Source organism: Myxocyprinus asiaticus, chromosome 5 (genome assembly GCF_019703515.2).
Source record: "Myxocyprinus asiaticus isolate MX2 ecotype Aquarium Trade chromosome 5, UBuf_Myxa_2, whole genome shotgun sequence".
NCBI lineage: Eukaryota > Metazoa > Chordata > Actinopteri > Cypriniformes > Catostomidae > Myxocyprinus > Myxocyprinus asiaticus.
In genome coordinates this window covers 38,729,810-38,854,060 of record NC_059348.1, presented here as the reverse complement: position 1 = coordinate 38,854,060, position 124,251 = coordinate 38,729,810, and the positions used below count along the sequence as shown (strand labels likewise).

The following is a 124,251-nucleotide window of genomic DNA, read 5'->3' as shown; positions in this document are numbered from 1 at the left end:
TTGGTTCACCCCAAAATTGTCACTATTTACTCACCTTTACAGTATATTGTTCCAAATCTATGAACACATAAAAACAAAATGTTATGTGTGAGGCAGAATGTAAGGGGCTGACAGCTTCAGTCACCACTTACTTTTTGTATGGAAAAAGGATGCAATGAGAGTGAATGTTGACCGAAGCTAACATTCTGCCTAACATCTCCTTTTGTGTTCCACGGAAGAAAAAAACACATATTGAAATGGAAAAAAATGAGGGTGAATAAATAATGGGTTTTTTTTGTTTAGTTTTTTTTGCGAATTGTAGGTGTTGCACCTACAAGTTGACATCTCGGTTAGTCGGTTAGTTTTGTCAATAGTCGACATTTTAGGTCTGTGCCAAGTACTCGTGGATCACATGATTACAGATGCTTTTGTTACAAATGGTGATATCAGGAGGAAAATTACTAAGTCTACAAACTGGGACGCATGCAAATGTATTTAAAATTATGCTAGTATAAATATTAATAAAGTATAAATAGGGGCCTGGGTAGCTCAGCGAGTACTGATGCTGACTACCACCCCTGGAGTCGCGAGTTCAAATCCAGGGCGTGCTGAGTGACTCCAACCAGGTCTCCTAAGCAACCACATTGGCCCAGTTGCACATGGGGTAACCTCCTCATGGTCGTGATTAGTGGTTCTCGCTCTCAATGGGGCACGTGGTAAGATGTGCTTGGATTGCGGAGAGTAGCATGAGCCTCCACATGCTGTGAGTTTCCACGGTGTCATGCACGACAAGCCACGTGATAAGATGTGCGGATTGACTGTCTCAGAAGCGGAGGCAACTGAGACTTGCCCTACGCCACCCGGGATTGAGGTGAGTAACTGCGCCACCACAAGGACCTACTAAGTAGTGGGAACTGGGCATTCCAAATTGGGAGAAAAGGGGATAAAAAAATAAAATTAAATAAAGTATAAATAAAGTGAACACAGCACTTTGCGTTTATGATGCATGTGTGAGGGAATCACACTGCGGACATTTAAAATGTTATTTTTCACATGGAAGCCATTAAATTCTTGTGACGCACCCTGAAATTAATCAAGAAACTATAGGGACATGACTGTTTTTGTACTGTGTATGACAGCTTGTGTAAGTTTGTAAGTTTATAAGTAACATACCTGTCAATGGAGATACTTGTTTCATGTTTTCGTTTCTCACCGTGATCTGCATCATTTCAGTTGCTTGGACATTCTCTTCACTCACTCACTCAGTGAAGCCATAAACATATCATGTACAGCACATACAGAAAGCTGGTTAAAATGAAAATTAACATGCTATGGTTTATGTGGCTTTCTAACATGTATTTTATCTGTCAAAAAGACGAGATGTTATTTGGAATTATCCATCAATCTTCTTAAAGGTGCACTCAGTAATTGTTTTCCCATTAAAAAAAGGTTTACTTCTAAAGGAATGAATTGCAATTTTGAAACATATGTATAAAATCATGACCACTCACCTTAGATGAGGACTCTATTTATATAAGTAACCTTATAAAAGCTGTTTTATTCTACACTGGGGAGGGGCGCCCCTATGGGTGCTGCCATTTTAGAATCACATGACTAGCTGAATACTACTCGCTTAATCTCAGTAACCATCTTGTTATTGGACATTTTCACTCTTGGATTAAATTAATCATGGCTGATTGTGAATAGTGAATTTCTACAATGGCATCTGTAACAGAAAACTATTGATTTTGAATGATGCTGCATCCACACCGGGTGTCACTGTAATTCCAAGACGACATGAACAAAAAGTTACTGAGTGCACCTTTAAAATGTGGAAATAAGTTAAACCACTTAGGTTAATGCAACCTCAGAGTCATGAGCTGTGTTCTAAATGACACACTACAGCCTACACTATGCACTTACAATCTAACCATGTAGTGTATGCATTTTAAAAGTGTAGTATTGTCCCAAATGGAACACTAAAACAGTTTTTAACTCTGCGGAATTCGCCGTTTAACAGCTGACAGAAGTGACATTTCAAACGCATGCGATGTGTTGCCGCTAGCTTTAGCGCATTAGCCAATCTCAGTACAACACCTGTATCTCAAACAACTTACATAGTCACACAATGTGGTGTGATGGTAAAGCGTTCAACTTACATTTGTAAGGTGCTGTCTTCACTGAAGTTTCTCACAAGTTTTTTGTTTGTTTGTTTGTTTTACATCTCTTAGAATAGTGGCATTATTTATAATTGTTTTGTAAGACCAGCAATGCAGCCAGGTAACTCCGCCCCTTCCACTACATACGGCAAGCCGTGAGTGCTGAGTGTATGAAGTGTCCAACATTCCACGCTCCGTTTTGACAGTTGAAGAAGTGCATCATCCAGGTATTCATAGTACACTTCTTTTTGCTGCATGTTTAGTGTAAGCATACTACTCGCACTAATTACACTACTGTAGAAGAGTACACTGAAGTAGAAGAGTGCAGAAGTGTGCGGTTTAGGACACACCTATTTACATAAGGTAAACATTGTGCTGCCGAGTAACCGAGAACTTGGCTAATTTTTAGGACGGTTACTTGACAAGTAAAAATGAGTAGCCATGCAAGTCCTGAAGAGCAATCCCTTTAAAATTCTGTGACAATTCAATTATACAGTATTTACCTCTTCACCACAGAAAATATGCTCTTTAGTAGATTCTATATAGTAGGTTGCTTCAGTTTTGTTCAGTTAGTGTTATAATCTCAAATTCTGATCAATCTGATTTTAAACCTTTAAAAAAAAATACTTTATTCAAATGCTACTGTCTTTTATCTTTGTCTTTTAGACATCACTATAACAATGAACATCTCCTATGATAGTGACATTTTTTTTTTTTTTTTCTTTACATCTTTTTGGATAGTGGCAATGCTTATCATTAAAACAGAAACATGCTGGCATGATCTTAAACATACTTGAGGAGGAGAAGAAATGCATGGCTAGACACATGCATCTGGTTTCAGAAGGTGGAGTTCTATGATGTTGTATGTTCTGTAGGTAGTGGAGGTGCACATATCTGATGACGGTCATTCAGATTTTCAACCATTATGTCACTTATCAGTTTGTGGATTTATTTGAGTGAGATGACTTAATGTTATAATAATCTATTTTGCAACATTGTGACATAAAGATTTAGGGCATTTTATGTTTTGATTATTACAAGTGTGAATACGTTTATTAACTAAGCATTTATATCATGTAACTTAATGCTCACTATTCTTCAAGAAAGTTGCCCTTTTTATGCATATCAAACTGAATATAAAATGACAAAGTTTTTATAATAAGGTTTGATCATTCAGTTCTGTTGTGACAAGTATCTGTGGCTAAGATGCCTATGCCTGCAGCCTGTTGCCACTAAAAATAATGAAGAATCAACAGAGGGTTCCTCAGGGTGGAGCTTTGTGTGAATGGATAGAGCTGAAGGAAGTTTATGTTAAATATTATGTTAAAAACCTTTTCACAAAAGAGACATTCAGCTCCTGTGTTTCTCCATATCTCATATTGAATATCATCTGCTTTCATAATGTTCGTTTGTTTCGCCATTTTGGCACTTCTTACAGGTATTTCAATTGTATATTTCCACATGTTAATATATTTATAGGTATAGTATTTTTAAGATTCTATTCTTATACCATATTTAGATTAATGAAGAGATTTAATTATTGAGGGTGCACTGATTGATTCTTTTTTCTTTTTTTTTTTTCCAGAAAGTGTTTTTGCAAATACAGTAACATCCCTCTCTGCAGAAAAGCATGCTTTGGAAGGAGAAAATGTCACTCTTTTGTGCAACTACAGTGGAAGTAATATATATAGCCTTCAGTGGTACAGACAGTATCTCAACACTGCCCCAGAATATCTCTTGCAAGTTTCAGAGAATATGGGTCCAGAGAAGAAGGACCGACATGTTGCAGCAGCTCATAAAGGCAAAAAACAACTGGACCTGGAGATCTCCAAAACTGTAGTGACAGACTCAGCGATATACTACTGTGCACTGGTGCCCACAGTAACAGGAAAGACTTCTACACTGTTCAAAAACCTGGAATGACTCTCGCATTACATTAGAAAATATGTGAACAACATACTGTATACACTCCTGCAACTTTCTGAAAACAATTTGGATATCATTTTCATTATTCGTAGGTAAGATAAGTTTCAATTGTCAGGGTATAATCATGATACAGATGAGATAAAGAATAAAAGCCAATCAATGTGATACATGACTAAAATGTTAATTTTTGAGCATCTGCTTAAATCGGTATTAAAGATGCATTTCTTTTTTTCAGGGAATTCCTTTGCAAACACAATTCTGTCATTTCCCACTGATTCTGAACAGCATATTTTCAGAGGTGAAAATGTGATTCTCTCCTGTAACTACAGCGGCGATGTAAAAAATCTGCAATGGTATCGTCAATATCAGGGATCTCGACCAGAGTTCCTCATTCTTATCACATAATTTTCTGATCCACCTGTTCCTTCACTTCATCTGTCAGCAAAAGCTAAAGTGTATTTGACCATTTAGGCACGTACCCTCATTAGCGCTCTCGGAACACACGCATGTAAAGCGTACAAATATTAACCACCTGTCAATCAAACAGCACGCAGCTACAGACGTCAGGAAATAAAAAGTCAATCTTTTATATTTCATCTAGATCAACCAACCAGTGGTTGTCTTGCTATTGCGATTGATGTAATGAACACCTCTGTTCCAGATGTATAACATTTTTCCGATAAACATCTAGATAATTTTATTGCCCAGCCCTATTGATAACAATCTCTCACAGCAGCCCAATAATCTCAGTGATTGATAGTTAAATTACAGGCTACGTTATAGACACACAGAATCTAGAAAACAGAAATATGAAATTTACCTCAATATGTTTCTTAAAATTAGAAGCAGGATTAATGCTGATATATGGCTTGAGCAAGTTAAACTCACATGACACGATCAAGCAATTGGCCTTTTTCGTTGCAAAAAGCCCTTTTCATGTGCGGCGGGTTATGCTCAGCTGTAAACTGTGCTTGAGGCATCCTCCACAGTTGGCGCCAGATCTGCAGCTGCCATTCAAGTTTTTTTATGTTTGATTTGATTGGATGGGAGTCATGAGACTCTCCCTAGCCAATCATGTTGATGGATAAAAATAAAATCAGGACAGGGAAGTAGCGAACACAGACGTAGAAAAAATAGTGCATTAAAAGTACAGTTACAGCACTTAAAATGTACTCAAGTAAAAGTAAAAGTATACAATTTAAAACTACTTAAAAAAGTACAATTCTTGGGAAAAAGTAGTTAATTACAGTAACGTGAGTATTTGTAATCGTTACTTTACACCCCTGATAATCAACTGTATAAATCAATGTTATTTTAGAGCTAGACCCATTACAGTAACAATTCATATCAAGTGCTGATTAACAGTAAAAGTTCTCTGTTACATGAGTAATAATAACATGTATGTAAAATGTTCCACTGCATGATGGCATATTGAGAATATATTGTTTAAATTGTTGCACTGCCCAATATTCAGTATATAAATCAATTATTAAATTATAAAACGGACACGCTGGGTGATATTACATACATTTGTCATCCTCTGTACATTGTTTAACAATGTATATATAAGAAAACTTATTAAATATATAATATTTTTAAAAAAGTAAAAAAAAATAACACTTGCTTTCTTGGGAAGGATAAAATACTAGACAAAAACTAGAACTCTGTGTATTAAGTATTAGATCTTTAAAAGCTAAAAGAAGTGCATGATTATGTTTAAGGAACACAAATAGAATTTTATTTTTGTCACATATTTACTATAGACTGTATATGTAAGCCTTCAGCATGTTACCTCGTTTCACTGCACAGAATCAACAGAGTTTGACCATTTTCTGGGTGGAACTTTGTGAGAATGGGTACAGCAAAAGGAGTAAAGAAACAGCACTCAGCTCTTGAGTTGCTCTAAATGTCAATGTATGTATGATCTCCCCCAGCCATAATGATTTTATTTTACCTTACAGTATCTGCACTTCTTACAGGTAACCAATATTGATTTTTAAAGTCATATGTTAATATATCTAGTATTGTATTTACTAAAGACTATTCCTAAAAGATTTTACAGATGTGACTAATGAATGCAGATTAAGGTGACTTTTGTTTTTGGTATTTTTTTACAGAAAGCATTTTTGCAAATTCAATGACATCCCGCTCGACTGAAAAGCATGTTTCAGAAGGAGAAAAGGTTGCTCTTTCCTGCAACTACAGTGGAAATAATGAAAATTTTCAGTGGTACAGACAGTATCCCAACACTGCCCCAGAAATTCTCCTAAAGACTTTTGAGAATGCGGATCCAGCACAGAAGGACCGACTTGCTGCTAAAGCTCATAAGGACAAGAAACAACTTGACTTGGAGATCTCTAAAACTGAAGTGGCAGACGCTGCAATATACTACTGTGCCCTGGTGCCCACAGTAAGAGGAAACCCTTCTACACTGTACAAAAACCTGTGATATAACACTTAACAACTTTACTGTTCTGTCTCAGATCCTGGTGCTACATGTTACCATGTGGAGATCCACCATCATGTTGGTTTTTCACTGCAATAAAAAAAGATCAGTTAAAGGATTTGCAGTATTTCAGATCTGGAGGAGAGTTTCTTCATTCTTATCACTGAAATGAAAGTCAATTTAGGGTCTACCAATAGCTTCACCATTCTTAGGGTGGAGTTTTGTGAGAATTGATACAGCAGAGAGGAGCTCAGAACATTTCCACAGAAGCAGCTCTTGTGTTACTCTATGTCATTGTGCAGTTCTTCTTCAGACACTATGATGTTCTTTTACATCACAGTTTTGGCACTTCTTACAGGTACTAAACTTTGCTTTTTAAAGTCAAATGTTAATATAACTAGTATAAGATTTACATTAGTGGACAGATACAGTTACAGAACATCAAAAATGGTGACTTTTCTCTTTTGATTTAAATGTTCTTTCCAGAAGGTGTTTTTGCAAATCCAATCACGTCAATCTCTACTGAAAAGCATGCTTTAGAAGGAGAAAAGGTTACTCTTACCTGCAAATAATATTAATAGTCTTCAATGGAACAGGCAGTATCCCAAAACTGCCCCAGAATTTCTTCTACAAGTTTTAGAAAATATGGGTCCAGAGAAGAAGGACCGTCATGTTGCTGAAGCTCATAAGGACAAGAAACCCTTCTACACTGTACAAAAATGTATGACACTCTTCTTACATTAGAAAATATATGAAGAACATCTATTCTCCTTTAAACTGTATTCTAAAGTTACTCTTGTACTGCATCTAAAATCCATCATAACTAAATCCATTTGAAGTTTGAGACAATCCTATTTATCAGAGTAAGAATACTCAGGGAGAGGGTGGAGCTTTCTCTAAAAGGGTATAAATGTACAGTACAAGGGGCTGATTTAGAGTCATCCTACTTTGACTTTGTCATCACTCCTCTGAAGATCATCCATCATGTTTCTCTTTTGTTGGATGTCATTTTCATTATTTATAGGTAAGAGATGTTCCAATATTCAGGGTATCATCATGATCAAAGATAAACAATTAAAGCCAGAGAATGTGACACATGGACAAAGTTAATTTTGATGAGTAAATCTGTCTTCTGCTTAAAAAATAAAAGATGCATTTCTTTTTTTACAGGGGATTCCTTTTCAAACACAATAACACCATTATCCTCGGAAAAACATATTTTCAGTGGTGAAAATGTGATTCTCTCCTGTAACTACAGCGGCGATGTAAAAAATCTGCAGTGGTATTGTCAATATCAGGGATCTCGACCAGAGTTCCTCTTTCTTGTCACAGAATTTTCTGATGCATCTGATCCTTCACTTCGTCTGTCAGCAAAAGCTATAAAAGACCTAAAACGTGTGGATCTTACCATCTCCTCTGCTGAAGAGAGAGACTCTGCTCTGTTTTACTGTGCCCTGGAGCCCACAGTGACAGGAAACCTGGGAACACTGTACAAAAACCTGAGGTGTATTACACCAGAGTTGAAAGACATTAGATAAACCCAGCAAAAATTATTAAATTAATCAGTGTAAAATACCTGTCCAAAACGTATTAATTCAAGAAAATTTGAATGTGTTAGATGCTAACAAGAGTAGTTCCTCATCCGTCACCCAGAAGAGGGCGCTGTGCTCAACTCTGTATGTCATAATGAGCTCAACACTCAAACAAATCACGAGATAATGTGAAAAGTGTAACTAATCAGCCAAAAAAAAAAAAAAAATTTTTTTAAAGTGGTTAACAATGACCAAATAAATCTAAAATTCGGATCTACTCATCACTGAATAATTTTATATTGAGAACAATATGTTGAGATTAATCAATCACTCTGTAATAAATATTGCATAAGATAGCTTTAAATGATTAATTCCACAATTGCCAAGTTAGTGCGTAGTAACAGCACTATGTAGAACAGTTAGAGGTTACTTAGTACAGACAGTGAAAACAGCTTGCAAAATAGAGCTTTTCCCTTCTCTCACCCTCAAACCTACACAGCTTAAATATTTAAATTACCACAGGGTGGCGTTCCATACTTAAATCATAGTGTTTCACCAGGGGCAAGGCACATATTGGTCTGTGCCATTTCATTCCATCATATTGTTGTGCACTTATAATATTTTCAATGCTTGCAGGTGGGATTTATTAACTCATTTTATTTATCATCAACTCTTCTCATTAATATTAAAAGAATATCAGCAATCCACCTAACTAATCACAATAATTAATTCACATTATTATAATTATTTATTGGGAATGTAATAACATCTCATAGATCTGAGAAAACTTCAAAGCAAGAGGTAACAGTGATACTTAATGCATATAAATACAGTTTATACATTATATAGGATAAAGTTAAAGTTAACGTTCAAGTTTGAGTTTTTGCAAACTCAAATACAATTTCATGTTGGCACAATTAGTTTATCTGCCACGTTCCAAAAAAGTGAGCATGAAAACAGACTGATTGGGTGAACTTAATTGGATATACAAATAAAGAAGAGCTCAAAGTGGGAATACTGACTACTATAATGCTCATAGGCCTACTGCTCTGTTTTTACAAAAGAATTGAGAGTGTGTTAAGTCATAGACACATGAAATATAATAAAACATCTTACATCTTATATTTATTTTCTTCCAAACAATAAACAACATATCTATGCCTTCATACAGCCTCATTAGTTGCTCAGAACAAATAGAGAATAAGCAGTCATTTACAGGGTGGAGCTTTCTGAGGAAAAGTGAAACAGAAAAACAGGAGGCTCTTACTGTAGGTCTGCTGTTGCTCTTTAAATATTCAGTCATAATGATGTTTCTTTACTTTACATTTATGACAGTTTTTACAGGTGATTAATTGACTATTATTCATTACAAAGTTATACATGTTGTTGAGCTATACAAGATGTACATTAATTTGCAGATGCTGCATTAATGTTTCGTTCCTATTTTGTTGTCTTTTTCCAGAGAATGTTCATGCAAATGCAATAACACCCCTCTCTACTAAAAAGGATGCTTTAGATGGAGAAAATGTTACTCTTTCCTGCAACTATAGTGGAAGTAATAATCAAAATTTTCAGTGGTACAGACAGTATCCCAACACTGCCCCAGAAATTCTCCTAAAGACTTTTGAGAATGCGGATCCAGCACAGAAGGACCGACTTGCTGCTAAAGCTCATAAGGACAAGAAACAACTTGACCTGGAGATCTCCAAAACTGAAGTGGCAGATGCTGCAATATACTACTGCGCCCTGGTGCCCACAGTCAGAGGAAACCCTTTTACACTGTACAAAAACCTGTGATATAACACTTACCAACTTTACTGTTCTGTCTCAGATCCTGGTGCTACATGTTACCATGTGGAGATCCACCGTCGTGTTGGTTTTTCACTGCAATAAAAAACATCAGTTAAAGGATTTGCAGTATTTCAGATCTGGAGGAGAGTTTCTTCATTCTTATCACTAAAATGAAAGGCAAATTAGGGTCTACCGACAGTTTCACAATTCTTAGGGTGGAGCTTTGTGAGAATGGATACAGCAGAGAGGAGTTCAGAATATTTCCACAGAAGCAGCTCTTGTGTTACTCTATGTCATTGTGCAGTTCTTCTTCATATACTATGATGTTCTTTTACATCACAGTTTTGACACTTCTTACAGGTACTAAACTTTGCTATTTAAAGTCATATGTTAATATAACTTGTATAAGATTTACATTAGTGGACAGATACAGTTACAGAACATCAAAAATGGTGACTTTTCTCTTTTGTTTTAAATGTTCTTTCCAGAAGGTGTTTTTGCAAATCCAATCACGTCAATCTCTACTGAAAATCTTGCTTTAGAAGGAGAAAAGGTTACTCTTTCCTGCAGCTACAGTGAAAGTAATATAAGGAGTCTTCAGTGGTACAGACAGTATCCCAAAACTGCCCCAGAATTTCTCCTACAAGTTTTGGAAAATATGGGTCCAGAGAAGAAGGACCGTCATGTTGCTGAAGCTCATAAGGACAAGAAACAACTGGACCTGGAAATCTCCAAAACTGAAGTGACAGATGCTGCAATATACTACTGTGCAGTGGTGCCCACAGTAACAGGAAACCCTTCTACACTGTACCAAAACGTATGACACTCTTCTTACATTAGAAAATATATGAAGAACATCTGTTCTCCTTTAAACTGTATTCTAAAGTTACTCTTGTACTGCATCTAAAATCCATCATAAATAAATCCATTTGAAGTTTGAGACAATCCTATTTATCAGAATAAGAATACTCAGAGAGAGGGTGGAGCTTTCTCTAAAAGGGTATAAATGTACAGTAGAAGGCGCTGATTTAGAGTCATCCTACTTTGACTTTGTCATCACTCCTCTGAAGATCATCCATCATGTTTCTCTTTCGTTGGATGTCATTTTCATTATTTATTGGTAAGAGATGTTCCAATAGTCAGGGTATCATCATGATCAAAGATAAACAATTAAAGCCAGAGAATGTGACACATGGACAATTTTGATCAGTAAATCTGTCTTCTGCTTAATAAATAAAAGATTCATTTCTTTTTTTTACAGGGGATTCCTTTTCAAACACAATAACACCATTATCCTCTGAAAAACATATTTTCAATGGTGAAAATGTGATTCTCTCCTGTAACTACAGCGGTGATGTAAACAATCTGCAATGGTATCGTCAATATCAGGGATCTCGACCACAGTTCCTCTTTCTTGTCACAGAATTTTCTGATCCACCTGATCCTTCACTTCGTCTGTCAGCAAAAGCTAAAAAAGACATCAAACGTGTGGATCTTACGATCTCCTCTGCTGAAGAAAGAGACTCTGCTCTGTATTACTGTGCCCTGGAGCCCACAGTGACAGGAAACCTGGGAACACTGTACAAAAACCTGAGGTGTATTACACCAGAGCTGAAAGACATTAGATAAACCCAGCAAAAATTATTAAATTAATCAGTGTAAAATACCTGTCCAAAACGTATTAATTCAAGAAAATTTGAATGTGTTAGATGTCTAACAAGAGAAGTTGCTCATCCGTCACCCAGAAGAGGGCGCTGTGCTCAACTCTGTATGTCATAATGAGCTCAACACTCAAACAAATCACGAGATAATGTGAAAAGTGTAACTAATCAGCCAAAAATTTGGTTAATTTTTAGAGTGGTTAACAATGACCAAATAAATCTAAAAATTCGGATCTACTAATCACTGAATAATTTTATATTGAGAACAATATGTTGAGATTAATTAATCACTCTGTAATAAATATTGCATAAGATAGCTTTAAATGATTAATTCCACAATTGCCAAGATAGTACGTAGTAACAGCACTATGTAGAACAGTTAGAGGTTACTTAGTACAGAACAGTGAAAACAGCTTGCAAAATAGAGCTTTTCCCTTCTCTCACCCTCAAACCTACACAGCTTAAATATTTAAATTACCACAGGGTGGCGTTCCATACTTAAATCATAGTGTTTCACCAGGGGCAAGGCACATATTGGTCTGTGCCATTTCATTCCATCATATTGTTGTGCACTTATGATGTTTTCAATGCTTGCAGGTGGGATTTATTAACTAATTTTATTTATCATCAACTCTTATCATTAATATTAAAAGAATATCAGCAATCCATCTAACTAATCACAATAATTAATTCACATTATTATAATTATTTATTGGGAATGTAATAACATCTCATAGATCTGAGAAAACTTCAAAGCAAGAGGTAACAGTGATACTTAATGCATATAAATACAGTTTACACATTATATAGGATTAAGTTAAAGTTAACGTTCAAGTTTGAGTTTTGCAAACTCAAATACAATTTCATTTTGGCACAATTAGTTTATCTGCCATGTTCAAATAAATTGAGCATGAAAACAGACTGATTGGGTTAACTTAATTGGATATACAAATAAAGAAGAGTTCAAAGTGGCAGTACTGACTACTATAATGCTCATAGGCCTACTGCTCTGTTTTTACAAAAGAATTGAGAGTGTGTTAAGTCATAGACACATGAAATATAATAAGAAATCTTACTTCTTATATCTATTTTCTCACAAACAATAAACAACATATATATGCCTTCATACAGCCTCCTTAGTTGCCCAGAACAAATAGAGAATAAGCAGACATTTACAGGGTGGAGCTTTCTGTGGAAAAGTGCAGCAGAAACACAGGAGGCTCTTACTGTAGGTCTGCTGTTGCTTTGTATATATTCAGTCATAATGATGTTTCTTTACTTTACATTTATGGCAGTTTTTACAGGTGATTAATTGACTATTATTAATTACAAAGTTATACATGTTGTTGTGCATTTACATGATTTACCTGAATTTACAATTGCTTCAGTAATATTGTTCTTGTTCATATTTTGTTGTCTTTTTCCAGATAATGTTATTGCAGTTGGAATAGCATCACTCTGCACTAAAAAGGATGTTTTAGATGGAGAAAATGTTTCTATTTCCTGCAACTATAGTGGAAGTAATAATAAAAATTTTCAGTGGTACAGACAGTATCCCAACACTGCCCCAGAATTTCTCCTAATGACTATTGAGAATGTGGCTCCACCACAGAAGGATCGACTTGCTGCTGAAGCTCATAAGCACAAGAAACAACTTGACCTGGAGATCTCCAAAACTGAATTGGCAGACGCTGCAATATACTACTGTGCCCTGGTGCCCACAGTAACTGGAAACCCTTTTTCACTGTACACAAACCTGTATGACACTCACCTAACCCTGTCACTGATCCTGTTGCTACTGTACATGACACTACATGGAGATCCAATTCATTATATCAATTATATGGATTAATAGTCATTTAGAGCTAGTCCCATTACAGTAACAATTCATATCAAGTTCTGATCATTAACAGTAAAATGTCTCTGTTACATGAGTAATTACAATGTATAAGCACAATATTCCACTACACGATGACAAATTAAGTGCATATTGTTCATATTTATACACTGAATATTGGGCAATGAAACAATAGGTAATTCAGTTGTAATACTGACACGCTGAATGATTTTATCTACATTGTACATCATGTACATCCTCTCTTTATTTTTTAACAATGTGTGATATATATATAAACTAAACATGTAATATTAAAAAGGGGGGAAATGATTACACTTGCTCACTTGGAAAGAAGAACAGACTAGACAAAGACTAGACAAGAACTCTGTGTAGCAAGTATGATTAGTTCTTTAAAAGCTCAAAGAAGAGCATAATTATATTTGAAGAACAATTACACATAATTTCTTCATATCTTTACTGTGGGCTGTACTTAAGGCAAACACAGGAAACAGAACATTCCTCTAATGTTATCATTTGGTTCCTGTTTGGTTATTTTTTTGGGAACCAATTCCTAACAGTCTAGGAACATTCTCTTTAGGTTCTATTTTTTGTAACCATAAACTAACATTCCCAGAACGTTCTGAGAACCAGAAATTGTTAGCTGGGAAGATGTCTTCAGCATGTTACCTCAATTTACTGCCCTGAATAAACAGAAAGTTTCATAGGGTGGAGCTTTGTGATAATTGGTACAGCAGAAAACAGTTCAGAATGAGTTACTGTAGCTCTTTGTGTTGCTCTAAACGTCATTGTGTGTATGATCTCCTTCAGTCACAAATATGTTATTTTACCTCACAGTTTTGGCACTTCTTACAGGTAAACGCATTTGATAATATATCTAGTGCTGTATTTACAAGAAACTATATATCAATAAAAGATGTACATTGACGGACAGATGCTACTCCTGAAAGTGATTTAAGGTGATGTTTCTTTTTTTCTTCTTCTTCTTCCTTTCCAGAAAGTGTCTTTGCAAATCAGATAATATCCCTCTCTACAGAAAATCTTGCTTTAGAAGGAGAAAAGGTTACTCTTTCCTGCAACTACAGTGGAAATAATATTAATAGTCTTCAGTGGTACAGGCAGCATCCTAAAACTGCCCCAGAATTTCTCCTACAAGTTTTGGAAAATATGGGTCCAGAGAAGAAGGACCGTCATGTTGCTGAAGCTCATAAGGACAAGAAACAACTGGACTTGGAGATCTCCAAAACTGAAGTGACGGATGCTGCAATATACTACTGTGCAGTGGTGCCCACAGTAACAGAAAACCCTTCTACACTGCACAAAAACGTATGACACTCTTCTTACATGAGAAAATATATGAAGAACATCTATTCTCCTTTAAACTGTATTCTAAAGTTACTCTTGTACTGCATCTAAAATACATCATGAATAAATCCATTTGAAGTTTGAGACAATCCTATTTATCAGAGTAAGAATACTCAGAAAGAGGGTGGAGCTTTCTCTAAAAGGGTATAAATGTACAAATCAATCAAATCAAATCAAATCACTTTATTGTCACACAGCCATATACACAAGCGCAATGGTGTGTGAAATTCTTGGGTGCAGTTCCGATCAACATAGCAGTCGTGACAGTGATGAGACAGTACCAATTTACACTAACATCAAATTAACACAACACAATTTAAACATCTGATATACACATAATTACACTCAACAATATACAAATAATAACATACACTGTACAGTATACAATACGCACTATATAGATACACATTATTCAATAAAAATTAAAAATAAAATATATAAAAAAGTATATATAGTATATATAGAATGTACAGTATTGTACTGTATTGACATTCAGCTGTCGGTTGATAGTCAGTTATTAAGAGAGAATATAATATTATAATAATATAATTTATGACAGTCCGGTGTGAGATATAAGAGTAAGAGTAATAAAGTGCAGTGCTGATGTATTTTGATCGTGGGAGATCAAGAGTTCAGAAGTCTGATTGCTTGGGGGAAGAAGCTATCATGAAGTCGGCTGGTGCGGGTCCTGATGCTGCGATAACGCCTACCTGATGGTAGCAGTGAGAACAGCCCATGGCTCGGATGGCTGGAGTCTCTGATGATCCTCCGAGCTTTTTTCACACACCGCCTTGTATATATTTCCTGGAGGGAGGGAAGCTCACCTCTGATGATGTGTCTGGCAGTTTGCACCACCCTTTGCAGTGCTTTGCGGTTGTGGGCAGTGCTATTGCCGTACAGGCAGAGATGCAGCCAGTCAGGATGCTTTCTACAGTGCAGGTGTAGAACCGTGTGAGGATGTGGCGGTTCATTCCAAACTTCCTCAGTCGTCTCAGGAAGAAGAGACGCTGATGAGCCTTCTTCACAACGACTTCAGTGTGGATGGACCATGTGAGTTCCTCAGTGATGTGGACACCCAGGAACTTGAAGCTGCTGACTCTCTCCACTGGTGCTCCATTGATGGTGATGGGACTGTGTTCTCTGTCTTTTCTCCTGAAGTCCACCACAAGCTCCTTTGTCTTACTGACGTTGAGGGAGAGGTTGTGCTCCTGGCACCAGTGTGTCAGAGTGTGCACCTCCTCTCTGTAGGCTGTTTCATCATTGTCAGTGATCAGACCTACCACCGTCGTGTCATCAGCAAACTTAATGATGGCATTGGAGCTATGTGTTGCCACACAGTCATGTGTGTACAGAGAATACAAGAGTGGGCTGAGAACACAGCCCTGCGGGGCTCCAGTGTTGAGGGTCAGTGATGAGGAGATGTTGCTGCCTATTCTAACCACCTGACGTCTGCTTGACTGGAAGTCCAGGATCCAGCTGCACAGCGAGCTGTTTAAGCCCAGAGCCCGGAGTTTCTCATCTAGCTTGGAGGGCACTATGGTGTTGAATGCTGAGCTGTAGTCTACAAACAGCATTCTCACATAAGTGTTCTTTTTTTCCAGGTGGGAGAGAGCAGTGTGTATTGTAGATGCAATGGCATCATCAGTGGAGCGGTTGTTGCGATAAGCAAACTGCAATGGGTCCTGTGATGGAGGCAGCACAGAGCAGATATAATCTCTGATTAGTCTCTCAAAGCATTTGCTGATGATGGGGGTCAGAGCAACAGGACGCCAGTCATTTAAACAAGTTATTTTTGATTGTTTTGGAACAGGCACAATGGTGGATGTTTTAAAGCATGTGGGGACTACAGACAAAGCGAGGGAAAGGTTGAAAATGTCCGTAAAAACACCAGCCAGTTGGTTTGCGCACGCTCTGATGACGTGGCCCGCAACGCCGTCTGGGCCCGCGGCTTTGCGGATATTCACCCATCGGAAGGATCGGGTTACATCCGCTACAGAGACGGAGAGTGAACTAACCTCTGTAGCTTCAGCCGCGAGAGCTCTCTCCGCGTAGGGCGGTGTTATTTCCCTCGAAACAAGCATAAAAAGTATTTAGCTCATCCGGGAGAGAGGCAGCGGTGTTCATGGCGGAGTTTTTATTCCCTTTAAAGTCCGTGATGATGTTAATTCCCTGCCACATGCTTCTTGAGTTGGTGGTGTTAAACTGTCCTACTGTACATGGGGCTGATTTAGAGTCATCACTCGTCTGAAGATCATCCATCATGTTTCTCTTTCGTTGGATGTCATTTTCATTATTTATAGGTAAGAGATGTTCCAATAGTCAGGGTATCACCATGATCAAAGATAAACAATTAAAGCCAGAGAATGTGACACATGGACAATTTTGATGAGTAAATCTGTCTTCAGCTTAATAAAAAAAAAAAAGATGTATTTCTTTTTTTACAGGGGATTCCTATGCAAACACAATAATACCATTATCCTCGGAAAAACATATTTTCAGAGGTGAAAATGTGATTCTCTCCTGTAACTACAGCGGTTATGTAAACAATCTGCAATGGTATCGTCAATATCAGGGATCTCGACCAGAGTTCCTCATTCTTGTCACAGAATTTTCTGATGCATCTGATCCTTCACTTCGTCTGTCAGCAAAAGCTAAAAAAAGACCTAAAACGTGTGGATCTTACGATCTCCTCTGCTGAAGAAAGAGACTCTGCTCTGTATTACTGTGCCCTGGAGCCCACAGTGACAGGAAACCTGGGAACACTGTACAAAAACCTGAGGTGTATTACACCAGAGCTGAAAGACATTAGATAAACCCAGTAAAAATTATTAAATTAATCAGTGTAAAATACCTGTCCAAAACGTATTAATTCAAGAAAATTTGAATGTATTAGATGTCTAACAAGAGAAGTTGCTCATCCGTCACCCAGAAGAGGGCGCTGTGCTCAACTCTATATGTCATAATGAGCTCAACACTCAAACAAATCACGTGATAATGTGAAAAGTGTAACTAATCAGCCAAAAATTTGGTTAATTTTTAGAGTGGTTAACAATGACCAAATAAATCTAAAAATTCGGATCTACTCATCACTGAATAATTTTATATTGAGAACAATATGTTGAGATTAATCAATCACTCTGTAATAAATATTGCATAAGATAGCTTTAAATGATTAATTCCACAATTGCCAAGTTAGTACGTAGTAACAGCACTATGTAGAACAGTTAGAGGTTAATAAGTATAGAACAGTGAAAACAGCTTGCAAAATAGAGCTTTTCCCTTCTCTCACCCTCAACCCTACACAGCTTAAATATTTAAATTACCACAGGGTGGCGTTCCATACTTAAATCATAGTGTTTCACCAGGGGCAAGGCACATATTGGTCTGTGCCATTTCATTCCATCATATTGTTGTGCACTTATAATATTTTCAATGCTTGCAGGTGGGATTTATTAACTCATTTTATTTATCATCAACTCTTCTCATTAATATTAAAAGAATATCAGCAATCCACCTAACTAATCACAATAATTAATTCACATTATTATAATTATTTATTGGGAATGTAATAACATCTCATAGATCTGAGAAAACTTCAAAGCAAGAGGTAACAGTGATACTTAATGCATGTAAATACAGTTTACACATTATATAGGATAAAGTTAAAGTTAACGTTCAAGTTTGAGTTTTTGCAAACTCATATACAATTTCATGTTGGCACAATTAGTTTATCTGCCATGTTCCAAAAAAGTGAGCATGAAAACAGACTGATTGGGTGAACTTAATTGGATATACAAATAAAGAAGAGCTCAAAGTGGGAATACTGACTACTATAATGCTCATAGGCCTACTGCTCTGTTTTTACAAAAGAATTGAGAGTGTGTTAAGTCATAGACACATGAAATATAATAAAACATCTTACATCTTATATTTATTTTCTTCCAAACAGTAAACAACATATCTATGCCTTCATACAGCCTCATTAGTTGCTCAGAACAAATAGAGAATAAGCAGTCATTTACAGGGTGGAGCTTTCTGAGGAAAAGTGAAACAGAAAAACAGGAGGCTCTTACTGTAGGTCTGCTGTTGCTCTTTAAATATTCAGTCATAATGATGTTTCTTTACTTTACATTTATGACAGTTTTTACAGGTGATTAATTGACTATTATTCATTACAAATTTATACATGTTGTTGAGCTATACAAGATGTACATTAATTTGCAGATGCTGCATTAATGTTTCGTTCCTGTTTTGTTGTCTTTTTCCAGAAAATGTTCATGCAAATGCAATAACACCCCTCTCTACTAAAAAGGATGCTTTGGAAGGAGAAAATGTTACTCTTTCCTGCAACTATAGTGGAAGTACTAATAACAATTTTCAGTGGTACAGACAGTATCCCAACACTGCCCCAGAAATTCTCCTAAAGACTTTTGAGAATGCGGATCCAGCACAGAAGAACCGTCTTGCTGCTGAAGCTCATAAGGACAAGAAACAACTTGACCTGGAGATCTCCAAAACTGAAGTGGCAGACGCTGCAATATACTACTGCGCCCTGGTGCCCACAGTAACAGGAAACCCTTCTACACTGTACAAAAACCTGTGATATAACACTTACCAACTTTACTGTTCTGTCTCAGATCCTGGTGCTACATGTTACCATGTGGAGATCCACCGTCGTGTTGGTTTTTCACTGCAATAAAAAAGATAAATGAAAGGATTTGCAGTATCTCAGATCTGGAGGAGAGTTTCTTCATTCTTATCACTAAAATGAAAGGCAAATTAGGGTCTACCGACAGTTTCACAATTCTTAGGGTGGAGCTTTGTGAGAATGGATACAGCAGAGAGGAGTTCAGAATATTTCCACAGAAGCAGCTCTTGTGTTACTCTATGTCATTGTGCAGTTCTTCTTCAGACACTATGATGTTCTTTTACATCACAGTTTTGACACTTCTTACAGGTACTAAACTTTGCTATTTAAAGTCATATGTTAATATAATGTGTATAAGATTTACATTAGTGGACAGATACAGTTACAGAACTTCGATAATGGTGACTTTTCTCTTTTGTTTTAAATGTTCTTTCCAGAAGTTGTTTTTGCAAATCCAATCACGTCAATCTCTACTGAAAAGCATGCTTTAGAAGGAAAAAAGTTTACTCTTTCCTGCAGCTACAGTGAAAGTAATATAAAGAGTCTTCAGTGGTACACACAGTATCCCAAAACTGCCCCAGAATTTCTCCTACAAGTTTTGGAAAATATGGGTCCAGAGAAGAAGGACTGTCATGTTGCTGAAGCTCATAAGGACAAGAAACAACTGGACTTGGAGATCTCCAAAACTGAAGTGACAGATGCTGCAATATACTACTGTGCTGTGGTGCCCACAGTAACAGGAAACCCTTCTACACTGTACAAAAACGTATGACACTCTTCTTACATAAGAAAATATATGAAGAACATTTATTCTCCTTTAAACTGTATTCTAAAGTTACTCTTGTACTGCATCTAAAATGCATCATGAATAAATCCATTTGAAGTTTGAGACAATCCTATTTATCAGAGTAAGAATACTCAGGGAGAGGGTGGAGCTTTCTCTAAAAGGGTATAAATGTACAGTACAAGGGGCTGATTTAGAGTCATCCTACTTTGACTTTGTCATCACTCCTCTGAAGATCATCCATCATGTTTCTCTTTTGTTGGATGTCATTTTCATTATTTATTGGTAAGAGATGTTCCAATATTCAGGGTATCATCATGATCAAAGATAAACAATTAAAGCCAGAGAATGTGACACATGGACAAAGTTAATTTTGATGAGTAAATCTGTCTTCTGCTTAATAAATAAAAGATGCATTTCTTTTTTTACAGGGGATTCCTTTGCAAACACAATAATACCATTATCCTCTGAAATATGATGAATTAATCACTCTGTAATAAATATTGCATAATATAGATTTAAATGATTAATTCCACAATTGCCAAGTTATTACATAGTAACAGCACTATGTAGAACAGTTAGAGGTTACTTAGTATAGAACAGTGAAAACAGCTTGCAAAATAGAGCTTTTCTCTTCTCTCACCCTCAACCCTACACAGCTTAAATATTTAAATTACCACAGGGTGGCGTTCCATACTTAAATCATAGTGTTTCACCAGGGGCAAGGCATATATTGGTCTGTGCCATTTCATTCCATCATATTGTTGTGCACTTGTAATATTTTCAATGCTTGCAGGTGGGATTTATTAACTAATTTTATTTATCATCAACTCTTCTCATTAATATTAAAAGAATATCAGCAATCCACCTAACTAATCACAATAATTAATTCACATTATTATTATTTTTTGGGGGGAATGTAATAACATCTCATAGATCTGAGAAAACTTCAAAGCAAGAGGTAACAGTGATACTTAATGCATATAAATACAGTTTATACATTATATAGGATAAAGTTAAAGTTAACGTTCAAGTTTGAGTTTTTGCAAACTCAAATACAATTTCATGTTGGCACAATTAGTTTATCTGCAATGTTCCAAAAAAGTGAGCATGAAAACAGACTGATTGGGTGAACTTAATTGGATATACAAATTAAAGAAGAGCTCAAAGTGGGAATACTGACTACTATAATGCTCATAGGCCTACTGCTCTGTTTTTACAAAAGAATTGAGAGTGCGTTAAGTCATAGACACATGAAATATAATAAAACATCTTACATCTTATATTTCTTTTCTCCCAAACAATAAACAACATATCTATGCCTTCATATAGCCTCATTAGTTGCTCAGAACAAATAGAGAATAAGCAGTCATTTACAGGGTGGAGCTTTCTGAGGAAAAGTGAAACAGAAAAACAGGAGGCTCTTACTGTAGGTCTGCTGTTGCTCTTTAAATATTCAGTCATAATGATGTTTCTTTACTTTACATTTATGACAGTTTTAACAGGTGATTAATTGACTATTATTCATTACAAAATTATACATGTTGTTAAGCTATACAAGATGTACATTAATTTGCAGATGCTGCATTAATGTTTCGTTCCTGTTTTGTTGTCTTTTTCCAGAGAATGTTCATGCAAATACAATAACACCCCTCTCTACTAAAAAGGATGCTTTAGAAGGAGAAAAGGTTACTATTTACTGTAACTATAGTGGAAGTAGTATTAACAGTTTTCAGTGGTACAGACAGTATGCCAACACTGCCCCAGAATTTCTCCTAATGTCTTTTGAGAATGCGGATCCAGCACAGAAGGACCGACTTGCTGCTAAAGCTCATAAGGACAAGAAACAACTTGACCTGGAGATCTCCAAAACTGAAGTGGCAGACGCTGCAATATACTACTGTGCCCTGGTGCCCACAGTAAGAGGAAACCCTTCTACACTGTACAAAAACCTGTGATATAACACTTACCAACTTTACTGTTCTGTCTCAGATCCTGGTGCTACATGTTACCATGTGGAGATCCACCGTCGTGTTGGTTTTTCACTGCAATAAAAAACATCAGTTAAAGGATTTGCAGTATTTCAGATCTGGAGGAGAGTTTCTTCATTCTTATCACTAAAATGAAAGGCAAATTAGGGTCTACCGACAGTTTCACAATTCTTAGGGTGGAGCTTTGTGAGAATGGATACAGCAGAGAGGAGCTCAGAACATTTCCACAGAAGCAGCTCTTGTGTTACTCTATGTCATTGTGCAGTTCTTCTTCAGACACTATGATGTTCTTTTACATCACAGTTTTGACACTTCTTACAGGTACTAAACTTTGCTATTTAAAGTCATATGTTAATATAACGTGTATAAGATTTACATTAGTGGACAGATACAGCTACAGAACTTTGATAAAGGTGACTTTTCTCTTTTGTTTTAAATGTTCTTTCCAGAAGTTGTTTTTGCAAATCCAATCACGTCAATCTCTACTGAAAAGCATGCTTTAGAAGGAGAAAAGGTTACTCTTTCCTGCAGCTACAGTGAAAGTAATATAAGGAGTCTTCTGTGGTACAGACAGTATCCCAAAACTGCCCCAGAATTTCTCCTACAAGTTTTGGAAAATATGGGTCCAGAGAAGAAGGGCCGTCATGTTGCTGAAACTCATAAGGACAAGAAACAACTTGACCTGGAGATCTCCAAAACTGAATTGGCAGATGCTGCAATATATTACTGTGCCCTGGTGCCCACAGTAACTGGAAACCTTCTTCACTGTACACAAACCTGTATGACACTCACCTAACCTTGTCACTGATCCAGTTGCTACTGTACATGACATTACATGGAGATCCAATTCATTATATCAATTATATGGATTAAAAGTCATTTAGAGCTAGTCCCATTACAGTAACAATTCATATCAAGTTCTGATCATTAACAGTAAAATGTCTCTGTTACATGAGTAATTACAATGTATAAGCACAATGTTCCACTACATGATGACAAATTAAGTGCGTATTGTTCATATTTATACACTGAATATTGGGCAATGAAACAATAGGTAATTCAGTTGTAATACTGACACGCTGAATGATTTTATCTACATTGTACATCATGTACATCCTCTCTTTATTTTTTAACAATGTGTGATATATATATAAACTAAACATGTAATATTAAAAAGGGGGGAAATGATTACACTTGCTCACTTGGAAAGAAGAACAGACTAGACAAAGACTAGACAAGAACTCTGTGTAGCAAGTATGATTAGTTCTTTAAAAGCTCAAAGAAGAGCATAATTATATTTGAAGAACAATTACACATAATTTCTTCATATCTTTACTGTGGGCTGTACTTAAGGCAAACACAGGAAACAGAACATTCCTCTAATGTTATCATTTGGTTCCCGTTTGGTTATTTTTTTGGGAACCAATTCCTAACATTCTAGGAACATTCTCTTTAGGTTCTATTTTTTGTAACCATAAACTAACATTCCCAGAACGTTCTGAGAACCAGAAATTGTTAGCTGGGAAGATGTCTTCAGCATGTTACCTCAATTTACTGCCCTGAATAAACAGAAAGTTTCATAGGGTGGAGCTTTGTGATAATTGGTACAGCAGAAAACAGTTCAGAATGAGTTACTGTAGCTCTTTGTGTTGCTCTAAACGTCATTGTGTGTATGATCTCCTTCAGTCACAAATATGTTATTTTACCTCACAGTTTTGGCACTTCTTACAGGTAAACGCATTTGATAATATATCTAGTGCTGTATTTACAAGAAACTATATATCAATAAAAGATGTACATTGACGGACAGATGCTACTCCTGAAAGTGATTTAAGGTGATGTTTCTTTTTTTCTTCTTCTTCCTTTCCAGAAAGTGTCTTTTGCAAATCAGATAATATCCCTCTCTACAGAAAATCTTGCTTTAGAAGGAGAAAAGGTTACTCTTTCCTGCAACTACAGTGGAAATAATATTAATAGTCTTCAGTGGTACAGGCAGCATCCTAAAACTGCCCCAGAATTTCTCCTACAAGTTTTGGAAAATATGGGTCCAGAGAAGAAGGACCGTCATGTTGCTGAAGCTCATAAGGACAAGAAACAACTGGACTTGGAGATCTCCAAAACTGAAGTGACGGATGCTGCAATATACTACTGTGCAGTGGTGCCCACAGTAACAGGAAACCCTTCTACACTGTACAAAAACGTATGACACTCTTCTTACATGAGAAAATATATGAAGAACATCTATTCTCCTTTAAACTGTATTCTAAAGTTACTCTTGTACTGCATCTAAAATACATCATGAATAAATCCATTTGAAGTTTGAGACAATCCTATTTATCAGAGTAAGAATACTCAGAAAGAGGGTGGAGCTTTCTCTAAAAGGGTATAAATGTACAAATCAATCAAATCAAATCAAATCACTTTATTGTCACACAGCCATATACACAAGTGCAATGGTGTGTGAAATTCTTGGGTGCAGTTCCGATCAACATAGCAGTCGTGACAGTGATGAGACAGTACCAATTTACACTAACATCAAATTAACACAACACAATTTAAACATCTGATATACACATAATTACACTCAACAATATACAAATAATAACATACACTGTACAGTATACAATACGCACTATATAGATACACATTATTCAATAAAAATAAAAAATAAAATATATAAAAAAGTATATATAGTATATATAGAATGTACAGTATTGTACTGTATTGACATTCAGCTGTCGGTTGATAGTCAGTTATTAAGAGAGAATATAATATTATAATAATATAATTTATGACAGTCCGGTATGAGATATAAGAGTAAGAGTAATAAAGTGCAGTGCTGATGTATTTTGATCGTGGGAGATCAAGAGTTCAGAAGTCTAATTGCTTGGGGGAAGAAGCTATCATGAAGTCGGCTGGTGCGGGTCCTGATGCTGCGATAACGCCTACCTGATGGTAGCAGTGAGAACAGCCCATGGCTCGGATGGCTGGAGTCTCTGATGATCCTCCGAGCTTTTTTCACACACCGCCTTGTATATATTTCCTGGAGGGAGGGAAGCTCACCTCTGATGATGTGTCTGGCAGTTTGCACCACCCTTTGCAGTGCTTTGCGGTTGTGGGCGGTGCTATTGCCGTACAGGCGGAGATGCAGCCAGTCAGGATGCTTTCTACAGTGCAGGTGTAGAACCGTGTGAGGATGTGGCGGTTCATTCCAAACTTCCTCAGTCGTCTCAGGAAGAAGAGGCGCTGATGAGCCTTCTTCACAACGACTTCAGTGTGGATGGACCATGTGAGTTCCTCAGTGATGTGGACACCCAGGAACTTGAAGCTGCTGACTCTCTCCACTGGTGCTCCATTGATGGTGATGGGACTGTGTTCTCTGTCTTTTCTCCTGAAGTCCACCACAAGCTCCTTTGTCTTACTGACATTGAGGGAGAGGTTGTGCTCCTGGCACCAGTGTGTCAGAGTGTGCACCTCCTCTCTGTAGGCTGTTTCATCATTGTCAGTGATCAGACCTACCACCGTCGTGTCATCAGCAAACTTAATGATGGCATTGGAGCTATGTGTTGCCACACAGTCATGTGTGTACAGAGAATACAAGAGTGGGCTGAGAACACAGCCCTGCGGGGCTCCAGTGTTGAGGGTCAGTGATGAGGAGATGTTGCTGCCTATTCTAACCACCTGACGTCTGCTTGACTGGAAGTCCAGGATCCAGCTGCACAGCGAGCTGTTTAAGCCCAGAGCCCGGAGTTTCTCATCTAGCTTGGAGGGCACTATGGTGTTGAATGCTGAGCTGTAGTCTACAAACAGCATTCTCACATAAGTGTTCTTTTTTTCCAGGTGGGAGAGAGCAGTGTGTATTGTAGATGCAATGGCATCATCAGTGGAGCGGTTGTTGCGGTAAGCAAACTGCAATGGGTCCTGTGATGGAGGCAGCACAGAGCAGATATAATCTCTGATTAGTCTCTCAAAGCATTTGCTGATGATGGGGGTCAGAGCAACAGGACGCCAGTCATTTAAACAAGTTATTTTTGATTGTTTTGGAACAGGCACAATGGTGGATGTTTTAAAGCATGTGGGGACTACAGATAAAGCGAGGGAAAGGTTGAAAATGTCCGTAAAAACACCAGCCAGTTGGTTCGCTCACGCTCTGATGACGCGGCCCGCAACGCCGTCTGGGCCCGCGGCTTTGCGGATATTCACCCGTCGGAAGGATCGGGTTACATCCGCTACAGAGACGGAGAGTGAACTAACCTCTGTAGCTTCAGCCGCGAGAGCTCTCTCCGCGTAGGGCGGTGTAATTTCCCTCGAAACAAGCATAAAAAGTATTTAGCTCATCCGGGAGAGAGGCAGCGGTGTTCATGGCGGAGTTTTTATTCCCTTTAAAGTCTGTGATGATGTTAATTCCCTGCCACATGCTTCTAGAGTTGGTGGTGTTAAACTGTCCTACTGTACGAGGGGCTGATTTAGAGTCATCACTCGTCTGAAGATCATCCATCATGTTTCTCTTTTGTTGGATGTCATTTTCATTATTTATAGGTAAGAGATGTTCCAATAGTCAGGGTATCATCATGATCAAAGATAAACAATTAAAGCCAGAGAATGTGACACATGGACAATTTTGATGAGTAAATCTGTCTTCAACTTAATAAAAAAAAAAGATGCATTTCTTTTTTTACAGGGAATTCCTTTGCAAACACAATAATGCCATTATCCTCTGAAAAACATATTTTCAGAGGTGAAAATGTGATTCTCTCCTGTAACTACAGCGGTTATGTAAACAGTCTGCAATGGTATCATCAATATCAGGGATCTCGACCAGAGTTCCTCATTCTTGTCACAGAATTTTCTGATGCATCTGATCCTTCACTTCGTCTGTCAGCAAAAGCTAAAAAAAGACCTAAAACGTGTGGATCTTAGGATCTCCTCTGCTGAAGAGAGAGACTCTGCTCTGTATTACTGTGCCCTGGAGCCCACAGTGACAGGAAACCTGGGAACACTGTACAAAAACCTGAGGTGTATTACACCAGAGTCGAAAGACATTAGATAAACCCAGCAAAAATTATTAAATTAATCAGTGTAAAATACCTGTCCAAAACGTATTAATTCAAGAAAATTTGAATGTGTTAGATGCTAACAAGAGTCGTTCCTCATCCGTCACCCAGAAGAGGGCGCTGTGCTCAACTCTGTATGTCATAATGAGCTCAACACTCAAACAAATCACGAGATAATGTGAAAAGTGTAACTAATCAGCCAAAAATTTGGTTAATTTTTATAGTTAACAATGACCAAATAAATCTAAAATTCGGATCTACTCATCACTGAATAATTTTATATTGAGAACAATATGTTGAGATTAATCAATCACTCTGTAATAAATATTGCATAAGATAGCTTTAAATGATTAATTCCACAATTGCCAAGTTAGTACGTAGTAACAGCACTATGTAGAACAGTTAGAGGTTAATAAGTATAGAACAGTGAAAACAGCTTGCAAAATAGAGCTTTTCCCTTCTCTCACCCTCAAACCTACACAGCTTAAATGTTTAAATTACCACAGGGTGGCGTTCCATACTTAAATCATAGTGTTTCACCAGGGGCAAGGCATATATTGGTCTGTGCCATTTCATTCCATCATATTGTTGTGCACTTATAATATTTTCAATGCTTGCAGGTGGGATTTATTAACTAATTTTATTTATCATCAACTCTTCTCATTAATATTAAAAGAATATCAGCAATCCACCTAACTAATCACAATAATTAATTCACATTATTATAATTATTTATTGGGAATGTAATAACATCTCATAGATCTGAGAAAACTTCAAAGCAAGAAGTAACAGTGATACTTAATGCATATAAATACAGTTTATACATTATATAGGATAAAGTTAAAGTAAACGTTCAAGTTTGAGTTTTCGCAAACTCAAATACAATTTCATGTTGGCACAATTAGTTTATCTGCCACGTTCCAAAAAAGTGAGCATGAAAACAGACTGATTGGGTGAACTTAATTGGATATACAAATAAAGAAGAGCTCAAAGTGGGAATACTGACTACTATAATGCTCATAGGCCTACTGCTCTGTTTTTACAAAAGAATTGAGAGTGTGTTAAGTCATAGACACATGAAATATAATAAAACATCTTACATCTTATATTTATTTTCTTCCAAACAATAAACAACATATCTATGCCTTCATACAGCCTCATTAGTTGCTCAGAACAAATAGAGAATAAGCAGTCATTTACAGTGTGGAGCTTTCTGAGGAAAAGTGAAACAGAAAAACAGGAGGCTCTTACTGTAGGTCTGCTGTTGCTCTTTAAATATTCAGTCATAATGATGTTTCTTTACTTTACATTTATGACAGTTTTTACAGGTGATTAATTGACTATTATTCATTACAAATTTATACATGTTGTTGAGCTATACAAGATGTATATTAATTTGCAGATGCTACATTAATGTTTCGTTCCTATTTTGTTGTCTTTTTCAAGAAAATGTTCATGCAAATGCAATAACACCCCTCTCTACTAAAAAGGATGCTTTAGATGGAGAAAATGTTACTCTTTCCTGCAACTATAGTGGAAGTAATAATAAAAATTTTCAGTGGTACAGACAGTATCCCAACACTGCCCCAGAAAATCTCCTAATGACTTTTTAAAATGCGGCTCCAGCACAGAAGGACCGACTTGCTGCTAAAGCTCATAAGGACAAGAAACAACTTGACCTGGAGATCTCCAAAACTGAAGTGGCAGACGCTGCAATATACTACTGCGCCCTGGTGCCCACAGTAACAGGAAACCCTTCTACACTGTACAAAAATGTATGACACTCTTCTTACATAAGAAAATATATGAAGAACATCTATTCTCCTTTAAACTGTATTCTAAAGTTACTCTTGTACTGCATCTAAAATACATCATGAATAAATCCATTTCAAGTTTGAGACAATCCTATTTATCAGAGTAAGAATACTCAGGGAGAGGGTGGAGCTTTCTCTAAAAGGGTATAAATGTACAGTACAAGGGACTGATTTAGAGTCATCCTACTTTGACTTTGTCATCACTCCTCTGAAGATCATCCATCATGTTTCTCTTTTGTTGGATGTCATTTTCATTATTTATTGGTAAGAGATGTTCCAATATTCAGGGTATCATCATGATCAAAGATAAACAATTAAAGCCAGAGAATGTGACACATGGACAAAGTTAATTTTGATGAGTAAATCTGTCTTCTGCTTAATAAATAAAAGATGCATTTCTTTTTTTACAGGGGATTCCTTTGCAAACACAATAATACCATTATCCTCTGAAATATGATGAATTAATCACTCTGTAATAAATATTGCATAATATAGATTTAAATGATTAATTCCACAATTGCCAAGTTATTACATAGTAACAGCACTATGTAGAACAGTTAGAGGTTACTTAGTATAGAACAGTGAAAACAGCTTGCAAAATAGAGCTTTTCTCTTCTCTCACCCTCAACCCTACACAGCTTAAATATTTAAATTACCACAGGGTGGCGTTCCATACTTAAATCATAGTGTTTCACCAGGGGCAAGGCATATATTGGTCTGTGCCATTTCATTCCATCATATTGTTGTGCACTTATAATATTTTCAATGCTTGCGGGTGGGATTTATTAACTCATTTTATTCATCATCAACTCTTCTCATTAATATTAAAAGAATATCAGAAATCCACCTAACTAATCACAGTAATTAATTCACATTATTATAATTTTTGGGGGGGAATGTAATAACATCTCATAGATCTGAGAAAACTTCAAAGCAAGAGGTAACAGTGATACTTAATGCATATAAATACAGTTTATACATTATATAGGATAAAGTTAAAGTTAACGTTCAAGTTTGAGTTTTTGCAAAGTCAGATATAATTTCATGTTGGCACAATTAGTTTATCTGCCATGTTCCAAAAAAGTGAGCATGAAAACAGACTGATTGGGTGAACTTAATTGGATATACAAATAAAGAAGAGCTCAAAGTGGGAATACTGACTACTATAATGCTCATAGGCCTACTGCTCTGTTTTTACAAAAGAATTGAGAGTGTGTTAAGTCATAGACACATGAAATATAATAAAACATCTTACTTCTTATATTTCTTTTCTCCCAAACAATAAACAACATATCTATGCTTTCATACAGCCTCATTAGGTGCTCAGAACAAATAGAGAATAAGCAGTCATTTACAGGGTGGAGCTTTCTGAGGAAAAGTGAAACAGAAAAGCAGGAGGCTCTTACTGTAGGTCTGCTGTTGCTCTTTAAATATTCAGTCATAATGATGTTTCTTTACTTTACATTTATGACAGTTTTTACAGGTGATTAATTGACTATTATTCATTACAAAGTTATACATGTTGTTGAGCTATACAAGATGTATATTAATTTGCAGATGCTGCATTAATGTTTCGTTCCTATTTTGTTGTCATTTTCCAGAGAATGTTCATGCAAATGCAATTACACCCCTCTCTACTAAAAAGGATGCTTTAGAAGGAGAAAAGGTTACTATTTACTGTAACTACAGTGGAAGTAGTATTGACAGTTTTCAGTGGTACAGACAGTATGCCAACACTGCCCCAGAATTTCTCCTAATGTCTTTTGAGAATGCGGATCCAGCACAGAAGGACCGACTTGCTGCTAAAGCTCATAAGGACAAGAAACAACTTGACCTGGAGATCTCCAAAACTGAAGTGGCAGACGCTGCAATATACTACTGCGCCCTGGTGCCCACAGTAAGAGGAAACCCTTCTACACTGTACAAAAACCTGTGATATAACACTTACCAACTTTACTGTTCTGTCTCAGATCCTGGTGCTACATGTTACCATGTGGAGATCCACCGTCGTGTTGGTTTTTCACTGCAATAAAAAAGATAAATGAAAGGATTTGCAGTATCTCAGATCTGGAGGAGAGTTTCTTCATTCTTATCACTAAAATGAAAGGCAAATTAGGGTCTACCGACAGTTTCACAATTCTTAGGGTGGAGCTTTGTGAGAATTGATATAGCAGAGAGGAGTTCAGAATATTTCCACAGAAGCAGCTCTTGTGTTACTCTATGTCATTGTGCAGTTCTTCTTCAGACACTATGATGTTCTTTTACATCACAGTTTTGACACTTCTTACAGGTACTAAACTTTGCTATTTAAAGTCATATGTTAATATAATGTGTATAAGATTTACATTAGTGGACAGATACAGCTACAGAACTTTGATAAAGGTGACTTTTCTCTTTTGTTTTAAATGTTCTTTCCAGAAGTTGTTTTTGCAAATCCAATCACGTCAATCTCTACTGAAAAGCATGCTTTAGAAGGAGAAAAGGTTACTCTTTCCTGCAGCTACAGTGAAAGTAATATAAGGAGTCTTCTGTGGTACAGACAGTATCCCAAAACTGCCCCAGAATTTCTCCTACAAGTTTTGGAAAATATGGGTCCAGAGAAGAAGGGCCGTCATGTTGCTGAAACTCATAAGGACAAGAAACAACTTGACCTGGAGATCTCCAAAACTGAATTGGCGGACGCTGCAATATACTACTGTGCCCTGGTGCCCACAGTAACTGGAAACCCTTCTTCACTGTACACAAACCTGTATGACACTCACCTAACCTTGTCACTGATCCAGTTGCTACTGTACATGACATTACATGGAGATCCAATTCATTATATCAATTATATGGATTAATAGTCATTTAGAGCTAGTCCCATTACAGTAACAATTCATATCAAGTTCTGATCATTAACAGTAAAATGTCTCTGTTACATGAGTAATTACAATGTATAAGCACAATGTTCCACTACATGATGACAAATTAAGTGCATATTGTTCATATTTATATACTGAATATTGGGCAATGAAACAATTAGTAATTCAGTTGTAATACTGACACGCTGAATGATTTTATCTACACTGTACATCATGTACATCCTCTCTTTATTTTTTAACAATGTGTGATATATATATAAACTAAACATGTAATATTGAAAAGGGGGGGAAATGATTACACTTGCTCACTTGGAAAGAAGAACAGACTAGACAGAGACTAGACAAGAACTCTGTGTAGCAAGTATGATTAGTTCTTTAAAAGCTCAAAGAAGAGCATAATTATATTTGAAGAACAATTACACATAATTTCTTCATATCTTTACTGTGGGCTGTACTTAAGGCAAACATAGGAAACAGAACATTCCTCTAATGTTATCATTTGGTTCCTGTTTGGTTATTTTTTGGGAACCAATTCCTAACATTCTAGGAACATTCTCTTTAGGCTCTATTTTTTGTAACCATAAACTAACATTCCCAGAACATTCTGAGAACCAGAAATTGTTAGCTGGGAAGATGTCTTCAGCATGTTACCTCAATTTACTGCCCTGAATAAACAGAAAGTTTCATAGGGTGGAGCTTTGTGATAATTGGTACAGCAGAAAACAGTTCAGAATGAGTTACTGTAGCTCTTTGTGTTGCTCTAAACGTCATTGTGTGTATGATCTCCTTCAGTCACAAATATGTTATTTTACCTCACAGTTTTGGCACTTCTTACAGGTAAATGCATTTGATAATATATCTAGTGCTGTATTTACAAGAAACTATATACCAATAAAAGATGTACATTGACGGACAGATGCTACTCCTGAAAGTGATTTAAGGTGATGTTTCTTTTTTTTCTTCTTCTTCTTCCTTTCCAGAAAGTGTCTTTGCAAATCAAATAATATCCCTGTCTACTGAAAGGCATGCTTTAGAAGGAGAAAAGGTTACTCTTTCCTGCAAATACAGTGCAGATAATATTAATAGTCTTCAGTGGTACAAGCAATATCCCAAAACTGCCCCAGAATTTCTCCTAATGACTTTTGAGAATGTGGATCCAGCACAGAAGGACCGTCATGTTGCTGAAGCTCATAAGGACAAGAAACAACTGGACCTGGAGATCTCCAAAACTGAACTGACAGATGCTGCAATATACTACTGTGCAGTGGTGCCCACAGTAACAGGAAATCCTTCTACACTGTACAAAAACCTGAATGGCAATCACCTTTGACTATTCTGTCTCTGATCCTGGAGCAATTACAACAGCTAAAATAAAACACAAACTCCTGATGTACAGTAATATAACGATGTAAGATGCAATATCATGCCCTATGTGTAAAATTCTGCTGCATTTTTCTTTAAAAGTCATAGCTGTGAAAACAGTATGATGGCACAAAGACTTTCAACTATAAAATCTATGAAAATGCACAATTTTATCAATATTATTGGATATGTGTTGCTGTCAATTTATCCAAAAATCTGTCCATTCTTCAACTCTGCCCTGTCACAGTCAGAGCTCAAAGAAAACAAGCTGAGACAGCTCAGCATCATGAGAGAAAAAAGATGCTCAGAAAGCCAGGGGGTGGTGCTCTTTCACAAGTTTTTGAATTAGAGAATCTAAGACCAGTTTATTCTTACAAATATTTTGCCATCATCTCATTATATTTTCCATCATGTTTGTTTTGATGTCAGCAATGACTATAGTCTTTGTAAGAGATTTCTTTTTTTTTATTATTATTAAAATAAAATCTTTGCAGTTGCAGACAAAGAAAAACTAAACTAGAGACATGCATTGGTATCAGAGGTGGAGTCTGTGATGTTCTGTAAAAGGACTGATTATGTAGTAGTGCAGATGCACATATCGAATCACACAGACACTCTGATTCTGACACTATGTAGATCATTTACAATATTATGTTTATCTACAACTCCAATTCTGAAAAAGTTTGGACAGTATGGAAAATGCTAATAAAAACAAAGGAGTCATTTGTAAATTGTATTCACCCAGTGCTATATAGAAAGCACTAAAACAACACATTATTTGATGTTTTACCCTGTGATTTTTTTTTAAATAATCACTCATTTTAAATCAGATGATTGCAACTTGCTCCAAAAAAAAATTGGAACAGTTAAATGTTTACCACTATGTAACATCACAATTTCTTCTAATAGCATTTATTAAGCTTTGGACGCTGAAGACAAAAGTTTGTTAAATATAATATGCATAATTTTCCCCATTCATCCATTATGCAGGTCTTCAGCTGCACAATCGTATGGGACCTTCGTTGCCACATTGTGCGGTTCATAATACACCACACATTCTAAGTTGGAGACAGGTCAGGACTGCAGGCAGGCCAATCTAGCACCCGCACTCTCTGCTTACACAGCCATGCGCTTGTAATCCGGGCAGAATGTGGTCTGGCGTTGTCCTGCTGGAAAATACAGGGATGTCCCAGGAAAGATTGCATCTGGATGGCAGTACAAGTTGCTCCAAAATTTTTACATATCTTTCTGCATTAATACCGTCCTCACAGATGTGCAAGTTACTCATGCCATGATCAATGCTACACACCCATACCATGACATACATTGGCTTTTGAACCTGATACTTATAACAGCTTGGATGGTCCTTTTCCTCTTTGGCCTGGAGAACACAACGGCTGTTTTTTTGTTTTTCTTTCCAAAAAACATTTGAAACCGGGACTCGTCGGACCACAAAACACGATTCGACTGTTCTACTTTACATCTCAGATGAAACCGAATCCAGAAAAGCCGGCGGTGCTTCTAGACAGTGTTAATGTATGGAGATTTGGAGATCTTTGATGCTCATGTCCTCTGAACATTGTTTAATGTAGAAAAATGCAATATGTAATATTCAAACGTAATTTTCAATATATATATATATATATATATATATATATATATATATATATATATATATATATATATATATATATATTATATAATTTCTTCGTATATTTACTGTGGGTTGTACCTGTGGCAAAAATATCCATGTATTCAGCCTGTTTCCTCTTTTTATGCCCAGAATCAACGGTTTCACTATTCATCGGGTGGAGCTTAGAAAAAGAGTTCAGAATGAGTTCAGAAACAGTTCTCAGCTCTTATGTTGCTCTATATGTCAATGTGTGTATGATCTCCTCCAGTCATAATGATGTTATTTTACCTTACAGTATCTGCAATTCTTTCAGGTATCTACTTTTTACATTTAAAGTCATATGTTAATATATCTTGCACTGTATATTCTGAAGACTACAATGCTATAAAATATTTTCATTAATGGACAGATGCAACTCCTGAACATGGATTAAATGACTTTTCTTCTTTTCTTTTGTTTTTGATCTTTTTCTCCTAGAAAGTGTTTTTGCAAATCCAATAACATCAATCTCTACTGAAAAGCATGTTTTAGAAGGAGAAAAAGTTACTCTTTCCTGCAGCTACAGTGAAAGTAATATAAGGAGTCTTCAGTGGTACAGACAGTATTCCAACACTGCCCCAGAATTTCTCCTAATGACTTTTGAGAATGCGGATCCAGCACAGAAGGACCGACTTGCTGCTGAAGCTCATAAGGACAAGAAACAACTTAACCTGGAGATCTCTAAAACTGAAGTGGCAGATACTGCAATATACTACTGTGCCCTGGTGCCCACAGTAACAGGAAACCCTTCTACACTGTACAAAAACTTGACACTCTTTACATTAGAAAAATATCTGAACAAGACCTTCTCTCCTGTAACCTTTCTAAAGGTTTGATTTGTGTTGTAATAGTATATCAATGGTATGTGTAATAGTATCAGTCACAATTTGAACTGTTGTGGCTCAAAAGCAGTACTGAATTAACCTATCTGTAAGCAAGAATCCTGTAAGCGTCCTTAGATTTGCAGGATTTTTTAAAAGAACGCTTTCTTTTCCATTTTGAATTTGGTGATCACTTTAGTAATGTGCACCTTTAAAAAAAATAAAAATAAACTGGTTTATATATTTTGTCACATCAGCACCACAGAGTGTAAACAACAACAATAAATATGAGTTTCAAATATCCTTTGAAACAAATAGATAAAAACATCTATTTCAGACATCATAGCTTGTCACAGAATTTTCTGATGCATCTGATCCTTCACTTCGTCTGTCAGCAAATGCTAAAAAAGACATAAAACGTGTGGATCTTACGATCTCCTCTGCTGAAGAAACAGACAATGCTCTGTACTACTGTGCCATGGAGCCCACAGTGACATGAAACCTGGGAAGACTGTAAAAAAACATGATATATGTTAAATACATTTGATAATCTCAGCTATTAAAGCTTGTTTTCAAAGTAAACCAAATAATACATTCAATTTCAATTTTACACCTTGTCCAATTTCTTTGAACAACAGCAACACATTGACTAATAAGTGTGACCAAATAAATTCAAGTACATAAACACGTAAAAAAAAAAAAAAAAACCATCTCTTGACAGACACGGATAAGATCACCAGAGAGAAACAATATGCAAACAGTAAAGCTGAGCTGGAATCTGTAATATCTCCAGTAACTTAAAAATTACCCACAGGAAGGCACTCTTCTGAGTTTGCCTCTAGTTAAGGCTGTTTCATTGTAGTAATTTGGGACTAACCTGTGTAATCCTGTAATTTATGGCAACTGTATTCTTTATAAATTTAGTCTATTTCTATGACACTATGACACCACTCCTTGTTTCTCTTCACTGGCTGCCGGTTGATGCACGTATCAAGTTCAAGGCTCTGATGCTGGCATACAGAACAGTCACTGGGTCTGCTCCAGCATACCTAAAATCATTTATGCAGAGCTATGCGCCCACTAGAAGCCTGCGGTCGGCTAAGGAATGTCGCCTTGTTGTACCAACACAAAGAGGCACCAAAACACTTTCCCGGACTTTCAGCTTCATCATACCACATTGGTGGAACGACCTTCCCAACTCCATCCGTGAAGCTGACTCACTCTCTGTCTTCAAAAAATGACTAAAAACACATCTTTTCCATGAGCACTTAACCAGTCATAAAAAATAAAATAAAAATTCCTGTTGCACTATATTCTGTTTTGAATACTATTATGATGCTAGTGAAACTTTGTTATACAGCACTTTTCATACCACTGTCTCCTTAAGATGATTCGATTATGTTTTCCTCTTTTGTAAGTCGCTTTGGATAAAAGCGTCTGCCAAATGAATAAATGTAAATGTAAATGTATGACTGTTCACCAGAGAAAACACATTCTGTATGAACATAGCCTCACAACACAAGAGAATTTCATTGTGGTCAACTTCCTTGCCACAGTGTGGAGCTCTGCAGCCTAATTTGTTTGAAAGCTCAAGCTAAATGTGACTGATTTAAGGTTGAGGGGGACACTTTCAGAATTCAATTGTTTACTGAACAATGACCATGTTTACTGTAGTCTAGAATTAATCATATTAATACTGCTTAAGGGTAAGTAATACTTTAATGCAGTGTTCCATCAACGTCAAAGCCAGTGGACTAAACATTTTTCAGTAACTCTGTTACACAATCTTTATTAAATATATTTGGCAGTTTAAATGGTAATGGGAGTTTAATATGTTCTCTCTTCTTCTTTCACAGAGACTGCACATGCATAAACAATATAAGCTCTCTCATCAGAAATGCATGCTTTAGTTGAAGAAAGTGCCATTATCTCTTGCAATTACTGTGACATTGCTCCCAGCTTCAAATGGTATCGGAAACATCCCAGATCCTTACCAGACAGAGTTCTTTATTTTCCACACAGAGAACGATGCTTCATTCGAACCCACTAAGGCTGGGTATCACCAACCACCTCACGATACAATAAGTATTGCGATACAAATGTCAGGATTTGATATATCGCAATACATCACAATATCATTGCTTGATTTCGAATTTAATTTTGATTAATTTGGGTATAGTTCATTTGTAATGTCCATTTTGCTTGCATACAGTATGACAGACATTCTCTCAACTAATGCCATTATTCATTATACAGGGGAACTTCTAACTTGTTAAATTATGCAATTTTTTTTTTAAATTATGTATTTTTACAAATTGTATTTTTATTATTAGTGACATCATTTTAGTGACATTTTAGCTTTTTTAAAATCAATAAATATGGTGTATTGAAATTGCATATATGCATATATACAATATATTTTTACAAGTTTATGATGTTTACATACCTAATTTGTACTATTTACAAGTATTTACTTAGATATGTAGAACAAGTGATAAAATGGTACTGTCTCTTTAAGACCTGTGGCAGGGACTTTGACAATAGTGTTTGTTTGGTCAAATGGCTTCTTTACAGCATCCATGCTATATGTGATTAGAATTAAATGTTTTGTTTGTTGTTTTTGATAAATAACTGACTGTATAACAGAAAGGATATTAAAAGAGATCTTATTAAACAACAGATGGTTTGCATGGATCTAGTCTTTGGTCTCACATTACATGGAAAGACTCAAAACTTTTACTCTCAGCACACAGTGAAAAGACTGCTAAGTGATTAACTATCTATGCCACTACACCACTCAAACACTGGTGAGTGAAATATAAACAATTACAAGCCAGTGGCTAATCACAGACATATTTTGTAGCTAATGAGAAGTATTTACACACATCTGATTGTTGGGGATTACAGACAGAAAGAAAGAGCAATCTTTGCATTTTAAGAATCGACATTGGGATCGTAAAAATTAAGATTAAGTAGAAAATCTATATTTTTGCCCGACCCTAGATCCAAACGCGTGACAGAGGCCTAGCATGTCCGTGAGAGAAACTGTGAATCCTGCAGGATCAGTTTGTCTCTTTCATGCCTCTGACTGCACTGAAAATATCATGATACATCACGATTCATGGATCTAAGTATCGATACAATATCATGAGAAAAATTATCTCTATATATGAATATTTGATTCTATCGAAACAGCCCTAGAACCCACTCTACTCCTCAAAGCGATGGTCAAAAAACTTGCATGTGGATCTGGAGATGTCCTCTACTGAAGTGACAGACCCTGTATTAATGTGCCCTGAAGTCCACAATGACAGGAAACCCATCTGCTCTGTACAAAAACTTAATACATTACTTGATAACACAAAAATGTTGACACCCCATCTTCCAATCAGCCACTAATTAATCCAACAGCTCATTTAGTTTCTCTACCAAAATGAAACACGTGGTCTTTTTTTCACACTGCGTGGCAACTCAGGAGACAACTCCGTATATATAAGACTCTGCCAGAGGGTGGAGCAAATTCATAAAGAGTTTGAATGTGTTAAAAGGCTGGTTCCATTGAAAAGGCACTCTGCTTTGGCAATTCTGCACTCTTTTTCAAGTACCATCATTATGTTTCCGTTTTGCTGGACAGCACTCTCATTATTCATTGGTAAGATAATTTATTATTCTCTTAGTCTTGTTTATTAAAAATATTACATTAATTACATCTTATTTTAGAACAATTAGTGCATAAGTTCCTTAAATTGACTTTCCATTGAATAAATACAGTTGCATTTCCTTTATACAGGCAATTCCTTTGCTGACACAATACAGCCATTGTCTTCTGAAAAGCATCTTTTCATAGGTGAGACTGTGATTCTTTCTTGTAACTACAGTGGGCTTGTATACAATCTGCAATGGTATCGGCAATATGTGGGATCTAGACCACAGTTCCTGCTACTTGTCAATGAAAATTCACAGTCATCTGAGCCCTCTCTTCGTTTGTCAGCAAAAGACACAAAAGACAAAAAACAAGTGGATCTTACAATCTCCTCTGCTGAGGTGGCAGACTCTGCTCTGTACTACTGCGCTCTGAGGTCCACAGTGACAGGAATCCTGACAACACTGTACAAAAACCTCATTCCAGTCATGATACATTGTACTCTTACTGAGTTTGACACCACCGAAAGCAATCCGAACCCCTTAGATCATTCCAAGTTGTTAAGCTTTATTTTGGGTGTATAGAAAGCTTATTCAGTGCTACATGAATCATACAAAACATCTTCACATTATCATTGTTCCAATATTTGCCGCATGTATAATACACATTTGTCAGTAAGCCCCTTTGGTAAGAAAGCTTCAGCTAACATAGATGTTAATATACATTTTCATTTTGTTTACCTGTGCTGTACAAACTATTATCCATGAAAGTATCTCAAGACCTGCACAAACAGGGATGCATGCAATTAAGGTCTCTCTGTCTTCACAGAAACCTTTACCCAGAAGAGGGCACTCTGCTCTATGTATTCTTCATGCACATTTAATGAGTTCAAGAATCATCATGAAAGGCTCAAGATAATGGGTCTGTTCCAAAACCTAGTGAGCGTCCTCCAGAGGCAGTATTTTAAGAGGCTCGGAAGACCGGGACGTGGCAGACACTGGACTCAAGGATCAGGCACTGATACTAAAGTGGAGTCAGGAAAGAGGAGGAGTTTAAGGTAATAATACATTTTTCTATACCTAATAGTGCAATAAACCCTCTGAAGCTTACAAAATCGCTTAAGAAAGCATTAGGGAATGTTGTCAGTGCAAAGTTGTTAACTGATTGTAAGGTCATGATTTTGTGCAAAGATGTGAAGTTTCTGCTCGGTCAAGCGGTGAACTGTGTAATCCTTGTACAAAAGACATGGGTAAGAGGAGTCATTACTGGCGTCCCTACGAGTATGGATGTGGATAAAATTAAAAATTGGAAATGTGCTTAATGCCAGACAATTGAAATATATCAGAAATAATGAAAGAGTGGATAGTTTGTCAGTAATGATTCATTTTGACGAAGAGAAATTGCCAGATAGGGTGTAACTGGGATACATCAGCTTTGAGGTAAGGTGAATATAGCGCTGGCTATGGGGGGTGCCAAGTACATACGGATGTGGTGCATGTCCAAACTGTGAGGGTATCCAAGGGGTTATCATATGCTGAGGCTCTAAGGAAAGTGAAGAGGCCGATGCACGGTGCTGAAATTCAGATTATTGTAGGCCAGAATCAGAGCAAAGAGAACAAGAATACACTTGTAATGGACAGAATAGCATTTGTTGCTTTCATGGCAGAAATAGTAAACTGCGCTGCACAAACAGAAAGCAGGACAGAAAGAATTAAAATCATAATAATCATTATGCATTAAGAATAGTTCATTTTTATAATCCATGCAGTAGGCTAAATAGGGAAGCACTTGAAACAATTGGGGGAGGCAGTAATTATAGAATGATGTGGTGTGGTGATTTTAATGTGCATAGCATGTTATGCGGAAGCACAAGCGATCATAATGGAAGCACAGTGTAGGAAGTAATGGATATTAAGGGATTAGTGTTCTTGAATGATGGCAGAGCCACAAGAATTTATAGTTTCAAGGGGTTGCTGTTTTGCCATTGATTTAACACTGGTTTAAGAAAATCTGGCAGGATTAAGTGAGTGGAATGTGTTGGAACAAACAATGGGAAGTGATCACTTCCCAATATGTTGTAAAAAAATAGTACAAGACATAACACAGATGTTAGAGAGTAGAAATCCTAGATGGAAATTTAACACAGCAGATTGGGAAAGGTTTAAAGAAATATGTGATGAGAGAATGAATGGTTTAAATGCTTCAATAGAAGAAATGGAGGTTGAAGAACACAATAGTAGATCGAGTGAAATCCTGTATAGAACAGAAGTATTAAGAAAATGTAAAGGTTTTGGGGAAAAGAAAGCTGTTCAATGGTGGACAGAAGAATGTAGCAAAGCAATAACAGAAACAAAGCATTTAGAAAAGTTAACAGGTCATTCGTTTTTACAGACTTAATTAGGTATAAGAAGACACAGAAAGGTAACTCAGACTGCAAAAAAGTATCCGCCGCTGATACAAGGTTGACATTTGGAGTACTTATTCAAAAGTTAATAACCAAATGCAAAAAAGGTATAAATGTATTAAGATGTCTGGCAAGTCTGGATTGGGGAGCAAGTCATCAGTCTCTTTATTATAGATACTGTGCAGTGATAAGGTCATCCTTGGATTATGGGAGTATAGCATATGGGTCTGCATCAACAACATTACTTAAGAAAGTGGAATCAATACAAGCACAGGCAATGAGAATATGTTGTGGTGCTTTCAGAACATCTCCAGTCCCGGCAATTCAAGTGGAGATGGGAGAAATGCCGCTGAACATCCGAAAACATAAATTGACTGGTCTATTGGGTTTCAATTAGAGGTCATGCAGATGATCATCTTGTGAACAATATATTAGAGGATTGCTGGGAACATGGAAACAACAAAGTCACAAGCTTTGGTTGGACTGCTGGTAGAATGGCGCAGGAAATGGGTCTGACAAGTATGGAGATTAACCCCACCATTGTTTGGTCTGCAACACCCCCATGGTTGTTTCCAATACCAAATGTAGATCTGCAGCTACAGGAAATAATCAATAATAAACCATGTGATATTTCAAAGGAGGTTGTGGCTAGACAATATATACATTAAACCAGAAATATTTTTCAGTATTACAGATTTATACTGATGGTTCAAAGGACCATATTTCTGGTCATAAAACATCAGCAATATCCATCCCACATTTTAAAATATATGTAAAGGAAAGGACAACAGACCATATATCAGTTTATACCACAGAGTTATTGGCAATTATATTAGCACTGCAATGGGTAGAAGTCCAACCAATGAATGCTCTAGTATGCACTGACTCATATTCAGAATTGGTAAGTCTGGCACGAGGGCAGCTATCATCCAGAAAGGATATAGTCTGTGAAATTCTACAAAGCATATTTAGAATTAACAGACTAAGAACTGTCATGTGCTTATTATGGGTACCTGCTCATCTAACCCTAGAAGGGAATGAAGAGGCCGATTATCTGGCAAAGCAAGCTTTAAAACATCAAGCAATAGACTTAGACATCACACTGGGTAAAGCAGAATTAAAGGGACGGTTAGGAGTGTTTGCTAACAAAAACTGGCAAGATAGATGGGTTAATGAAGTAAGAGAAATACATCTATATAATAACCCTTTCTGTGTTTAAACCCTCCAGAAATTGGCCCATTCACTTTCATTGGCCACATTCACTTTCATAGGGCCCATTCACTTTTTTTTTTTTTAAAGAAAAGGAGGGATGAGTCGAAATTAATTTTTGTGGTAATAAACATTATGCCACAAATGTTGTCGTTTGAGCCTAACTTGTATTGAACACAGAACATTCCTTTAAATAAGTTTAAATAAGCCAAGTATTGCCTCAGAGCATCGAGTGATTATAATAATGACTAGAGAAATGTAAATGTGGTTAAAAAATGGACAACATTAACACATAAATCATAATAACGGCTAGGATATTGCATTTAATCCATAGATATTTTATATATTTATTTACATTTAATTATCAATTGCATATTTGCTAAGTTTTTATAGTACCAACACTATGTAGCATAGTTTTAAGCTGTCAGCATAGAAGAACAGTGAGCAAGCTGATCCTAGAAAAAGACTAGTTACTTTTATCAAACTTATAGAATTCTACACAGCTCTAACGTCTTGTTTGCCACAGGGTGGAGCTCCAGGCTCACTGTAAATCTCAGTGTTTCACTCCAGTCAAGGGCACGCACCCATGCAAGTCTGACATTTCATTCAATCATGCTACTCTGTGCACTTCTAATATCTTCAACGCTTGCAAGTGAGATGAATTTATTTTATTTATCACCGACTCCTTTGGTATAAAAATTAATCTGATCATATTAGTTAAGTTACATTATGTTGTTTTTTAATTTTTATTTTAGAAGTCTCTCTTGGAGACATTATAACTTCTCATGGTTCTGAAAAATATGCTCAAGTGGGGAACAGTGTAACTCTATCTTGCAACTACAGTGGTACTGTATTCAACCTACTGTGGTATCGTCAGTATCAGAGATCCAAACCAGAACACCTTCTCTCCATCACTGAATCTGGAGATGCAGTTAAATCTGATCCATCAGCACAATGGTTATCTGCTAAAGTTGATAAACAGAGAAAGCTCATGGATCTGGAGATCTCCCCTGCTAAAGTGACAGACTCTGCTCAGTACTACTGTGCACTGCAGCCCACAGTGATAGGAAACCTCTTTCCTCTGTACAAAATCTTTTTTTGTATATTGGCACTATGGTGCAATCAGCCATGTTTTTTTTTATTATCATTCTTTAACATGCGCATTGATTCTGTGAGTTGTTTTTGTGATCGAATCAGCCATCAGTAACAGAAGAATTTCAGGATTAATCCTACAAGACCAATGCAAACACATATTTTATCCCACTATATTAGTGAGGACATCTCATTGGTTTTTATATGGAAGTACAGTCAGTTATATTTTCTATACCTTAACCCTACCCCTAAATCTAACCCTCACAGAAACCTATCAGTAGATCTGAAACAAAACACGATTTGAGCATTTTTAACAAGTGAGGACTGCAAGAAAGTCCTTTTTAGTTTTCAACATGTTTCACTATATGACGATATTTTTAATAACATGGCCCTTACACGTTTATAGTGAGCTAATAAACCTGACCCACAAACTCACACAAATGTCTGAGTGGGGGGAGCCTAATGTCCTATACAGCAGAAGAACTCAGAGGCAATACTTTACACACCTACTGATAGAACATTTATCTCAAACTTCTGACAACAATGAAACTCATCTTCTCTTTTTTAACATTTGTCTTGAGTTATGGTAAGCCACAATCTTTTGACACCTTATTTTACATACAACTAAAATATATTATGCATGTTAATGCAATATTTTGTGATTTCGATGACATTGTTGGATTCTTTGCAGGTGAAAATAATGGGAATCTTATCAGACCAGCTAGTACATCAGCATTTTTAAATGAAGGCAGCAATGCCACACTGTCCTGTATATATGATGAATCAGCTTACCGACTCCACTGGTATCGACAGAAGTCTGGATCAAGGATGGAGTTTCTAGTGCTGGTTGATAAATCAACCAAATTTGAAGTGCAAGCTACTCCACCTCAACTGCATATGTCTATCAGTCTCCATGATAACAATCGTGTGGATCTGGAGATCTCCTCTGCTGCAGTAACAGACTCTGCACTGTACTACTGTGCCCTGCAGCCCACAGTGACAGGACAACTTACAACACAATACAAAAACATGGCTAAGAATTGTTGTTTGCCAAGAAATGTTGTTTGGACATTATTTTAAAATAATTAAAAAAGATTTTATACATTGAATTAAAATGTTTTTTCTCATAGAATTCTCTGCCATACCTCTTGCCGAATTTAGAAAATACATAGTGAGAAAAAACTGCATGCATGCTTTAACAAAAAGACAGGAGAATATCATGAGCATCCTTAAATAGAGACATATACAATAGGACAGAATCATGAGCAGTCAGTGAGCTCTCCAATATTCAGATTCTTCTATCTTATACACCATTATGTTGTTTTTGCAAGTCAATCGTGCATGATTCGTGTTTCATGAAGCTAAAGTTTAGAAATTAACTAGTGCAACCTTTATGACTCTTCTTCCACGTTAACTTAGACTTTGAAGCTCAGTCACAATAACAGGTTCCACTATAGAGCCTATTACACAAAAGCAAGTCAAAGTAAAAAATGTTGCCAGAGAGTGGAGCTTAATATCAAGACATACAGTAGAAGCATTGTTAATTGAGAGGATATCAGAATTAAAATGCATCTAATCTAACTGAGACTTTCAGACTTCTTAAGAGATCATGATCATCTTCACTCTCCTCAGTTTTTTGTGGATTTTTATTGGTAAGATCAAATTGTATTTTTCTCTTCAATATAGCCTAAACATTTTATTTACTTCTTCTCTAATTTTTTACTATTTAGTTACAGTCTGGTTTTGATAATCTATAATTGTTTATCTAATTCAATGTATGATTCCTATATAGGACACACAGAGGCAGATGCAATAAAACCTGTCATTGGATGAAAAAGCCTAGTTGGTGACAGTGTTACCCTGTCCCGCAGTTTCAAAGTCTACAAGTATAATGTTCAGAATTAACAATGGTATAAACAATGTCCCAGATCTAAACCAGAGTTCCTCCTTTACATCATCCTGAATGGAATTATGAGTGGAGGTAGACCACCTAGAGTGTCTGCTGAAGTTCATGAAGACATAAAAAAAGTGGATCTGAAGATCTCTTCTGCTGTAGAGACAGATTCTGCCATGTACTTCTGTGCCCTGGTGCCCATAGCAACAGGAAATCAAGCAGAACCACACAAAAACCTACAGTTTACTACTTTTATTTATTTTTTAAAGATAATGCCCTCTCCATTAATGGAATGATCTCTTTAGCCAGGCATACACCTAATTTATCAACTTAAAATGTATAACCTTGTAGTTATGCTGTAGTCAGTTCTGCAGGAATCAAAACCTATTGCTTAGGCTTCTAATACTGCACTATAAAAATTTATATAAATTGAATATCATTTCATGTGTTTTTCTTGTTTCTACCCTACTAGGATACTCATCCCATGAATTATTAGATCAGCGACTACATCCAACTACATTTGTACACATATTGTAATGCAAGAGTAGGAGTCTCATTCCTCCCAAGGATTTTCTCCCTCCACTACTTGACATCTTGTGAAAATATTAACATCTTCTGGAGTTGTTTTTCCTTGCCACGGTCGCTCTTGGCTTGCTCACATGGGGGCTTTGAGTTGTTAAAGGAATATTCTGGGTTAAATACAAGTTAAGCTCAATCAACAGCATTTGTGACATAATGTTGATTACAACAAAAATGTATTTCGACTCGTCCCTCCTTTTCTTTAAAAAAAAGCAAAAATCTGGGTTATGGTGAGGCACTTACAATGGAAGTGAATTGGGGCCAATTTTTTAACGATAAAATACAGTTTCAAAAGTATAGTCACAAGACATAAACAATATTTGTGTTAACATGATTTTAGTGTGATGAAAATTGCTTACTGACCTTTTCTGTGTAAAGTTATTTCCATTTTTACAACTTTGTTGCCATACAACGCAGTGCTGTAAACCCTAAAATGACTGTTCAAGTAATACACAATTTCTATCAGAATAATTAATATAAGTGCTTTCATAAAGTTGTAAGCTTCACATTTCTGCCTTTAAACCCTCCAAAAATTGGCCCCATTCACTTCCATTGTAACCTCTCTAACCTCGATTTTTGCTTTTTTTTTAAAGGAGGGACGAGTTGAAATAAATTTTTGTGGTAATCAATATTATGCTAGAAAATGCTGTCAGTTGAGCTTAACTTGTATTGAACACAGAATATTCAAGGCATGCTTTTCTGTAAAGCTGCTTTGAAACTATGGATCGTGAACAGCACTATACAAATAAAGACTGTACCAAATGCTTGCATCATAATGTTTTGAAAGCCAATATATCACATTAAAGTGCCATATATTTTTTGGCTAATGTTCACATAAAGTATGCTCACATTATGGTTGATGGAGTTACAGTATGGTACTCAACATTATATTCTAATCATATGAAAATAGCTCCTGTCACTAGACATTTTACTGCCCTGAGCGTCAGCCTACTGATTCTTTGTCACAGATGAATACTGTACATCTCTAAGGGCTAGGGATGGGCATTTTGAGTAATTCTGTAGTCGAGGACTCCAACACATAATACAAATTAGTGACTGATTTCTTGAAATTTAGAATTTAAGTTCAACCTTTGAACCTGTTTTGCTTATGAAAAATATTAGCACTATGCATAAACAACAACATCCAGATTAAAAAATAAATAAATAAATAAAAATTGCATGCACACATAGAAACATTAATTCCATGTCTTCTGAAGCAATACACTTCCTTAATACTAAATAATTAATACTAGATAAACTAAATAATGATAGAATTGTCTTTTTTGGTTAACTATTCCAACGTCATACATCAACAGCACCAATCAATTAATTGAGTTGTAACGGCAAGATTTAGGTGAGCGAAGCAGTTTCATTGTTGCACATGCCAGGCAAAGGAACAAAGAAAAATCAAATTGCAATTTTCGAGTAGTGTTTTTACTAGTCGAAAATTTAAAGCTTGTGCACATTCCTACTTTGGGTAGCATCAGTAGCTGTTAGTTTACATTTTTAAATGCTGGAGGTTTACAAAAACTTATTGCAGTTCGGTTCTCAAACTTATAGTTACATGCACTCTTTACATTATTTACAGTAATTTACATTCGTTGTCCATCTACAACAATGTGTATCTCATAATCAGAAGTGGTTCCCTATCTGTCACTCACTTGACTTTGTGTCGATGTAGTGACACTAGGGGTCACTCTTGGGAGCCCGAGACACCTCTGGTCTTTGATAAAAGGCCAATGAAAATCGGCGAGTGGTATTTGCTTGCCACTCCCCCGGACATATGGGTATGAAAGGAGCTGGTATGCAACCACTCATTCAGATGTTCTCTTCGGAGCCAAACGGTCATGCTCACTGAGCTGAATTCCCACAACTGTTCATTCACCTCTGCTGGATCTGACGGCGCATTTCAGCGGCTTCTCCCTCCTCTGCACTGGTGCACTGCAGAGAATGCCCCTGGGCGCTTCGGCAGAAATAAGAGTATATTTCTCTAAAAGAGTATATTTCTCTAAAAGAGCGGTACACACAGAACGTCTTTTTAAAGACATGTCTTTTTAAAGACGCGTCTTTTTAAAGATGCCTTTCCTTTGTGTGTTATTCCTGGTTGCGCTTGTTATCTCTCGTCTTTCGTGTCTGGGCACTGCTCATGCAGAGGACCCCAGTGTTATCCCCCCACAGACCTCCCATTCCCCAGCACACTCATCTGCCCCGATCAGGCTTCTGCCGGCTCGTCTCACGGCGAGTTCGACCTCTTATTCGGAGCATGCGAAAGGGATGGGCTCTTGAGCGCAGCATCGGAGAGTGGACTCGTCCAGTCAGACGCGGAAGCCTCAGCTGGGCTCCTCCCTTTGGTGCGGTCGCCCGGTCAGAGGCTGTCGCGGAGATGACGACATGCTTTCCCTGGCAGCCGCGAGCATCGGGTTAGAGTGGAACCCTCCGCTCTCCCCTGAACCCTTGCGGCTCGATGATTGGTTCCTCGGCTCGTGGCACTGCTCAAAGCCACGCCCCGCCCACGTTCCTTTCTTCCCGGAAGTGCATAAAGAGCTGACAATGTCGTGGGAGGCACTTTTTACTGCCTGGTCCCGATCTTTCAGCTTCCCTGCCCTCACTACCCTCGATGGTGGGGCGGCCAAGGGCTATTCGGCAATCCCCCCGGTGGATAAAGGCGCTCGTGGTGCACCTATGCCCGCAGAGCGCCGCCACCTGGAGCGGGTGCCTAAAGCTCCCATCCAAGGCCTGTAGGTTTACGTCGTCTCTAATGGCCAAGTCCTATGGTGCCGCTGGACAAGCCGCCTCCGCCCTGCATGCCATGGCTCTCCTGCAAGTCCGCCAAGGCACTAAAGGAACTGCACGAGGGTAGTTCCACCCCGGGATGGATCCAGGAACTGCGCTCAGTGACCGACCTCGCTCTCCGAGCGACGAAGGTCACGGCGTGGTCTCTCGGGCGGACGATGTCCACATTAGTGGTCCAGGAGTGCCACCTTTGGCTCAACCTGGTCGAGGTGGGTGAGGCCGACAAGACACGGTTCCTTGCTGCCCCCATCTCCCAGGCTGGCCTATTCAGCAACACCGTCGAGGACTTTGCCCAGTGGTTCTCGACGGTGAAGCAGCAGACGGAGGCTATCCGGCATATCCTGCCCCGGCACGGCTCAAGATTCCACACCCCATCTGCTTGTCGCCAAGGGTGTCCCCCTGCAGTGACTGCACCGGCTCCACCGCAGCCCGCCCCTGTGGCCCGGCCCCGCCGTGGAGCCCACCGCAGGAAGCAGATGCCACCCGTCTCGCGGCCGCCAAGATCCCGTGAAAGGCTTCAAAGCGCCCCTGAGACGGGCGACCCAGGGACGATGAAACCCGCTGCTCTGGAGCTGGTAAGCAGACCACACCATCTCCCGGTCGAGGGCCGGGAGGATAATCTTTTTGTTACCTTTCAATTTAATTGCGCTGCATGCCCAAGTGGCTGCAGTACCCAAGAGTTCAGCAAGAGTAGTTTCCTTGTTCCCTGGGTCACATATCCGGTGTGCACGGCCGTCATCACGACCACCGTCCACCACTCTATTTGGCAGGTTTGGCGCTCCAGCGGCGGTCTTCCCGCCCCTGAGCACTCAGCTGTGGCACAAATCTGCCCTGATGTGACAGTCTCCACGGATCACGAGGACAGGCCTCTTCCTCCCCCGTCCCAGGCTGTTCCATGGGTGGTCACAAGGAGCCAGGTAAGTACTTCGATGTCCCTGAACTCAGCACGGCCACGACATGGTGTGGCACCTCGAGCTCCGCCCTGCCGCGAGGCCCCACCCACCGGTACGTCCGATGAGATTGTCCCTTTGGTCCCCCTAGCGCATAGCTTGGATGCGTGGTTTGCGCTTTTGGCGAGTGTCCGGCATCAAGACTGGTTCGCGGCGGTAGACCTGAAGGACGCATACTTCCACGTCTCGATTCTACCTCGACACAGACCCTTCCTGCGGTTTGCATTCGAGGGTCAGGCGTATCAGTACAAGGTCGTCCCTTTCGGCCTGTCCTTGTCGCCTCGCCTCTTCACGAAGGACACAGAGGCAGCCCTTGCCCCGTGAAGGGAAGTGGGCATTCGCATTCTCAACTATCTCGACGATTGGCTAATCCTAGCTCACTCTCAGGACATGTTGTGTGCACACAGGGACTTGGTGCTCTCACACCTCAGCCAATTAGGGCTTCGGGTCAACTGGGAAAAGAGCAAGCTCCGCCCGGTTCAGAGCATCTCTTTCCTCGGATTGGAGTTGGACTCAGTCTCTTTGACAGCACGCATCACAAATGAGTGCGCACAGTCAGTGCTGACCTGTTTGAAGGTGTTCAAACAGAAAAAAGCGGTTCCACTGAAACTCTTTCAGAGGCTCCTGGGGCGTATGGCATCCTCAGCGGTGGCCACCCCACTCGGGTTGATGCATATGAGACCGCTTCAGAACTGGCTTCAGACTCGAGTCCAGAGAGGGGCATGGCGCTGCAGGACACATCGCGTGGTCATCACGCAGGCCTGTCACTGTCTTTTCAGCCCTTGGACAGACCTCTCATTTCTACGGGCAGGTGTTCCTCTAGAGCAGGTCTCCAAGTGCGTCGTGGTCATGACAGATGCCTCCAAAACAGGCTGGGGCGCTGTTTGCAACAGGCACGCAGCTGCCTGCTTATGGACGGGCCCGCAACTGCATTGGCACATCAACTGCATCGAGTTGTTGGCAATTCTGCTCGTCCTGCAGAGGTTCCAGCCGTTGATCCAGAGCAAGTAGGTGTTAGTTCAGACAGACAACATGGCAACGGTAGCAAGTGTCAACCGCCAAGGTGGCCTGCGCTCTCGTTGTATGTCACAACTCGCCCGCCATCTCCTCCTCTGGAGTCAGCAGCACTTCAAGTCGCTGCGAGCCACTCACATCCCGGGCGACCTCAACACTACAGCGGACGCGCTGTCATGGCAGGTTACCCTCAGGGGAGAGTGGAGACTCCACCCTCAGGTGATCCAGCTGATTTGGAGTCGATTCGGACAGGCACAGGTAGACCTGTTCGCCTCCCAAGAATCCTCCCACTGCCCACTCTGGTACGCCCTGACCGAGGCACCCCTCGGCATAGACGCGATGGCACTATGCAAATATGCGTTTCCCCCAGTGAGCCTACTTGCACAGACTCTGTGCAAGGTCAGGTAGGATGAGGAGCAGGTCGTCCTGGTAGCACCCTACTGGCCCACCCAGACATGGTTCTCGGAATCTCACGCTCCTCGCGACAGCCCCCCCCCCCCCCCCCCCCGGCGAATTCCCCTGAGGAAGGACCTTCTTTCTCAGGGACGGGACACCATCTGGCACCTGTGACCAGACCTCTGGAATCTCCATGTCTGGCCCCTGGATGGGACGCGGAAGACCTAAGCGGTCTACCACCTGCAGTGGTAGACACGATCACTCAGGCTAGGGCCGCCTCTACGAGGCGCCTGTATGCCTTTAAGTGGTTGCTGTTCGCTAAGTGGTGTTCTTCTTGATGGGAAGACCCCCAGAAATGCACAGTTGGATCGGTGCTTTCCTTCCTGCAGGAGAGGTTGGAAGGGCGGCTGTCCCCTTCCACCTTGAAAGTGTATGTTGCTGCTATAGCAGCACACCACAACACAGTGGACGGTAAGTCCTTAGGGAGGCACAACCTGATCATCAGGTTCCTGAGAGCCACTAGGAGGCTGAATCCCTCCAGACCACGCCTCGTTCACTCATGGGAGCTCTCTGTAGTTCTTCAGGGTCTACAGAGAGCCCCCTTTGAGCCTTTGCAGTCAGCTGAGCTTAAGGCACTCTCTTTGAAGACTGCCCTCCTGACTGCGCTCATTTCCATCAAGAGGGTAGGAGACCTGCAAGTGTTCTCTGTCAGCAAAACGTGCCTGGAGTTCGGTCCGGGCTACTCTCACGTGATCCTGAGACCCCAACTGGGCTATGTGCCAAAGGTTCCCACGACCCCTTTTAGGGACCAGGTGGTGAACTTGCGAGTGCTGCCCCAGGAGGAGGCAGACCCAGCCCTGTCGTTGCTGTGTCCGGTGCGTACTTTACGCATCTAATTGGATCGCATGCAGAGCTTTAGGATCTCTGAGCAGCTCTTTGTCTGCTTTGGTGCACAGCAGAAAGGAAGCACTGTCTCCAAGCAGAGGATCACCCACTGGCTCACTGATGCCATAGCTATGGCATATCACGCCCAGGACGTGGGCCCTGGCCAGGGGTGCCTCTCTAACAGACATATGCAAGGTTCTACAACCTCCGGGTGGAATTGGTTTCATCCCAGGTAGTGGCATGCAATACAAGCGGATAAGCCCGGGATAGCCGGCCGGGTGTATCGCTTGCACATAGCGCCTTTCACCTCCTCTGAGCTGAAGACGTGAGCCATTAATTCCCAGTAGTGTTCACAAACTATGTTCCCTGGTTGACTTCCTCCGAGCCCTGTGGCAGTCAAATTTTCGGAGAGACTCGCTGCCGGCCCAGTACACATGCTAACTAAGAGCCCTGTTCTGGGGTAGGTGTTCCGCATTTGGCAGTTCCCTGTAAGGTAACCCCATGCGATGTATATCTTCCGCTAATTCGTTTCCCTGTTGGCAAATTGCATCTTTCTTGGGTAGATCCCCCTCTGCCACAGTCTCCATGTTTGTAGTAACTCCTCCCCCGTTGGGTAGGATCTACCATGAGACTCTCCACATGGTTGGCAAGACCATGTGACGTATTTTCCACTTAAATATCCCTCCCTCTCTTTGGGTGATGTGTGGTCTCCACGGTGTCCTCCCCTTGGGACGGACACCCCCCCGACTAGACCTGGTGGCCCAGTCGGATAATCCCCCTTGTTTTTTAGGGAGTGGAAAAAAAGAAGGGGAAAAGAGGCCACGACTGGGTTAGACTGTCTCTATCTTTTGGGTAGTCGACTTGTCCCCAAAGGCCGTTCGTGTCGGCCTGGTGCGTATCAGTAACACAGTTCAGCCAGTTGCGGCGTTTTGTATAGGGACCCCAAGTGTCACTACATCGACACAACGTCGAGTGAGTGACAGATAGGGAACGTCATGGTTACTTCGTAACCTCGGTTCCCTGATGGAGGGAACGAGACGTTGTGTCCCTCCTGCCACAACGCTGAACTACCCGCTGAAATGGCCGGACCTTGTCTCAGCTCCTCAGCATAAAACCTGAATGAGTGGTTGCATACCAGCTCCTTTTATACCCGTATGTCCGGGGGTGACATGCAAATACCACTCGCCAATTTTCATTGGCCTTTTATCAAAGACCAGAGGTGTCTCGGGCTCCCAAGAGTGACCCCTAGTGTCACTACATCGACACAAAGTCTCGTTTCCTCCATCAGGGAACGGAGGTTACGCAAGTAACCATGACGATTTCATCAGCTAAGTCTGAACTTTCAGCGAAACCTTCTGGCTTGGCAAGTTGCTTCCAGGATTACAATAAGCATACAACTAAACCAATATTCCAGGTAAAGCTATACAATAATGATAATGTAAAATAGAGTATTTTTACGCATAATATTTTACTTTTTAGATACATCCACACTGGTAAATATAGCTGAAATACTTTTTTATTATTATTATAATTACACTTTCCCAATGACTGAAATTGTAAAGAACACACAAATATACTGTATATATATATATATATATATATATATATATATATATATATATATATATATATATATGACTTTTGGGCCAGGAGGTGGAGCTCTATGACTTAAAATGAAAGTAACAGATTTTGTCTGAAGATTTTGTGAGTTTTGTATTCTGCTCACTACATTGCTCCTGCTATAAAAATACATTTTTGGTCTTTTACAGGTCAGATGTTGACCCTGGTGTTTATGATAATTCCACTGCTCAGAGGTCAGTGATTCACGTCTAACATTTGTTCTGCAAGTGATTAAAGTCTGTATTTAGAGTGAGTTCAATATAAATTTTTTTTCATTCTAGTTGTACACAAAACCTTTACAGTACATGACAAAGTATATAAAGAGTGATGACATATTCTCACTTTACCGATCAATTAAAGATTCAGAATTCTAATTCAGAATCAGGTTCAGAATTTAGTTAGGTCTGCTTTTGTAGTAATCTGATTGGTCACTCCTAATGAATGAATGAGTGAATGAGTGAATGTTATATTTATACAGCGCTTTTCTGACACTACACACAAAACGCTTTACACAGTGAACAGGGAACTCTCCTCAACCACCACCAGTGTGCTGCATTCACCTGTGATGCCACTGTGCGCCAGTATGCTCACAACACACCAGCTATCGGTGGAGAGAGTAGAGTTATAGAGCCAGTTAATGGATGGGGATTATTAGGAGGCCCTGATTGAGAAGGGCCAATGGGGGGAATTTGGCCAGGACATCGGGATTACACCCCTACACTTTACATGAAGTGTCCTGGGATTTTTAATGACCACAGAGAGTCAGGACCTCGGTTTAATGTCTCATCTGAAGGACGGTGCCTTTTTACAGTATAGTGTCCCTGCCAGTATACTGGGTTGTTAGGACCCACACAGACCATAGGGTAAGCACCCCCTGCTGGCCTCCCTAATACCTCTTCTGGTAAGCTAATGTTACTATAAACATGCAATAGGGCTTGTGCATTTTTTATTTTAGGTTATTTATTTATTTTGAAATGTGCATTCTGGTGGGGGGGGTTGGCGTTGCAGCTCCTCCTTGGTGTCCCCCCAGCAGGTGAACAGAAACGGCCCTGTGTTTGTGTGGGTGTATGTGTGGGTGTGGGTGTGGGTGTGTGTGTGTGTGTGTGTGTGTGTGTGTGTTGTGTGTGTGTGTGTGATGTGATGTGATGTGATGTGATGTGATGTGAATATGAATAGTAGACAATTTTTTCATTTATTTCCAACAGTAATATTCCAAGTAGTCTAGACTTCTTTGGAGTCTAGACTAGACTCCAATTTACTTGGTTTATATGTTTGTCACCTTGTCAAGCATTTTTCTTATAAACAGATTTAACCATATACTCACTTTTTATTTTAGACTTATTCCAACCACATTCTAAACTGTTTTAGATTTTGTTGACATACTTTAGTAACAATTTAGTATATCACACCTTGTCAATCAAAACACACAATTCCTTAACTCATAATCTGGGAGGAGCTACTGTATATGATTCAGTCTATTCATTGCCTAGCTCCTACTAGTCACTTACACCTTAGGAAGAAATGTGCAGCAGTGATTTTCAAGGTCTTTTTTTGTCTTACCAGTTATCAAACACCATCCCTGGTCTTGATGATAATTTCTCTACTCAAAGGTCAGTTATTCATAAATGTTTGCCATTTGATCCCATGTTTATTTAACGTTAGAGTGGACACCACATATTTATTCTATATATTCATCTTTCACACAGAGAATGCTGATGCATTTAGATTTTAGCTGGCATCCTATCCAACTTTTTATTTCAAGACAGGAAACATCAGTAAACAAATGTTGTTACTCATTCTATATTAATATATGCAATACAAATCACTCATGTCAATAACCTTCAATTCGCTTCCCTCGTCTAGTTCTGAACCCCGCTGTTTTCTTTCTTATATGCTACACAAAAGTTATTTTCCAATTAAAAATCATGGTTAGTTTTAGGGTTTGGGTAAGGGGTTAGACCTTTATGGTTAGGTTTGAGTCAGGGGATTAAATTTATAGGAAAAATCATGATAACATTGTGCATTGGTTCGTTTTTTCTATGTGAGTAAAAGTCGTATTGTACGCATGTATGTTGAGTTTTGTATGAAAAGTTACACTTTTCTCAACTTTCTTAAGTCACTGGACACGCCCACACTTAGTCGCCAGAGGTCGTTGTCACCAGGTCTCATTAATAATGAATAAGGTCGCTTTGTTGTTAGAAGTTGCTGCACGTGTGAACGGGCCTTAATACAAAGGTTTACATCTCACCTTGACAATCAAAAAACACTCTTCATAACCCACATTATGCAAGAGGGAGGAGCTTTACGATTCAGTCTGTTCAATTCACAGCTCCTGCTATATGTTTGAGTACGTTCATCTTAGGAAGAAATGTGCAGCATTGAATCTCAAGGTATTTTCTGTCTCTCCACAGGCCAAATGTTGCCCCTGGTCTTTATGATGTTTCTGCTCAAAGGTCAGTTATTCATAAATGTTTGATATCCTATGTTTATATTACAATTAGTGTTAACACATTTATCCTAAATTAAAATAAACACGTAAGAATGCTTTTCCGTCTTTTTCACAGAGAATGCTGATGCAAACACAATAACACCGCTGTCCTCAGAGAAGCATATTATAGTAGGAGACAATGTTACGCTCTTCTGTGATTACACTGGTATTGTTAACACCTTGCAGTGGTATCGGCAATATCCAGGATCTTGACCAGAGCTCATCATATTTGCCACTGAGCTCAGAGGCCGGTCAGAACCCACACTTCGGCTTTCAACTGGGGCTGATAAAGGAACCAAATGTGTGAATCTGAGCATCTTTTCTGCAGAAGTGGAAGATTCTGCTCTGTACTACTGTGCCTTGTTGCCCACACTGACAGGAAACACTTCTACACTTTTCAAAAACCTATCACCAACAGACACAGATCAGACATGAAATTTAAGCAAACATTCAGGGGTGAATTCTCAAATACCATGGACAGTGTTGTGGTGCAACTGTTTAAAGTGCAAACACACCTCCTCCAAACATGTAAATTAGGGTCATTGCAGATTACACTTCACTTTATTTGCCCAGTGCAATTAATGGCATGCTATTAAACAAAAAAGGGTCACTTGTAGGAAACGTTTTTAATGTATTTTTTATTTCAGTAGTATTATTTAGAAGATATCAACTAGTAGAGATAGTTGTTTAATCAGTGTTTTTGCTGTAGAATAAAACTAATATGTAATCCTAGAACATAGTCAGAAGGTGGAGCTCTAGGTCTTGTAAAGATCTACAAAGAGGCTTTCACTCAAGGAAGAGCACATTCCTTGCATCAACAGTAAGCATTCTGTCATAAAAACCATTATGTGGGTCTATACACTTCTGTTCTTTTCTGCACTTTCAGGTGAGAATGACTTGTAATTTGAATGCTTCACTGAACTGGATTTTTAAGTTCATTAACTTCTCTATATGTTCATATTTTCTGTTTGACAGTAAACTCTCTTGGAGATGTAATAACTTCCCATGGTTCTGAAAAACATGTTCAAGTGGGGAATAGTGTTACTCTCTCCTGCAACTACAGTGGTACTGTATACAACCTACTGTGGTATCGTCAGTATCAGAGATCCAAACCAGAACACCTTCTCTCCATCACTGAATCTGGAGATGCAGTTAAATCTGATCCATCAGCACAATGGTTATCTGCTAAATTTGATAAAGACAGAAAGCTCATGGATCTGGAGATCTCCCCTGCTAAACCGACAGACTCTGCTCAGTACTATTGTGCACTGCGGCCCACAGTGATAGGAAATGTCTTTCCTCTGTACAAAATCTTGCATTTTGCAAAATTGTGTGGTATGGTTCATTACACATATCACTGCAGTTCAGAGATGAAATGTCCACTGTATGGTGTGAAAAGAAAGTTAAATGTTCCCCAAACAGATGAGATTAAGGTTAATGCTGTAGAGTTTAATCAACAAAACCTAAAGAAACATTGTGATTAGTGACATATTCTTATATATATTTCCCTCTTGCCATAGTCTTTATTAATGTATTTTTATGTGTAAAATCCTTAAAGGGATAGTTCACTCAAAAATGAAAATTCTGTCATCATTTACTCACCCTCATTCCAATCCCATCTGACTTTTCTTCCATGGAGCACAAGAGAAGAAATTTTGAAGAAAATAGACAGTGCTCTTGTTTTCCATACATTCAAAGTGAATGTGTTCCATGGAGGAAAGTCATACAAGAAGTTAAGCAGAACCGACAGCCTCACTCACCATTCACTTCATTGTATGGAAAACAAGAACACTGTCTACATTCTTCAAAATTTCTCCTTGTGTTCCACGGAAGAAAGAAAGTTATATGGGTTTGACACGTCATTAAGGCGAGTAAATGATGACAGAATTAAATATCCCTTTAAATGATACTGTAATAATAAAATTATACTATATTAAAACATTATTTTTAGAGCTTAACATGGACCCTAGAGTCAGTTAAGTGAGTTAAGTGTGCCAGCAAAGGCACAAACCATCAGTGATATTAGTGCATATCCGACCACATGTCTTTTCGTGGCTGAATAATCATCCGCCACTTGACTTCTATTAAATAAAAGCAAACATGTTGTAACAACAGCATTTTATCAACACCTTTGACCAGGAATAATGTACAAGCTACTCTTTAACTACATTTGTAGGTTGTGATGAACAAGGAAGTTAAGTAGCATGTGTGGGAGGAGCTCAATGTTTTACATACTCTAGCAGAAAAAAATCAGAGACAACACTGACTTACCTTAATACAGAAACTGATAGTCTGAACTCCAAATAAAAACAAAAAAACAATGCTACTCATCTCCGCTGCTTTAATGTTTATCTTCAGCTACTGTAAGTACTATTCCTCATGCACATTATGCACCTTATTCCACACATTAACACTAAAAGTATATAAATAAAAAATATACAAATTTCAGTTTGCTTTGATCTTAATTTATGTGATTACATTGCTTGACTCTTCCATGTTTTTGCAGGTAAAGCCAATGAGAATCCAATCAGACCAGACGAAACATCTGTAGTTTTTACTGAAGGAAGCAACACCACACTGTCCTGTAGATTTGATGGATCACCTTATAGTCTCCACTGGTACCGGCAGATGCATGGATCAACACCAGAGTTTTTGGTGCTGATTGTTAGGTCTAGTAAAATTGCAATACAGGCTACTCCACCGCAACCACATATGTCCATCAGACTACATAATGATAATCATTTGGATCTGGAGATCTCCTCTGCTGCAGTAACAGACTCAGCTCTGTACTACTGTGCCCTGGAGCCCACGGTGACAGGAAACCCAAATATACTGTACAAAAACCATCTACACTTGTCTTTCATGTATTGTATATTACAAAAAGGGAGGAGCTTTCTATTTTGCTGTATATTTCATAAACTTTATTCTGCAAGCTCCTGCTATATGTTTGAGTACGTTCATCTTAGGAAGAAATGTGCAGCATTGAATCTCAGGGTATTTTCTGTCTCTCCACAGGCCAAATGTTGCCCCTGGTCTTTATAATAATGTTTCTGCTCAAAGGTCAGTTATTCATAAATGTTTGATATCCTGTGTTTATATTACAATTAGTGTTAACACATTTATCCTAAATTAAAATAAACACATAAGAATGCTTTTCCGTCTTTTTCACAGAGAATGCTGATGCAAACACAATAACACCGCTGTCCTCAGAGAAGCATATTATAGTAGGAGACAATGTTACGCTCTTCTGTGATTACACTGGTATTGTTAACACCTTGCAGTGGTATCGGCAATATCCAGGATCTTGACCAGAGCTCATCATATTTGCCACTGAGCTCAGAGGCCGGTCAGAACCCACACTTCGGCTTTCAACTGGGGCTGATAAAGGAACCAAATGTGTGAATCTGAGCATCTTTTCTGCAGAAGTGGAAGATTCTGCTCTGTACTACTGTGCCTTGTTGCCCACACTGACAGGAAACACTTCTACACTTTTCAAAAACCTATCACCAACAGACACAGATCAGACATGAAATTTAAGCAAACATTCAGGGGTGAATTCTCAAATACCATGGACAGTGTTGTGGTGCAACTGTTTAAAGTGCAAACACACCTCCTCCAAACATGTAAATTAGGGTCATTGCAGATTACACTTCACTTTATTTGCCCAGTGCAATTAATGGCATGCTATTAAACAAAAAAGGGTCACTTGTAGGAAACATTTTTAATGTATTTTTTATTTCAGTAGTATTATTTAGAAGATATCAACTAGTAGAGATAGTTGTTTAATCAGTGTTTTTGCTGTAGAATAAAACTTATATGTAATCCTAGAACATAGTCAGAAGGTGGAGCTCTAGGTCTTGTAAAGATCTACAAAGAGGCTTTCACTCAAGGAAGAGCACATTCCTTGCATCAACAGTAAGCATTCTGTCATAAAAACCATTATGTGGGTCTATACACTTCTGTTCTTTTCTGCACTTTCAGGTGAGAATGACTTGTAATTTGAATGCTTCACTGAACTGGATTTTTAAGTTCATTAACTTCTCTACATGTTCATATTTTCTGTTTGACAGTAAACTCTCTTGGAGATGTAATAACTTCCCATGGTTCTGAAAAACATGCTCAAGTGGGGAAGAGTGTTACTCTCTCCTGCAACTACAGTGGTACCGTATACAACCTACTGTGGTATCGTCAGTATCAGAGATCCAAACCAGAACACCTTCTCTCCATCGCTGAATCTGGAGATGCAGTTAAATCTGATCCATCAGCACAATGGTTATCTGCTAAAGTTGATAAAGACAGAAAGCTCATGGATCTGGAGATCTCCCCTGCTAAAGTGACAGACTCTGCTCAGTACTATTGTGCACTGCAGCCCACAGTGAAAGGAAACGTCTTTCCTCTGTACAAAATCTTGCATTTTGCAAAATTGTGTGGCATGGTTCATTACACATATCACTGCAGTTCAGAGATGAAATGTCCACTGTATGGTGTGAAAAGAAAGTTAAATGTTCCCCAAACAGATGAGATTAAGGTTAATGCTGTAGAGTTTAATCAGCAAAACCTAAAGAAACGTTGTGATTATCGACATATTCTTATATATATTTCCCTCTTGCCATAGTCTTTATTAATGTATTTTTATTTGTAAAATCCTTAAAGGGATAGTTCACTCAAAAATGAAAATTCTGTCATCATTTACTCACCCTCATTCCAACCCTATTTGACTTTTCTTCCATAGAGCACAAGAGGAGAAATTTTGAAGAAAGTAGACAGTGCTCTTGTTTTCCATACATTCAAAGTGAATGTCTTCCATGGAGGAAAGAAAGTTATATGGGTTTGACACGTCATTAAGGCGAGTAAATGATGACAGAATTAAATATCCCTTTAAATGATACTGTAATAGTAAAATTATACTATATTAAAACATTATTTTTAGAGCTTAACATGGACCCTAGAGTCAGTTAAGTGAGTTAAGTGTGCCAGCAAAGGCACAAACCATCAGTGATATTAGTGCATATCCGACCACATGTCTTTTCATGGCTGAATAATCATCCACCACTTGACTTCTATTAAATAAAAGTAAACATGTTGTAACAACAGCATTTTATCAACACCTTTGACCAGGAATAATGTACAAGCTACTCTTTAACTACATTTGTAGGTTATGATGAACAAGGAAAGGAAGTAGCATGTGTGGGAGGAGCTCAATGTTTTACATACTCTAGCAGAAAAAAATCAGAGACAACACTGACTTACCTTAATACAGAAACTGATAGTCTGAACTCCAAATAAAAACAAAAAAACAATGCTACTCATCTCCACTGCTTTAATGTTTATTTTCAGCTACTGTAAGTACTATTCCTCATGCACATTATGCACCTTATTCCACACATTAACACTAAAAGTATATAAATAAAAAATATACAGATTTCAGTTTGCTTTGATCTTAATTTATGTTATTACATTGCTTGAATCTTCCATGTTTTTGCAGGTAAAGCCAATGAGAATCCAATCAGACCAGACGAAACATCTGTAGTTTTTACTGAAGGAAGCAACACCACACTGTCCTGTAGATTTGATGGATCACCTTATAGTCTCCACTGGTACCGGCAGATGCATGGATCAACACCAGAGTTTTTGGTGCTGATTGTTAGGTCTAGTAAAATTGCAATACAGGCTACTCCACCGCAACCACATATGTCCATCAGACTACATAATGATAATCATTTGGATCTGGAGATCTCCTCTGCTGCAGTAACAGACTCAGCTCTGTACTACTGTGCCCTGGAGCCCACAGTGACAGGAAACCCAAATATACTGTACAAAAACCATTTACACTTGTCTTTCATGTATTGTATATTACAAAAAGGGAGGAGCTTTCTATTTTGCTGTATATTTCATAAACTTTATTCTGCAAGCTCCTGCTATATGTTTGAGTACGTTCATCTTAGGAAGAAATGTGCAGCATTGAATCTCAAGGTATTTTCTGTCTCTCCACAGGCCAAATGTTGCCCCTGGTCTTTATGATAATGTCTCTGCTCAAAGGTCAGTTATTCATAAATGTTTGATATCCTATGTTTATATTACAATTAGTGTTAACACATTTATCTTAAATTAAAATAAACACATAAGAATGCTTTTCCGTCTTTTTCACAGAGAATGCTGATGCAAACACAATAACACCGCTGTCCTCAGAGAAGCATATTATAGTAGGAGACAATGTTACGCTCTTCTGTGATTACACTGGTATTGTTAACACCTTGCAGTGGTATCGGCAATATCCAGGATCTTGACCAGAGCTCATCATATTTGCCACTGAGCTCAGAGGCCGGTCAGAACCCACACTTCGGCTTTCAACTGGGGCTGATAAAGGAACCAAATGTGTGAATCTGAGCATCTTTTCTGCAGAAGTGGAAGATTCTGCTCTGTACTACTGTGCCTTGTTGCCCACACTGACAGGAAACACTTCTACACTTTTCAAAAACCTATCACCAACAGACACAGATCAGACATGAAATTTAAGCAAACATTCAGGGGTGAATTCTCAAATACCATGGACAGTGTTGTGGTGCAACTGTTTAAAGTGCAAACACACCTCCTCCAAACATGTAAATTAGGGTCATTGCAGATTACACTTCACTTTATTTGCCCAGTGCAATTAATGGCATGCTATTAAACAAAAAAGGGTCACTTGTAGGAAACATTTTTAATGTATTTTTTATTTCAGTAGTATTATTTAGAAGATATCAACTAGTAGAGATAGTTGTTTAATCAGTGTTTTTGCTGTAGAATAAAACTTATATGTAATCCTAGAACATAGTCAGAAGGTGGAGCTCTAGGTCTTGTAAAGATCTACAAAGAGGCTTTCACTCAAGGAAGAGCACATTCCTTGCATCAACAGTAAGCATTCTGTCATAAAAACCATTATGTGGGTCTATACACTTCTGTTCTTTTCTGCACTTTCAGGTGAGAATGACTTGTAATTTTAATGCTTCACTGAACTGGATTTTTATGTTCATTAACTTATCTACATGTTCATATTTTCTGTTTGACAGTAAACTCTCTTGGAGATGTAATAACTTCCCATGGTTCTGAAAAACATGCTCAAGTGGGGAAGAGTGTTACTCTCTCCTGCAACTACAGTGGTACTGTATCCAACCTACTGTGGTATCGTCAGTATCAGAGATCCAAACCAGAACACCTTCTCTCCATCGCTGAATCTGGAGATGCAGTTAAATCTGATCCATCAGCACAATGGTTATCTGCTAAAGTTGATAAAGACAGAAAGCTCATGGATCTGGAGATCTCCCCTGCTAAACTGACAGACTCTGCTCAGTACTATTGTGCACTGCGGCCCACAGTGATAGGATATGTCTTTCCTCTGTACAAAATCTTGCATTTTGCAAAATTATGTGGCATGGTTCATTACACATATCACTGCAGTTCAGAGATGAAATGTCCACTGTATGGTGCGAAAAGAAAGTTAAATGTTCCCCAAACAGATGAGATTAATGTTAATGCTGTAGAGTTTAATCAACAAAACTTAAAGAAACGTTGTGATTAGCGACATATTCTTATATATATTTCCCTCTTGCCATAGTCTTTATTAATGTATTTTTATGTGTAAAATCCTTAAAGGGATAGTTCACTCAAAAATGAAAATTCTGTCATCATTTACTCACCCTCATTCCAATCCCATCTGACTTTTCTTCCATGGAGTACAAGAGAAGAAATTTTGAAGAAAGTAGACAGTGCTCTTGTTTTCCATACATTCAAAGTGAATGTGTTCCATGGAGGAAAGTCATACAAGAAGTTAGGCAGAACTGACAGCCTCACTCACCATTCACTTCATTGTATGGAAAACAAGAACACTGTCTACATTCTTCAAAATTTCTCCTTGTGTTCCACGGAAGAAAGTTATATGGGTTTGACACGTCATTAAGGCGAGTAAATGATGACAGAATTAAATATCCCTTTAAATGATACTGTAATAGTAAAATTATACTATATTAAAACATTATTTTTAGAGCTTAACATGGACCCTAGAGTCAGTTAAGTGAGTTAAGTGTGCCAGCAAAGGCACAAACCATCAGTGATATTAGTGCATATCCGACCACATGTCTTTTCATGGCTGAATAATCATCCACCACTTGACTTCTATTAAATAAAAGTAAACATGTTGTAACAACAGCATTTTATCAACACCTTTGACCAGGAATAATGTACAAGCTACTCTTTAACTACATTTGTAGGTTATGATGAACAAGGAAAGGAAGTAGCATGTGTGGGAGGAGCTCAATGTTTTACATACTCTTGCAGAAAAAAATCAGAGACAACACTGACTTACCTTAATACAGAAACTGATAGTCTGAACTTCAAATAAAAACAAAAAAACAATGCTTCTCATCTCCGCTGCTTTAATGTCTATCTTCAGCTACTGTAAGTACTATTCCTCATGCACATTATGCACCTTATTCCACACATTAACACTAAAAGTATATAAATAAAAAATATACAAATTTCAGTTTGCTTTGATCTTAATATATGTGATTACATTGCTTGAATCTTCCATGTTTTTGCAGGTAAAGCCAATGAGAATCCAATCAGACCAGACGAAACATCTGTAGTTTTTACTGAAGGAAGCAACACCACACTGTCCTGTAGATTTGATGGATCACCTTATAGTCTCCATTGGTACCGGCAGATGCATGGATCAACACCAGAGTTTTTGGTGCTGATTGTTAGGTCTACTAAAACTGCAATACAAGCCACTCCACCGCAACCACATATGTCCATCAGACTACATAATGATAATCATTTGGATCTGGAGATCTCCTCTGCTGCAGTAACAGACTCAGCTCTGTACTACTGTGCCCTGGAGCCCACAGTGACAGGAAACCCAAATATACTGTACAAAAACCATCTACACTTGTCTTTCATGTATTGTATATTACAAAAAGGGAGGAGCTTTCTATTTTGCTGTATATTTCATAAACTTTATTCAGCAAGAAGGTCCCACTGAGAGAAAAATGTCACTTTCAAAGAAGGTAGCCACACTCAATACAAAAATACACTATAACATAGGCTACAATTTACGAAGCAATACATTATAAAAATAAGCATACAATAAATAAATGTTATTTCCTTAAAATAAAGTTTGGAATCATTCCAGTGTTCCCAGACCTACAGTAATAATTTAAAAACATGATTTTTTTAGTATATTACAATATATAGCCATAGGGAGGTTAGTACATTATTGGGAGTAGCGGTGGATGACAAGCTTAGCTTCACTGCCAACATCTCATCAATTGCCCCGGTCTTGCAAGTTCACGCTTTGCAACATCAGGAAAATCAGACCTTTCCTCTCTGAATATACTACACAGCTCCAGATCCAAGCTCTGGTCATTTCATGACTGGACAACTGCAATGCCCAGTTGCCCGGCTTCCCAGATAACATGATTAATTACTGCAAATGGTCCAGAATGCTGCAGCACCCTCTTACTTCTGGTCTTAAATCAGCCAAAGTGGGCTCATATCACCCCACTCTTGATTTTATTGGCTATCAGTAGCTGCCCGCATCAAACAATACCCTCTTACTTCAATTCACTACTCCAGGTCGCTCTCAGCAGTCAATGAATGAGCGGTGCATGGTGGTCTCGTCACAACGAGGCACAGAGTCTATTTCACGATCTTTCACTTTCTCTGTTCCTCTGTGGTGGAATGAACTTCCAACCTCCACACAATCTGCTCACATTTTTTTCCACAAGCACTTAACCAATACACACTTAAGTTCACTTCATATTTAACAATTTGTCTTACTTCTATGCTAGCATCTATGCTAAATGACAATGATCATGCACTACATGGACGGGTTTAGCTGTTGCGCACCCTCTCTGTGTTTACATCAGCGTCTTTACTGAGAACGTCGACGGGAAAATACCGTGACTGCGCTTTCACAAATCTTACTCTGTGCATGCACACTTTTCTATCACACTTGTAACTTCATTTACGCTTTTAGAAATCTTACACTGCGCTTGCAAATCATTTAGGCACTATTTTACATTACACTATTTATATTTGTATTTTAATCAAGTTCCTCGCACCTGCAGGCCAAAACTTTCTCTTTCTTTTTAATCCTTGCTCATATTCGTGCATCCTGTTGTATTTAGTTATGAACTGATTGGAACGCTAAACAATATTAAAGTGTGACGAAACTAAGCTAGCCAGCAGAAGCACGCAGTGCAGACAAACCATTCACACGGGCATGCTCATTACGAGCTGCTCAAAGAGCGACACACATCAGGTTCCCTATCTGTCACTCACTCGACGTTGTGTCGATGTAGTGACACTAGGGGTCACTCTTGGGAGCCCGAGACACCTCTGGCCTTTGATAAAAGGCCAATGAAATTGGTGAGTGGTATTTGCATGTCACTCCCCCGGACATACGGGTATAAAAGGAGCTGGTATGCAACCACTCGTTCAGATTTTCTCTTCGGAGCCAAACGGTCATGCTCACTGAGCTGAATTCCCACGACTGTTCATTCACCTCTGCTGGATCTGACGGCACATTTCAGCGGCTTCTCCCTCCTCTGCACTGGTGCACTGCAGAGAACGCACCTGGGAGCTTCTGCAGAAATATGAGTATGTTTGTCTAAAAGAGTATATTTCTCTAAAAGTGTGGAACACACGGAATGTCTTTTTAAAGATGCATCTTTTTAAAAATGCCTTTCCTTGCCTTTCATGTGATGTATTCTTCCACTTAAATACCCCCCCCCTCTTGGGGCGATGTGTGGTCTCCGCGGTGTCCTCCCCTTGGGAGGGACACCCCCCGACTAGACCTGGCGGCCCAGTCAGATAATCCCCCTTCTTTTTTAGGGAGTGGAAAAAGAGAAGGGGAAAGAGGCCACGACTGCGTTAAGCCTGTCTCTATCTCTGGGTAGTCGACTTGTCCCCAAAAAGGGCCGTTCGACACTCATAACTGTGTTGGGGGATGTTACGTGTCGACCTGGTGCGCTGGCTATGAGGCACACAGCAAGTCTGCCCACCACACACCGCCAGTTCACGTAACACAGTTCAGCCTTGTGGCGTTTTGTATAGGGACCCCTAGTGTCACTACATCGACACCAACGTCGAGTGAGTGACAGATAGGGAACGTCATGGTTACTGGTGTAACCTTCCCTGATGGAGGGAACGAGACGTTGGTCCCTCCTGCCACAACGCTGAACTACCCGCTGAAATGGCCGGACCTTATATCGGCTCCTCAGCGTAAAACCTGAATGAGTGGTTGCATACCAGCTCCTTTTATACCCGTATGTTCGGTGGAGTGGCATGCAAATACCACTCGCCAATTTTCATTGGCCTTTTATCAAAGACCAGAGGTGTCTTGGGCTCCCAAGAGTGACCCCTAGTGTCACTACATCGACACCAACGTCTCGTTCCCTCCATCAGGGAACGGAGGTTACACCAGTAACCATGACGTTGTCTAGGCATGGCAAGATCATGTCTCAAATGAAAAAAATACCACTCAGTTGTAAGTCTCCATTGCTCAAGCATGTTGTTTGTTTTAGACGGCAAGTGTATATGATTTTAAACAATGGTGAAGATGAAATGAATGTGGCGTTTAAATTTCGAATTGACGGATATGATTATGTCATGTTTGCATCTTCCAATACAATTAAGTGTTTTGAGTGTGGCAAAGAAGTTCACACCAAACGAGTGTGCCCGGGGAGGGTTGAGAGTACAGATGCTGGTGTGTTGACAAATGAAAATGCCGGTAGCAGTAATGTGGAGCAGGCTAGCATTGTTAATGTAACGATGAATGTGTGAAAAGAGGGTGGAGATGGTGAAAACAGTAAGAGTGTTGATGTTAGAGGGGTTGAGGGTGAGGAAAGTATGGATGGTGTCTCGGGAGGTACAGAAAATGAGACTGAAAGTGAAACTAATGTGATAACTGATGTTATAGCTGCAGCTGAATGTATTTTAGCTGAGGAGAATAAGAATACTGATTTTGAAAAGGATTAGGCTTTGTTTAAAGCTCCTTCTAGTAAGAGGAAACGCATTAGGAAATCCCCAAGAAGAACAAGTGATGAAATGGTGATGGATCAACAAGCTGGCAAGAGTGGTGAGACTGAATATAGTGCAGTGGATGATTCTGATAGTGAAGCTGTAGATGGTAGCAATGAGAAGGGTCAACAAAGTTATACTTTTACTAAAGTGAGAAGTTTCCTGCAAAAGACAAAGAATATGAAGAATTTCCATGTTGTAGATTACTTTTATGACCGAAAAGCATTCATTGAATCAGTCGTGATGTTCAGTTCACAGTACAGGAGATATATAGATTGAAGAAATTTGTTTCTAAAGTGAAACTGGAATTAAAAAATGAAGATGGTTTTGAAACTACATAGGTTTCTTTTTCTTAAGTTACTGTGTGTTTTTATATGTCAATCAAATGAGTGCAATAAAAGTGGGCACTCTTAACTTGAATGGTGCTAGAGATATGCAAAAAAGAGCACTACTATTTGAGTTAATCTCTCAGAAAAGTATTGATGTAATGTTTATACAGGAAACACACAGTGATTGCTTGAATGAAATTGACTGGAGATAAAAATGGCAAGGGGAATTGTACCTCACACATCTGAATTCCGTTAAAGGTGGAGTGGCCATTCTCTTTGCAAAAAGTTTTCTACCAGTTTCATGTGAAATAAAGCAAATGATACCTGGTAGGCTATTAGTCGTACAAGCAAAATTTGAAAAGTTTAATTTTGTTTTTCTTAATCTATATGCTCCTACAAACGGTACTGAAAGAATTGTCTTCTTGAATAATGTCAGTGTTTTTTTGCAAAATTGTAACTCAGATGATTATCTCTTTGCGGGGGGGGATTTTAACTGTACGGAAAATGATGTTCTTGATAGGAATCATTTGGAACCTCACACTGCTTCAAGTCGTGTTATACGTGAATTGATCGAAACTAACTGTTTATGTGATGTGTGGAGAGAATTGAACAATAACAATAGGCAGTATACATGGACATACTCCAGAGATAATGTTATTTCTATGGCCAGGCTTGATAGGTTTTATTGTTTTAAATATCATTTTAATATTGTTAAAAAGTGTTTGATTACACCAGTTATTTTTTCGGATCACTGTTTGGTTTTATGTTAAATTTTTATAGCAAATGTTAAAATAAAGAGTGCTTATTGGCATTATAATGCATCTTTGTTGGGTGATATGAATTTTAGAGATGTATTTTGTAATTTTTGAGAAATTTTCAAAAGTAGGAAAAATTGTTTTAAAGATTTAAGACAGTGGTGGGATTGTGGGAACGTGGAAATAAAAGTATTATGTCAACAGTACGCTTTCAATGTCTCTCGGGATATTATCCACTCAATGAGAAAACTTGAATCTGAGATTATTGACTTGCAAAAGTTGGTTGAAGTTATCGGGGAACAACAATGTCTTGATGCTCTTAAGTGTAAAAAGTTGTTTCTTACAGACCTGTTGGGTATAAAGACACAAGGGGCTCTGGTTAGATCATGCTACCAGATGCTCACACAAATAGATGCCCCATCAAGGTTTTGTTTTGGCCTAGAACGGAAAAATGGGCAGAGTCGATTTATTCACTCTATCCGAACAGAAAATGGGCAGGAATTGAAAGACCCCGCAAGTATCAGGAAAAGGGCTGTACAATTCTATGCTGAGTTATTTAGTAGTGAATATAAAGAAATTGAGGAGCTGTCTGCCAAGTTTTATGATAGCTTGCCAAATATTACGCAGGGCTCTGTAATAAAACTTGATATGCCTCTAACGGAGCAGAAGCTTTTAAATGTTTTAAAAGATATGAAGACTGGTAAAGCACCAGGTACTGATGGCCAATCCATGGAGTTTTATAAGGCCTTTTGGGGAGTGATGGGCAAGGACCTTTTGGATGTTTTAAATGAAAGTTTGGCTGTGGGCTCCCTCCCTCTAAGTTGTAGGAGGGCGGTGGTCACCTTGCTGCCTAAGAAAGGTGACTTGCAGGAAATAAAGAATTCACATCAACAGGTTAAACATGAATGGACTTCAGGACTTCTTATTAGATGAATTAAGTGGAAAAGTGATTTACAAATGTTTTGTTAAAATATTGTACAAGTCAACACTGTGTGAGAAAATAGATAATGTTTGGAGAGAGAAATTTGATACTGGAAATGAAGTTAAACCATTTTGGAGGGTCTTATACAAACCACCATTGATGAAAAAATCAGGAGATCTACAATGGTGAATCCTGAAAGGGGCTGTTGCTGTTAATGCCTTTGTTGCGATCATTAATCCCAATGTCGATGAAGGTTGTGTTTTTTGTGGGTTAAGAGAAACAATTTTTCATTGTTTTCTGGAATGTATCAGAAAAAATTGTTTGTAGGTTTTAAGGAAAGTTTTACACCTAAGGCTTTCATCTATGGGACAGGATACAACCGCAACCAAAGATTTAAATAGCAGCTGATTAATTTTATGGTTGGCCAAGCAAAAATGGCAATATATATTTCAAGAAAAAACAGGATTAGGAATATACATGGCCAAGATAGTGTACTGTTGTTTAAGGCATTTATTAGGTCTAGGATCTCAATTAAGTTTAAGTACTATAAAGAGATGCAGGATTTGGAAACTTTTGTATTACAGTGGTGTTTTAATGAGGTTTTTTGTACTGTGTTTGAGGGGGATTTAATTTTTAGTCTTTTGTTGTGTTGATTGTTTTTGTGATGATGATTTGATGTTTTTTTTTTTTTTTTTTTTTTTTACTGATTTAATAAAAGTATGAGTTAAAAATAAAAAAATCTCTCTCTGTCTGTCTGCCTACCTTCCTACCCATCTATCTATCTATCTATCTATCTATCTATCTATCTATCTATATGTCTTTGTCTGTCTTTTTCTTTTTATTACAGTGATTAACAAGGAAAATGGAAAATGTCACTTTGCAATATAAATATCATAAAGTATGTACATACAATAATATAGTAGCCTACCATACATGTTTTTATAGGCATTAAACGCAACACACAATTTTATACAATATGTAATTTTGTAAAAAAATAAATAAAAAAGTTTACCCAAATACCAGGTATAAAACTACATTCTGAAAGGTGACACAAAAAATCTGGAACTGTTTGAAAAGTCAATCATAAACTGGTTTGATATCTCCATCTCTCTACCCAACAAGGGGTCTATGATCCAAAAATTGTTGAAGACCCCTGCACTATATTATACACACAAGAGCACTATTGTAACATGCATTCTGCCAGAAGGTGGAGCTCTCAGCTGAATAGTTTCAAAATGAGAGCACAGCCTAACAAACTGAGTCAGTTATACTCTGCTGTAAGTCTTGACTAAAAGGCATTTTTGTCTCTTGTTGGTGGTGTAGATGTTGCTCCTGGTCCTAATGGTATTTTCTCTTATTAAAGGTGTGTGATTTATAGGAATTATTTACAAATCGGAAAATACTGATTTTTGACTGTTTATGTGTCAGTAAGCCACCTGCTTATAAACTCTAAATTAGCCCATTAATGATTTTATGTTTTTTGGCAGAGAATGCTGATGCAGATGTGTTAACACCGTTCTTCACAGAGCAGCATTTTTTGGCTAGAGAAGATGTTACACTTTCCTGCAATTACAGTGGCTATGTTCAAAGTTTGCAGTGGTACCGTCAATATCCCAGATCCAAACCTGAATTCCTCATTTTACACACTGAGGGCAGCAGTCACTCAGAGCCCAAACTTCATCTGTCCGCTGTGGCAGATAAAGGAATCAAACGAATGGATCTGAGAATCTTTTCAACACAAGTGGAAGACTCTGCTCTGTACTACTGTGCCTTGGTGCCCACAGTGACAGGAAACACCATGGCACTGCACAAAAACTTAATAGGCCTATACGCAAGCAGCAGACACAGATAAACAAAATCACAAATAAAAAATGAAATATAAAAGCATTATATTTCAGATAATAAGGGCCCAATAAAATTTCCACCTTTACACACTTTAACCTATTCCGGTGTGTTGCACCTGACAGTCCATAAGTAGCCTAAACTCACATGTAAAACTTTATTTTTGTGTGAAATCATATGATTTTGTACAACTGTACTGTATTGAAATATTCTTGCTTACATTTTACAGCTGATAAACACATTCAGCTTTTAATATACAGTCAGTGCATTTTAAATGACAAAAACAATTAAATTAAATAAAAACGCATACACATTCAAACTGGGAGAAGCGAGGATCATTATTATTCCTCCTTTTGAGTGGCAACACAGGATGAAATTTAAGAAGTGACTCGTCGTTTTATACAGCGTAATTTCAGAGCAATTTTAATGTGCTTTTTTTCAAATATTACAAGGGTCCGATGGGGACAGCGGCGCTGTTCAGGCTCGTAATTTCTCACCACGAGGCATTATCCCCACTTGTTCCAGTTCCACAGCCTCCAGATTGGAGCTCCATGTGTGGGGGCAGTTTGGGTTTTTCGGCTTTGTGCCTGAGAAGATTGGAGTGTGAACGGACATCGGATTCTTCCTCGTGTTTGTCGCCTTCCCCTTTTAGTGAAAGCGCAAGTCTCATCGGACATGCTCTGAGGCCTAGCTCGGCGGCCAATTTCTGATGAACAAGCGTGCGAAAGAGTTACCATGCACGTCTTGAGCCGTTGCTATTAAAAATGAAGTTATGGCGAACCAACGCGCGAGCACTTCGCGAGCAAGAATAATGGCACCGATGAAGTACTCATGCATTGGTTCGCTATCACTCCTTTGGGGAATATTCTCTTATTCCAGCCCCCTCGTTCTGCGGCTGGGCTCATGCATGATCCCCTCCGCTGCAAGCAGCTTGCTGGGGAGCGAACATTAAAAAAACGATTCCTGAATTCATCCTCCGTCTCCATCACCAAGGGTCTCGAGACATGCATAATAGAATTCGATGTTCATCAAGTACAAGTGTACACAAAACATACAGTGAACATAAGCGCCACACGTTGTCCCCCCCATAAGAATGATGGGACCGTTGTGGCGAGCCTGCTTGCTTTCAAATCCCCTCCATGTTTGCACATTCTTCCCCATTCTATGCTAGGGAGGATGGTTAATCTGGAGTCATCTGCTGTAAATACATTTAGAGTGACTGCTTTTTATAACTTCCTGATTGAATTCAGCCTCTGTTTTCATGACCAAGGGTTTTGAGACATGCATAACAGAATTTGATGTTCATTGAGCACAAGTGTACACAAAACATACAGTGAACATAATTACCACACGTTGTCCCCCCATAAAGAATGTCGGGCAGTTGTGGTGAACCAGTTTTCTGAAATAAACATTCCCCCAATGTTCATACACTTTTCTCCATTCAAATACCAGGGAAAAGGTTTAATTTGTCAGCGTCCCTGCTGTAGATACATTCAGGGCACTCATCATTTATGCCTAAATACAACAAAGGCAAAAACATTATCAAATTCCCTTAAACCAGCCACAGTATTGGAGGAGCGAAGGCTACCCTCCGCTGTGACGCTGTTTCTGGGGCAGTTGCCAAAAGTAAGCCAAGTGTGCCATCTATTGGTTACATGTCACGCTGCAGGCAAGAGCCATGCATTAATCCCTCTGTCTGCCCGTTATTTGACTTGGCAGCAGCTGTAGGGCATATCGAACTGGGTACTTCGAACGATAAAGCATGGTTATGTAATTTAATTCAGGTTGGCTCTGCCGGTGTTCAATGAGGTTGTCCGACAGAACGGGAAGCCCCATTTTTTTATTCGGGAAATTCATTCTATCTTAGAAAAAGGGGCAATAAAGGAGATTCGCCCTTCTCAGAGAGAATGCAGCTTTTACAGCTGTTATTTACTTGTCCCCAAAAAAAAAAAGGGCGGCTTGTGTCCCATTCCGGATTTTGAGACGTTCTGGATTTCACTCTAATGAAATGTCAATTCAGAATGCTGACACAGAAACAAAAAATGTCACAAGTGCAGCCGGGGGACTGGTTTGTAATAATAGATTTGAAGGACGTTTATTTCCATATTCAGATTGCGCCGAAGCACAGGCGCTTCCTTAGATTCGCATTCGGGGGCATGCATATACATTTTGCATCCTTCCATTTGGAATTGCATTGGCAGCACACACTTCACAAAATGCATGGATGCAGCTTTGACGCCCTTGAGACTGCAAGACATTCACATTTTGAATTATCTCAACAAATTGTTGGTGTTTGCCCACACAGAGACTTTGGCTGCCCAACATCAAGATGTCATTCCCAGCCATTTGATCTAGGGCTGTGTGTAACCTAGACAAGAGTGTCCTGTTGCCAGGGCAACAGACTCTGTTTCTAGGGGTGGAGCTAGATTCACGAGCGATGCAGGCACATCTGTCTCAAGTTCGCCTTCTGTCATTTCGCCAGTGTCTAGCGATGTTCAGAGTAGGACCAGTTCTCCCTGTGAGAACATTTCACAGGCTTTTGGGGTTTATGATTGCGGTTTCTGCTGTTTTTCCCCAGGCATGTTGCATGTGAGACCTTTTCTGTGCTGAATGAAATCCACAAAGGAACTTCAACCACTGACACATGCATTCCGTCTCTTCAAAGTGACACGTGGGTGCTACAGAACTCTGTTACCTTGGAAACGGACCTGCCTCTTGATGTTGGGCATTCCGTTGGGACAGGTGTGTCACTACAAAGTTATAATGACAGACACCACCTCCACGTGTTGGGGTGCTGTATACAAGGGTCGTTCAACCTATGGGGTTTGGATGGGCCAGCGGCAATATTGGCACACAATCTGTCCAGATTTTCCTCCTGGAGATTCAGGGCAGCCATGTCCTCATCCAGTCGGACAACAGGACGGTGGTGTCCTTCATCAATCGCCAGGGAGGAGTGCATTCTCATGCCATGCTGAGACTGGCACATCGCATTCTTCTGTGGGCATGGGACAATATGCTGTTTCTACAAGCCGTGAATAATGGATTATCCCCAGCTGTGGTTGATACCATTCTGAATCCTAGAGCTCCATCAACTAAGAAGCTTTATATGTTCAAGTGGTGTATTTTTGCTTCTTTGTGTACAGCGTGATGTGAAAATCCAGTTCACTGCCCTGTCGGTACAGTGCTGGATTTTTTTGAAAGAGCATTTGGGGCTGGGGTTGCCCCGGCAACACTTAAAGTCTATGTTGCCGCCGTAGCGGCTGAGTATGCGCTTATCAATGGAGACTCTGTCGGTAGACATTCTCTTGTCTCTTTTTATGCGCAGGGTACGCAGGCTTAAACCTTTTTGTCCCATCTGTGTTCCCTTATGGGATTTATCTGTTGTTTTAGAGGCACTCTTGGGTGCTCCATTTGAGCCCTTGGCAACAGTCGCTATAGGTTTCTGACTTTTAAAAAGGCCCTGCTAGTAGCATTGGCATCATTTAAAAGGGTTGGTGATTTGCATGCCCTGTTGATTAATCCCTTATGTATGGATTTTGCACCAGGGTGTTTAAGACTGGTGCTAAGACCTCGTTTGGGCTATTTGCCCAAGGTAATTTCTACATTATTTCGCTCGCAGACTATTAAATTTCAGGCTTTCTATCCTCCCTCATTTGAGTCAGAAAATATATGCATAAAAGATTGCATATGCTTTGCCCAATTCAGGTGCTGCAAGTTTATGTTGACCGTACTAGCCAGTGGCGTAAGTCAGAACAGTTGTTTGTGTGCTTTGGTGGCCACAACAGGGGTGTTTCAATGTCCAAACAAAGGCTGTTTTATTGGTTTACTGATGCAATTTCAAGTGCTTATGAAGCGTGCGGTTTACCTTCGCCTTTGGGTATTCAAGCCCATTCTAGGATCATGACATCCTCATGGGATTTGGCTAGAGGTGCGTCCTTGGAGGACATCTGTAAGGCGACAGGGTGGTCCTCTCTGCATACATATTTAGATTTTATAATCTGGATGAGGGTGTGACTCCTGCTTCCCAGGTTCTCTCTGTTGGAACAGGAGTAAACTCATAATTTTCTCTGTTTTATTCAGATGCTTTAGCTCGCTTGTGCACCACTATATGCTTGCCACATGGGTGTAGACAGTTGCAGATACTGTTCGCATGGCGTGAATGTACAGTATATTGTTCCCAATGCGATTATGCAGCTCGAGTATTACGTGATATGTAACCCTGGTTCCCTGAGTGGGAACGAGATGCTGCGTAAGCTGGCCATACTCCCTAGCAGCTGCATAGGCTCGTGCATTCATGCAGAAAATCTGACTCAATGGCACCAAAGCGAGCGCTTTTATGGAGCCTGTGACGTAGCTCCCTAGGGGCGTCACTTAAGTGCCACCAACCAATAAATTGGCGTGATTTTACTATGGCTTCAAACTACGTGACACTCAGGGCATGTCCCAATGCAATTACGCACCCATCTCGTTCCCACTCGGAATCAGGGTTACGTTTCACGTAACCGAGACGTTTTTTTAAACAGTTATAAATTGAGTTAGTATGACTCTAGGAGGGAACTCAAAGTCTTGATTTTTAAGTCACTGTCTTTATTGTAGATGTTGCTCCTGGTATTGATTATATTTTTTCTTCTTAAAGGTGAGTGATTCATGAAAAAGATTGTTCTTTATATCCTGTTGACATCATCTTAATTAGTCCAACACAAATTATTTTATTTTACAGAGAATGCAAACACAGACCTGATAAAACCATTTTTCTCAGCGAAGCATGTGGTGGCAGGAAAATATGTTATCCTTTCCTGCAACTACAGTATCAGTGTTCAAAATTTGCAGTGGTACGTCAATATCCCAGATCGAAACCAGAGTTCCTCAGTCCTCAGTCAACCCTCAGTCAGAGCCCACTCCTTGCCTGTCTGCTGTTTCTGATAGAGGAATCAAACACATAGATCTTAGTATCTCTTCAACACAAATGGAAGATTCCTCTCTGTACTACTGTGCCCTGGTGCCCACAGTGACAGGAAATACAACTGCACTGTACAAATACTGAACATAAAATAAGACGCAAGTAACTTATGTAACATTTGAAAACTTTGCATACATCCACTGGAAAGTTCTGTACCCTGTAAGTAATGCAACTTACTGTGCAGAAAAATGAACTGGACTTTTGACAAAAAAATGAACTGGGCTTTTCTTCTTGATAATAAAGCAAGTTAAATGCTGATGATATTACAGTGAGCATTAGGGATGGGAATCATAAGGATTTTAACAATTCTGGCTCTCCAGAAACTCCACCGACTGCCCTAACTTGCACGTTATTGAAGTACCCAGTAGCAGCCGCGGAACGCAGATGATCGCCTCGTGCTCGCAATTTCGCACCACACCCCCCACAAAATTTGCCATTTACTCCCCTCAGCAGCCTGTTGATTAGAAACCTTTTCAGATTTTGACAATGCCGATATAACAAATCAGATCTAACTTTATTTTATTTATTTATTATTTTTTTGTAAAACGTACCTCCCTAACCTAAAACTTTAATCGAAACCTAACCAATAGTGTTGTGAAAGCAAGTGAGAGGTATACAAAACAGACATCCTTACATTTAACCAACACCTAAACCTAACTGACAGTGTTCTAAAAACAAATGAGATGTAAACAAAACAGACATCTTTACCCTAAACCTTACCGATAGTGTGGAAAAAGCAAATGCAAGATGAAAAGCACATTTTCTGAAGCAACCTTGGTTGTTTCGCCGCCTCCAGCCCCTCCTTAGACCTGCCATGCTGTAGATAAGATGAGGGGCAGTGGTGCATCTGAACTGCGCTGCAGAAAACACCACAGGAGTATTTGAGCACGTGTTCTGTCTGCATCGCAAGAAAATTGCATGTTTGGAAAACGGAACCAAAAGTCACGAAAATCCGGTATGATATTTTAAATTGTACATTACAAAAAAATACAAAAATAAACACACATGTTGTTCCAAACTCTAGTGAACATGACTGAACATGGAACAGCAAACTGATGACTACAAAAATATGTGTTTCCAACCCTTTTCCAAACACAAAACACATTTTTATGCTAGCTGAGGGGAAAGTCATTGCAAAACAAAATAATCAATGAAACAATGCCTCAAAAGATAGCAGATAAAATAATCAGAACTCTGGAGATACCTTCACAAAACAATGCTGTTGCTCTATTCAAATTTTTCCACCATTTTGGTAAGAAATTAGCTTTGATATTTCAGAGAATCAGGGATGAAGACGGTTAACTGATTAACCAGCATTAACAATTTGTTTGACTAATTCTAACGGTTAAAAAAATTAACTTGAAAAGTTAACTGAAAAAACAGAGTTAATTTTATGGGTTTAACATGTAGGGTATATTATGTACACACAAGGGTGCTGTTAACGTGTAAACCATCATCTTCCTCTGAGTCTGCATGACAAGGAAATATGAAGCATGTGCTGAGGGACCATTTTGTCCGTAAAGATGGCATGTTAAAATGCAAATTGTAAAATAGCGCTTTAAAGTTTAGTAGCACTAGTACAATGCGGAACCATATGAAAAAGCATCTGCAAGCCTTGACATCCAAGAACATAAGTTTACAGCCTCACATTTCACTTATTTTGTACGAGAGTGTCTTCGGAGCGGGTTCCCGCTTGCTGGTTCAACTGCTTGCATTCTGACCCCTGCCCATGTATATATGTTGATTCTTCTAAACAAAATTATAAAAATTGCCCAGCAGCACAATTTGTGGGTAGGCTGGCTGTTTTTATTCTTCCATTGTTAAATTGCCAAAAGTTGAGGTTGATGTAATAACTATTGCTACAAATATGCACATCTGTCATGTGAGCCTGTTTTGTTTCATCCAGTACAGACCTTTGTCATGTCTGTTTGGCCACTTGATTAATTCACGGTTTATCAGTTAACCTGTGTGGCAAGAGGCCTATGTCTCAATCAGCGTGTGCTTCTTAATCGGAAGCTTGCAGAATAGTTAGGCTGTGTCCTTCCAAGACCAGTCCTTCTGAGGCTGTAGGCTAGGCTCCTCCTCAGCATTCAGCACTAGAATGAGACGGTCTAGTAAGTGCGCTTGGCTACGTCATAAAAGTTTCCATCTCCGCAGTCACGGCGTGAAAACTTTGAAGAGAGAAGAAACAGCATTGAAAATGACAGATGTGGAAATTGTGCTGATCCTCTACAAGTTTTTTGTAGATATGGAGGAAGAAACCAGGACAGTACACAGTCATGCAATAGGACTTGTTTTCCATATATTTTTTTTTATAAAGTAGGAAATGTGCAAGGGATTGTGGGTGATTGAAGGCCGCGAAGGATGTACTTGATGCATTCTCCAAAATATGATGAACAAAGGCTCCGAAACGAGGCTGACTTTCAAGGATCCTCACCAGGGCCGCCGGCCAAATTGATGCCCTTCGCAGAACTCCGTGATCGATGGACTGGTGGGTTGCAAAACTTCGAGTGTGAGGCAATCATCTGTGTTCTGCGATGGCTACTGGTTCCTTGAATAATGTATAACATGAGAGTAAGGGCAGCTGTTGGAGTTTTTGGTGCCCCCCCTAGGGTAAGATGGTGCACCCCTAGTGCCCTACGGAGACTGCGTAATATGCGTATAGGGAGCGGCGATACTGGTCCTCACAATTGAGATGGCCTTCAACGGAGCTTGATGGCATGGCAGCTGAGATATCCAGCCTAACTAAGCTGCAGCCTTCCAATTGAGATGCACCAACTGGCGCCTCTGGCAACCATAATCAACAACACTGCTTGGGCTGATCATACACACCTGCTCCCCATTCACTCATCAAGAAGAGAGGGATTTAAAGACTGGCGGGAGAGTCAGTTGTGGAGTAAGATCTCCTAGAGAGCGGCTGTAACTAATGCTCTGTCTGTGCTCTTTGTGGCAAGCGATAGAGACTAGGGCTGGACGATAAAACGTTCTCGATATTTACTGTGATAAAAAAAATCAACAATATCGATAAGCTTTTGAGTAATTTTCTATATTTAGCCTATGTTCTACATCTAGATGTTCAAGTGCGTGTCGCTAAAGATGCAAGCTGTTTGGCTTTCTCAGTATACTTTTCCACTTGCACAGAAGAAATCCGCTCAAGCCACTCACAACGCTAGGGAACAGCTTGCTCCGCACCGCTGTCAATCCTACAATCCACCTCGTGAGCATGGCGCTTGGCTTCCATAGGAATGAATTGCTCGCTCAGCTTTGCTCACAATATGCCAGTGGGAACGTAGGGTCACAGACTGTATGAAGTTGCTAACGTTAGCTGCCTTGCTAACGATTAGGTTAAGCCAGTCACCGTGGCCCGGGTCCGGACCCTGGATTGATTCCATCCGGACCGCAAGACTTCATGACAACGGTTGCGCCCTCTCCCCGTCTCTTGTGAGCAGCACGACAAAACAACAGTGCTGTGTACACCTGCTCTAATCTTTCAGTGCTGTATTCTGGAATACTTTTCTTTAGCACTGAACATGTTTCCTTTACGCCCTGTCCCGCTCTGCACGCGTTGCATCTTTTCCCCGCATGTGAGTACACATGAGGTGCTGCATAAGTTAACATGGTTCCAGAGCGCTTTTAGACCATAACGTATTTGCCTTCTAAATTTAGCTTTATTCATCAGCATGTTACAAGCCTTTAATAATATACAAATAGATTTCTGTTCTAGTTTTGTGAAAATCAGATGTCATCATCTCTGGCATGGATTACAAGGAAAGACAATTAAAATTACTAGTTGGTAGCCTAGTCTCTCACTTTAATGAAAATATAAAAATGTCCATTCAGACTTTTACATTTTCTAAATTTTCTCTAAGGGCATACCCCTGAACCCCCATACAGTAGCATTCCTCTGTTACAAGGGCTTCTATGTCCTCATACTTTTAAATATTATTTTCAAAAATATGTGTATACAGTGCATCCGGAAATTATTCACAGCGCTTCACTTTTTTCACATTTTGTTATGTTACAGCCTTATTCCAAAATTGATTAAATTCATTATTTTCCTCAAAATTCTACAAACAATACCCCATAATGACAACGTGAAAGAAGTTTGTTTGAAATATTTGCAAATTTATTTAAAAAAAAAAAATGGGAAAAAAAATCACATATACATAAGCATTCACAGCCTTTGCTCAGTACTTTGTTGAAGCACCTTTGGCACCAATTACAGCCTCAAGTCTTTTTGAGTATGATGCTACAAGCTTGGCACACCTATTTTTGGGCAGTTTCTCCCATTCTTCTTTGCAGGACCTCTCAAGCTCCATCAGGTTGGATGGGGAGCGTCGGTGCACAGCCATTTTCAGATCTCTCCAGAGATGTTTAATCGGGTTCAAGTCTGGGCTCTGGCTGGGCCACTCAAGGACATTCACAGAGTTGTCCCAGAGCCACTTCTTTGTTATCTTGGCTGTGTGCTTAGGGTCGTTGTCCTGTTGGAAGATGAACCTTCGCCCCAGTCTGAAGTCCAGAGTGCTCTGGAGCAGGTTTTCATCAAGGATGTCTCTGTACATTGCTGCATTCATCTTTCCCTCGATCCTGACTAGTCTCCCAGTTCCTGCCGCTGAAAAACATCCCCACAGCATGATGCTGCCACCACCATGCTTCACTGTAGGGATGGTATTGGCCAGGTGATGAGCGGTGCCTGATTTCCTCCAGACATGACGCTTGCCATTCAGGCCAAAGAGTTCAATCTTTGTTTCTCATGGTCTGAGAGTCCTTCAGGTGCCTTTTGGCAAACTCCAGGCGGGCTGTCATGTGCCTTTTACTGAGGAGTGGCTTCCGTCTGGCCACTCTACCATACAGGCCTGATTGGTGGAGATTGTTTGTAGAATTTTGAGGAAAATAATGAATTTAATCCATTTTGGAATAAGGCTGTAACATAACAAAATGTGGAAAAAGTGAAGCGCTGTGAATACTTTCCGGATGCACTGTATACTTATCCAGTAAAATAGTGTTTGCCATGGTATAAATTTACTGGTGGAATCAGACTTTACATTTGGCATTATCAGGATGATCAAATATCAGGACCCTTAGCGTTATTATACATTATATTCAGCATTATATACAGTTTAATATAGTACAATCATCTGTAAAAGCAGTGCAGATTCACTCTCATGCTGAAAAGTCTCATCCCAGTGCTTACTGTATTACATGCATTCACATGATGAGAAACGATCTATAAACTGCACACTTTGACCTCTGAAATATCAGCGTGACATCAATGAAAGCTGCACAATTGATTACATTGAAACTAAAAGTGTGGTATGATGTTTCACGAGTTTAATCAAAGTGATTGCATTCTCTTTCTCCACTGTGATCAGCTCGCGCTCACTTGCTCAGTGAAGTTTAACAGAGACTCGCACATGGTAAAAACAAACAGTTTTGCGAAATACATGCCGGATTTATAATTCATAACATGTATACATTATAAAACAGAAAACAGCAGTAAAATATGTCATGTGCTGGAGAGAAACAACTCTTAAGTGCATCAAACAGCACAATCACTCTGTCAATGCACCTAATGCAGCAATCGCTCCACATTAATCTGTATGCTTATTATGATCTTCTTTGAAGTGTTTATAAAGTGCTCTCGTGCGCTGGACAACTTGGGTCATGTTTCCCCGCTTCAGCTTGTCTCCATTGTTTTCAAATGAGTTTCATCATGCAACACATTTTCCACCGAGCTGTAAAGTGACGTCAATGATGGAGCTTCTCCGTGCTTGCGGCATATAACCAACTAATCGATAATGAAATTTATTGTCGATGATTTCCATTATCAATAATAATCTATTTTATCGATTAGTAGTTGCAGACCTAATTCTCACCTTTCTTTCTTTGTTTAAATAAACCATGCACTCCGGGGAAATTCAGCCAGTTCTGTGTCTGTGCCTCATTCACCCTGCTCCACCGGTATATGTAAGGGATAAAGTACAGTCAGCCGGTTGTTAAGGGATAATGTACAGTCAGCTGGTTGTTATCGCACAACAACCCTCAACATGGTGATCAGGACCCCAATGCGAAGCTACTAGCATGGCTACTAACCAAATAAAATAAATACATAGACATAAAATATTGCATTGAATTAATGTAATTTGAGAAGAAAGAAATAGCTGAACAGCTGCAATCAACTTCCAGTTTGCATCAGAGATCTGTTGGTGTTTATTGTGTGAAAATGACCGTCTGACTCCTCAATATTTAGCATATTAGAAGACTACTTACCAAATAAAAAAATATATGGACATGAAACATTGATTTGAGCTGAAATTGTTTTATTAGCTTACTTGTAGAGATCGCACAGTGATCCGAAAAGCAGGAGAGATGACTCACAGAACCTGGGTGAGCAGTCTGATACCTCTTAATTCTCGGATTTGCGGCTGTTTCAGAACAATATCTGGCAACTGGATGGTGCCATTGACCAATCAGAATCGAGTATTCCAGAGGGCTGTGTAATAAAACCAGTTAATGATGCCATTAAACCAGTTTGCATTGCAATTTGCATTCCTACTTGAAAGTCTGTTTAATAAAGAGTCATAAAATCAAGTCAGACTCACGCAACACTAATTTTAAGTTGTAATGACGAGACAGTGATGAAAGACTGAAAAGTAGGTCACCAGCTGGTAATTGTAAAACATTCAGTTCAAAGCTCTTGGAAACTGGTGTTCTTATTGTATATTTTCCTCAGATAGCTCACTTTAACTTACAAAATACTATATAACTGTATTAAATTATTTTGTGTGAAATCACATGATTTTGTGTTCAGCCACACTGTATTGAAATATTCTTAATGATCAATAGTCAGCTTATAACGTACAGTTCAGTCAGTGCAAACTATACCACAAAAATAAATAAAATATAAACATGTACATTCAAACTGGGAGAGTATGGAAACTATTCATATATTTGCCCTTGTTTGTAGGTTATTGTGATCAAGGAAGTACCAGAACCTTATGTATGTGGGAGGAGCTCAATATTTTGCAGACTCCAGCAGAAGAAAAATATGTCTCAGAGAAAACACTGACTTCCCTTAAAACAGATATTGACAGAAGTCTGAAGTCAAATCACAGAAAAATTATACTCTCTTCTATTTTAATATTCGTCCTGAGCTACTTTAAGTATTGTTACTCATAAATATTTTGCACCCTATTTAAGATATTAAAACATGCATATTTCCAGGTGATTTGTTACAAATTTAATGCATTACAATTTTCGATTCTTCATTGTCTTTGTAGGTAAAGCTAATGGGAATCCCATCAGACCAGTCAAAAAATCAGTAGTTTTAACTGAAGGAAGCAACACCAGACTGTCTTGTAGCCTACATAAGATGGATCAGCTTACAGTCTTCACTGGTACCAGCTGATGCATGGATCAAGACCAGAGTTTTTGGTGCTGACTGTTGAATCCAGTAAATATATTACCAAAGCTGTCCCACCACAACCGCATATGTCCATCAGACTCCATGATGATAAACATGTGGATCTGGAGATCTCATCTGCTGCAGTAGCAAACTCTGCTCTGTACTGCTGTGCATTGTTGCCCACAGTGACAGAAAACCCAAATATACTGTACAAAAACCATCTACACTTGTCTGTCATGTATTGCACAGTCATATCTTTAAAACGGAGAAGCTTCTTCTTCCCTATGTCACCAACTGTTTCCTCTTTAATTTTCTATTCAGTGTTGGCTTTCTGATGTATGTGACTGCTGATCTAAAGCATGCACCATTTCCTTGTATATTACTGGTCATTTAGGCCAGTAAAACAAGAGAAAACTATATATGCAATATGCTATGACACTACAATATATACATTAAAACTATTTCATCTCTTTTCCCTTCAACAAACCATGGAATAATATCAGGTTGGAGACCTTTTAAAAGTTTTAAAATTGTAAGAATGAAACAAAATGATTTCAAGAGCAGTTTTTTTCTTCTTATAGGTCTGTAGAGATGACAAACTCATGCAAATGAGACTGCTTGTTAAAGTATCATGACTCACAATGACACTTGATTTCTCTGCTTCTGACATACTCAGTAAGTCTAAATGGTGTAAACAACCAGATCTCTTTGGACAGATCAGTCTCTGATGGGGCATTATTTACTGTATAAATATTTGCAATGTACACCCATTTCTTGGCATAAAACCCTTAACACTCTTAAATTCTCTTATTAATCTGTAATATTGGAAAATATTCACAAAGCATGCAATCTGTTTCAATTACCTTGCAGTATAATTAATGAACAAAATATAATCTACAGTAAGCATTTACCACTGTTATTTCATATGCATCCCTGAAATACTGCTGACATACTGTATTTGTAAACATTGCATTTTTTCTGTACAAACATTATTTAACATGAATTCTGCCAGGGGGTTGAGCTCTATGAATAATTCCAGTCTGGTCTTGTTTCAAAACAGAGCACACAGTTACAAATTGGGTCAGTTGCACTCTAGAAGGGAACAACTGCAAGGCTTGATCCTTAAAAATCATTGTCTTTTACTAGCATAGATGTTGCTCCTGGTATTGATTATATTTTCTCTTCTAAAAGGTGAGTGATTCATAGAAGTTACTCTGAAAAATATATTTTTGTTCATTTTATCTTCTTGACATTTAAATTCTGAAATCTGAATTAAACCCTCACAAATTATATATTTATTTATTTAACAGAGAATGCTGATGCAGATTTGATAAAACCATTCTTCACAGATAAGCATGTGGTGGCAGGACAAGATATTACACTTTCCTGCAACTACACTGTTAGTGTGCACAATATTCAGTGGTACCGTCAATATCCCAGATCCAAACCAATGTTCCTCATTTTTCACACTGAGACCAACCCTCAGTCAGAGCCCACTCTTCGTCTGTCAGCTTTTGCTGATCGAGAACTTAAACGCATGGATCTTAGCATCTCTTCTACACAATTGGAAGATTCTGCACTGTACTACTGTGCCCTGGTGCCCACAGTGACAGGAAATACAACTGCACTGTACAAAAACTGTTTGAGAAAAAGCATTTAAAACAACAGATCATGATGCACAATTAAAAAAAAAAAAGATTTCACACAAACCCACTGGAAAGATCTTGTACACATTAAGTGTTAATACATCTTACTGGGAAGCAATAGAAAAAAACAAGACATATGATGAAAAAAATATTTTTCTTCTTGATTAGCAAGTTACAACCACTAAAGATGTAACAGTGAACATACATGTAGATGAAACATTTCAGGAAACTGACGAGAACACAACACCATCAATGTCTTTAGTCCTAACCCTAATTTAAACACAAAACACACATCATGTTTTTGTTTTTTTCTAGCTTACTTATACTGAAAATCATGTAGGCAGTATTCTCAGCAGATGCATACTTTCCCATGAAGCTGCTATGCCATACGCCAATGCCAAGGACGATTTCCAGCCTATATCCTGCCAGATTTAGCACAATTACATCTGTATGCTGACCACTAGAAGGCAAAGCTCTGTATCAAAGTTAGCAAAGGAATAACATTGAGAACATATTGCTTGAAGCAGCTGTGAAAGTAATATGTGAGAATAAGTGGGCGGGGCTAGCTGAGGGGAAATTCATAAGAATGGGACAACATCTCAAAAGATAGCAGAGAAAATAATACTCTGGAGAAACATTCACAAAACAATGCTGTTGCTCTGTCTATTCACATTTTCCCACTTTTTTTGTAAGAAATTCATTTTAATTATTTTTAGATCTCATGTGAATAAAAAAAAAAAATCTGACCTGATTTTTTTTTTTTTCAATTATATTTAATATATGCTAAATGTATATTAATGTATATACAGGTGAGTCTACTGAGAATGCCATCACTCCAGATAACAGCACTATGGTTCTAATGGAGAATGAAAACATAACAATGTCATGTGCATATAATGGCACAGCAGACAGTTTGCACTGGTACCAACAAAAACCTGGATCAAGATTGGAGTTTCTACTCATGATTGATGAAGGCTCTGAATATGTGACGAAAGCCAATCCACCTCACCCACGTCTGTCAATCCAACTCCATAAAACAAAGAAACGTGTTGAATTGGAAATCTCCTCTACAGCAGTTACAGATTCTGCTATGTATTACTGTGCTCTGAGGCCCACAGTAACAGGAAACACATGTACACTGTACAAAAACCTTTTTAAATGTAACAATTTAAAAGGACTGTACCTCTGAAATGTAAAAGAAAAAAATAAACATGTAAAATGCTGTTAATCTTGTTAACTGCTGTCTTGAGTCTCTTTAGTTTCAGAATCTGCAAGTGTGTAGTTGCCAAGATATATTACTTTGGCAAGAGTGGAGCTGGACATAATGCTCTGTGGAAGAATTTTTTTAACCTGAGTGAGGACTTCAGCATGGAAGCAGCATTGTACAAATGAATGAGGCACCAGTCACTGATCCTTACATTCAAGAAAACAATAATTTACTGTATTTGCCTTTATGGCAGTCTGTGAATTCTCATCAAGGTCTTGCAGCCAAAGTTTTTTTCTCTCACACATTAGATGCAGGAATAACAGGGCTAGTTTCCCCAAGAAAGATAATGCAGTCATTTACTCACCTTCACATAGTTCCAAGCCCATATGATTTTGTTTTGAACCGTGGAACATTACAGATGAGAAGCAGAATGTTAGGCTCAGTCATTACTCACTTTAATTGTATGGAAAAATTGTTGGAATTAAAGTGCATGGTGAAGGAGACTAAAGGCCAATTCACACTAACTTAACAAACGGCAACAAACACCAACAAGCACCAACATCCTACAGTTGTTGGGGTTATTTTGGATCAGTGTTTTCACCATGTTGGCATTCGCTGACATCCGTTTTCACCGATTAAACATGTTAAATCGGCCTTTGTCGAGTCTTGGAATGTTTGAGCAGTCTGGTATGATTTTCCAACAAACTCTGATGTAATCTGACTTCATCGAGAACCTTTGCCATGACAATGAGGTAAGTGTCCCCATAGATATACATACATAAAGATATCCATGAGTGTCCCTGCCAGCTCTATAGAAAATGAGCACATGCAGGCACATCTTCATTGATTGATTGAGTAGGAGAAACACAGTCAATCACAATTAATCACCGTTTGGTAGTTTTGTATTTATTCGTTTTCAAATTAAGGAAAATTAAGTTACTAGTTATTTTTGTTTCAGTACTGACTACCACGCCATCCTACAATAAGCTTCACTGACATGTAAGCTGATTATTTACTCTGCCAAATAAGGTCAACAGCACTACCTGCTGTTCAGTAGGTTCAGGTGCAGGGGAATTTCTTAAAATAAAACACTAAAATAAAAACACTCATTAAATACATTTACATTGTACAGTCAGTTTAAAGTTATAAAAGTCAGAATCGTCAATATCATGTGATGTACGGTATGTACAATGCAAATCTCAATATTGTGCTTATGTTGATGCTGTCTAATCAATTGTATGGAATTCTTACAGTTCTTTCATTAATTGCTTTATATAAAGTCATAAGGATGGATTTTCAAGGTAAGTCTGATAAATCAATATCTGACTGTTTTGGTTAGATTTCTTACACACACACACACACACACACACACACACATATATTATATATACACACACACACATATATATATACACACACACACACACACACATACACACATACACACACACACATACACACACACATATATGCATATATATATATATATATATATATATATATATATATATATATATATATATATATATATATATATACATATATATATATACACACACACACATACACACATACGTAGTATTGATCTGTTTCTCTCCCACACCTATCATGTTGCTTCAGAAGATCTGGATTTAACCACTGGAGTCATATGGATGACTTTTATGCCTCCTTTATGTAATTTTTGGACCTTCTGAATAAGGGTCGACCGATTATCGGCCTAATCTGATCCAATATTCATACTTTTTTCAAATTATCAGAATCGTTATTTTGTCTGATCTGATTGCTGATAAATTTTAAAATGTGCTCCGTTGGCTCTGATGCCACCGCCTCTCAATGAAAGGTTACTGCTTGTGGTCTGGCTCAAGGTCCCGCCCACAGTATTATCGGATTGGTTAAGTGTCAAGAGTAAATGGCCAATCAACACTGTACTCCATATTTGTGGGGGAGAGGTGGGAAAGAGGAAAGCAGCAAGAGAGAGGATGAGCTACTTTCAAAGGTAAGAATGCAGATACTGAAGTTGCAAAAAACATCACATTACTCTATGACAGCGGTCACCAATTAGCGACGGATTTGTTTCATCAGGACCACGAGACATCATGACAATGGTTGCCCCATGTCACCGTTTTTACAATTCAGGTTAGCTGAAAACAAAGCTGTGTACACCACAAGCGCTCAAGGACATAGACAGCACTGATCTTTCAGCGCTATATCTTTAATATTTTTCTCTAGCACCGAACACGCTTCATGAATGCCCTTTCACACTCCGCACTCGTTGCCTCTCTCCCCCGGCCCTCGACATGAGCTGCAGACATGGTTATTACAACGACAGTACACCATAAAGGAGAAATACAGTGAGCAGCAATATAGATGGGCGGCAGAGATAAGGACTGATTTAACAGAGTACATGCCTGTATGAGTTAGTGTTTTTACATAATAATAATTAATTAATTATAATTTATAATTATTTATCACACATTTGCACATATACAGTGAAATTCTTTTTTTTCACATATCCCAGCTAAGCTGGGGTCAGAGTGCAGGGTCAGCCATGATACGGCACCCCTGGAGCAGATAGGGTCAAGGGCCTTGCTCAAGGGCCCAACAGCAGCAACTTGGCAGTGCTGGGGCTTGAACCCCCGACCTTCTGATCAGTAACCCAGAGCCTTAGCCACTGAGCCACCACTGCCCTGTTATAGCTAATGATGGCACTGATAGTGGTAGCTAGCTAACAGACGTTAGAAAGTTTAGCAAACGTAACATCAACTTTGCTAGCGTTAAATCTTTCACCTCTGTCGTGAATAAAATCCAATTGCCCTTTTTGTACTTGACTTAATGGGCTAGCCAGCAAGCTACATGAAGAATGTCAACTCCAATAACATTGAGTCTCATCTGTTATCACATGTTAATACATAACGTCCTGTTATGAGCTGTTTAGTTCATTATTTGTATATATTTAAAGTTTCAGTTCAAAAGAAATGCTGCTAAGAGCTCCCTCCACTTTATTTTTGAAAATAATGTTGATATGTTGTTTTCCAGTATTTCTCAAAAGATAATATTGACATGTTCAGTTTTGCAGTATTTCATTAAAAACATGTTAATTGGCATTTAAAGGACGTTTTGTCTTGGAATGTGCATTAGTGTAAATTTTGACACTAAAATGTTTATTTTTTACTGCAAATATATATCGGCCCCAAATATCGGTTATCTGTCTCCTTGATTCCTAAAAATCGTTATCGTCTTGGCCCTGAAAAAACATATCGGTCGACCTCTACTTCTGAGTTCTGGTCACCATTCACTTGCATTGTGAGGACCAACAGAGCTGAGATATTTTCCAAAAATCTTCCTTTCCATTCTGCTGAAGAAAGAAAGTCATACACATCTGGGATGGCATGAGGGTGAGTAAATGATGAGGGAATTTTTAATTTGGGATAAACTATCCCTTTAAAAAACTCTATTTTACTGTTGTTTAACTTTCACACCTTTCTCTGTTCTAGCTCATACTTTCAAAATATTCTGGAACTATTGAATTTTTATTGCAGCATTTCTAATGCTACTGTCTCCAAATATTGTAGCATTCCTCACTTGTGGTTTGCTTTGGATAAAAGTGTCTGCTGAATGAAAAGTAATGTAAATGAGTTTATATGGTTACTGTTATCTGAAATAAGTGATTTTGAACAATAAAATCAAACAATGCAGACATTTTCCAGGTAGGCTGATATGTATACAATATTGAGCAAACCGAAAAACAACTGCAATAAGCTGTATTATATATTTATAATTTTTTTTTCTTTTTTTTTTTCTGCTGTCTTGTCTTGACAATTAAGGACGCATTATAATCTTTCCAATTACCAACTCAACATTTTTCAACATACTAAAATAAAACAGTGCCACCTAAAGACTATGGTATGTTCAATACACACATTTAAACATGAATGTAGGGCCCCATTCTGTCTACAGTGGTGGCCAAACATATTGGCACCCTTGGTAAATATGAGCAAAGAAGGCTGTGAAAAATAAATCTGCATTGTTTATCCTTTTGATCTTTCATTCAAAAACTTTAACTGAAGGAAAACAATTGAAACAGGGGAAATATCTCATTATTAAATAAATATTTTTCTCCAAAACACATTGGCCATAATTATTGGCACCCTTTTATTCAATACATTTTGCAACCTCCCTTTGTCAAGATAACAGCTCTGTGTCTTCTCCTATAACGCCTAATGAGGTTGGAGAACACCTGGCAAGGGATCTGAGACCATTCCTCCATACAGAATCTCTACAGATCCTTCAAATTCAGAGGTCCATGTTGGTGGACTCTCCTCTTCAGTTCACCCCACACATTTTCTATGGGGTTCAGGTCAGGGGACTGGGATGGCCATGGCAGAACCTTGATTTTTGGTCAGTGAACCATTTTTGTGTTGATTTTGATGTTTGTTTTGGATCATTGTCCTGTTGGAAGATCCAACCAGGGCCTATTGTAAGCTTTCTGGCAGAGGCAGCCAGGATTTTATTTTTTTTTATCTATTGGTATTTGATAGAGTCCGTGATGCCATGTATCCGAACAAGATGTCCAGGACCTCTGGCAGAAAAACAGCCCCACAACATTAAAGATCCAGCAACATATTTAACAGTGGGCATTGGGGACTACTTCATCTCTGTGTGCGCCAAACCCATCTCTGGTGTTTCCTGCCAAAAAGCTCTTTTTTTTGTTTAATCTGACCATAGAACCCAGTCACATTTGAAGTTCCAGTAGTGTCTGGCAAACTGAAGATGCTTGAGTTTGTTGTTGAATGGAAGCAGAGGCTTTTTTTCTTGAAACCCTCCCAAACAACTTGTGGTGATGTAGGTGATGTCTGATATTTTCTTGGGGACTTTCTGACCTCAAGACCCATCTAATTTCTGCAATTCTCCAGCTGTGATCTTTGGAGATTCTTTGGCCACCTGAACTATCCTCTTCACTGTGCGTGGAGACAATATAGACACACATCCTTTTCCAGGCCGATTCTTAAGATCTCCAGTCAATTGGAACGTGTTAATTATTGCCCTGATGGTGGAAATGGGTATTTTCAATGCTTTGGCTATTTCCTTATAGCCACTTCCAATTTTGTGAAGCTCAAAAACATTTTGCCGCACATCAGAACTATATTCTTTAGTCTAACCCACTGTGAACAATTTCATGTTCCTAGTCACCCAGGTGCACTAAAAAATGAAAAATATGAATGGGAATATACTTCAGATATATTTTACTCATAAGAATTTCTAGGGGTGCCAGTAATTGTGGCCAACATGTTTTAGAGAAAAATATTTATTTAATAATGAAATATTTCCTCTTTTTCAATTGTTTTACTTCAATTAAAGGTTAATGAAATATCAAAAGGATAAACAATGCAGATTTTATTTCACAGCCTTCTTTGCTCATATTTACCAAGGGTGCCAATATTTTTGGCCACCACTGTACTTGTTTCTATATCTGCTCACCTGTCCAGGAGTTCCATCCTCCATTTCTTCATCTTTGGCTTCCTCTAGACTTCAACTTGTTTTAAGATCCTTCAATGATTTGGATTCGGATATTTTGCCTAATTTTGAAAGTCTCTCTTCTTTAACTGTTGCGTTTACCACAAGCGACCTAACGATGCACTTGGTGGATGATACTGAAAGCTACTTGACTTGAGTAGTTACCTCTGAAAATGAGTGGTTATTAATACGGAGGGAGGAACTCTAATTTGAACATCTATTCTGATTGGTCAGTTTTCTAATGAGGGGAGCTTATATGCTGTTGGCATCCCCTGCCATTGGAGGAGAATTGTGTCTCTGCAGAACAAAAATAGGCGTTTCCCAATCATTGGGCGTTTTCAAACCAAGATGGGTGTTTTTCAACTACTTTACACGATTTGCCTACTACATTGAGATTCCCTACTTTCATTGGATAGTTTAGAAATGCCCATCCTGATTTGGAAACACCCACTGATTACTACATTGAGATTACCTACTTTCATTGGATAGTTGAAAAACGCCCATTCCGATTTGAAAACACCCACAGATTGAGAAACACCCATTATTTATATATCTGCATTATTTATATGTCCGCAGAGACCTACACTTCCATTCGAGCACTGATTGAAACAAGAAACAGTCGGTTTGAAAGTGAAAAGTTTTTACATTATATGCATCTGTGTTATACAACACAACAATTAAATCACTTCTTAGTGATGAAAACTTCTTATATGTAAAGGTAATCTTATTGTTTTAGTTATAACTTTTCTTAAGTTAATAAAAAAAATGGTTTGGTCTGTATGAAATTATTTCATCAGTGAAAATGAACAGAGGCAGTATTTCCCACATGATAAATCAAAAATTACACAAAGAGGAGCTCGCAAAAGAGTATGTGGTCAATGATGCAATGGCTCCATCTAGTGTCCATGGTGAGGTACTAAGTGCAAATGTGAGCAAAGAATTGCAGAATAGAACACTGTCGATAGATGGCAGTAGGTACTTATACTTTGCTGGGAAAATGATGTAGACCTAAGTCCTCTGCTGGAGGCTTCTGAAAATGTCTTCAGATCAGGATTTCAGCAGATTTACCCAATTAGTCCAAACCATTTATGCATGATGAAAGTTTATTAATCTGTTGATCTGTACATACAATCCCTATATGTCATGCCTTCTTTAACTTATGTGTTTTGCACATGTATATGCATGCACAGACAGCACATCATGACATGTTGCTGTGCATGATGAACTGATTATTTAAAAATAAATAAATACAAGATGTTACATATGCATGACATATACAAGATGTCTATTGCATACAGACCATTGCATCAGTGCAAAAGACCATTCGAAATGCAATATAAAATAATGAAGAATTAATTTACAAACTTGAGGCTCTTTCTGCTTCGTGTTTCTTCAAGTGAACATCTTTTGTAGGTACTTATTGAACTAAAATGAGCAACTATTTCTCATAGAATACATTTTCAGGGGAAGCATGAAGGTTAAGCACTAGACATTTTGAATTCATAATGAACGCTATCACATCTGAAGTGTCTTATATGAGATGTTCATATTATTTTCTTACAGTCCATGACATATAATACTCCATGTTATTTTAATGAACTGAGTGATATTGAAAGCACTAGAAATTTCTGAGAAGTATAACTAAGCAAATGAACAATAGACTGAGTGCCAATATTAAAATACTGTATATAATATATATGAAATACATTTTAGGACAGGGAATTGGACTAAAGCAGTTAATAATGTTAAAATTGCTAGAGTGTAAAAACTAATAAAAAGTGAAAGTATATAGATCAGACAAGCATTACTACAAGTTTTCAACAAAATTATTGCAGGAAAACGGGTGACAGGTTATAAGGTTCATAGTAGTAGACCAAAGTCATGCATGTGCTACATTTCTCTCTCCGTCTCTGCAAGGTGCAAAATGTGCATGCATCAGTCTTCCTGTCCTCATTTCTATCACCCACCCACACACACAAAGACACATGCGCAAACATACATACATCCTGTCTTGCTTGCCTCAAGAAGAGAAAAACAACCACAGACGTCTGTGACACAAGCAGGAAGGCGCCATTTCTTATTTCTGCACAGCACCCACTTCCTGTGGAAAATAATATTGACATAAAACCCTTGATACAAATCATCCCACTTACCTACTTTCAAAATGATGCCAGATTATAGATAGCTTTAAGACTTTTAAGGTGACATTATATAAGAACAATAACTATGCTGTTAAACAGTTTTTATTTATTTTATTTCACTCAGTATTTAGTCTGTGCTCTTGCATTATCACAGCATCATCAAAATGAAAAAAGTGTTTGTAGTGCATGCAAAAATAAAATTTTTATGACATGTGAACCACACTTAAAACTATTGCATGCAATTCTAAATACATTTTACTGCACTCTTTAAAGTTTAAGTTTAAAGAAGCTATGACATTTATAAATATCACAGTGCAAAAGATTTGGGGATTTTTAAGATGCATTAAGAAGAAAACAGTGTGAATGCGGTTATCAACGGAAAGAGCAAGTATGCACATTCAAAACTGTACCTAATTCTTTGTACTGATGTTTTATAACAGTAAGGGGTGGATAGCATCAACTTGCAAATTTCCATCCTGTGTTTGTGTTACTTTCGGGAAAAAAAGTGGGTGAGACTTTTCTGTGTGATTTTAAAAGTTTTTAAATTTTTTGTCAAATGTACTTTTCAGGTATCTACATGTTATTATTCAATGGTTATAAGATTTCATGGTGGAATCCACCTTTACAGTACTTTAAGAATTTGTCTCATACTGGTCATACTGGCATAACATTCTTGCCCAAGCGGCTATATATACTTTGTCGTATTGATTCTATTATTTTTGTGCTATTCATTTTGTTTTCTTTTTCAATTGCTGGCAATTTTTATAATGTTTTTCAATTTCATAAAGTTTAATGTTTCATTATAGACAATTGTAGATTCCATTTCCCAGATCATATAGTTGATGTCTCAACTAACTAACCAAAGTCTACAAAAAAAGCAGCATAGACATTTGAAGGTTACAGCCATGAGGCTATTACCTTCTAGTCTTAAACACAGGTCAAATTAACAACACTCTACTCATTGCCTACAGTACATGGATTTAGTGCAGTACTCATATGGGTAATCATGTGATCATACATGTTGTTATAAACTGTTGTGTAAGAACTAGGTTTGTCCTGCCCTGTAATGTCATACATCACAATAAAAATATTTTTTTGCAAAAGGTGCAATGAGGTCATCTTGACCTCATGTAGACTGTGGTCTGTATTTAAGGCTGTAGCGCTCATGTCTGTGTGCTAATGGGGTGTAGGCCCTGAAAAGAAAAAAAAAAGAAAGAAAGAAAGAAAGAAAGAAAAAAGAAGAATACAGACATTCTCTCCTTGAATACAGCCGAATTATGTAACTTGAATCACACTGCTGGTCTGTTACTCAGGGGATCATGTATTCAGCAGTTACTGTCATATTTCTAAAGATAGCCTGTTTACTTGATACTTTGTATTAACTTGTTACATTAATTAAAAAAATAAAAATTAAAAAAATGTTCTATGCAAAGAGAGAAAATTCAATTTTTAAAAGGCAGAGCCGAACACAGAACTTTAAAAAAAAAAATGTGTACAGCAAACATACTGTAGAAGGTGTATGAGATTATATTACAGGTTTTGCAGCCTTTATTCTCTGAATAGATTGTATGCTACAGTATTTATTGCATGCCATAAACATATTTAATATACCTTTTTTTATTATTATTATGCGATCCTCAAATAATAATGACACAGAAAAACATCAGCAGGAAGTGTGAGTGATTTTGTTTGTGTGGAAAACAGGTGCTGTGGATGTGGGTTTTGAGCGGTGAGTTTATGTCTGTGTGGGGTGTGTAGGCATAGTTCTGACAGCTGGTCTATCTCGAGAGCTTGGTTTTCCGCTTTACACAGCTCTGGTTTTAAACCATGGAAAACACAACACACTTCCCGGATGATGTGGACAAGTTTAGAAATTTGGGCGTGTATTTGGTTTTTTGCAGTTATTTACAGATGTTGCTTTAAAAAAATGCTTGGTTTTACATAACTAATTTACTGGTTATTGGCATTTCACTACATAAACAAAAATCACAATATATTTTGAAACGTCTTTTAGAGACGGTAGGTACACACATTATTACATCATTATTTATGTGTTGCATAGACACAATGTGTAGATATGTTATAACACGGTCTGTGCACATAATACGTAGTCAATTTGAAATCTCTCGCAATATTGAGAATGAAAGAACATTTACAAAATAGCCTGAAGGAATTATTGTAAGCACTCTTATCTGAATCATTTGTCAAGCGATTTGTCAACACATCAATAATAATCTAATTTAACTCTTAGAACATTGATCTTAGAATTCTGTGAACATAAATATTGCACATCTGTTTATTTTTACATATATATATATATATATATATATATATTGTCATTCTACTTTTCCATAAAAGGGGTTGATATGCGTCCAACAGATGGAGATTCTACAGAGAAGATGAAAGTTTTCTCTGACATTTATTTATCTAACACAAAGCTGTATGCCATTCTATTTTATGTCTTGTTCAAATTCTTGTGCTTTCTTTCTTTTTCAAATATAATAACCTCAAAGCCGTACAAAATGCCTTATCATATGTGCAACATTCCACCTCAAGAAATGCTTTAAAATTAAAATTAACTTTAAAAAATGTATTGTATTTTAGACTAGACAACACCCTAAACTCATTTCACCCATCAGTTTCAACAGATGGGCCTGTCAAAAAAAAATAGGTCAAAAGATAGAGAGTGCAGAATAATCTAGTCAATGTTCAGTGTAATTTGTATTTACCTTGAGTTAATCACTACATATAATCCAGTTAAACTTTATTTAGATGTCATCACTGTTTGCACATTCTTTTCTGTGCTGCATATGAAAAATTAACCCAATACATGTATTTCTCAGATGTGTGAGAAAACACATATATGTGGAACTGCAGGTTTGTGTGTGAGGCATCAGTAAGGGTATCCAGCATGATAACCATCTCTCCCAGTCAGACATCAGATCTTTGATGGCATACAGTACATTTATATCATGCTAGCAGTCAGGGAAACTGTGTTTCTGTAGCTCAACTGGTTAGAAAATGGTGCTAACATGCCCATACAGAAATGGCAATATAAGTAAAACACAAACAGTATGAAATATTGTTATGTTCATATGTTCATATATGATTTTATATGTTCATATATGGCTTTCATTTATACAAAAAGTCAAATACTTGTACATATATGGAAAAAATACAAAAATATATAGAATGTAACAAATATTGTTTCAAATACTAGTGGAATTTAAATATGTGCATATACTGTGTGTTGAAATAAATGAACTGCAATTTTATATATGTTCATGTATGGCCACATTTTAGAGAGACACTGGAGTAAATGCACACCTTAAGTTTGGAGGTGCAATGTAGGACAAAAACTTTCAAAAGAAAAATATATAACTGCACACTCTCTTACAAGTTTATTTTATTACCAACATTTCGGCAACAAGCCTTTATTCAAAGTACCTTGATAAAGGCTTGTTGCCAAAACATTTGTAATAAAATAAACTTGTAAGAATGTGTGCAGTTATATATTTTTCTTTCGTATATGGCCATATGTCAGATTTCTGAATGGGATGCCATGCTCTGTTGGCATCCTCAGGTTTCATGAGACCATGGAAATGCACCCTAGAATTCAGGAACTCTTGGCGTTGAGATAGCGCCATGTGTGGCTATACAGTCCCACACGAGAGTGGCAGTCTCTGCAGCAATTGGCACAGGCAATATTTGTGCCCGCAGGTGGTGGTGGCCCTGGGTTCAATTCCCAGGGAATACACATTGCCTAGTGATAAAAAGCAAAAGCCATAATAAAACCTTGAATGCACTGTAATAAAATTTTGACACGTTGTGTTTTTCAGTGGTAAATGTACTGAACTTCACCTGTGGTTGTGAATTTGAGGGGAACTGACTTCATACATCCACTAAAAATCATTAATTCTGAGAAAAGCGTTGCTCGGGCATGCCACTTATTGACTTCTAATGCAATGACATTCACAAGATCTTCTAGTGTTGCTTAGGTTTCCAAATACTTTTACGACATTTTTTGCGTATATCAAAAGTTTAATATCAAAACACTGTACCAAACTTTTGAGTCTCACATTATGACAGTAGTCGGTCTGTTCATGCATCAGTTCTTCATGATCTGCCTGGTAACTCAAAATAATGAGGTCAGATTGTTGGCATGCAATGCCAACCTCTCAGTAGACACAACACTGTCCTCATGTTTACCATTCCTATTACCTCCTTAAGCAGCAGACTCACATTGATGTATAGTGTGGAGCTTTTTATAACATAGAAAAACAAACACACTTCATAGAGTTTGGAATTGCAGAAAAAAACGCTCTCGTTTGCTACTTTTGTCATTGTTTCCATTTCATGTCACTGGTAAACAGATAACAATGTATTTACGAAATACAAACCCCAAAAATAACACACAAATACCAATCTGGTGTGGTGATGTAACCAAAATGCAAGTAAGAATCAATCGAAATAGTAATTTAAAATAAGTGTCAGGGTCCTGTCACTTTGTCAGTCATGTTTTTAGTGGTGACAGGATCCTGACACTTATGTTCTGTGTTTGTGTTTTCATGTTCAGAGCATGATGTTTGACTCCAGCAGGAGGAGAAGTCGGTGAGGGGGTATGCATTGGAGTTTTTGGAGCTTCCTTCCTTCATCCTAGCCCAAGGTCAACAATACTACCAATCCAGGAGGCGGAGGAGGACGCGGCTGACCACCAAGGAGGCAGAGGAGGCCAGGGCTGACCGCCAGGAGGAGGAGGAGGAGGAGGCTGCAGCTGACCGCCTGGAGGCAGCGGCCATTCCCGCAGTCGACCGCCAGGAGGTGGTGACCATTCCTATTGCAGTGTTTCCGACTGTCCAGAGGAGGAAGAGAAGGAAGCTGAGTAAGGCGCCCAATTCCCAATCCCTGCCAGCGCTCCCGACCACGGTAGCCATCAAGTTCCCTGAGGTTGTTGATGAGCCTCTCTCGTTCCCTGTGGCCGTCGACAAGCTTGCTCTGTTCCCTTAAGTCATTGAGTCTGTACAGTTCCCTGAGGCTATCGATGAGCCCATCCAACTCCCGCTGCAGCTACTGCCCAACCTGACACTTCGTGTGCGGCCGTCCCGTCTAACCCCCGTCCAGTGGCCTCCCACGTCCAGTCAGACCCCAGTCAAGTGGTCGCCCATGTCCAGTCAGACCCTACGCCAGCGACCGCCGCCCATTCTGATCCCACGCTAGCGGCTGCCACAGACCTCATCCTCTGTCCAGCGGCACCATGGACCTCACCCTTTGCCCAGTTGCAGCCAACAAACAGTCTTCCCAGTCTGTCCAGCCCTCTGGGGTCCTTGCCCAGTCTGTCCAGCCCTCTGGGGTCCCAGCCCAGTCTGTCCTGTCCTGTGCGGCCACTGACCACATCTGCCCAGTGGTCAAGGACTATCCATTGCTGAACCCAGCTGCTCGGCTTGCCTTGGGCTCCAGGTTCTCCTCTGGCTCCATCCTGGCCACCCGGTCCATCTAGGCTTCCGGATGCTCCTCCGATTCAACCCTGGCCTTATGTGTCACCCTGAACTAAGCCATATCCCTGGTTTCCCCCACCCACCATCCCTGGTCTGTCATCTGCCCCTCGGCCTGAACCATTCCATTTCCCCGGCCTCCCGATCCTGCCTTCCCCTGGTTTCTCCCACCTTCCCTCCCTTGGGTGGTACCTTTTGTTCCTCTGGTCCTGCCCTGGTCTGTGCCTCCAGCCCCACCCTAGTTTGTGTTTTTGTCTGTTTGTTTGATGTTCCCCTTTTGGGAGGCCAGGTGGCCATACCAATACATAAAATAGATAGTGGCTTCAGACTTTGGTTTGGCTGGTCCTTGTAAGTCATGTTTTAAACTGTCATTTTTACCCACCTCAAAACAGACAACACACTGTAGACGTTAACTGGTTTCTAACATGATGCATGTGAATCTGTATTTTAAGTAATGTTTGTCATCCTTCCATCTTTTTGTTCAGTCTCTGCATGAAATACAAGTGAATAAATCAGTGTTTTTGAACAAATCTTTAAAGCAAACAAATTCTATTTTTTACTTTCATTCTTTACAACGAATCAGTTGAATAAATTCAATGATTCACTCATGATTACAGACAAATGATGCTCAGTTGTTACCTCCTACTGATGTAAAAGGTAATCAGCAATGGTGAAAAATGAAATACTTTGAATGGCGACAGAAGATTTAAGAATAAGATTTATTTTCTTTAACAATTGACTGATCAATAATTTAAAGTATAAACAATAGACTAATAACTGTGGAAGGAGAAAGAAATGGATAAAATATAAACAAACCTAAACACCACCATTTGAAACAATGTCAAGCAGGCCTGAAGGGGAACATCACTCCAATGCCAGAGACCACTGCAATATATCACAATACATACTGTTAGTCTTTTTGTACAGATAAGAAACACGTCCTTTTTGTTTATTTCTGTGCTTTTTACATTTATTTTGTTGCATAAAACTTGGACCTCATCATACTTTGTGTGGCAGTGAATCCTCCTGCCATCCATCTTTGTCACAGGTCTATTGCAGTCACCAGTAATTATTTCCAGCACATGAGGAGGGGAGGCCCCTAACAGAGCACCACTGGTGGCATGTGAAAGTAGTGGCCACACCTAAACCCTGTTACCATGTTTTGCAAAAGGGCCAAAAGATGTATAGTGAAATGAATGGGAGTTCTCAGCTGAAACTGAGACAAAATTCCCCCTTTCTGAAATCTCTTCATAAGATTTATACATTCTTTACATTAGGTGGAGTCAGTGGAAAACTGAAAGTTCTTAGAGTCCACCAAATATTTTGCCCCAGGCAAAATGTCAGGCAAGATTAAAATAAAGCCACAGGGGCACAATTTAGATTCCATGTTTAGTGTTCAGTTTTGGCCAACTTACTTTTGTACCGCTAGAGTAATTCTGCAATAGGTTGTTTGCCTTTAGTTCAGTGCTCAAACAGGTCATTTTGTATTCTGCTGCATTTCTTAACATTAGAAGCAACATCATGCCATCTCAATCCTGAATACTCAACATTTCAATTAAGCGAGAGTGGGCTGTTACACTTTTCACTTAAATTGTCCTCTAACCAAGGAGAAATGAGAACGAGGTAAACTTAATACTTTTAAGTAAACAGTATTTACAGATGTCTGTTATCAAATGAAATTTGAAAAAAGTGTCTGTTGCATAGGTTCATAGAAATATGACCAAATAAAAAACTGGTACAGACACAGAGCTTGTTCCACATTAGGGGTAAGTCACTTCAAAGCGTAAGTTGAATCATTGGGAAATACATGTGAACGATTTACATAATAAAAATACAAACACAAATTAGAAATATCAATCCTATTCCCAAGTCTTACTTTGTAGCACATTATTCACATATTAAACAGCCAGGAAAAGTTTTAATATTCAGAATATTTTAATGTAGTTACACTTACACACCATGGCTAACCCGGAGCATCTGACATACTTTACCCCACAGCTACATTTTGGGAAAATGCTTTAGCAATTTATCTGTAACAAAAAAAATTATAAGGTTTTGTACATTGAAAATTCACCAACATGCGTCATATATACAGTACAGTATTTATAAACCTGGATAAGGTTTTTTTTTTCTTCTTCTTCAAATTAATCAATCAAATTACAGTCATTTTACCTGCCATGTACAAACTTTGATGGTGACGGTGGAAAAAACAGTTTACAGCATAAAAATGTCTATCATTTTCTCATGTGCATCTTTCAACAGATAGCTTGATGGACCCTTTCTGAATTAATGGTCACATGAAATGTCATGTCATGAAATGTCAAATGTACACAGCACACAAGACAAAACTGTCGAAGCAAGTTTCAAGCAATGAAATAAGTATGAGTGATTACAAAACACAAGGTGAGAAAAGTGTGCTTGTTTGTAACAGTTACAGGGGGAAGAAGCTATGAAGGTCAATAAGTCCTGGTTTTTGGTGCTCTCTCTACGGTTCTCCTGGAGACACTGGAAGAGAATATGACTAATATGCATGGCTTTTACCACTCTTCTTCTCATACAGTAGATGCATGTAGATCCAAGAGGTCAACTTTGTGTAGCTTTCGTTGTGATTGCCAAAGTGGAAAGAAAGTGGCAGAATGATTCTGTTGTGGCATATAAGTGAACCAAGAATGCTTGAGAAATCCAAATTTCAGAGACTGAAAGCATTGTTGGGACTTTCTGATGATTAAGTTTAATCCTGTTCAATGTTAATACCTTAAAACCAATGGTGCTTAAAAAGACTCCGTCTCCTGACCATTTCTAGAGGCATGCTTTCATGTGTTCTCCAGGCAGCTCACATCCTCTCTGTATGTGGTTTCATTGCCATTTGAAATTAGGTCAACTAGCGATATTGTCTGCAAACTGAAAAAAGTCTGACATGTTCACTGTGAGATGCACAGTCATTAGTATAAAGTGAGCCGAGTGTGCAAGAGAGCACGTGGATCTGTGGCGCAACACTACTAAGATGGGGTCACTCACCCTGTTAAGCTGTCTCCAGCTGAAGAGTAACTGATCTGTCACAATGTATCCAGAAGTAAATAAGAATTGCACTGAAAGGATAACTCAAAAGTCAAAAAACTAAATCTGTACATGAATATGAGAATTGTCCAGATACTACAAGATGTAATGCAGTGCTATATTAATGGCACTATCAAAAGATCTATTGGACTCACAAATTGTTGTGTGTCTTGCAAAGGGTCAGTCCTATTTTTGTGGTGAAACAGTCTATCAATGTGTGCTTCATGACAATGGACAATAAGGGACTTTTTTTGTTGTTGTTGTTGAGAACAGAAATAATTACAATTGCAGGTCTGTTCTGTTTAAATGGGCAGTTCCATTATGATTGATAAAAATAAGGAAGATCTTTGTGTAATCAGCTTTACTTATTGGGTTTTTGACTTGGGCATATTACTGCTTAATGTGTTTTAATTGTGCTACTTTGCATCTAGCTAATCTTTATAATTAACAACTAAATTATGCCTTATGTCAATATCCTCTCTGTAAGCCATTTTATTTTTAATGGCACAGGAGTACAGTATATAGGCTGTCTAAAAGGTAACCGTCCAGCTGGGGAAGTCCTGGGAGAGTTTCATTTTCTGTTATTAAGCTTAGTGTTAGAGTTAGGGTTAGGGTTAGGTTGGGGTTAGGTTTAGGGGTAGGTGTAGGGTTTCTGTGGGACTGCAAATCAACACAATAAACAGTGTGTGAATTTTGCATACGACTCCTGCAAACCTTTCCCCACCTGGACAGTTCTTTTCTAGAAATGAATGAGTACATAAGAATCAATGAAAATGGTTCATGATACACCACAAAACCTCAAAGATGGTCATTTATATATTTTATTTTTTTATATTTTTTTCACAACAGTGATACAAATCTTTTTTCTTTCTTTTTTTTTAAATGCCTGCCATTGCAGGAATTAAAAAGCACAAGTCAATTTGCTTGTGAAAATATGTTGCAACAATTAAAGCTATACAGTCACTTCAGAGGTAATACAGCTCAAAGTAATTTAAGCACAGGAATTACTAAATAATAGATATTGCTTTATAGATAATATTGTGCAAAAGCATTAAAAGAAATGGAAATTAACAGGAACAGATACTAAATTCTAAGCAAATCAAATAATACGTATTTCTCCTATTGTATCCTAAACTAGAACATCCAATTTTTTAAAAGCCTATATAAGCATGTGACATTCAAATGTATACATATATTTATTAAAACCTGAGGGATGTTACATAATCCCTTGATCATCATTTAACACAACAAGTAAAGATGTGATGGTTCTCAAAGTTTGGTCAAGTGTGATGCAACTTTCTCTTTTGTCTTCGATGAAGCCTCTTCGATGAAGCCATACATCCAACTGATGAAAAATGGCTGTTGTTCTTTGTGAGATCTGAAAGACAAATAATTGATCAACTGTAATTCCTCAAACAGAGTTATTTTGCAAAGATTGCTCATGACATTTCAAGCCATTGTCACGAGAGGTATTAACTTCTTCACTCACGTTAGCTCATCCAGGCTTTGACAGTCATCAGGACGTTGAACACAACAGTCTTCAGAAAGAGAATTCTCAGCCAAAAGATGCCCAGTGACAAGAAGTTGATCTTTTCATCTGCAGAATAGGTGTATGATTAGTACATCTATAAGATCTCCATTATTGCAACAGCATCACTGCCAGCAGGACACCAGAAATAATGCTTTTCGACATGCTAGTGGTCTCGTAAATTGAAGCCTATTTGATTATAGTTATTGTTTGGCTGAGCTTGCTGTTGCAGTTGTATCAAGAGGCATTTGCAGTAGTGGATAGCAAACTGATTAAAATATCTAAAATGCACAGCAGACTGGAAATGTAAAAAAGCACTTACCTTTTTCTATTTCACCAGTTTGATCAGATGATCCTGCCTCACAGCCTCCTGAAAGTAGAAAAAAGCATATTTATCTAATGCAACCAAATATTTTTGGGACAAATTTTTGTGGGAATATTTTTTGAGACTGCATGTCATAATTCGTACCTTCTTCCGGGCAGTTATTCCCATCGAAGGCGAAGCTGCTGTAGTAATTTTGACCCTCATATCGAACTGCTGTTATGTTTTTTTTATTGAATGGATCAGTATCATTTACTGCATAATGTTTTGTGAAGTCAGTTGCCAGGCATGAGTCTCCAACCTTGTAAATGGACGGTTTCACTTCCTTTTCTGTAAAATACAAGAAAAACAAAATCCCAAATACATTAGTTTCACTCACAGGAAGTGTAAGTGTTAGAAAAAGTTTTTGATTTTGATGTTACAGGTAGAAATAACATAATACAAACAACAGATTTAACTTTGATTTACTGTTTGATTTATAGATACAAGACATTCACACTTTGAATTTTTACATGACATTCTGGTAATACATCTAAAGCCACAGAAGGCAAGCAGCTGTGCCATTTGATTGAACCATCTAAATTTTATATCAGCAAAAACAGACACTGCAGTATTTATTTATTTATTTATTTATTTATTTTCTTATACACCCATATCAGTAATAACTGGCAGCACATTCAGTAATTGTATTCTTATGTGACTCAAACTGGAAACATTTTCTTTAAATGAACACAGCTCATCCACAAAAGAGGTGGTTATAAATCAGTTAAGCTAAGTGTTTTTACATGATTGCAATAGAATAATTCCTTACATTTATATAGCGCTTTTCTAGGCACTCAAAGCGCTTTACATAGTATAGGGGGAATCTCCTCAACCACCACCTGTGTGCAGCATCCACCTGGATGATGCGCCGGCAGCCATAGTGTGCCAGAAAGCCCACCACACACTAGCTATTGGTGGACAGGAAAGTAGAGTGATGTGGCCAATTCAGGGATGGAGATTATTAGGAGGCCATGATAGATAAGGGCCAATGGGGGGAATCTGGCCATTTCATTTTAGATCAGAAAAATAGTTTAAAGGAATATTCTGGGTTCAATACAAGTAAAGCTCAATCGACAGCATTTGTGGCATAATGTTGATTATCACAAAAAATTACTTTTTCTTAAAATAAACTAAATCTGTGTTACAGTGAGACACTTAGAATGGAAGTGAAAGTGGCCAATCCATAAACGTCAAAATAATCACTGTTTAAAAAATATAGCCACAAGACGTAAACAATATGCAAGTTAATATGATTTGAATGCGATAAAATTGCTTACTAGACTTTTCTGTGTGAAGTTATCCAATTTTACAACTTTGTTGCTATGACGACTTAACTCCGTAAACCCTGTAATCCCCCAAAAATGACACTAAACTTTACAGCTCAAACAATACACAAGTTTTAAGATTAAATAACTTAAGTGCTTTTTTAAAATGATAAGCTTCACATTTCTGCCTTTAAACCCTCCTAAAGTTGTCACCATTCACTTTCTTTGTAAGTGCCTCACTGCAAGCTGGATTTTTGCTTATTTTTATAGAAAAAGAAAAATGAGTTGAAATCATTTTTTATAATCGCATTATGCCACAAATTCTGTCAATTGAGCTGAACTTGTATTGATATAATCCTTTAACTAATATTTCTTTAACTATGGTTCTGCATTGTAACTTGCGATTGCAGGTTTAACTTTATGTAATTAGATTTTATGGTAACTTAAATTAGAAGGTACACTGATGATATGTGTACGAATAGTACTTTGGCATTTCAAAGGCATTTTTAAATTTTTTCAAAAAAATACATGTAAAATTAAATTGTAATAAATTATTTTATGATCAAATATTTAAACTTGTATTTTGATCTTACAGGGTAACTGCCTCATAAATCAATGACACCAAAAACTTTTACTTAATGAACATTATAAATATAAAGAATAATATGACTAATTCTTACCCTACTTCAAAAGTAACAACTGATTTTCCGAGGCACACAGGCTGATGCTTCATCTCAAAAACTACTTTAATCTTACAGAGATTTTAATATTTCCGTGTTTCACTATTTTCCAGAGAAAACCATATATTTATTATATTACAAAAGTAATAAAGTTATATTACAAAAGTAAGTTTTCTTAAGGGAATCTCTAGTTTTTCTCTTGTATATCAAAAGGAATTTTGTTAATATATCATTCGACATAAGGGGACACTTGACAATATGTCATGTGTCAAGCAGTAGTTTAATAAAGATATTTTTATAAGATTTAATAAACTATTCTACATAGCTGTTGCAATGCTTTTATTCTCATTTTTCTTTCTTTTAGTTAACTAAAAGTGATAAATTCATTTGTAATGGTTGGGTTTATACCACAATGATCACAAATTCTGAAAAAAAAAAAGAAAAAAAAACATGTAAACTTGCTAGTTTCTATGTTCAATTTTATTCCAAATCCAAACTTTTATACATGTTGCTGGGAGTTATGTGAAGAAGTAGCTAGCTGATTGGTGAATTAGTTAAATGAAAAGAATAATGAATAGAATGGTTCAAAATTCAAGTTTTATTCTACGACTATTAGCAGTATTAGAGTATTCATTAGTTGAGGATAGTCAGATTTCTCAACAAAAGATGCAATTTACCCTAATTCAAACTTTATTTATTTTTTACTGTATTGCTGTTTGATTGACTGTTGTTATTTAATGGCATAATGGATCAAATGAGTGTAATAAGATTAGGTATTCAGTTTTTGTTAAATATTGCACATTCAAATTGAATTTTAGTTAGGGCTATAGACAAATACCCTTACAAAGTAAAGTTTTTGTTTGTTATTCTGTTTTTCAAAATTAGAATCTCTGCTACTTAAGTCTTAGTTTAGTATTTCTTATTAACTGAATCTACTGTCATGTAAAAGATACAGTTAAAATGAATACGTTACTAAATCTGTCTACATATTTAGGAATCTGTATGATTTGAGCTAATTGCATTCATATTTTGCTACTTACTTGACTGCACAGATAAGTGTGTCCCTTTCCCAAATGTGATTTTGTAAGCATTGCTAGTCACACAATAATTAGCAGATGTACAATAATCCTCTGTAGGTAGTAAACTTGCTCACGCTCATTGTTCAGTCCTATAGTTCCTGACTATATCAAAGCAATTTCAATATAAATGTTTATTAGAATACATCAAACCCTCCACTGAGCCTTATTTTCAGCATCATTAGTCAAATCAGTATATGTATTGAATGTCATTCGACTGTGCTAAATGGAAGGCAACGGAAAGAAAAATGCTATATAACTTGTAGCACAAGGAATAGGAATGTAGGAATAACAGCCATTGTTTTTAACTTTGTGAAAGTGAATTGTTACAGAAAGTTAGTGTATCTTAGTGAATCTGTTCTTTAAAATGTCCACCATACCAAAATCAAAATATATATTTTTACAAAGCATGATCAGAGTTCTTTGATCAAAATGTTTGTTGAATAAAAAAGTTTTGATTAAAACGTTTTGTCTTACTTGATTCCACTGTTAACTTTGTTCCTTCTCCAAAGATAATTTTAATGTTATCAGTCACACAGATGAAGACGTCAATACAAAAACCATATAGGTGGTTCCTTTGTCTTCTGGATATACTATGTAAAATATAGGTAATTTAGTAAGAACCTGGCACATCGTAAGATATTTAGGACTTATTTCACTCAATTTTCAATGTAATCTCTATATTAAAGATTAGTCAGTAAGTACCATCAGTTTTGGTAATAGAATTGTAATTTCTCATATATATTGCTGCATTTTTATTTTTTTATAATAATAGCATTAAAGTTTATGTGTCATTTAGGTATAAAATTCTGATGTTAATATGATAGAAAAATATTACATTATAATAGTTAATTGTTATTTGGACTACATACTGTATAGTGTGACAAAGGTGGACACAGTTCTTCTAAATCTCATAAGGGGAGTCCTCATTTATTAAACATCATCATCATTATTATTATTATTATTATTATTATTATTATTATTATTATTTCTGTTATTTATCTAATGTTCAGATTAATAGTTTCCAAATCTAAGCTTTGACTTTTACTTACTTGACTGTACAAACAAGCGAGTTCCCTTGGCAAATATAATTTTGCCAAAGTTGTCAGTCACACAGTGACTGGCAGTATTATAAATACTTACATGAACAACAAACCAAATCTTCGTTTTTTTCATTTTAACGTTAGAATCACTCAGTAAAGCAATTAACATATTTTTGTTCAAAAATCTTCAGTATTATCAGTGGATCAGTGACTAAAAGTATTTTCAATAAAAGTAAACATAAAATAAAACAATCCAGAACTTACCCGATAAAACAGTGAATGGACCGTCATGTCCAAATGTAAGTTTGGCATTATTTCGAGTCACACAGTTACAGACCTCAGCATAGAAATATGTTGAGTTTTGTAATTTGACAGAGACCACCATTTATTGTTATTTGTTTTATTTTTATTTTTTATTTTTTTTAATTGAATTAATTAATGAACATTTGTCTGTGGACAAAGTGAATTTTTAGTTTAAAAAATGTTTGCTGATTTAGTAATGCAGTTACAGTAATTAAATCTATTAACTCCAAATTTGTTTAATGTAAAAATATGATAATTGTTATTTTACATTCTTAAAAAGGTTTTACTTACTTGATTGTACATATAATTGTGTCCCCTTCCCAAATAGAATTTTGCCAATATTGTTATTCACACAGTGGTTTGTGGTGGTATAATAACTTGAGCAGAACAGAGACCCTCCAACATGTTAAATGTAAAGTCAATGGTGCTAATTCAACAATAACGATAATGATTTTCTTCTATATTACAGGGATTTACAATGAATCAAAAAATAAAATGAAACTTTTATTTCTTGAATGTCCCTGACATCTTTGGAGTGGTTAAATTTCACTGGGTTTTACAAATGTATACGTTACTAAAAACTAGTGGTAATAACAAAAATAATAAAAGAACTTACTACAAGAATTTAATTATAAGTATGGTGCCTGCCCCAAATATGACATATACCCTTTTTACTCAAGAACTTTTTATATCAGTATAATTACTTTAGTTTCAGTTTAGTTTCCCCAAAAGTATTGTTTGATTGCAGTTTATATGTTAAAACTGCAAGTATTGCATTTTATGTTTTCATTGTGATAAAAGTACTTCTATCAGAGTACAATCACAAAACAATCACAGTCAATTAAGTTATTGGTTTATCTCAGAATGAATTCACAACAGTACTAACAGTATCCTGATGAAGGCAACACAAGTCATTTTGTTGTAATGTTTCTTTAAAAAACGCAGAGTGAAATCTTTATAGGTGACATTTGAATCCCTTCATTTAAAGAGCACTCTGGGGTTAGAATAAAAAAAAATAAAAAAACAATGTCTGTAATTGTTTTGTTTCTTAAACTAAATGATAGTTATCGTTTAATAGTTCTATTAATATTATTGATAAAGGTGTATTATTCATAAAGGCATGCAGAGTCTGAAATTCAAATACAAATTCTATTAAGAATATAAAAATTAAAACTGAGCTGCACTTACTTGAAAGCACAGTTAGTTGAGTACCTTTTCCAAATATTGTTTTGAAACCACTTTCCATCACACAGTTGTTGACCTCAACATATAAACATCCTGTTTTCTTCTCTTTATACATTTGGGACCAAGGTTATTGTCTATTTTAAATTCTAATATAGAAATTAGAATTTTTTTGCTACTAGAGGATCCTGAGGCTAAGAATATGAACTAAACTTGCACAGCTGAGTTTGTTTTAGTGCACATATAATTTGAGGCAATCAAACTGCTAGACTATAAAGTATTAAAAACATTTGAACAAATAATTTTATTAAATAAAGCAATAAGCCACTGAAGACTGTGCATTACAGTAATTTTACCATGGGTAAAGGCCGTTAAGGCACAACGCACACCTTCCCTATGGTAAAATCACTGTATCACATGGTCTTGAGTGGCTCATTGATTTACTAACACTAATAATAATATAAAGGACAATGTTCAATAAACAGTTACATTTATCATGAATAATAATTGGAATAAACAAGCCTTATGTCAAGTTTTATCATCCATTATCCTTTCTGTAGTAATTTGCAGTTACCAAGCAACTTGGCATATTAATACAGAATCAGTGACAGAAGTGGGTTTATAATCATTTTACAATAACTTCGAACGTGTCTCATCTAATCAGAATTTAGTCAGAATAATCTGCTTTCAGTAAAAATATTTTTATTACAGGATACAAACTAAAAGTATCCCTCTTTAAATGTTTTGTCATTTAACAACAGATCCTACTGTTAAAACTGTCCTACTTATGATTTTGACTACACAGCTTATTTTAAAAGCTAAGTGAATATCACATTTTTAATATTATACTAATTTCAACTCATGTGAACTGCTAATGCAACAGTATACTTATCTGTTTAACTAAGTTTCTAGTTCATGAAAATATTTCTGTTGTTAAACAATACTAGCAGTTAAGCACCAATTATTGTCCTTTGGTCTCTTTTGACCAGTTTGTCAGATGAAATGCTGCCTAATTATGGTTACCAGCCTGAAAACAAGATGCTTATTATTGTGTTTCCATTAGACTTTACTGCTTTGGTGAAAAAGCAATGAACTCACTTGATGTAACTGTTAGTCTGGTGCCTGTCCAAAATATAATCTTGTTGATCCCAGGATTCACACAGCAGTACAGCACAATACCTTTATCCTTCGGACTACTCTAGCCAACATGGACCTCTTTTAGAGTGGTTAATTTTAAATTAAATTCAAATCTGATTTATGATTAATTTTCTAAAAGTAAACAAAAACATATATAGCTTATCTTCAGTTGTGTTCATCAATAGTAGTATTTTATAAATAATATTCAATTACATTATTCTTAATTCTACATTTTTTAAACGTTGATGCATATAATTAAATGTGATTATCAGATATTACATAATACTTACTTGATTGTACAGTGAGTTTTGTTCCTTTGCCAAAGAAAATCCTATACTGATTATTCACACAGCCATTCATTGTGTACTAAAAAGTAGCAACATTCTGATTCTGTACAGATTAGCATAGAGAAGCTAGTAGCATCATACAACTCTGGACTTAATAATCACTTTAAAATCTACAGTAAATAATTCGTTTCTATTTAATAATTTTATTTTTTAAGTTATTATCACAAAAATATTTTTGAGGTATGATGGATGTATAGACACAAATATCTAGCTGGTCAATTATTAAAAATTAGCGTAAAAAGGGGAGCCACGTGAAATCCCAGTTCTTTGTCAAACTAACTTATTTTTAAACTGTAAAAAGGACATTGATTGTGTACAACCATAATTGTTACATTTTGTATCTGCTAATATCACATTTTTATCAGTTTAGTTCCAAATCAAAATATTTCATTCTAGTTCAATTTATATTTCATTCTTGCTCGTTAGGTCAATAATGCTACCATATTTTAAGTGACTTTGAAAGTGCTTAACAAAAATTAGGAACAGGGGATAAACATGACATGTCTTAAGTTTTAAAGATTTAACATAGGTAAACTTTACATTGATTTAATTCAAGAAACTTACTTGATATCACAGTGAGTTGAGTGCCGTTTCCAAAAATAATTTTGTTAATCCCTTCAGTCACACAGTGGTTTATCTGACCACGCAAACACATTACCTATGTTCTCCTCATGAAGCCGAACAATAAATGCTATTATTTTGTCCAACACTTTAATTTATAATTGGCTCCATGATCATAAAATGCAATGACTATCATTAATCGTATAATGTGCTATTTGTGTATTGTACTGCTCCAAAGAAACCCATTGATGTAGGCTGTTAGATCCTATCAAAAACAATTCTTATTTAAAGGTAAACAAAGGGTTTAGCAATATGAAACTTAGGTTGAAACCATTTTAAATAGCTACCATATATTTTGTATGCATTTTTGAAACATTCAGATTTGCCAAACTTGGCAATTAACTTACACTTCTCAATATTTTTTAATTATTGGACCTCTCTGTATTAGCTTAAAAAGCAGTGAAACTTACTTGAATTAACTGTCAGCCTTGTTCCTTTTCCAAATATCATATTTCCATACCCTGCATTCATACATTAGTATACCATGGTACATTTACCCTGAATAAAACTCTAACCGATTACTTTACAAAACAGATCTTGAATGTAGTTTGATGATACTATCTAAACATAAAACTGTAAACATCTATAGCCAAATCAATAGTGATATTGAAATGATTATTACATTGTTTAATCTACAAAACCTGACTAGCATTTTTATGCAAACAAATGCGTAAAATTAAATGTGATGAACTGTAAAATTTTGAAAAAGCCATAACTTACTCGACTGTACTCTTTTTGAAGGCCTGATGAAGGTCTTGTGACCGAAACATTTTCTTTTGTATTTTATAATCGCTCTTGTCTTACGCACCTACATATAACTTTTCAGGTGTACAACCATAATTGTTGTAAATTTTTACTGCTATTATCAATTTTCTTTTTTTTTAATCAATTCATATCAGTTTAGTTCCAGATCCAAAAATGTTGTTCTAGTTCAATTTTTCCTCCTTAGAATGTTGAGTCTTTAATGCTCTTGTTAGATCAATGATGCTACCAAATTACAGATGACTTTGAAAGTGCTTAACAAAAAATGGGAATGGAATAAACATGACATGTCAAGTTTTAAAGATTTAACATAAGTAAAAGTAACATGCTTTTAAATGATAAACTAAAAAAAACAAGTCTGATCTCCACTTACTTGATATCACAGTGAGTTGAGTGCCTTTTCCAAAAATTATTTTCCTATTCCCTTGAGACACACAGTGGCTGATCTGACCACACAAACACATTACCTATGTTCTCCTCACTTTGAAGCACAACAATAAAGGGCTAGTATTTTGTCCATTACTTTAATTTAGAATTGGTTTCAATATCATAATATACAGCGATCTTTCAATAAACAGATTTAAATGGGATGGTGTGCTTTTAGTGTATTGGATTTATCCAAAGTAACAATTCATTAAGTTGTTGTGATAGTGTTGTGTTAATTATTATTACTTTTCAGGTCCTATCAAAAAATTCTTATTTTAAGGTAAACAAAAGGTTTAGAATGAATTTAACTTTGGTTGAAACCATTTTGAATAGCTACCGGATTGCATGATTTCTTATTAATTTGTTGAATCATTCAGAATTCACTTGTAGTTCTCTCTTTTTCTTTTTATTTATTGGACCTCTCTTCCTTAGTTTAAGAAGCAGTGAAACTTACTTGAATTGACTGTCAGCATTGTACCTTGTCCAAATATGATCTTTCCATATCCCTCATTCACACATTGGTATACCACGGTACATTTACCCTGAATACAACTCTAGCCAAAACTGTATTAAAATGGTGTAATACTGTATATTAATACTTTTTTACAAGGAAGAAATGTAATCAAGCATGTTCATTAGTGATTTTTCTGAAGAAGAATTTATTGCTACCATGACTGTGAAAACCTTTAAACTACCCTTTAAACATGTACAGCCTACAGAAACTGTATCCAAAATGGTCTCCTTGCAAAAATGCAAATGGACATTTAATCAAAGAATTATATGTAACATCTTGTCTTGACCTTCTAATTCTAATGAACGAAGAAAAGACCTCATTATAACGAAATATTTATTAGCACTGACATACAACTTTTCAGATAAAAGCAACAGCTGGTGCAAACCACCCTGCATCCGATCTCCAACTCCCTAAAGACTTCAAAGACCAGGGCTGCATTTCCCAAAAGCATCGCAAGCTTAAGTTGACCGTAGAGACCATTGACACCAATGCTTTCTATGATCTACTTAGACTTAACGATGCTTTTGGGAAACACAGCCCAGAACTGGGAGGTCAACTGCAATCATTTAAAAAAAGATCAAGTTGCCTGTAAACCCACCATTAAACAGTCTGGTTGAATTATTGATTCTGTCCATTTGTGAAGCATTTTCATCATGAAAATCTTGATTACGTATTTTAGTGTTTATATCATGAACAAATCTTTCACTTCATCTTTTTTTTTTTTTTTAGCTTTATAAGAAATGTGTCAAGGACCATACTTTTCAATGATGTTAAACAATGTTATCTAATGAAGGAAAACATCTTACTTGAAGTAACAATGAGACTGGTGCCCGTTCCAAATATGATCTTGTTGTTCCCAGTATTCACACATCGATATAGCATTGCACATTTATCCTCAGTACACATTCAACCAGTAAAGTCTTATCTTTTAGGCATAGTTTTCTATTAAATTCCATTTTTATACATAATTTCTTTAATTAGAGTAAATGTTTTTGTTTGTTTGTTTGCTTGCTTGCTTGTTTTAAGCTGCAAAAGCAATATGCAAAGTATATTTTTTAATCAGTATAATCAGCTAAAGTCTTAGCCAGTACATTTTGGGTAAAAAATTGGTTACAGTACCTGTATTGTTTCATTTTTTGAGGGTTGCTTTCTATTTAATTCTATTTTTAGATGATTTGTTTAAATAGTGTGAGTGAATCAAAAACATTCTACAATATAATTTTTTCCATGTTATAAAGATTATTTTTGTATTTACAGACAGATTTCAACCATCATACTACTTACTAGTCTGAACTGTGAGTTTGGTCGCCAAGCCAAAGACAATCTTATTGCCAGCCTTCACACAGCTATTCACCATATTATAAAAACAGACCATTGTGGGCTGCATGAATGAAGTTTTAATATGTTATCAGGTTTATAAGAAAATTGTTTAGATAAGACTAATTTGCAAATGTGTTTTTGTAAACAATGATTTATGATGCTGACAAGCATGTCAAGTTTATCAAAATTTTAAGAGGGCATTTTTTAGGTTTGTTGAATGTTTATAACAAATACTGCATTAATATTTTTTGTTAGTAATTCCATAAGGTCTAAATGAAAAATAATCATAAAAAAAACTTATGTGGAATGCCATTTAAGGAGTATGGGTTTTGTCTTTTTTGAATGTCAGTATGAACAGTCCTTCAAGAGATTACATTTTGTTGATGTCAACTCTCTCAGAAATGTGTTACTTACTTATTTGCACGACAAGTTTGGTTCCTTTGCCGAAGATAATCTTATTCACATTCACACACCCTTCGACAATGTGCCAAAAACTACTGACATTCCGCAATCTCACATTTGGTATCATATCATCTCCACAAGCTGAATATTTCATAGCAAGTTAAATCTATCTAATGACCATCTCCAACATACACATTTAGTGACTAATTTATGATTTACATATTGAGAAAAGTTTTTTTTATATATTATTCTTTTATTTTTAGTAGACCATAGTGAAATAACTAAAATTAGTGCAATTGATGATGTTTTGATGAAGACTGGATAAAATTATATAAACTATGTTTAGTTGTGATTTCAGTTGAAGCATTAAATGCAATACATTTGCAAAATATATTTCAGCGTAACATACGAACATGCGTTACCAGTAACATTGATTTGTAAGCTTACTTGTTTCTATTATAAGTCTTGTCCCACTCCCGAAGATTAACTTGTACTCATTCACACAAGGACTGACTCCATCACAAAATCCTAATAGTCTAGTTGACTAATCTTGACAGACTTAATATTGGAAGTAAAGTAACATAACGTAACATAAATAAATCCAGAACTTACTTGATAACACAGTGAATTGAGTCCCATGTCCAAATATAAGTTTGCCACTATTTTGAGTCACACAGTTACAGACCTCAATGCAGAAATATATTTTTTACTCTTTCCTCAACAGGAATAAGGGAGTTTTACATTTTTGTAATTTGACAGAGGCCACCGTTTTTTCTTTACAGTTTATAATTAACTGAATTAATGAATGAACATTTGTCTGTGGACAAAGTGGATTTTTAATTTCAAAACTGTCTGCTGATTTGGTGACGCCATAAAATCAATCTATTTACTCCAAATCTGTTCAATCTAAAACTATGATAACTGTTATTATATATTTATTTAAAAAGTTGTACTCACGTGATTGCACATACAATTGTGTCCCCTTCCCAAATATGATTTTACCAAAATTGTTATTCACACAGTGGTTTGTAGTGGTATAATAACTTAGTATGAGCACAAAAGAGACCCTCCACCATGTTACATGTAAAATCAATGCAACGATGACAATAATGATTTTCTTACATATTGCAGGGATTTACAAAGAATAAAAAATTAAAATGAATGGGCTGATAGCGCATGTGCAGTTTTTGAAAGAAATGCCAGTTCCTCCAAATCACTTCAGGTATATACTGTAGAAATGTTTATTTCTTGAATGTCCCTGACATGTTTTGAGTGGTCATCTTCCACTGGGTTTTACAAATGTATATATTAGTAAAACTAATGGTAATAATGACAAGAATGAAATAATTTAGTTATAAGTTTGGTGTCTGCCTCAAGTATGACATATACCCTTTTTACTCAAGAAATGTTATATTAGTTTACTTTGTTTCCCTAAAAACATAATGAAGTATTGTTTGATTGCAGTTTATATGGTAAAACTGCAAATATTGCACTTTATGTTTTCATTGTGATAAAGTAATTCTATCTTTAGAGTACAATCACAAAACAATCACAGTCAATTAAGTTATTGTTTTATGTCAGAATTAATTTACAACTAACTTACTGATTTGTACAAGAAGTTTTGTCCCCATGCCAAACAAAAGTTTACGTCCAGCATTCACACAGTCATCGACCAAATACCAAAAACTAACAGTATCCTGATGAAGGCATCACAAGCAATTTTGTTATAATGCCTCTTAAAAAAGATGCCGTGTACAAATATTAAAGGTGATGTGTTAATCCCTTCATATTAGAGTACTAAGGAGTTAGAATAAAAAACAATATATATACAGTTATTACAAGTTATTGACTGTTTAATAGTTCTATTAATATAATTCACAAAGGCACGCAGTGTCTAAAATTCAAATAAAAAATTGTATTAGAAGTATAAATATGAAAACTGAGCTGCACTTACTTGAAAGCACAGTTAGCTGAGTGCCTTTTCCAAATATAATTTTGTATCCATTTTGAGACACACAGTTGTTGACCTCAACATATAAACATCCTGGCTCTGTTTTCCTCTCTTTGTAAAATTGGGATAAAGGCTGTTGTCTTCTTTAAATACTAATAAGTCTACATGTATGTCTTAAATTCTAAGTTATCAGTCTATATGTCATTATTCTATTATTCAAAAGATTTTTTAGGAGTTTTTTTTTTTTATGTGCAACAATGAGTAGCTATTGTTGTTGTTGTTGTTGTTGTTGATGAAGTGAAGCCGTTACATATATTGAAAACCACACACAAAAACTTCTACTTCATTTTTTAAATTCTCATCAACCTTTTCAAATGTACGATATTTTTTGTCCACGAAAATTATGTATACGTATACAGTATTTGTCTTATTAAAATCAATTTCTAGTCTTGTCAAGCATCTTGAAAATGCAACCATTGAATCTATTAAATCATTACCTACGCATAACAAAAATAGTTCATAAAATTGAAATGAAGTGTCTGAATTTCTAAAACTTACTTGCTTGTACTGTAAGTTTGGTCCCCTTGCCAAAGAAGATCTTAATCTGATCATTCACACAGCCATCGACTGTGTGCCAAAAACTACCGGTGGATTGTAAGCCTTTCGGCCTTTTGAAAAAGTATTTAAAAAGATTACACATTTAAACCTGTCATAAGCAAGTAATTAGAGGGTCATGAGGCTAAGAATAAGAACTAAACTTGCAATGTAGGCAATCAAACTGCAAGGCTATGAAGTATTAAAAACTTTTGAACTAATAATGTAAGAATAAATAAATAAAGCAATAAGCCATGAGAGGCAGTGCGTTATAGTGATGTTACAATGGGAAAGAAGCATTTTGTGCAAAGTGCAAACATCCCCCTTACCTGTGGTAAAATCTTGAGTGGGTCATTGCTGTTATTAAATGCTGGCAACAGCAATATGATAAAAGACACCAATGTGTAATAAAATGTTCAATTTATCATGAATAAATTTTGGAATATACAATGCTTCTAACACGTAATACAGTTTCCTAACATTGTCCTAACTGTAGGAATTTGCAGTTGCCAAACAACGTTGTAACTTTGCACATTAATATAGAATATTCGGTCAGTGAGTTTAAAGTCACTTTACAACAGCTTTGAATGTGGCTCGTCCAATCAGAATCAGAAAGTTGGAACTTTCTGTTTTGTAAAAACATTTAATGTAACAGGATACATACTAAAAGTATCCCTCTTTACATATTTTGTCCAAATACTGGCAAACAGATGTTCATACTGTCCCACCTCGGATTATTTTGTGGCATCTGACCCTGACATAGCTTATTTTGAGAGCAAAGTGAATCACACATTTAATATTATACTAATTTAAACTCATGTGAATCTTTAATATTATACTCATCTGTTCAATATGTTCCTAGTTGAAGAAAATATTACTTTAGTTAAACACCAACTAACCCTCCTAAAACCCCCTTTAACCAATTTGTCATTGTTTTGCTAATTGTTGTGTTTCCGTTACATTTCACTACTTTGGAGAAAAAGCAATAAACTCACTTGATGTAACTGTTAGTCTGGTGCCTGTCCCAAATATAATCTTGTTGATTCCAAGATTCACACAGCAGTACAGCACAATACCTTTATCCTTCGGACTACTCTAGCCAACATGGACCTCTTTTAGGGTGGTTAATTGTATATTAAATTATAAATCAGAGACATGATTCTTTTTCTACAATTGAACTAAAACATATAATGTAGCTTATGTTAGGTCTTATTCTTTGCTATTATGTTTCCAGCATGTTTTTTGCATAAGCAAAATGGCAATCTTCAATTGTGTTCACCAGTAGTATTATTTTATATATAACTTTACATTACATTATTCTTAAATAAACCTTCGATGAATACAATTAAAAATAAGACTTACTTGACTGTACAATTAGTTTTGTTCCTTTGCCAAAGAAAATCCTATTTTGAACATTCACACAGCCATTTACTTTGTACAAAAAAGTAGCAACATCCTGATAGTACAGATTAGCATAAAGAAGATTGAAGCATATTAAAACATTGGACTGAATGATCGCTTTAAAATCTACAGTAAATTAATTTTTTTAGTTTAATTTTATATTATTATCACAAAAAGTATTTCGAGGTATAACATCTATTAATACAGAGACAATGTTTAGCCATAAAGTACTTTGATTTGAGTACATTAAAGGCCACACTGACTGTCTACAACCATATTTATTACATTTTTAAACTGCTTATATCAAATATTTTTTATCAATTTAGTTTCAGATTAAAAAATGTTGTTCTAGTTCAATTTTTCCTCCTTAGAATGTTGAGTCTTTCATGCTCTTGTTAGATCAATAATGCTACCAAATTACAGAGGACTTTGAATGTGCTTTAGTCAAGTTTTAAAGAGCTAACGTAAGTAAACTTAACATTAGACTTTAAATGATAAACTAAAGAAAACAAGTCTGATCTCCACTTACTTGATATCACAGTGAGTTGAGTGCCTTTTCCAAAAATTATTTTCCTATTCCCTTGAGACACACAGTGGCTGATCTGACCACACAAACACATTACCTATGTTCTCCTCACTTTGAAGCACAACAATAAAGGGCTAGTATTTTGTCCATTACTTTAATTTAGAATTGGTTTCAATATCATAATATACAGCGATCTTTCAATAACAGATTTAAATGGGATGGTGTGCTTTTAGTGTATTGGATTTATCCAAAGTAACAATTCATTAAGTTGTTGTGATACTGTTGTGTTAATTATTATTACTTTTCAGGTCCTATCAAAAAATTCTTATTTTAAGGCAAACAAAAGGTTTAGAATGAATTTAACTTTGGTTGAAACCATTTTGAATAGCTACCGGATTGCATGATTTCTTATTAATTTGTTGAATCATTCAGAATTCACTTGTTGTTCTCTCTTTTTCTTTTTATTTATTGGACCTCTCTTCCTTAGTTTAAGAAGCAGTGAAACTTACTTGAATTGACTGTCAGCATTGTACCTTGTCCAAATATGATCTTTCCATTTCCATCATTCACACATTGGTATACCACGGTACATTTACCCTGAATACAACTCTAGCCAAAACTGTATTAAAATGGTGTAATACTGTATATTAATACTTTTTTACAAGGAAGAAATGTAATCAAGCATGTTCATTAGTGATTTTTCTGAAGAAGAATTTAATGCTACCATGACTGTGAAAACCTTTAAACTACCCTTTAAACATGTACAGCCTACAGAAACTGTAACCAAAATGGTCTCCTTGCAAAAATGCAAATGGACATTTAATCAAAGAATTATATGTAACATCTTGCCCTGACCTTCTAATTCTAATGAACGAAGAAAAGACCTCATTATAACGAAATATTTATTAGCACTGACATACAACTTTTCAGATAAAAGCAACAGCTGGTGCAAACCACCCTGCATCCGATCTCCAACTCCCTAAAGACTTCAAAGACCAGGGCTGCATTTCCCAAAAGCATCGCAAGCTTAAGTTGACCGTAAAGACCATTGACACCAATGCTTTCTATGATCTACTTAGACTTACGATGCTTTTGGGAAACACAGCCCAGAACTGGGAGGTCAACTGCAATCATTTAAAAAAAGATCAAGTTGCCTGTAAACCCACCATTAAACAGTCTGGTTGAATTACTGATTCTGTCCATTTGTGAAGCATTTTCATCATGAAAATCTTGATTACGTATTTTAGTGTTTATATCATGAACTAATCTTTCACTTCATCTTTTTTTTTTTTTTTTTAGCTTTAAAAAAAAAAAAATGTGTCAAGGACCATACTTTTCAATGATGTTAAACAATGTTATCTAATGAAGGAAAACATCTTACTTGAAGTAACAATGAGACTGGTGCCCGTTCCAAATATGATCTTGTCGTTCCCAGTATTCACACATCGATATAGCATTGCACATTTATCCTCAGTACACATTCAACCAGTAAAGTCTTATCTTTTAGGCATAGTTTTCTATTAAATTCAATTGTTATACATAATTTCTTTAATTAGTGTGAATGTATTTGTTTGTTTGTTTGTTTATTTGTTTGCTTGCTTGCTTGTTTGTTTGTTTGTTTGTTTGTTTGCTTGCTTGCTTGTTTTAAGCTGCAAAAGCAATATGCAAAGTATACTTTTTAATCCGTATAATCAGCTATAAGTCTTAGCTGGTAAATTTTGGGTAAAAAATTGGTTACAGTACCTGTATTGTTTCATTTTTTGTGTGCTTTAGTCAAGTTTTAAAGAGCTAACGTAAGTAAACTTAACATTGACTTTAAATGATAAACTAAAGAAAACAAGCCTGATCTCCACTTACTTGATATCACAGTGAGTTGAGTGCCTTTTCCAAAAATAATTTTGTTAATCCCTTGAGTCACACAGTGGTTGATCAAACCGCATAAACATGCTGTCTATATTCCCTTCACTTTGAAGCCCAACAATAAGGACTATTATTTTTATTTTATTTTCCAGTACTTTACTCTGAAGTTGGTTCCAATATAATAATATACAGTGATCTATTAATAACTAGACATTAAAGGGATGGTGTGCTTTTGGTGTGTTGTATTTCTCTGACGTAGGACATTCAAAAAGGCAGTTGTTGAAGTGGCAATACTGTGATAGTGATATTTCAATTATTATTATGGCCATATCAAAAATTCTTAATTTAAAGTAAACAAAATGTTTAGCAATATCAAAAATCGTTTGAAACAGTTTTGAATAGCGACCAGCTACCATGAATTTTGACTGATTTGACAAAACAATCAGAATTGCCAAACTTGTCAATTTACTCACAGTTCTCACTTTAAAAAAAAAAAAAAAAAATTATTTATTGGACCTCTCTGTATTAGCTTAAAAAGCAGTGAAACTTACTTGAATTAACTGTCAGCCTTGTGCCTTTTCCAAATATCATCTTTTCATACCCTGTATTCACACATTAGTATACCATGGTACATTTACCCTGAATACAACTCTAACCGATTACTTTACAAAACAGATCTTGAATGTATTTTGATGATAATATTTGGAGAAATATTGTAATCGTCTGAACAAGGAAAAGGCCACATTATAACTATATATTTATTAGCACTGAAATACACTTTTTCAGATAAATGCAAAAATCACTAGTACAAATCACCCTGTATCCAACCTGCCAACTCCTTAAAAGACTGATACTTCAAAGACCAGAACTAGAAGGTCAACTATTTTCATTATAAAAAAATTAAAAAATACAAATAAATAAAAATTTAACT

General features: G+C 37.3%; 1 long non-coding RNA gene and 11 gene segments (V, D, J or C); 11 read left to right on the top strand and 1 right to left on the bottom strand.

The window, feature by feature from the left end:
* Nucleotides 1-8,310: 8,310 nt before the first annotated feature.
* On the top strand, nt 8,311-9,839 carry LOC127441175 (T cell receptor alpha variable 13-1-like). The segment is given in 2 exon segments: nt 8,311-9,386; nt 9,505-9,839. Coding segments are annotated over 2 exon segments (522 nt in total).
* Nucleotides 9,840-9,937: 98 nt separating this feature from the next.
* On the top strand, nt 9,938-11,243 carry LOC127440699 (T cell receptor alpha variable 9-1-like). The segment is given in 3 exon segments: nt 9,938-10,193; nt 10,322-10,650; nt 11,095-11,243. Coding segments are annotated over 3 exon segments (543 nt in total).
* A 7,578-nt stretch (nt 11,244-18,821) lies between these two features.
* LOC127440706 (T cell receptor alpha variable 13-1-like) lies at nt 18,822-19,317 on the top strand. The segment is given in 2 exon segments: nt 18,822-18,864; nt 18,983-19,317. Coding segments are annotated over 2 exon segments (375 nt in total).
* Nucleotides 19,284-87,384, bottom strand: LOC127440707 (uncharacterized). 2 transcript variants are annotated; one of them, XR_007897177.1, is made up of 6 exons: nt 86,972-87,384; nt 77,334-77,515; nt 76,462-76,631; nt 30,954-31,028; nt 22,117-22,191; nt 19,284-19,404 (listed from the first exon to the last, which is right to left on the bottom strand). It is a non-coding gene; the product is annotated as an uncharacterized LOC127440707 (long non-coding RNA). The 2 variants fall into 2 exon arrangements; XR_007897178.1 differs by lacking the exon at nt 22,117-22,191.
* On the top strand, nt 19,418-22,104 carry LOC127440700 (T-cell receptor alpha chain V region RL-5-like). The segment is given in 3 exon segments: nt 19,418-19,671; nt 19,800-20,128; nt 21,770-22,104. Coding segments are annotated over 3 exon segments (543 nt in total).
* LOC127440701 (T-cell receptor alpha chain V region RL-5-like) lies at nt 22,187-22,963 on the top strand. The segment is given in 2 exon segments: nt 22,187-22,458; nt 22,587-22,963. Coding segments are annotated over 2 exon segments (537 nt in total).
* Nucleotides 28,997-30,941, top strand: LOC127440702 (T cell receptor alpha variable 13-1-like). The segment is given in 2 exon segments: nt 28,997-30,488; nt 30,607-30,941. Coding segments are annotated over 2 exon segments (522 nt in total).
* On the top strand, nt 31,082-32,150 carry LOC127440703 (T-cell receptor alpha chain V region RL-5-like). The segment is given in 2 exon segments: nt 31,082-31,295; nt 31,424-32,150. Coding segments are annotated over 2 exon segments (495 nt in total).
* LOC127440705 (T cell receptor alpha variable 5-like) lies at nt 32,427-33,304 on the top strand. The segment is given in 2 exon segments: nt 32,427-32,706; nt 32,850-33,304. Coding segments are annotated over 2 exon segments (387 nt in total).
* Nucleotides 34,989-35,890, top strand: LOC127440704 (T cell receptor alpha variable 36/delta variable 7-like). The segment is given in 2 exon segments: nt 34,989-35,177; nt 35,342-35,890. Coding segments are annotated over 2 exon segments (438 nt in total).
* On the top strand, nt 58,803-62,963 carry LOC127440697 (T cell receptor alpha variable 30-like). The segment is given in 4 exon segments: nt 58,803-59,054; nt 62,177-62,504; nt 62,686-62,730; nt 62,842-62,963. Coding segments are annotated over 4 exon segments (426 nt in total).
* Nucleotides 63,587-64,519, top strand: LOC127440698 (T cell receptor alpha variable 18-like). The segment is given in 2 exon segments: nt 63,587-63,651; nt 63,741-64,519. Coding segments are annotated over 2 exon segments (549 nt in total).
* Nucleotides 87,385-124,251: the final 36,867 nt, after the last annotated feature.